The sequence below is a fragment of the Gobius niger genome (assembly GCF_951799975.1).
Source record: "Gobius niger genome assembly, chromosome: 24".
NCBI classification, from domain to species: domain Eukaryota; kingdom Metazoa; phylum Chordata; class Actinopteri; order Gobiiformes; family Gobiidae; genus Gobius; species Gobius niger.
The window spans coordinates 5,437,290-5,581,468 of record NC_136875.1 but is presented as its reverse complement, the minus strand read 5'-3'; the positions used below and the strand labels follow the sequence as shown (position 1 = coordinate 5,581,468).

Sequence of the window (144,179 nt, the reverse complement as noted above, 5' to 3'; positions counted from 1 at the left end):
CACACTTCACCGTCTTTTCTTTTTAAATATCTAATTCCTAACTCATTCCTTTGAGCCCTAAAGATCATTTCTTCCCTTATTCACCGGCAGTGTCTCGTCTTAACTCTTCATCTCCTAAAATTCGTTTTTGGCTCTCGTGGGGTTGGATACAAATCTCGGGGGGCCCCTAAAATGTGTTAATAATGAGAAAGCCACAGTTAATGACCTGAAATCAGCGGGCCATACTTTCATAATGCGCCTGGCTTCATTCAGTTTAAATGAAGGCCTTTGGGCGACGCAAACGACTGAACAGTGAACTCCCACGTGTCTGCATTTGTAGCCGCGACTTCTCCGGTCACATGGATTCACCGCCGTTGGACAGTCTCCTGTACTTCTCACTGTGGATGGAGCTTAACTCTTCAAAGCAGAAAGTGGCTTACACTAAATCGCTCTAATGTGGCTGGTGACATATTCGGCTCCACTTTGCATTTTTGAACAGGGCCTGATGCCTCTTTGAAGGGGCGGTCCTTTGATGGGGGAGTTGTAAAGCAGCGCTCACGTTGCAAAAAAAACCTAAAGGGATTTGGCTCCACTGTGCTAAAGACACCGGCATTAAAACAAACTGGAGGTAGTGCTTAACTTCAGGAACATGGTAATAGGGTGGAAGCATATAGTATGAGCACTGGGTGAGGGAAACATAACTTACATCGCAGAGCTGTTCCTGACCCTAACCCAAACCCCAACCCTAACCATGGCCATAACCCAAACCCAAACCCTAACCCTAGCCATAACCCTAACCATAACCCCAACCATAACCCTAGCCATAACCCAAACCCTAACCCATAACCCTAACCCAAACCCTAACCCTAACCCTAACCATAGCCATAACCCTAACCCAAACCCTAGCCATAACCCTAACCATAACCCTAAACCTAGCCATTACCCAAACCCTAGCCATAACCCTAACCATAACCCTAAACCTAGCCATAACCCAAACCCTAACCATAGCCATAACCCTAACACTAGCCATAACCCTAACCCTAAACCTAGCCAAAACCCTAACCCTAACCATAACCCTAGCCATAACCATAACCCCAACCATAACCCTAGCCACAACCCAAACCCTAACCCTAACCATAACCCAAACCCCAACCATAGCCATAACCCTAACCCAAACCCTAACCCTAAACCTAGCCATAACCCAAACCCTAACCCTAACCATTACCCAAACCCCAACCATAGCCATAACCCTAACCCAAACCCTAACCCTAAACCTAGCCATAACCCAAACCCTAACCATAGCCATAACCCTAACCCTAGCCATAACCCTAACCCTAAACCTAGCCAAAACCCTAACCCTAACCATGACCCTAGTCCTAAACCTAACCCGAACAAAACCCCAACCCTAACCCTAGCCATAACCCCAACCCCGACCATGACCTAGCGATAACCCTAACCCTAACCAAACCATAACCCTAACCCTTGCCCCAAACCTAATTCGAACCCTAACCTTAACCCCGAACCCTAACCCTAACCCGAACAGGTTCACAAGCCCCGCTTTGCACTTAACCCTTGGATGCACAACCTACCAACCCCTACACTCTTCCACGAGTGGGATCAAAAATGACCCCAATTAAATCAATGCGTTTTTGCAATAAACTGGGTTTTTGTCTTGAAAATCTTGAAAACAAACAGTTGTTATTGTTTTTTAGTACAAAGTTTGCGGGTGTGTGTGCATGTGTGTTTGTGGGGGCTTCTGTTAGCATTACAGTATTGCTAGCTACTGTACAGGTACTCGTCATATAAATAGAATATCATGAAAAAGTGCATTAACTTCTGTAATTCAATTTAAAATGTGCAACTAATATATGATGCAGACTCATTACATTACATTTAAGGTAAACAACTTACTTAGTTCTGCTTTAAGTCCCAAGACAATTATTCTAAATGACAAACGTTGAAATTGCAATTTCGATAAAATTTCAATCAATTGCCCAGCCCTATCAACTGCCATCCTGAATGGGAACAGAGAACAACCCGAAAATAAACCAAGAACTGTCCTGATTCCATTTCCCCCTTCCCGATCCGAGTTGCTGCCAATACAGAGGAAAGTCCGATGCCTCCCATAAATACTTTCTCTTTGATTATGACAGTGTTTTAGTGAGCAGGGATGGATACCACGGTGTGCACTTCAAACACATCCATTGTTAACTGCGAACATTAAAAATGCATCCCCACAGTGAGGCATTGTGCTTAAATATGTATAACATGAGCATTAACCTTGAGAAGTCACGGGCCCAAATAAAGTCTGTTTATACGGCAGAGAAGGCAGAGCTTGGTTTTGTGCCAGTTCAGAAGAGCTTTTACAACGGCAGAACCATCTCTTTGTGTCGCAATGAAACTGCACTTTCGTTTAGCCGCGGAAACGCTGAAAAATAAGGAAAATAAACATTTGTGATGGGCCTTAAGTGGAGATTTGGCAACATTCGGCTGAAATGTATTAACAAAATGCACCAATTGATGGGACTGGTTGGTTTGGAGTTCCTCTCAAGGCAAGACAGGGTCAATGTTGAGATACTTAGCTAGTTTTCTCCTTTAACATCTTAGTTATAGTAGGAATAAAAAGACGAAGCTTACCCTTTAAGGTGCTTGTTTCATGACGTTTTGTCGCTAGCGAGCCGGAGATATACACTGCCTTCCAAATTATTATGCAAATTGGATTTTTGTGTCAAAAAGGTAAAAAAAATAAACAATAATAATGAAACTCATGGATGGTGTCGTGTCTTGGGGCTCTATGAATCACTGACATTAATCTCAGAGACCTGGGATAATTAGTTTTCAGGTTAAGCCCAGTTAAAGGAAAAATCACTGGCTGCTATGGGCATAAAAGGAGAGAAACTCATGATGTGGACCCCCTCCTCCCCTGACCTCAACCCTATTGAGAACCTTTGGAGGCTCAACAAAAAAAACTTCTATGAGGGTGGGAGGCAGTTTTCATCCAAACAGCAGCTCTGGGAGGCTATTCTGACATCCTGCAAAGAAATCCAAGCAGAAACTGTCCAAAAACTCACAAGTTTAATGGATTTAAGAAATTTGAAGCTGCTCTCACAGAAGGGCTCCTTTGGTAAAATATAACTTGACCTGTTAATATTTTTTTGATTGAAATAGCTTTTGATTTTCAGTAAATATGACCACCACATTTAAATGATCCTCTACCAGTCAAAGACTTGAAAATTGACAAAGACTCTCATTTGAGTTGACAATTTAGAAAACCAGAGAAAAATGTCATTTGCATAATAATTTGGAACGCAGTGTATAAGAAGTAACAACAACATCGAGCTGCAACTGCCCTCTTCCCCACTCTTATGTATTCATTCACAAATATTGACTTATAATTTATATGAAAGCATAAAATGGCAGAAAACTTGCCATACATTCTATTGTATTTATATCAGTCTCACAGGTTGGAGGCAAATCACACTTAGAGAATCTTCGATCTTTTTTTCCCTCCAGAATCCACTTATTATATTCCAATTAAGCTCAGTGTTCATTTATGATTCAGTCCTCGTCATTTTCAAAGTGACGAGCCCCGCACTGACAGGTAATTATCCCCATCGCCTCTCTCTGTGATACTCTAAATCCCCACACGCCGAGGACCCTGAAGGCAGCGCTTCATCCTGACCTGGAAAAACATGCAAATTCATCAGGCCAATGGCGTCCTCTCCTTTAAACATATTGTGCTAAATGTTCCAGCGCCGGTATCCTTGTTCGTTGTATCTTGTTCTAAGCCGTGTGCGACCCCCGGCTCAGGGCCTCGTGAGTGGTGACCCCCTGGTGCAGCACGGGCTGCTGGTCCCTCTGCCCGTGGCCCATGCATCAGCTGGTGAGGCGCCTTGGCCACGTCAGCGCGCCGTAAATCTGGCTTTAACCCTCAGGCCTTCCTTAAAAAAGACGCACGCTCGGCCTCTTTTGGCCGTTTTCAGAGATCTTTAAGCCCTGGCCTCATCGCAGATACAGAGTATGGTTATTTTTGAATGCATTCAAAAACATGTAAAAGACTGTAACTGTGGCATAAATGATGAGTTTGTATAGATACAGACGGCATCTCTGGAATCGCCCATATATGGTCATTTTTGAAAACAGTTAAGGGGGGAAAAAATAATAATAATTAGAGAAAAAATGTATATTTTCTCTAATTATTCAAAAAACTACTGTAACAAATGCTGAATTATGGACATAGTTTCTACTAAATAATGATACAAAGACATGGGGAGGAGCAAAGTGGTTCAACAGCCCATAAATACATGAATAACGGAGAATGCTAACTTGATGCTACATGTTAGCATCGGGCTAATGCGGTTATGCGGTTAGCGGTTAGCTCGCGCTAGCTACAACTGCCGTTTTTTCACTTCTACTGAACAATCTGCTGTGAGAAAATATTCATATGGGCCTGATTTACACTTGACTTTATTTGTATGTGATAAATAAGTTGATGTTCCACCAGAAAATGGCCAAAAAGAGGGAAAATTGTGTTTCTCTAAAGATTCTATTTTCCCCCTCGGCGAAGCCACGCCCCCTTCTATGACGAGATGCCGTCTGTATCTATACAGGTCGTACCAGCCCAGAGAGGGCCTGGACGAGCAGCTGGGAAGATCATTTCTAAGAATCATCTCCTCAAAAGTAACTGAAATACAGTTTGATAAAAGTAACTCATCACTGGACAAAATAATTACTAAGCTACAAAAAATACTGCAAGAAAATTTTTGAGCTTCAGAACCAGGGTTTACTTTTAGCCTCTGACCCAGAGCTCAGTTACCGACACATCGGTGGCCGAGCCGGCAACAGAAGGCAACAGCTACAAGAACGCACTGCAGTAAAACAACTGATCTGACTTCTTTAAGCTGCAGACGATGAGCAAACAACGCAGCTACTAAACATACAGTCATACCAGAACATATCCAGGCTAATGCCAGCGTCTGTCGCCGTGTGTAAACTATGATAGATGAACCACAAGGTAAATAAACATCTCAGTGCGCTGGCTTCTGCAGCTTCTGCACCTCACGTCTGTCCCAGCTTTAGAGACGGGAACGCCGTTCTCACGGAGGAAATTAGTCATCGATTTGATTACTCGTTACTGAGATCTAAGGAGATACTAACGCCGTTATTCCCAACACTGTTGACGAGCCATAGAAAGGATTTTAACACAAGTTTTGGTGCAGTTGTGTTGAAGGGACTACAAGGAGTTTAAAAATGTAAAGAATGATGCATTTTCCTCCCCACATGTTCCAGCCATGTCCTAATGTGTAGAATGAGCTCAGACCTGTTCACCACGACTGCCTGTCATGCAAGAGCTTAATATAGAACCTGTAGTTACGCGTAAGACCTGAGGTGGCAGTAGTGAGTATAAAAATTGCTAACTTGCATCTAGTCTCTTTCAGATCTAATGACTGATGTTTCCTAAAGCCATTTGGTCTTCGAATAGATGGGAAAAAAGAGCACAGGATGAGCATTTTTCCCCACACAGTGCAAAATGCTATTTATTTATTCTTTTTTTTTTAAAGGAAAACTAAATATCAAATCAACTATTTATGCATAAACTGCATACATAGGTGTCTTATGGGGCTCTCTACATGTTCTAGTATTTTTTTTTTTTTTACATTTTAGTGCAAATTAGATATAATCTTCCTTTTGAGCCTAAAAGCGCCTGTGTGGCGCCCTCTCTACATTATCGAGTGCACTGCATTTGAATTTCGTGCCTGTCCATTAGTTCTGGCGTCTGTTGTAAAAGCAGCCAAGTCTCAAACACGGCTCCGTAGGGAGGTGGAATGTGTTCCCATTCGGAGACAGCTAATGCTACGAGCTAAAGCTACGCTCAATCCTGTTAAAACGAGACATATGCACAAATAAAGTCAATAAAACCACCATCTACATAAAGCGACGGTTTAAAAATGATCACACACTGAGCTGGGCTTGTTGATTTAGTAGTTTATTGCTCATGTTTCACCTACAATTGGCCGGAGCCGATCATTTAGCAACCGAGTAGGCTAACTAGCACAAGCTCGGATCGATCGTGTGAAAACGAGAAATATACACTAATAAAGCCAATAAAACAACATAAAGCAACATTTTAACAATGATCACACACTGAACTGGGCTTTTGTAGTTTATTGATCACGGTTAATCTACAATTAGCCAATCGACAAGCACCTCACACGCCGTAGGCTAATCAGCACTAGCTCAGATCGATCCTGTGAAAACAAGTATTATGCACTAATAACGTCAACAAAGGAGGCAACTACATAAAGCAGCCGATAAGATGATGACACACCGAGCTGGACTTGGTTTATTGCAGACTTTTCATCAACAATGAGCTGTAGACGATTGTAACAAGCTAACTGGGGTAGCCTAGACCACTGTTTACCGGCACAAATAATCGCCCTCTATTCAAGCGTATGGGCTGGATATGGGCTTAAACACTGGGGAGATCCTGGCGTAGACCATGGTGGTATAGTTAAAGATCCACAGGGCATGGCAGTAGCACAAAGAGGGACTAGTTAGACCCTAAACAGCAGCTCTTTTTCAGGCAAGAGCTCGCGGCTACGCTTCAGAACACACTTTGAGCCGACGCGCCTCCAGAGCGTCTAAGCAACGCCCCTTTTAGATACAATTCTCTAAGTTTTCTTGTGGGCGGAGTAAGGCTGGGCACTGGTGTTTGGAGAGCTTTAAGTTTTGACTTTAGAGGTTCAAACTTAAAGGCACCAACAATGAAGCGTCAAGCCTCCACAGTTCTCCTGGGCCTGTCAATCAAAGCCTCAAGCTACAACTTAAAAAAATTCCAGAGAACAAAACCCAGTGTGGTTCAAAAGATGTCACTCTTCTCTGTATTTTTAGAAACAGTAAGAGTCTTTGGAGCTCGTTTCCGGCGCCCGTTAAGTCCTCGCCAAACTGCATGTTCCGTCTCCAAAGCAGTCCTCGCAATCTAGCAGAAGCGACTCCTCCTTCGGTGTCACTTTTTTTTTTTTCCCTTTTCCTTTTTAGCCCATGCCGCGTTCCCTCTCCGTTCCGACTCTCCGCGCTGTAGTTATCACAATCGAATCCCCGCGGCTCACACTCCAGACTCCCCCGTGATGCTTGTGAGTTTCCACGGGACATTTTCAGAGGAAGCGGCGAGCTGCGAATGTAGTCGTTAAAGTGAAGCGCTGGAGTAATATTCACACTGTTATCAGAACGAAGGAATCAGTGATGTAACCGGCCGAGAGAAGAGTGTACGGGACAAAAAACTGCACGTCAAAATGACAAAAGGAAGCCTGGGAGCAGCACAAAGGCACCAATCAGGGTTTGGTTTCAAAACTGGCTAAACTGTAGTGTTCAAAAGGACGGCTATTATTTCATTAAAAGCTGGTTTCTGCCGCTTGGAGACGTTCTCTCTTGTTCAGGACAATGCTTCACTGAATGGAAGTTGATAGAGGAGTTGCTTAAAAGGACGAGGAGGAAGAGATTAGGAGAGAGACTGCGGCTCCTGGTGCCCGTCCGGTACGACCTACATGTAACACATTAAGCTCTAGGCTGTGCTGATTCTGTCAGTCACACCCCGGATCAGGAGTGAGGAAGTGCGGGCTCAGATGGGGGTAGTGCCACGCGGACCGGTAATTGTTAGATCTGGGTTGGGCTTGGGCAGAAGAAGCTGGGATGGGTTAGATGTTAAAGCCCTGAAGTGAAGGCGACTTAGGGAGAAGGAGGATGCTGGACACGGAGATGGTGTCTGTATGAACACATGGGTCGGTGTGAGAGATTCCACGTGAGGTTCGTGTTATAATCGACTATTGGTTTTGCTGATTGTAATGATGTAATGTTGGAATGACAGATCCCTCCAGGATTTCCTGATTGCTACTATCAATGCAAAATCAAGCAAACTCCGCAAAATCAGTGCGGGATTTAAATGAGATAAACCAACAACAATCAGATCTGATGCATTTACATTCTCTTGAGAAATTGGAGAGTCCAAAGGTTCTACATGTGCCGGTGCAGATTTGGGATTTTTAGAGCGACTGAATTGTCTCCACCCTCTCTTCAGTCAGGCCCAGAACCAGGAGGAGAATGACTGACCTCCATATTTGGACTTGGTAGGCGAGTGGATACAGCACAGGTGCATCAAAGGTCTGGTTCACTTTTATTGTTTTCTGAAGTCATAACGGAAATTAAAATACAAAGAACACAAACTGTGCTTTAACTTCTAATAAAAATGTGCGGTTGGGGAGAATGGAGAGACAGTTCAGTGAGTAGAGCTGGGACTGGATAAGTGCAGCGCTTTAACCACTCTGACAGCAGCACACTTACTCTACAAGCTAAACTGACATTTATTTCATGGATAACTTTTGTGGTTGTTTATTATTCCATCCATCCATTTTCTTCCACTTTATCCGGGGCCGGGTCGCGGGGGCAGCAGTCTCAGCAGAGATGCCCAACTTCCCGATCCACACACACCTCCTCCAGCTGTTCTGGGGGGACCCCGAGGCGACACCAGGCCAGCTCGGAGACATAGTCCCACCACCGTGTCCTGGGTCTTCCACGAGGCCTTGTCCCACTAGGACATGCCTGGAACACCTCCCGCGGGAGGCGACCAGGAGGCATCCGGAACAGATGCCCAAGCCACCTCAGCTGCTCCTTTCGACGTGAAGGAGCAGCGACTCTACTCCGAGCTCCTCCCGGGTAACTGAGCTCCTCACCCGATCTCGGAGGGTGCGCCCAGCCACCCTGCGAAAGAAACTCATTCCGGCCGCTTGTATTCGCGATCTCGTGCTTTCGGTCATGACCCAAATCTCATGACCATAGGTGAGGGTGGGAACGTAGATCGATCGGTAAATCGAGAGCTTTGACCCCGACTCAGCTCCCTCTTCACCACATTTATTTATTTTTCTTTCTTTTTTTTATTTTTTATAATAAATGCTTTTAGTGTTTTTATTATATCTTTTAATCTTTGTCTTTTTGACATGATTTTAGCCTCTTTGCTGTATTTTCCTGGTTAGTTTATGCACATGTCAAAGTAGTCAGATTACATAAATAATCTATATCAGATGATGCTGTTTGCATGTCTGGGGAACTCCCGAAATCAGACGAGGATCAGACTTTTGGAGTCCATGTAAACGCAGCCACGGTTAATGAGTGGAACAAACAGACAAACACTCGTCATCTGCTCTGTTCCTCAGTGCCTTGTTCCTCAGTGCCTTGTTCCTCAGCTGTGTGGCTTACAGCGACAGGTGCCTGTTTGCTCCAAGTGCTCTGTTTCATAGATCATACAACCTTTTAAAATCAAATCAAATTCACTTTATTTATCCGTTAGGAACTTCATTTCCAGGAGAAGTGCCAGTACGGGCCCGATGAAAACAGTACATCCACAGACATACAACAACATACAGCAATAATAAATACATTAAAAAAACAATATAATGGGCCTTTGATAGACCAACAATGCCTTTTCTTCTTCCCCTGGGGCTCTTTGGTTAAAATTGCAACTTGTCATCGCAACTTTCTGCAAAGACCGCAACAATCACAAGTACCTTGAATCTTGATTTATTCACAATCACGAAAACATTAGTTGTTTAGGTGTACATTTTCTCTCTTGGTTTCTCAGGGCAACAATCCAGAAAGCAGAACGAACCCACTCCTAATGTTGCCAAGTCCTATCGCTAAAATCAGCCTTAAAATGAAGCTAAAGGTATTCTCTTTCTCTCACCTGTGTCCAGGGGCGGACTGGGACTGAAAAACAGCCCTGGACTCTGACCAGCCTGGCCCAAATTAACGTAATTGTGACTTCCACAAATACATATTTTAACCTCTTACCCCCCGCCTTAACATTAACAAGTGCATTTTCCCCAGTTCGGCTTTTTTTATTATTATTTTTTTGATCGGTATCATCAGCAAAAAGAACGGGAAAGGTGGTCGTAGAAACAGAAGCAAAATCATTAACATAAATAATAAATAATAATGGTCCCAAAATTGAGCCTTGTGGTGCACCATACTCCACGGAATTCCTTTTAGATTCATGTTTTTTTCATACTGGGCTTTACCCAAATCTAAAAGCTTCTCGACTGGAGATCAACAATGTAACGCCTCATTTGAAAGCTAAGACCCACAAAAGTGACGGAAACCTTTCGTCGCGTCGCCACATTTTTGTCATATTTTTGTTGTTTTTTGAGCTATTTTTTCTATCATTTTTGTTGTGTTTTCTGACTTTTCATCCCCTTTTTCTCGCTATTTTGACGCTTTTCTTTTTAGCTTTTAGATTTGGGTAAAGCTCGGTTGAGGCGGGACTGGTGGCCCTAGAGCCAGTGGCCCTTCTATGCTCTTCCCCTGCCTGTGTCTCATCGACAGTTTAAGGTGGTGGAACGTAGAGTAATTGTCGATGTAGAGTCTTTTGAAGAGTCCTTTCTACATCCACGACAGCCACAAACTGCACACGCATCTTGAACATGTTGCCTTCTCTCGCTCGAGCGGTTTCATTCACACGCCGCTTCAGGAGGAGCTTCTGCCGCAGCCCAATTCACAGAGAATCTGTTTTTGTGTGGTCTGTTCGCTGAGCGTGAAGCCCATGGTGCGCATTCGAAACCGCTCATTTACAAAACTGCACGATAACTCCTAAATGGTCTCGTCTGTATTTACAGCCAACAACCCAGCAATGGTTTGAGCTTTAGAGTGAAATTAAAACCTGTGCTAAACGAGTGTAAACCACAGCACAGCAAATGGAATGAGAGTGAAAAGCAAATGGATACAGTGAAAGATCATGACGGTCCATGAGCCGGGCAGGGCCGCACACTGCAGGTCGTAATCATCGCAATTACCGTGACTATATGGGACAATGTTGCACGTAATTACGGCTCTCCTGGAAGATCAGCTGAGAGAATGTTCTGGTGTTTGGAGTCGGGCCCATCATCGGAACGGCCAACGCGACGGAGCCACGTCACTGCCTACATAACCTGCTACACATGTCTAACGTTCACATAGATATCGGTCCCTAGGACATATCACAGCTGCGCCCCTCTGTTTCACATGGAATATGGATGAGTTGCAGATTTACATGTGGCTTAATCCTTGGTTTAGAGTCCTAGTATCGTCTACTCAAAATACACAAGTGAATACAATGTACAATACGATCAAGGTGAGCAGAATAGGTTTGCGTTATTGTTGGTGTGGCCCTCTGGCTCAATTCAAACAGAACAGATAGATAGATAGATAGATAGATAGATAGATAGATAGATAGATAGATAGATAGATAGATAGATAGATAGATAGATAGATAGATAGATAGATAGATAGATAGATAGATAGATTTGTTTTTGTTCACTGGCACTTTGTCCATTGTATGCAACTGTAAGTTTCTGGAAACTGGACTTTTAATAATCCACCCACAGATGTGCGGAGTACAGAGGTGAGCAGCAGGCTCGAAACAGAGCCACTTTCACCTGTGCAGAGCAGAAGGAGAATTTCCGAGACAGAATGTTGGCTTGTGCATAGGGCTGGGTACCATTAAACGGTACCTACTTGGTACCGACCGAAAAGCTCCGGTAGGGGGCGGTATCGAAAAACTTTCGGTGCTAATTTTCTGTACTTTTTCTCTCCAAACGTCAATAAATGATCCGCAGTGAGTCTAAAAATGCCTGAACTCATGAGCAGCTTCAGCACAAATGCAGAAGCAAAGCTGTAACTTACTCACACTTCAGTCATTATCAGAGATGGCAGAGCCGCGGTCTGAGCCAGGACTAAACCAGGACTCAACCAGGACTAAACCAGGACTAAACCAGGACTGAACCAGGACTTACAGTAAACTGGTTAAAAACCAGGACTAAACCTGGACTGAATAAGAAACTAGACTCTTAGACAAATAGAAAAGCAGTGACAACAAGAAACACATGGGCTTTACCTTTAGCTTTAGCTTACGCGCTGTTGTTTACAACTCCAGCTGCACCAAATGGCTGCACAAAGATTGTCTCTGGAAAAGGTGAGCGCTCACTCTGCGTTAGCCATGTTTGGAACAGTTATGGTGCATTTTCAGTGACAGAGTGAGCGCTCACAGTGTAACAGATCTGTGACGTGTGAGGAGCTTTCACTGTCGAACAGCTCAGTGAGTTTAGAAAAGTTTATCTTCAGTAAACGGTCCTGATGTGGATCTGGTCTGTTCCTGCAGCTCAGGAGGTAATAATGTCCTTTCTCTCTTTTTATCACGGCTTTAGTGGGAATTCTGCTGAAGTTCCAGGTGACGCTGCTGCTCCTGTTTTCTGACGTGCCGTGTTTGGACTTCCTCCTGAACGATACTTTTCCTATGCACATTATTTTAACTCAATTAAAATAACACAGGTATTGGAAAAAGTACCGTTAAGGCACCGGTACCGAAAAGCAGGTATCGTTAAAGTAGTGGCATCGGAAAAAAAACGAACGATACCCAGCCCTGCTTGTGCATACAACGTCCAGCACTGACGGTACATGTCCTCGTCACCCGTTAAACGCTCAGTTATGATGTGACCGAGGTACTTGAAAACATCACACACCTGCGAGATGTTCCCCGAGAGCTCCTCCTTTGTCCGACAGATCATAATTACACAAAGCCAATGGGTCTGAACCAGGACTAAACTAAATCAAGACCAAGTCCAAACCATTGACTGAATCAGGACTAAAGCTCAGCAAAGCCAGTTCCTTATAATCTAACACACATCACTTTTGTCTACAGTTCTTTTAAAAACTGTCCATGCCGCTTTACTTTATAATATTCCTCAGACAAATGCAAACATGGCGGCCTTTGCTCATACTTTTTGCCGGTGAATCCTGAACACTCCAAGCGCTCAGGTGTCCAGCGGTCTCTTAATAATGCACAGTATGCCTTTCATAAAACCGGGGGCGCCTTTATTGAACGCTGGGGACGGAAGCTCACAATATTAAAGTCAAACTGCGGACGCCATCTTTGTTTTTCCATCTCTCCTGGCCTGCGTGAACTTATTACCTCCTCCGCCTGTGGTTTGCAGTCCTGTGTAGCGTCGGGGCTGCCGTCTCTGTGCTCACACTTCAGAATCCTCAAACACCGAGGAGCCCTGAGCCGCTGTCGGCCAAAGCTCTGAGGAGAACGCAGGCTGGCTTTGAAGGAAACACTTCAGAGACGGATGTTTGGGCTGGAACAATCGTTTGCACCAGAAACCCGATGTCTGGAGTTGTCAGATTATAAATTAAATGTATGTAAACACTACACACTTTGATATGTTTTAGTAGATGTGAGTGTAATCGCCTGTGGAAGTTACCCAGGCATTAAACCCAACCGGGCCGCTCCCGGTTTAAGATGCTTTTCTGAGCAGATGTGTCGAAAAAACTTTGGACATGCTTTCATTTTCTCACAACGATCAGCAACAGTTTAATTTAGTCTTACAGTCATGAACAGGTCATTGAGGACAAATGCATTTTGGTTTGGACATTGTTTTATGAAGGGGGCGCTGCAGACACATCTTTATATGGGAACTTCCCAAACAGTTTCATATTTTAAAGTCTAAATTGTTCAAACAAGTTCATATTTGACCTATTTTTTTTTGTTATTGTTTCAGTTTGCACATTAGAGAGATATTTTTTAATGACTTTGCACAAACTCGTGAAGTCCTCAAGTCCGTTCTCCGAGTCTGCACCCGCAAGTCCGTACCCCGGAGTTCACAAGTACGGAGTCTGCAGTCTGATGCTGCGTCCGAAACGAGCAGATTGCTAAGAGCTCTAACGCCAAACCGGATGTGCGTCAGCGTCCGCCATGACAAGATGCTTCCGAATCGGGCTGTCAGTTAGGAAGTAGTTAGGAAAAGGAGCCTCGATGCTAACTATCATAGCCACTTTAGCATAGGGACCTCTGATGCTAATTAACTAACTGATTAGGAGCTATGTGCCATCCCATAAGCCACTGCGCCAAACCCCCCCACCCCCACCCTCGAGTGATTCATGCGCAACCACTGTTGATTGACAGGAGCACATTTAATAATAAAAATAACAATAATTAAAAATTAAGATTCTGCACAAGCCAAACTTGATAAAAGTGATAAATCCATGTTGTCGTCCCCACAGCTCAGTCACATGTCAGTGTTAAATAGGAAACTCAGGAAATGGATTAAATGCTTTTGTTTTCATTTAGTAGAAACTTAAGCCACATGGATCATTTGCTGCTGTAGCTTTAAGAAACAGCTGCTGAAATAAAATAAGACTAAAGGGAAATGTTTGGATCATTTGGATTTATTTTTCTCCTTAAATGTCTTTGTTTGGACACTATGTTGTTGTTGGACACTAGGGGGCGACATGCACTTTTGTTTGGCCTGCACTCCACCAATAACTTTAAAGAAGAAGAAAAACAGCTGTTGGTGATGTCACTTCCCTTTCCCCTGTTTAAGGATGGACGGATTGTTGAAAATGCTGCTGAAGCTCTAGTTCACAAACTGCACAGATCTAACAGTCGACCCCATGAAAGGTTAAGTTGTTAGTTGCTAGTGTTAGTGCTTAGAGGCTACAAATTGATGGTTTCAGACGCAGCCCCAGAATTGAGAGAGCAGAGCAGCTCACATGCTGCAGGCTCCGCCCCTCTCTCCCACTCTCGAGAGCGTCTGAAGAGGAAAGCTTCACTGCAGCAGGAAGGAAAAAGACGGGCAGAAGAGACACGTAGTCTTCCTCATTGATATAGAGTTGATCCATTTTGCCTCATCAGAGTGGGAATTCAAACATCCTCAAGCCTCAGCATATAATCATTCTTTCTTTGCGTTAAAAAAAAGGCGTGGAAGCGAGAGTAGTTCAGCCCGAGGTCGGCCACATTCACACCACATGTTAGTCTCGCCAACCAGACTCCGCTTCTTTACAGAAGAGGGTCTGGCAACACTCCATTTCGCGCTTTCAAGGGAAATGACGCAGCGATATGGAGCCTACCGACCAATCAGAGCAGCTCCCTGAACGGGCGTCACGTTGTTGCGCCTTTGTTTTGTAGTTTTTCAACACAAGCAACCACTTCACGTAATGCTCCAGTTTGCTTGTATTCTTAGGTTTTTCTGACATAAACGACAGAAGTCATTTACTGAACTCTGTGTGGCAGGAGCGCCATTGTTAATGTCCCAATGATACAACTTTCTTGTTTCTGTTTCTGTCGTCACATCCTCTATGTTCTCATTGGCTGCGCTTCGGTTGTCCCACGTTAGTTCTGCCTCAAGCAGAAGCTTTTCTACGACAGGGTCGCCAGACTAGTCTCCTGTTTATTAATTAATAAACATCGGAGATTAGTCTGGATGCCAGGCTAACCACATGTGTCACCACGAGACCACCTGTTTCAGCCGCACTCGGAGTGGCTGTTTAGCCCGGCCTAAAGTGCCGCAGCTGGACTCTCACTCACCCACAAGTGCCACTTTAGGTTGACCTAAGTGACTAAAAGGGCTGCCAAAAACAACACTGCTCGGAACTCGTGTTAGGGAGGGGGTTATTGGTGACGGACAGAAACCTGGAGTTCAAATCATCAGATGTGATTATTGACTATCTGATTTCCCCAGTGATCTGATTTTGTGCCATGTTTGATGGGAACAATTATGTTGAGTTAGAGATTATAAACAACACATATTTATTAGTTCTTGATCATTGCCGTCATGAGACTTCACATTGCGATAACAAGTGGTGGCGGGAACCTGTCGACACACATTTGAAATGGCAACATACACCCGTCTCCCGTCGGCCGAATGTCACGACTGGGCCGCTCTGGTTCACTTTTTCTGTGATGTTGAGATGATAATTGTCATTTTGAGATTTATGAATGTAGCGTATTTCGCAGTGTTAATTTCGTCAACTAAAATATTTAGTCTCAATTTTAGTCAAAGTGATATTTTTGACGACTAAAATAGGACTAAAACTAAATTAAAAGTTTTTCATGAGACTAAAACTGTGACTAAAATGTCCAGATATTTTAGTCGACTAAAATAAGACTAAATAAAAATTAAAAGGAGCGACTAAAATCATCCAAACTTCTATTGAGCGTCTGAAAGAGCCTCAGATCATGTAAATTCTCTGCCAAAGGATCAGCTCTGAGCTTTGTTCATGTGGAGCAGCTCCATTAAGTCGAGGACCTTGATTAAATATGATTGTAGTGAATATTATAAATATAAGTCGACTAAATTAGTCTTCATTTTAGTCGACTAAATTGACATGCAATTTTAGTCGACTAAAACTAGACTAAAAGTTAAAAGTTTTTTTTGACTAAATCTTGACTAAAATTAAAATACATTTTAGTCAAAAGACTAAGACTAAAACTAAAATAAAACATGTTGTCAAAATCAACACTGGTATTCCGAATTCATGGTCCGTTTTTTCTCTCTTTGTGGCTCCGTTACCCTGGATCAGAACTGGAGAAGGATCCCGCGCTCGCTTCCTCTGAACACGAGTCATTTTCACTTTTATTTCATTTATTCCTTAAAGGTCACAGCCCACTCCTCTGGTCCGTCTGTTGCTCCTGACACTTGTAGAAACTGTCGGTCTGCATCAGCCGCTCATGTGACGTCTTTAACACCTTTAATACCTTTCACACAATGGATGGACTGGCTCTTGGGCCAAAGTATTGTGTCCAATCCAATTGAAAGAAACTGACACGCCCTCCTCATTACGACCACTTTGGGCCTGAGACAGGGATCATACTTTGTGCATTAAGGCAGCTGTGGTCCAGAAGTGTCTCACCATCAGAGAACTCAAGATAGTCTCAGCCTCTAAAGCAATGCAACTAATGGGGACTTACAGAAGCTTTGGTATTGTTACAACTTAGTTTCCTTGTCAACAACAGACCTGGAGTAGCTTCACTTCCACCCCAACCAGAGGTCCTGCCCTCAAAAGGAACCACAGCACCATTGTATTCTTAGCATGCGATTAGCTAAAAGTTGTGGTTTGTATCTTGTTTTGAATCGGTGTAATTCCCCCGGCTGCCAGCAGGAGGGCAGCCGTGTTAGAGTCATGTGGGAGTGCAGCAGGAAAAGGGTTAAGGTTAGGTTCAGGAGAAGGTGAGGGTTAAGGTTTGGTTCAGAAGAAGGTGAGGGTTAAGGTTAGGTTTAGGAGAAGGTGAGGGTTAAGGTTTGGTTTAGGAGAAGGTGAGGGTTAAGGTTTGGTTTAGGAGAAGGTGAGGGTTAAGGTTTGGTTTAGGAGAAGGTGAGAGTTAAGGTTTGGTTCAGAAGAAGGTGAGGGTTAAGGTTTGGTTCAGAAGAAGGTGAGGGTTAAGGTTAGGTTCAGGAGAAGGTGAGAGTTAAGGTTTGGTTCAGAAGAAGGTGAGGGTTAAGGTTAGGTTTAGGAGAAGGTGAGGGTTAAGGTTAGGTTCAGGAGAAGGTGAGGGTTAAGGTTTGGTTCAGAAGAAGGTGAGGGTTAAGGTTTGGTTTAGGAGAAGGTGAGGGTTAAGGTTTGGTTTAGGAGAAGGTGAGGGTTAAGGTTTGGTTTAGGAGAAGGTGAGAGTTAAGGTTTGGTTCAGAAGAAGGTGAGGGTTAAGGTTAGGTTTAGGAGAAGGTGAGGGTTAAGGTTAGGTTTAGGAGAAGGTGAGGGTTAAGGTTAGGTTTAGGAGAAGGTGAGGGTTAAGGTTTGGTTTAGGAGAAGGTGAGGGTTAAGGTTAGGTTTAGGAGAAGGTGAGAGTTAAGGTTTGGTTTAGGAGAAGGTGAGGGTTAAGGTTTGGTTCAGAAGAAGGTGAGGGGGTAAGGTTTGGTTCAGAAGAAGGTGAGGGTTAAGGTTAGGTTTAGGAGAAGGTGAGGGTTAAGGTTAGGTTTAGGAGAAGGTGAGAGTTAAGGTTTGGTTTAGGAGAAGGTGATGGATATGCTGAAACTCAAATCTGTAGTAAAAACATAATATATGGAAATAATTATTACAATTACAAAAAGAAAAATATTTGAAAATCATGTATCAATCAAAAAAAATGTTTTATTTACTCTCATTCTAAAAAAAAAAAATTGCTGTAAAGTCATGTTTGTCCCAGTTCCACTGAGTCGTGGTGGGTCATGGCACCATGACAGATGTGGACAGGACTTTGGTAGATCTACTTTTACTTTGGAGAAAATAGTTACTATAGTAACTGTTGAAGAAATGAACCTCATGAGCTTCTTCTGTAACATCTGTCCACATCAGTCCTGCTGCACCATGACTCAGAGGAACTGGGACAAACATGACCTACAGCAGATACAAATGGTTAGGGTTTGCTTGGGTTTTCTTTTTTAGAATGAGAGTAAATAATAAAAACTAATGTTTTGATTACATACATGATTTTCAAATATTTCTCTTTTTGTAATCGTAATAATCATTTTCAATATATTATGTTTTGACTACACATTTGAGTTTCAGAAATGATATGACTCTTAGATGCAGCAGAAGCCCGAAGTCCTGTCCAAAGTTCTGTCTGAAGTTCTGTCTAAAGCAGAAGCTCCATGACTTCCTTCTTCACTTCTCAGTCTGTGACTGAAGAGCAATGAGGCCTCAGCCTTTTTACTGGAAACAAAGAGCTCACTGTATTTAGCGTCATGTTACTGTCACTCATGGTGTCTGACCTAAAGTCTCACTCTGAAGAAAGTCAACTCACATATACACTGAGAAGGTTGGAAGGGCGCCCCCTTGTGTCACCTTGCATCCAAATGCCCGGAACATGACAGCGGGTCAAAAAGACCCGCGAAGGCGACACGAGGGATAAACCCCACTTCTATGGCCGTTATACAAACGTATAGGTGGATCCCTGGGCTGTAGATAGCGAGCCTGACTTAAATGATAAATGTGAAATACCAATGCTGAGCCAAGCAGGTTTATCAAGCCACAGTTCTGCATCTGTGACTGAAGTGAACAGCATTGACAGGAGTCCCGCCCACATCCTCAGCGCGTTCACAGTCAAATCGGGGTTATTTTTAGGCACGACAAAAACAAATCGCTCAAACTCCAGGGCTGTAAACAAACGGCTGATTTATGCCGGCATTTAATTCTCGGTTGGAGCTGAAAACAACTGACGAGGCAGAAGTCCACTCCCACACGTAGCAGTGTGCTCTGCGTTTGGATACGACAGCTGTTTAGTCGTGCTGATAAATGCAGGATTAAGATGTTTATAGCTTGTTTTCAATTGAAATATCCAAATGGTGGAGCAAATTTAAGACAAACTCTCTCACAATCAGTTGGTATTTAATAAGACCTTAATAAGACGGTCTTCCGTAGTCTTGGCTCGTCCGCAGAGGGACTCCCATCAGCCCTGGGTCTCTATGGGCTGTCCGTCCATGGGAGTGGATCTCTCCTTCTGTGGTTCTCCTTGAGGTTTCTTTTTTCTCCCACTGGGTTTTTGAGTTTTCTTCAGCTGTCGGGCGGTTTAAGGACGGGGGACGCCTTTCACAACCTGCTGCCGACGCTTTGTCTGCCTGAACTTTACCTTGTCCTGTTTCTTTGTTTTGTTTCATTGTCTTTATGTCTGTGCAGCCCTGAAGCAACTCCTGTGGGGATATTGGGCTATACAAACTATTGATTGATTGATTGGTTTAGCTAGTTGGTTGATTGGTTGGTTGGTTGATTGGTTGATTGGTTGATTGGTTGGTTGGTTGGGTGGGTGGTTGATTGGTTGGTTGGTTGGTTGGTTGTTTGGTTGGTTGTTTGGTTGGTTGGTTGGTTGGTTGGTTGGTTGTTTGGTTGGTTGGTTGGTTGGTTGGTTGGTTGGTTGGTTGGTTGGTTGGTTGGTTGTTTGGTTGGTTGTTTGGTTGGTTGGTTGTTTGGTTGGTTGGTTGGTTGGTTGGTTGGTTGGTTGGTTGGTTGGGTGGTTGATTGGTTGGTTGGTTGATTGGTTGTTTGGTTGGTTGGTTGTTTGGTTGGTTGGTTGATTGGGTGGTTGATTGGTTGGTTGGTTGATTGGTTGGTTGATTGGTTGATTGAGTTAATTCTATGAAATGTTCCCTATGCCTAAGTCAGGTCTTCCGTATCCTGTCTCTTGTCTAAAAAAATAAAAAATAGTTCAAGGAAACATCACTGACAGTGAGATACTGATCCGAAGTGACTCGCTACGTGTTAAAAACATTACGTTTAGGGATGTCCCGATCCGATCACGTGATCGGAAATCCCCCCGCGCTACATTCAGGAGGTGAATTGAAGCACTTGTTGTCACTCCTGGTTGTCTTAAACCTTTAGTCAAACACACTCACTCTGTACACGGTCCCGGTTTGCAGGCTGGGAAATGTGGTCACCCTATATCTACTTATTAAAGAGACTGTAATCAGGTTAGCATGGCACATTTAGCTTTTGTCCAAATACACTGTGTTATTTAACTGTTTGGCCACATTACTGCTGTGTTTTTTTCTGTGCTGCCAGACAGTTTTTTACATTACAGTGCATTAAAAATGTATTGCCCAAGTTTTGTTTTCATTGCCAATCAACAAACACATTTAATAAAGAATGGGATTTTAGACCAGCCTCTCTGTGTAAAACTATACACTGTAAAGACTAATAGTCTTGCTTACTTGAGAAAAACAGACTTAGTGGAGTTACTCTCTATATCCAAAACCATGAATGAAAACAAGTTGAACAATATAGTTTTTTTCTTAATTTTTAAAACAATGTATTAGGTATCGGATCGGGACTCGGTATCGGGCAATTCTCAAAATCAAATGACTCGGACTCGGGGTCAAAAAAACCTGATCGGGACATCCCTAATTACGTTGGATGTAAATTCTTCACTGCAGGAAACGTCTGTGCTTTTTGAGGTAGGACTTTTTATCCCGGCGCTAACGGCTAGCATCAAAAAACACCACCACAAAAATGAAACGTCTAAAATGTATACTTTATTTATACGGGTCGTCAATTTATACACAGGACACGCAAACCACTGCTTAGAATCCACTCGGGAGTCACGTGACGCTCGCGTGCATAGCCTATACACCCCCGAAGGATGACGAAGTTAGGGTTACCCCAAACATGTGATGGGCGTGTCCATGTGAGAGGGTAAGTGTTTGCTAATTTCCTTTATGCAGTGCTTTCGGTGACTGGATACAGGTAGGCCTCCCTTCCCTGGCAGCAGCAGTCAGTCAGAGCAGTCCTCTGGTTCCACCTGACTGTTTAGTGCGTGGAGAAGCTGCTGGAGTCCCGGTTTTTGCGTGTTTGTGTGCGCTCGCTCGCAGCTGTCGGGTCTGTGTGTGTAAACTGAGTGGGAGTGAGTCTGACGGAGACGTGTTCAAATCACATCCTCCCTTTGTCAATCTTCAGATCTGCAGGTTCTGATACGGAAAGTGAATATCCACTCAGTGCACCGACGCCCTGGCCCGGTAATCTGATTAACCGGCCTCGGCCTTCCCCATAATAGACATTTTACACCATGTACGTCATGACAATCACACATCACAATTACAGAAACCACTTTTTCCAACAGTGGTCAATGTGGAGATCTTTAGCTGTTTTCCTTTCACTTAACATCTCAGTTAAGGCGGTCCTTCATAGCTGTAATCCAAACATGGTCATTTCCTTTGTTGGAGCCTTCAAAACCTTCCAGTCTTATTTTGAAAGGTTTTTTTTCAGAGAGATTTTACTTACTTGATTTATTGAGCTTTGAACCCCAAAAAACAAGGTCGAATTGGAATTTGTATAGATCTTTTTACTTACAAATAGCTCATTCAGAAACTAAACAAGATCCAAAAATCCCCTCAGAGAAAAATCTTTGTAGCTTAAAGGAATAAGCCACCGTTTTTACATACTGAGATATGTTCTTACCTTAGCTTTGTTTGACGTGTTCTTTAGGACCTGTCTGGTCTTCAGTCACGTAAACACAGCGCAGACGGCTTTAGCATTTAGCCTCTCCCTCTCTCTCTAGTTTCGAAATCCGCGCAGTAATCTTCACTTTACTGCGCGGATGCCAAACTACTCCTGGTATTATTACGCCTTACAATATAGTTCCCCCTTTTATCCGCTTAGAAAATCCACATTGTTTAATTTTGTGTAATTATACTTTGTAGTGGAACACGTCACGTAACCATATTTAAATAGGGAAAACGTGGAAGAGCTTGGTAGCTTCTATCTTGACCTGTTTTGGAGCTATAGAGGAGAGGGGGAGAGGCTAAATGCTAACGCCGTCTGCGCTGTGTTTACGTGACTGAAGGCACGGGTGAAGATCAGACAGGTCCTAAAGAACTCGTCAAAGCTAAGAACATACGTCAGTATGTAAAAACGGTGGCCTATTCCTTTAAGTCTTCAATCCGAGAACCAGGATGTTATATAAAGTAATCGATCTGCGGTGTTTCAACAATGTTGTCGTTGAAAATTGACTTGAAACACATATATTTAGGCATTTGCCCCTTCCCATAACATTACTGCCAGAGGAGAGAGGTGTTAAATCAGAAAGTAGAGTGTTGCATAAAACACTAGATATCTCCAAATCTAGAAAAATTTAAGAATTAAATTGTTTTCACCTACGGAGAGCTTAGAGCAGGGGTCACCAACGTGGTGCCCGTGGGCACCCAGGGGCCCTTTGGGGCATGTCCAGTAGCCCTTGGGACTTTTTGTAAAGTATAAAACACTTAATTTTCTTGAATCTAATTCTTAAAATTACAGTTATTTCGGTTCTTGTGACTCGGTATGAGTTTAAAATAAAGCTATTTTAACAAAATATGGGGTCAATATCCTATAAGTGAACAGTGTACGTTTAACTGGTAGCCCTCGAACAACTTAATGCTCTTAAAGTAGCCCTCAGCTGAAATAAGATTGGTGACCCCTGGCTTAGAGTCACACCTTCCAAATGAGTCATAGCATAACATAGAATACACTGTGGTGCTACAAATATCATGAAAAACGGTCTGGATTGTTGGTAGTCAACAGCTAAATCCCCAAAACAGCGCGGCCTCAATGTCCGGACTAAAAAAAAAATAAACTAATAAACTAAACCAAACTAAAGAGAAAAAACTTCGATGGAGCTCGCCCAAACAACAGCGTGTCGCTTTGGCAGCATCGTCCCTTCCAATGTCAGTAAAAAACTCATAATCAACAAACTTCTGTGTTTGAGGAAAGCTGTAACTTTTATATATTCCTGTCATAGTTACACTATGTCAGTGATGTTCAGCAAATTGTTCTTCTTTTCCCTCTTCACCTGCAGCGTCTCTCTTCACACCACGTTATAACGCTCCCTCATCAATAACCTGCAGTCGCATGTCGTGTCATTCACGCAGTTCTGAGTAATCCTGTTCACACTGGTAGTTTCTTCTTCTGCTGCTGAAGCACTCTGATATGTATTTCCCAAATGTCGTAATCGATGGATTTGTTTTCCACATTTACAGAGCTTATAATCCACCACCAGGCCGGTTCAAAAGCTAAAAGTGGAAGCTTCTTTTCACTGTCCTGTCATGTGCTATTCCCACGACTGTCTCCAGGGGGCACTCAAGGCCCTGCTCAGCTCCGCCTCTCTCTTCTTTGCACTGTTTTCGCATCTTCTATGTGTCTTCTATCTCAACAACGCCCCCGATGTTTGCATTTCTGTCTCGTTCTTCTGTTTTCCCTCGCGAGGCGAAATGTTGGAGCTGAAAACTCACAGCATTTTGTCTGTTGTCTCTTTCAGAGCCTTGACCCCCGTGAGCTCGCGGATTTGGAGGAATGAGCCGCAAATGTAAGTCCTGACTTCGCTTTACGATTTTGAAAAAACCTTCATGAAATATGAGTCGAGCCGCCCGAGCTGCCGCCGCTCGCCGCAGTGGTAATCCTGAGCCGGACTGGCCGCTCGGTTTATTTCCTGCTGGAGTGAGTTGCTCGTCGTCTGGAGTGGGGAAGCTTCCAGCGCCATCTTTAATGCATGAGGAGCAGGAAGTTTCAGCAGATTTTGCATTTGCATTTAGACCGCCTGCACACGCCGCACTGGCTCGCACAAACACGTGTCACCAAAAGGGTGGCCTGGGTGTGTGTGAGCGTCAGGCAGCAGCGAGTCAGATAAAGTGCTGTTTAACAAACGCATCCATTTAGAATAACCACACAGAAGAGTGATGGAAAAATGGAGGTTTCAAAGCAAATTGGACGCAACTGCTTTTAAGGCGAGACACTGCAGGTGAATAGGGGGGGGGGAATGTAGAGACATCAATTTGAAACTTTTGCTGAACATTACTGGTATAAACATGAGAAAAAATGTATTGCATTTTTTCTGTCATTTTTTGTTTTTATATAAAAATAACGAAATGTAAATGATGGATTGAGCCAGATTGAAATTTATGGTTTCATTTGATTGACGTATTAGCAGTGTTCATTTCGTCGACTAGTGTCCAACAACAACATAGTGTCCAAACAAAGACATTTAAGGAGAAAAATAAATCCAAATGAGCCATACATTTCCCTTTAGTGTTATTTTATTTCAACAGCTGTTTCTTAAAGCTACAGCAGCAAATGATCCATGTGGCTTAAGTTTCTACTAAGTGAAAACAAAAGCATTTAATCCGTTTAGTGAGTTTCCTCTTTAACACTGACATGTGACTGAGCTGTGGGGACGACAACATGGATTTATCACTTTTATCAAGTTTATATAGTTAGCATCAGAGGTCCCTATGCTAAAGTGGCCATGATAGTTAGCATCAGAGGTCCCTATGCTAAAGTGGCCATGACAGTTAGCCTCAGAGGTCCCTATGCTAAAGTGGCCATGATAGTTAGCATCAGAGGTCCCTATGCTAAAGTGGCCATGATAGTTAGCATCAGAGGTCCCTATGCTAAAGTGGCCATGATAGTTAGCATCAGAGGTCCCTATGCTAAAGTGGCTATGATAGTTAGCATCAGAGGTCCCTATGCTAAAGTGGCTATGATAGTTAGCATCAGAGGTCCCTATGCTAAAGTGGCCATGATAGTTAGCATCAGAGGTCCCCATGCTAAAGTGGCTATGATAGTTAGCATCAGAGGTCCCTATGCTAAAGTGGCCATGATAGTTAGCATCAGAGGTCCCTATGCTAAAGTGGCTATGATAGTTAGCATCAGAGGTCCCTATGCTAAAGTGGCTATGATAGTTAGCATCAGAGGTCCCTATGCTAAAGTGGCCATGATAGTTAGCATCAGAGGTCCCCATGCTAAAGTGGCTATGATAGTTAGCATCAGAGGTCCCTATGCTAAAGTGGCCATGATAGTTAGCATCAGAGGTCCCTATGCTAAAGTGGCTATGATAGTTAGCATCAGAGGTCCCTATGCTAAAGTGGCCATGATAGTTAGCATCAGAGGTCCCTATGCTAAAGTGGCTATGATAGTTAGCATCAGAGGTCCCTATGCTAAAGTGGCTATGATAGTTAGCATCAGAGGTCCCTATGCTAAAGTGGCTATGATAGTTAGCATCAGAGGTCCCTATGCTAAAGTGGCCATGATAGTTAGCATCAGAGGTCCCAATGCTAAAGTGGCTGCGATAGTTAGCATCAGAGGTCCCTATGCTAAAGTGGCTGTGATAGTTAGCATCAGAGGTCCCTATGCTAAAGTGGCTATGATAGTTAGCATCAGAGGTCCCTATGCTAAAGTGGCCATGATAGTTAGCATCAGAGGTCCCTATGCTAAAGTGGCCATGATAGTTAGCATCAGAGGTCCCTATGCTAAAGTGGCTATGATAGTTAGCACCAGAGGTCCCTATGCTAAAGTGGCCATGATAGTTAGCATCAGAGGTCCCTATGCTAAAGTGGCTATGATAGTTAGCATCAGAGGTCCCTATGCTAAAGTGGCCATGATAGTTAGCATCAGAGGTCCCTATGCTAAAGTGGCTATGATAGTTAGCATCAGAGGTCCCTATGCTAAAGTGGCTATGATAGTTAGCATCAGAGGTCCCTATGCTAAAGTGGCTATGATAGTTAGCATCAGAGGTCCCTATGCTAAAGTGGCCATGATAGTTAGCATCAGAGGTCCCAATGCTAAAGTGGCTGCGATAGTTAGCATCAGAGGTCCCTATGCTAAAGTGGCTGTGATAGTTAGCATCAGAGGTCCCTATGCTAAAGTGGCTATGATAGTTAGCATCAGAGGTCCCTATGCTAAAGTGGCCATGATAGTTAGCATCAGAGGTCCCTATGCTAAAGTGGCCATGATAGTTAGCATCAGAGGTCCCTATGCTAAAGTGGCTATGATAGTTAGCACCAGAGGTCCCTATGCTAAAGTGGCTATGATAGTTAGCATCAAGGCTCCTTTTCCTAACTACTTCCTAACTGACAGACCAATTCGGAAGCTTCTTGTCATGGCGGACGCTGACGCACATCCGGTTTGGCGTAAGAGCTCTTACCAATCTGCTCGTTTCGGACGCAGAAAAGGTCATGAGTGCAGATGCAGAAGGATAGGGGCGTGGTTAGGGAGAGGATGCGTGTGCAGGGATTTGCATAGTCCTTGAATGTGTTTATAAATACAGTCAAGCAGCCTCAGACCGTATCTGGTCTAGCTCCGTGACTTGGCCTTGACTGTGCAGGAGAGATAAAACGTCCAGCTGCTTCAACCTGCTCCCTGGAGGAAAATACATATTCCGGTCGTTCATAAATGTTTAATTAATTCGCTTTCACTTGGTCTCAGCATTTGTCCAGTTCTCCGCAGAGGTAGTTCCCTCCACATCTCTTTTAGGAGCTCCTACAGACTCCAAACTTTACAGTCTTGGACTTGACAATACTTTGATAGTTTTTCAGAGGTTTTTTTTAAATATCTAATTCCTGCCTGATTTATTGAGCTTTGTACCCAGAAAATGAGGCGAAATCTGAATGTTTGCAGATTGTTTCACTTATAAATGGCTTATTCATAAACTAAACAAGATCCAAAATCCCCTTTTTGCAACTAATATATCTCCTATGATGTACTAGCAGCATATTTGTATTTTTGCCATAATTTTGGTGATTTCATTGAACACCCCCAAATTACGGCATTGGTATCTTAAAGAAACAGGCAACCATTTTAACATACTGAGATATGTTCTGGCCTGAGCTTAGACGAGTTGATGCGTACCTGTCTGGTCTTTTTTATAGGTTTATATTTGAGTTCTGACACTGATATAGAATACTCAGAAAGGATTGTACTTTGTTTATTTAATGTAAATGTAAAAGTCATGTATAACTGTAGCATCATGAATTGCAAATGTAATGTACATGAACAAGGGGTCGGCACTTCTAAGCTTTTGCTTCAGTCGACTCCCTTTGAGCTTCCATTAACTGTACGATTGTGAAACTCTGGAGGAAGAGAAAATGTTAAATGCTCAAATAAACCACAAAAACAAACAAACAAACGAACAAACAAACAAACAAACTCAAAGACCAACTCGTCTAAGCTCAGATAAGAACATAACTCAGTATGGAAAAAACGGTGTCCAGTTCCTTTAAGATAAACTCCTCGTTTTAGATAGAAATGGTTGCACCGGCCGTGTTTGGCACCCGGGCCGTACTTTGGACGTGCCCGTGTCAGTATCACCCTAAGCTCTCCATGTGTGTAACCTTCTTAACACATTGAGATTCCTGTACTGTACCGCTCCCCTCTCATCTCATCCTCTCTCTGTGAACATGATGCTAATCCCCCTATCACTGACCCGCGGAGATACCCGCACCTCCGCTCAGCCCCGCGCCCCCCTCCGCAGTACCCACATGTCAGCACACTCCGATAGCACCATTTCTGCAGGATAAGAGCGGGTATGGGATTCTGTGCGGAGGAGATAACTCTGTCACTGCTCATTGTGATGTACTGTGTGCCTCTTACACCAGCCCGGGACGGTGTGCACAACTTAAAGCAGACGTAGTTGCTTTTTCTGACAGTTTGGCATCATCTGTTACACACATGTGTATGGGAGTCATTAACACTTTAAAGTCGCTAGACGCAAGTTAACCATTTTATGCTCACTACTGCCACCTCAGGTCATGTACAGTGGGGAAAAAAAGTATTTGGTCAGTTTCACATAGACATTCTATTGGATTTTGGCCAAATACTTTTTTTCCCCACTGTGAATGAATGAATGAATGAATGTTTATTCGGTTACAAAAACATAAAACAAAAGGTACAGTATGTACTGCAAATTCATCACAGACAAGGTGGGTAACCGAAAAGGTTACCCGCACCTTCTATATTAAAGGTACACTGCGCAACATTTTGGACTGTACTGTTGTCATCAACACAAAACATGCCCTCAGTGACCAGCTCGACACAGAAAATCCTATTTTTGCAGTGAATAATCAAAAAATGGATCTGGATGAGGGCCAAACCCGTTTAACTCTCAATTCTACTGACTTTAGTCGACATCTCCATGGAAACGAGCTGGAGACGTCCCCACTCCCAGTTAAGTTATAGTCATGTTTTAGTAGAGGCGAGCCGCTTAGTACAAAAGCACTATAGTGACGTTTGCTTAAACGTCACTATAGTCGTCACCAAAACGCAATAATGTCCAACAAAAAACAAATGCACAATTAGTCGGTGTGAATGTAAAACATGAAGAAAACATATGAGGGTGAATAAAGCACTGCCCTGTTTCTGACACATGCACATGTATGTATCCATGCATGTTCATTAACCTGCACTGTTGCGGCACATAGATTTAGTGTATTCATGCTATGAGAAGCAGTTACTGGAGCTTCTAGCCTCTCAATGCACTTCACATCACCCAAATGGAACCATCTCGCTGCAGGCTCTGGAGCAGCAGTGTCTTCAAACTGTGTGTGTTTCCTCTGTCCAACATGAGTCCGGTTCACTGCTAGATTTTCACTGTTTTGGTATTTTCGTGGACAGTATGAACACTATATATTTTTGAAAACCTTATGGTATAAGCAATGAGAAAAACAATGTTTCCATTTGCCTTTGTCATTTGGTAAATTTGTGCAATTATAGCCTTTTTCCATTAGAGTAAATGGGGTCATCGCTATGGTAACTCCATGAGACATATGACAGGGATTTCATTTACTGTCATGATTAGAACGACCAAATGGAATTTTCTGCCAAATTTGTGGTGGTATTGTTGAAGTGCACAACAACACCACTGTGTTGTCAACCACCACAACCAGCTCTGCAGTTCAGAAGAGTCCATTTTGCACCACATGCCACCTTTAAAGAAGGCCATTTACAGGTGCAAGTTGACTATTGATTTGGTTTAAACTGACCCGCTCACAAAATCAACACTTTTGCTGCGCCTTTGAAAGCACAGATAGAGATAAGGGATACACGATATGAGTGAACAATGCTGACGTTCGGTTACTGTCCTAAATATTGCTGCAATATTTGTTTCAGGCCGATGAATTGTGCAGCCTCACAGTATAACATTCATGCTGATACAGGGCAAATATTTTCCCGCTTTAGAACTCGGTGACTGGTGAAAACACGGACTTTTCGCCAGTGGTCATTGTTGAGATTTTGAGCTAGTTGGCTACTTTCTCCCTTAACATCTTGGTTTCAACGTCAGTAAAAAAAGACTTATTCTTCTACGATCCTAATTTTATGAGGTTTTGAAGATTTTTCAAAAGTATTTCTCTTTTAAAAAATATCTAATTCTCGTCTGATTTATTGAGCGTTGAACCCAAGATTTACAACAGCCCAGAGATCGCGAATACAAGCGGCCGAAATGAGTTTCCTTCGCAGGGTGGCTGGGTGCACCCTTCGAGATCGGGTGAGGAGCTCAGTTACCCGGGAGGAGCTTGGAGTAGAGTCGCTGCTCCTTCACGTCGAAAGGAGCAGCTGAGGTGGCTCGGGCATCTGTTCCGGATGCCTCCTGATCGTCTCCCTTGGGAGGTGTTCCAGGCATGTCCTAGTGGGACAAGGCCTCGTGGAAGGCCCAGGACACGCTGGTGGGACTATGTCTCCGAGCTGGCCTGGTGTCGCCTCGGGGTCCCCCCAGAACAGCTGGAGGAGGTGTGTGTGGATCGGGAAGTTTGGGCATCTCTGCTGAGACTGCTGCCCCCGCGACCCGGCCCCGGATAAAGCGGAAGAAAATGGATGGATGGACAGCCCAGGTTTCTGCAGTGTCCCTGTTAAAGCCTCTTGGCCACATGTGTCAAACACAAGGCCCAGATCCGGCCCGCGACCAGCAGAGCGCACCTACGTAATAAGAGATCAGGATATAAACAACATATTATAGCCACGTGGTAAATGGTCAGTCTGTCCTAGGGTGCTACAATGTATATATATATATATTTTTTATAGGTTAACATTTTGTTTCTGTTAGCCTATATGCAAAGCCCTCGTCTTTCTGGTGGGGCAGCCGTGCTTCAACCATAACTCACCAACAGGAGTGTGACCGAGGCAGACAGGAATAATGGCCCGCCGTGAACTCCTCTGAGACGCTTGACACGTTTTTACGGCGCGGCATAAATCCACGCGGCGAATATAGCGATCTGTTCTCAAGCGGCGTGACGCGACGATGAATGTGCTCTTCTGTCAAAAGCGAGCGCACTTCATAAAACAAAGGGCAGGTCTGCGGCTGAGCAACACAGTCTGTGCTTGAGAGGGACTCTTGTAGTGGTTAGCGCTCGGGGCTCACACGGCAAAGAAAGTCCCGCGCTCGATAATGGTCCATGCAGAGCGGACTGTAGGGCGTTCGAGAGTCTTGGACAGAGGGGATGGTTGTGGCTGTGAATGTATGTATCAGGGTGAGCGTAAGATTGGGTCTGAGATTGGTATCCGGATTGCTCTAATACTGTATATGCTCTCTCTTGTGAAATGTCAGAAGGAGGCAAAACTAAGGGGATGTATTAATCACCCCTTCCTCCCCCGGACAGGACAAGGGTTCCCAACGTTAGCTGCACTTGACAAGGGAAAACCCATCGAAGCATCAAGTATCTCTTTATTATTATCTGTGGAGGAGGTGCGGGACAGGAGGGTGTTAGCCAAGCTCACCTCCATCATGGACAACACCTCCCACCCACTGCACGGGACTGTGGAAGAGCTGAGCAGCTCTCTCAGTGGCAGACTGAGACACCCTCAGTGCAGGAGGGTGTCTCATTGGGGATGACAGCCTTCATCCCCACTGCTGTCAGACTGTACAATAAGACTGTAAAGTAACATGCAATAATCTCTGTATCAGCTGCACTTTATTAAAGCAGTACTAAGTAACGTGTTTACCTAATAAATCCTTTCTGTAGTCCCTCTGGGGGTAATACAAGTGTTTATGGGATGATTGGAGGGTCTTTCATCCCCCCCTGGTGTCTCTGGACAGAAAACCATGTTTGCAACTTGACCGGAGCAAGCAATACACACTAGTAGAATCACGAAGAAGAAGCTAACAGGCTAACGGGCAAAGCTAACTGTGGGCTAGCGTCACTTTAAACAGTATTTACAGCCAAGTTTGGGTGAAAAAAAAAAATTCCATTGTATAATTGGATGTACAATATCCCTCTGTCCCTTCGCCTTTCCTGTCAGTGTAGTATTTACTCTTCAAGACATTTAATAAGTTAAAAAATCGTAACTTGCTACTACACCTGCAGTTGCGCTTATGTCCTCTAGAGGGAAGAGTTACTTAGTACTGCTTTAACTCTGAGTGATCTTCTTGAACGCCGACTGTAACAAGTGAATTTCTCCTTTGTGAGATCAATAAAGGATTATCTTATCTTATCTTATCTTATCTTATCTTATCTTATTACTTTGGATTTTGCGTTTGAGTTAAGCTCTGGTTGTCTCACTCTGTCAACAAAACCTCTCACAGAACAGCAGGTTTCCACGTTTTGATGTGTTTCTGATGGTTTGGTTTGAGGGCACCGCTGCCTCAGTTTGGCGTACAAATACCGCGTAAAAGAACGCTGTTTTCTGACGTGTTGTTGTGGTGAGTGAGCCCAGACTGCTACAGAAGGCCCTGACTGAAACTCCCACGTACGCCACTTACCACTGGTCAGTGGCTAAACTTATTTTTAGCCCAAGACGCAGACGTAGCGGCGGAAGTTCTGACTTTGCGCGAGGAGAGGAGCGAGTACACTCTGGTGTTCAGTCGATTTGCATAATGCGAGAGTGAAATGGTCTCTTTTCTTTCACAAAATCCACAAACAGTAACTTATTTTAGCGACCCCTTTGTCTATATATGTTCCAGCTTATTTATTTTCTTATGTTAAACTTGAATATATTTAAGGCGAGACACTGCAGGTGAATGGGGAAAAAATGTATATTTACAGATATCAATGTGAAGCTTTTGCTGTAGATCACTGGCATAAATGTGAGAAAAAAATACATGGCAAGTTTTCTGTCATTTTATCTTTTCATACAAGAACAAGGTGTTTTATGCCTAAAAATGCCCCAAATTTCCCATCATTTCGGCGACGAAATCTGAATAATGGATAGAGCTACATTCAAATTGATGATTTCATTTTATTTATGAATGAGTTACCAAGACTTTTTCAGAGGGGATTTTGGATTTCTTGTTTAGTTTTAAAATAAGCTGTTTTTTAGTGGAAATATTTGTAAAAATGTAATTTTCGCCTTATTTTTTGACATTCAAAACTCAATAAATGGGGCTAGGGATTAAATAATAAAAAATCCCTCTGAAAAAATCTTCCAAATATTGTTCAATCCAAGGCTGGAAAATGTGAAGTCTTTAGGTCCGACTGACGTGGACATAGTGTCGCCACAATGACAGAAAAATGTGTTTTGAGAAAAAGGCCCTTGAAATTGTGTTCTCCCATATAAGTCTATGGGGGAACATTGAATCAGCGCAATATTTAAACATGTTATTGTGAAGATTAGTCATATTTTCTGTTTCCGGGTGAAAGCTCATATGTTCAGAGACCAATTTGGCCCAAAACCTGAAAACTGAAAAAATTTAGTTTTGCCTGTAGTGTAGTGAGAAGATTATGCTCCAGCTGTAAATGTATGTTTCTGAAGCCTATGATTTCGGTTTCCTCATTTACGCAACGTATCGGCAGCAGTCTCAGCAGAGATGCCCAGACTTCCCGATCCACACACACCTCCTCCGGCTGTTCTGGGGGGACCCTGAGGCGACACCGGGTCAGCTCGGAGACATAGTCCCACCCGCGTGTCCTGGGTCTTCCACGAGGCCTCCTCCCAGTAGAAGAAGAAGAAGATCTTTATTTATATAGCGCCTTTCACAGACATAGTCACATCGATCTCACGCTCCATCCATCCCTCACTCGTGAACAAGACCCCGAGATACTTGAACTCCTCCACTTGGACTCCCCACCGACCTGAAGAGGGGAAACAAACCGGCCCAGAGCAGAGAGATGTTATAATATTAATACAACAGATATTATAGGCTCTTTGAATTGCACGATTTTACACATAGAGCATGCATTTCTCTAGAGTTTGGGGGTTTTGTGAAGGAAAAGGGAGCACTTCTTGATGCGAGGTGCCCGTACGATCCCAAAGGTCCCATGAGGAAGACACAGGGATAGACATCGCTCTAAACGTCTCACTTGACCCGAAGACTTGTCCTCCTCTCAATGCTACTACTACTACTACTACTACTACATCCGTCACAGATGCAGTCAGATCGTTTACCACAATATACAAACGCACGACTGTCCCCTTCTCTGACCCTGATGGCTGCTCACTGCAACGAGGACTGTCATTTGGGGAAGGGGAGAGAGAGGGATGGGGTGCTCTCAGAGGGACAGACCCACCGGGAGAAGGGGGGGTATATTTAGAACACCAGCCTAAAGCGGAACAGGGTCAAAACAACGTCATCCAGTGCAGACTTTACATGAGTTACAACAAAACTCCTGGAGTGCAATGAGAGCACAGAACTGATTTACGTTATAACTATTTCAACACTGTGTCGTCTTTGTATCAAAACAACACAGATACTTGTCCCCCAGTGTGAATGTCTGAATGTCTAAGTTCAGTAAAGCTAGGTTAGTTATCTTGCAGAACACCAGATCTCAACCTGGTCAAATCGTAAGACATAAGAAAATTGTCAATATGCAAGAAAAATAGCCAATAGTGAAGGTTCAGGGTCAGCGGGTTTAGCTTCCTGACAGCCTGGTGGTTGTACTTGTTCTTCAGTCAGCTGGACCAGGCAGTCTCCTCCCTGAAAGCGTTACACCGAAGAGACTGACTCTCTTGACCGTTGATGTAGTGTCTGTGGACCAGGATAGGTTCTCTGTGATGTGAACACCCGTGAACCTGGTGCTTGGCCCTCTATGGTCACCTGATGGCGAGGTTTGAGCTGTGCAGTCACCAGTCATGGGTGAGTAAACAAGAGGGGACTCAGCACACAACCTTGTGGGGGGGCGGGGCAGCTCAATGGTTTCAGATGTGCTGCTGCTGACACGTACCTCCTGTGGTCTATCGTGGACCAGTTTGTGTGTGGGATTGTGGGGATGGAAGCTGAACTGAAATCATGACGACGTCCTGCTGCGCTCCAGACCAGGGACTAGGCAAGGGCAACACCAGGTTCAATTTGGGCTAAACCAAATAAATGTGGCGAGACACTGCGGTGAATCCAGAAAGAATGTCATGAATTTGAGATATCATTTTGAAACGGTAGGTAATTGGATATTGAAAAATCCATCTGGCCAAACCATCAAAATATTGTGAAATCCACGACTGGAACATGTGGTCTCTGGCAAATTAGAATTGGTGTTTGGAATTTAGTTTTGGCATTTGTTTTCAGGTAAAAGCTTTAAAACACAGTTATCCCTGCACTGTCTCCCCTTAACCAGAATTGAATCCCTGCCTCCCACTTTAGTCCCGGTGTAAAGGTTTTAAACTACCCCCCATTTCAGGCTACCCTCCGGTAATTTGAAATCAGTTTCAAGTTACCCCCGGGGGTAAGATGAACGCGATTTCAAGCTACCCCCCCTGATTTCAGATTACCCCCCTCTCAACTGCTTTCTTCATCCATAAGATACCTTACAGGAACCGCGGTTGGAGCCGTAACCTTAAGGATAGTGGAGTTTACGAACTAAAGCTAACCTTACCTTAGCCCTAACCTTAAGGATAGTGGAGTTTACGAACTAAAGCTAACCTTACCTTAGCCCTAAACTTAAGGATAGTGGAGTTTACGAACTAAAGCTAACCTTATCTTAGCCCTAAACTTAAGGATAGTGGAGTTTACGAACTAAAGCTAACCTTACCTTAGCCCTAAACTTAAGGATAGTGGAGTTTACGAACTAAAGCTAACATTACCTTAGCCCTAACCTTAAGGATAGTGGAGTTTACGAACTAAAGCTAACATTACCTTAGCCCTAACCTTAAGGATAGTGGAGTTTACGAACTAAAGCTAACCTTACCTTAGCCCTAACCTTAAGGATAGTGGAGTTTACGAACTAAAGCTAACCTTACCTTAGCCCTAACCTTAAGGATAGTGGAGTTTACGAACTAAAGCTAACATTACCTTAGCCCTAACCTTAAGGATAGTGGAGTTTACGAACTAAAGCTAACCTTACCTTAGCCCTAACCTTAAGGATAGTGGCGTTTACGAACTAAAGCTAACCTTACCTTAGCCCTAACCTTAAGGATAGTGGAGTTTACGAACTAAAGCTAACATTACCTTAGCCCTAACCTTAAGGATAGTGGAGTTTACGAACTAAAGCTAACCTTACCTTAGCCCTAACCTTAAGGATAGTGGAGTTTACGAACTAAAGCTAACCTTATCTTAGCCCTAACCTTAAGGATAGTGGAGTTTACGAACTAAAGCTAACCTTACCTTAGCCCTAACCTTAAGGATTGTGGAGTTTACGAACTAAAGCTAACCTTATCTTAGCCCTAACCTTAAGGATAGTGGAGTTTACGAACTAAAGCTAACCTTACCTTAGCCCTAAACTTAAGGATAGTGGAGTTTACGAACTAAAGCTAACCTTACCTTAGTCCAAACCTTAAGGATAGTGGAGTTTACGAACTAAAGCTAACCTTACCTTAGCCCTAAACTTAAGGATAGTGGAGTTTACGAACTAAAGCTAACCTTACCTTAGCCCTAACCTTAAGGATGGTGGAGTTTACGAACTAAAGCTAACCTTACCTTAGCCCTAACCTTAAGGATAGTGGAGTTTACGAACTAAAGCTAACCTTACCTTAGCCCTAACCTTAAGGATAGTGGAGTTTACGAACTAAAGCTAACCTTACCTTAGCCCTAACCTTAAGGATAGTGGAGTTTACGAACTAAAGCTAACCTTACCAGATGAAAAGTTACGAGAGTTGTTGCTATTATTAGCAATTAACATCCGGGCATTTTCTATTTAACACAGCCGTGCCAAACAAACAATACATATTGCGGCGGGGGTAATCTGAAATCAGGGGGGGTAGCTTGAAATCAGTTTCAGGTTACCCCTGGGGGTAATTTGAAATCGATTTCAAAGTACCGGGGGTAAGGTGAATAGGGGGTAGTTTGAAATCGTTACACCGGTTTATTCCCGGTTTATTCCCGGTTTAGTCCCGGTTTATTCCCGGTTTAGTCCCGGTTTATTCCTGGTTTAGTCCCGGTTTATTCCCGGTTTAGTCCCGGTTTATTCCCGGTTTAGTCCCGGTTTATTCCCGGTTTAGTCCCGGTTTATTCCCGGTTTAGTCCCGGTTTATTCCCGGCTTAGTCCTGGTTTATTCCTTGTGAATCCGGTGTGGAGCCAAAGCCCCGCTCTTTGTGGCCGTCCGTTTTCCTTGGCCCACTGGGAGCAGCCCTGTCCTCTTCCTGAAATGTCAGACCTCAGCGGGGTCTAGACCCACTTACATAGACCCTCGGACCGGCCTGCGTCCTGCTGTTTTCCCATCTGTTGCCGTGGCAACCCCTCCTCCCTCCCTCCCGTCGCCGCAGAGATAGAGAGCATCACTGTCCACTTTGCTCGTATCACCCGAGGGTCAAAGAGCGGAGAGATGACCCAGTTAGTCCGGGACGCCCGAGGACGAGAGGCCACAGCTTTAGACATGGTTTATTCAGCTGAAAGAACTTCATCATATTTCATTTTATCAGAATTATTTTTATGCTTGGAGGGAGCACGATTGTTTTACTTTTGAAAATTTGTTCTCGATCATCTCCTTCTGCGAATGAGGAGTGGCTTACTGGTCCAATACGTTTGTTAAAGGAACAGGCCACCGTTTTCACATACTGAGATATGTTCTTACCTTAGCTTTGACGAGTTCTTTAGGACCTGTCTGATCTTCACCCGTGCCTTCAGTCACGTAAACACAGCGCAGACGGCGTTAGCATTTAGCCTCTCCCTCTCTCCTCTATAGCTCCAAAACTGGTCAAGAAAAAATTAAACAATGTGGATTTTCTAAGCGGATAAAAGGGGGAACTATATTGTAAGGCGTAATAATACCAGGAGTAGTTCGAAATCTGCGCAGTAATCTTCACTTTACTGTACGAATGCTTAACTACTCCTGGTATTATTACGCCTTACAATATAGTTCCCCCTTTTATCCGCTTAGAAAATCCACATTGTTTAATTTTGTGTAATTATACTTTGTAGTGGAACACTTCACGTAACCATATTTAAATAGGGAAAACGTGGAAGAGCTTGGTAGCTTCTATCTTGACCTGTTTTGGAGCTATAGAGGAGAGAGGGAGAGGCTAAATGCTAACGCCGTCTGCGCTGTGTTTACGTGACTGAAGGCACGGGTGAAGATCAGACAGGTCCTAAAGAACTCGTCAAAGCTAAGGTAAGAACATATCTCAGTATGTAAAAACGGTGGCCTGTTTCTTTAAAGGGCCTGGAGACTAGTTGGAGACTCGAGTTGCCACTGGATGTCTCCGAGACGTCTCCTGGAGATAAGGCGAGCCTCCAGGCAGTCTCGATGAAAACGAACAGGTTCCATCCAGACCTTTCCTCAAATGAGCGAGAGAATGGCACGGCTCAGATGCCAAGTGTGAGTGTGCCCTAATAACACTGTTTTGGCTGCTTGACCTTTCATAGTTTGAAACTTTGACTGTAGGAATACATTATATAAAACAAATCATTTAAGTGTTGAATAACAACGTGGTCATGAAGCTTAAAGGAACAGGCCACTGTTGGGAAGAGCTTGGTCGCTTCTAACTTCACCCCGTTTGGAGCTATAGGAATATACTGGGAGAGGCCAAATGCTAACAACATCTTTGGTCCTTTTGCGTGGCTTAGGGCACACAGTTCTTCCATACTGTCATTATTCTTTTATTACATTCATTATGTCTTCTTGAGTAATAAACTTTAGTTTTTTGGTTTCTTTTTGAAAGACACTAGGTAGAAACAAAACAAAGCTATCTTCAATTTTCTTCATTCGTCGTCGTTTAGTTTTGCCAAATTCCTTTTCATATGCCTTTTCTAAATGAATGTCAATCGCTTCCTTGATTCTTTTTCCAATGGGATACTGCTCTCCAAACGCCTCCCAGAGGTCCGGTATGCTTGTCTCCAATTTTTCAATTTTGTTTACTATGGTTGGGTACCTGGGAAGAACAACATCCCAATAAGAGATGCATCATGCATGTCGGGAGACGCCTCTGACGAAGACGGAAGTAGTTCCTTGTCCGTCGAAACGCGTAAAAAAGAAACCAAAAAGCTCAAGTTTAATACTGTCCTTATGAGCTTAGCCGAGTTGATACGTACCTGTCTGGTTTTCGTGCGTGTCCGTGGAAGAGCTCGGTCGCTTCCAACTTCACCCCCGTTTGGAGCCATAGGAATATACTGAGAGAGGCCGAATGCTACCAACATCTTTGGTCGTTTCGCATGATTGAGTGCACGCACAAAGACCAGACAGGTACGTATCAACTCGTCTAAGCTCAGGCAAGAACATATCACGGTATGGAACAACGGTGGCCTGTTCCTTTAAATTGTCGACTGGATTCCAGCCGACGCTTTCTACTTTCAACGATGATGAATCTTTCCTGGAGAGCCTTCACAAGCAGATTCACTTCAGCGCGAACAGACTCTGAGCAGAGCGGCTCAGAACCAACATGATGTCGGATTATGGGCTTTAACAATGTGGAGGACAGTTTAGGGTTTGAACAATGGAGCGAGTGTATCCAGGAAGTGACAAGACACATTTAACAGCTTCGTCCGAGGATTACTAAGGAACGTTATAACATGGTTTAAAATGCTGCTTGTGTGTGTGTGCTGGTCAGCCTGAGCCGGTCCTCTGTCAGCTCGTGTTAGAATTGCGCTGAATTGAGCTGAGACAAGGCCACAGCTGCACACACTCCCCTCTCTGTCTGCCTCGCTCTTCCTCCCTCTTCTCTATTGTAAAACGGCGGCGATCTCCCTCCGTCTTGTCCTGATAAACAGTCTCATTAACAGCTCTCTCTCTCGCTCTCTCCTCAGTCCCGTCGAGTGCGCCGAACACTTGTTTCAGTCCTGTTTTTAGCCTGTGATTATGTGAGATCCGGTGTGGCACTTTCATTTAGAGCTGAGAATTGATTCAAAAAGCAATGTTCCCTCGTCGTAACTCTGAAGAGAAGTTAGCGAACACGTCAGACGCCACTAGAGCTGGAGGCCTTTCCATTTATTTCACAGCACTTGGCTTCTGATGGCATAGCGGTACCTCAGCAGCACTTTTGTCGGGGCCTACAGTACACTCTGGAGGTCCATGGCTTTCAAACAAGGAATGGCGTGTTCCCTCATAGTATTATTAAAATGTCTCCACGAGGAAAATGTTTTTTTTTTTAAAGGAGAAAACCCATTTTCAAGTTTCCAAGTGACCGCCCAGAAGGAGATCAGTTTACCTGTGGGGAGACCGTCCTTTGTACAGGGGCAGTCATTAATGAATTGTGACAAAATCAAGGTCTTGATTGTCATTAAAAAGCATTAAAGGTCCTATATCATGCAAAATCGACTTTTTAGAGCTTTTAGCCATGTTGTTATACTATTTCCTTATCAAAAACACCCCCAGAGTGGTTTGTGGCTTAATTCACGCAGCTCTCAGTAATCCTCCTGAATCCTGCTCTCTGAGCAGCTGCTCCTCCCTCTGCAGGAAAACGAGTGTTCAGTTGTGTCGTCACAGCGGAACGGAAGTGCTCGACGTCTGTAATGTAATGTCTTAATTCTATGCTTACGGCCTGATTTTAATTTGTAAAACAGCGTTTTCATTATTTCTGTCGTAAGAGAGATGCAAAGAGAAAAAAAAAAGGATGTGCCCGAGGTGCTTCCAGGTCAGCTGTGGCCAAAACAAACACCCCTGAGCGTCTGAACAGACGTCATGTTTGCGCTGCAGCTGAAGATGGAGCTCGTTATAACTTATTCTGGTTGTTTTTCTGTGACTGTCACTGATGGATGTTTGGTGAACCTTCGCCTGAATCAAAGTGGATTAACTTTTATAACCAACGCGAGTCCCATAATGTAAACAGCAATGGAGCAGAGGGTGAGTCAGTCCAAACGCGGGTTAGCTTGTGTGTTAGCATATTAGCATGTGTGTTAGCCATTTATGAAGCTGTGTTGCAGATGTCGACTCCTTATAACTGCATCGTGAAGTATCTTCACTTATTGCTGTTTATTTATATTACGGTAAAGTATGTGCGGAGAGAGGGGGCGGAGTTAACTGAATCGAAGCGTTTTGTCTTCCGGGTTTGAAAAATACCTCCAGAAAACACTTATATTTATCACAAAAATGAGTGCTCCATAATGGTAGAGGTACAATATATCATATACATGCCTATACTTAACTTTGGAATGGCTAAAATAGCATGATATAGATCCTTTAAATTGGATTCAAACTAGCAATCAATCGAAATTTCTTGGAAAATGAGGTCATTGCTAAACAGTTTTCAATCTTTTTGACCATTTCCTGATTGACTATCAACACATTTATCACACATCAGTAAAGTCAAGTCAAACTCGGGTCCATAAGGATGTTTTTTCACGGCAGATTGTCCAGTAGAAGCAAAAAAAAAACGGCACTGAAGCTAGTATTAGCATATGTAGCATGAAGCTGATGTTAGCTTCCTGGTTAGCATTGTTCATTTTTAAAGTATTTATTGGCGGTTCACTACAAAAAGTAAATATCAAGCATTGGCTTAAATGACTTGAATTGAGGAAATGTTTCTTGTTTTGAGCGGTTTTCACTCATTTAGACACTTTTCCTGATCGGACCAAGTTTACTTTGCTTGTTTGAGGACATTTCAGACCAGTTCTAGGGTAAATCTCGCTTGAAATAAGAAAGTAAAGGCACCAATGAGATAAGACCAATTTTCTTACCCCATTGGCCAAGAAAATGACCTGAAATAAGGACGAAATGTATCGAAACGAGTCAGAAACATCTCAGAACAAGTGAAATAATCTAGGACAAATGCCCAAGAACTTCTTAACTAGTCAAAACAACTAAAATTTGGATTATTATGCTCAAATTGAGATGTTTATACTGATCTAGTTAAATGCTTTTTGCGTGGTGTCATAGTTTTTGTTGGTTTGGTTTGGGAGAGACATTTTCACCTTGACGTTGTGTTTTGTCGATGACTACAGTGACGTTTGCTTTACAACTGATGCTAAAAAAAACCTTTAGTTGGTCTTACATACCTCACCGTAGTCCATGTCTACCGCTGTCTCTCCATGTCGTCCACTCTGGTCCTTGAGGCTGGGTTTCTCTGGGCGGGTCATTTATCTCAGTCTATTTAGAGAAACCGGGACGAGGTGAGAACGTCTCATGCTCCTCTGTTTCACCGTGAAGAAGAACACGCACTTCCGGCAGACCCAGGGTGAAGCAAAGTCTCTCGGCTTTTTGGATTCGAGCCGCCTGGAGCTTGTTCTTACACTGCGTTCCAAATTATTATGCAAATTGGATTTTTGTGTCAAAAAGGTAAAAAAAAACCAATAATAATGAAACTCATGGATGGTATCGTGTCTTGGGGCCGTTTAAGGCCCTTTTAGGCTCCGTAAAGGTGTGAAAATGACCTTTGAAAAATATGTGGAGTTTCTGACTGACCACTTTCTTCTATGGTACAAAAAGAAGAGCTGTGTTTTCCCAAACAAAATCCTCTTCATGCATGACAACGCACCATGTCATACTGTAAAGAAAACCTCTGCATCACTGGCTGCTATGGGCATAAAAGGAGAGAAACTCATGATGTGGACCCCCTCCTCCCCGACCTCAACCCTATTGAGAACCTTTGGAGCCTCAACAAAAAAAACTTCTATGAGTGTGGGAGGCAGTTTTCATCCAAACAGCAGCTCTGGGAGGCTATTCTAACATCCTGCAAAGAAATCCAAGCAGAAACTGTCCAAAAACTCACAAGTTTAATGGATTTAAGAGTTTTTAAGCTGCTCTCACACAAAGGCTCCTATGGTAAAATATAACTTGACCTGTTAAGATTTTTTTTGATTGAAATAGCTTTTGATTTCAGTAAGTATGACCTCCTAATGCTACAAATACAACAAATGACCATTTTCAGTTAATTACAAGCTTTAAAATGTATTGAAACGATGAGTTGCATAATAATTTGGAACAGTGGATTTTGAGGTTTTTACTATATTTATTTTTGAAAAAAATACTGTTTTCACTGGGAGATTTTTTCCACCACATTTAAATGATCCTCCACCAGTTAAAGACTTGAAAATCATGCTGACTCTCATTTGAGTTGACAATTTAGAAAATCTTAGAAAAATGTCATTTGCATAATAATTTGGAACGCAGTGTAAGAACAAGCTCCAGGCGGCTCGAATATTATACCTGTTCTGCAATGTGGCTTTAATCTGCAGCCAGAGCAGCACAGAGGAACATGTCTTGGGTGTGACAGAACAGACGTGTCCGGGACATGAGGGAAGATGCCAAACAAAGAACAGCCCGTGTGGCGCAGTCGTAGGAAGCGTTTTGCTGGTCTTTGACTTTAGCCGCGCTGCAGTCTGGAGCGTGTGCTGATAGTGGTGACGTGTGAAGCTGTAAATGAGTGTGAATGTTCACAGGAAACCACCGCCCTGACCCACATGTGCTCCTGCACCACATCACACTGGACACCTCACGGAAAACTCTGCTTTACAATATATTTAAGGCATGGGTGCCCGAACTGTTTGTCTCCGAGGACCAAAATGAAAACGTGAAAGTGGGTCAAATAATAATAGATTCTTTATTTTATTTTTTGTTATATAATGTTTGGTATATTTGCATTTGATTCTATCTATGCAAATAACATGCTATATCAAAACAAATAACTATGGCAAAAGCCTAGTTTTAGTAGAACAAAATCAACAATTGTAGCAACATAGATACAGACGGCATCTCTGGAATCAGCCATATATGGTCATGTTTGAAAACAGCTCCTTGTTTCCAGTAAAAAGCCTGAGGCCTCATTGCTCTTCAGTCACAGACTGAGAAGAAGGAAGTCATGGAGTTTCTGCTTTCGAACATTACACTTCTGCTGGATGTAACAATAAAAGATTGATTTTCGATTATCCCTTAGTAATAAGTGTGAAAATCCTGAATTTATGTGATTAAAGTTCATTATTAATGATTATTAATGACTCTGATTCAACAAAAACAAACCCTTGTCAGTTGTTTCTGCTGTAGGTCATGTTTGACCCAGTTCCTCTGAGTCGTGGTGCAGCAGGACTGATGTGGACAGATGTTACAGAAGAAGCTCATGCGGTTCATTTCTTCAACACAGTTACTATAGTAACTATTTTCTCCAAAGTAAAAGTAGATCTACCACAGTCCTGTCCACATCTGTCATGGTGCCATGACCCACCATGACTCACACATGACTCTACTTCAGACATTATGGATATTTCTTCAACCTTTATAAGCATCAAATGTGTGATTTAAGTCTGAAATTCTGTCTAAAGTAGAATTTCCATGACTTCCTTCTTCACTTCTCAGTCTGTGACTGAAGAGCAATGAAGCCTCAGCCTTTTTACTGGAAACAAAGAGTTCACTGTATTTAGCGTCATGTTACTGTCACTCATGGTGTCTGACCTAAAGTCTAACTCTGAAGAAAGTTGATTCACATTTACACTGAGAAGGTTGGAAGGGCGCCCCCTTGTGTCCCTTTGCGTCCAAATACCGGGACCATAACTGGAGCCATATGTGGTGCAGAAAGGGTTAAAAAAGAAGATGTCAAAATGACATGACACATTAAACCATTGACCTTTCAAGGTGGATCTCCTTTTCTGAGACTAAAAATTCTAAACTATTTCATAGATCCAGCGTGGTTATTTTTCTGATGTTTCTTTTTTTTTTTGTTGCAATTGCCACAACAAATTTGCAACCAATTCTGAAGCACCACGGACAAGCTGCAGGAGCCTAACAATGCTGCGCTGTCAGTGTGCAAATGTATTACAGCGAGTGCTTCAGATCACTTCACTGCAGTCACTCTGTTGTCGAGTCAGAATCAGAATCCTAACAGAGAAAGCAGCCGACACAAGCCCACTGTAAACTTTGGAGAGATGCGTGCTGTGTTTCTCATCAGCTGAAAGCGAAAAGTGCGGATAGCATGTTGCTGCTCTTCCTCGCTATTACCATACTGTCAGCCCTCCCCCTCCTCGCTCTCTTGTCCTCGGAGCCTCTTGTCTCCTCTTTACACGTCTGATTGCTTTCACAGTTTCTCTGCTGTAGATTGCTTTCATTTTCACTTTGTCTGAACTCACACCTTCCCTCTCTCCTCTTTGTCTGTCCCTCGCTCCCAAACAGGACCATTAATTAATCCGACCTTTATTTTCTTAACCAGGTGGGCCCTTTTGAGATGTTTGTCACTAAAAATACCTTTTTAAAAACTGTATGTTGTGTAACAGGTAACACATAGGGAGAAACAAGAGTTCAGAAATGTGTGCAGCTTTTTTGTTACGTAAAAAACAAACTTCTGTTATTGCATCCCTGACAGTAAACCTGAGCAGATCCCCTCCTCTCACTCAGCTCTGCCTGGAACCATGAGTCAGCAGCTGCAGCTCCAGTGTTTTCCGGTGAGCAGCGCCCTCTCCTGGCCCCCGTGCGCGTCAGACGTGTGCTACAGTACAGGGAAAGGTCATGCCAAAGCAGTCTGTCCTCCTGTGAGCGGCAGACGGAGGCTCTGCGTGAGGGGGAAGACCAGACGCTCGGGCTGGCTCTCGGAGGCACATGAGCAGGAGGAGATGTGGCTGTTGTATGGAGAGCATGAAAAACGATGGCTGTGTATTTTGCCACAATTACATGCAAATACCCGAACTGCTGTGCGCGCCTCAGCAGTCCGGGGACCACGGCCGAAATCTTCGCTTTGATTTGGGGCCAATCAGAGAACGAGGAGGGACGGCGTTTGTTTAAAGTTTATTTATGGATCCAACATGACTGCAGCAGATGCGACGCCACCTTTTGATCAAGCTTTCCAGGGGTCCTCAAACTACGGCCCGCGGCCCAAATCCGGGCCGCGAGATGATTTAATCCGGCCCCCGACTTGTAGATCACAAATCCCTGAGTATGTAAAAAAAAAAGTAAGTCTCTAGCCCATTCCTGTGAGGAGTTAGGATATTTTAACTAAATAACCAGTTTACTCATTCCAGCCATTAGGGGGCAATTTGAATAAATAAAAAATAATTCCACAGGTGTCCAGCAGAGGGCACTTACATAAGAGATCAGAATATAAACACATTATAGCCACGTGGTAAATGAAGCTTAACACCACAGAGTGTGGAGAGAATGAATAATGACGACAGTACTTTGAGAAACTTGTGACACAGGCTTGTAAAGCACAAGTGTAAGAAGTTATTACTTTGGTCACATTACAAAATGATGTTTTATTTGAAAATAAAAATAAATGGAATCTAAAACAAAGTGCGAAGACTTGATTACTATTTTTGCAAACCACTACAGTGAAACAAATATGAGCCTGAATCAAGTGTTGATCTTGTGGATAAAGTCGTGGGGACGACTGTGCAGGCGAGTCATCTCTACTTCACAATGAGGCATTTTGGTCTGAGTTATACAATTATATGTAATAGCCAACCCGGTCCGGCCCCCCATCACAGTCAGGAACAATGATGTGGCCCCAGAGAGAAAAGTCTGAGGACCCGTTTAGACCGTAGTTTACAGCGGATACGTCACACATCCTGGGATACGACGATACGATTGGCTATGGCTACGACACATGTGATAGACATTTGTAGCTCCCTAGACTAAACATCCCCTGTGATATTTAGTCTGGTGCTAGCCAGGCTGGATAGCGAAAAAATAAATAAATGTGCATTTTCACAGTTTCCATAGTTACCACCGAGGGATTTTCACCCGATCAATTTGAAACTATATGCTAGGGCTGTTCAATTACAGCTGCAGACACAGTGACTGGCTCCTGTTATTTCAGCTCTGTTGGCGTCTAAACACCTTTCCAGCTCTACTTCATTATTCTGAAGGCCTGACGCTATAAGCACACACCAGAAGCACATGGCTACTTAATGTATGTTGACTTTAGCTCCCGCCACAGCAGCCGTTGAACTAGATTCTAGCAGAATTCTGAAGATAATGAGAATTCTCTAAAATAATCATGTTGTTTGTAGGTGCAGGGCCTCCTCATTGACTGTATGAGCTGCTGTAGATGCCTTGACATTGGCAGACGCATCACAATAAGCTGAATAGGGCTGTTAAATGTGGTGCACATAAAAAGGGTTCACACTATTGAGAGTTCCAATGACAAACACAGCAAAAACCTTACGTTTATCTGAACCTCCTGCTGAAATAACAGCAGATGAAAGTCCAATATCTGTTTTACATCTAATTAGAATGATATGTATACGTCACAATTTCTCCAGGAAATATCTTAAAGGGGCTAGATGCAAGTTAGTCATTTTATACTCACTACTGCCACCTCAGGTCATACGTGTAACTGCAGCTTCTATGTTAAGCTCGTGCGTGACGGCACTTCAGACCCGAAGTAACACATTTTGAGTGACAGTGCAGGATTTTAGAGGCAGTTGTGGTGAACAGGTCTGAGCTCATTCTACACATTAGGACATTGTTGGAACATATGTAGGAGGAAAATACATAATTTTGACATTTTTAAACTCTGTATAGTCCCTTTAAATAAGCCTTTATTGTGTATGTAAAAAAAAAAAGATAAATACGGTTAAAAAAGCATCACTTTTCTAAGAAAATCAAGAAAATCCAGAGTAAATGTTTGTATTGTTTTTGTGTGATCAGATGTTTAAAAAGTCAGTGCTATTGCAAGTTAAAATCTGCTAAATCCCATTGAAGTGAATAGGGCTAAAGTTCTGTTGGACCAGGAAGTGGAGTGATGACATCATCACAATCCCATAGATACAGACGGCATCTCGTCATAGAAGGGGGCGTGGCTTCGCTGAGGGGGAAAATAGAATATATGGGCGATTCCAGAGATTCCAGAGATGCCGTCTGTATCGCCCATATATGGTCACGTTTGAAAACAGTTAAGTAGGAAAACAATTTTGAAACAATTTATATTTTCTCTAATTATTCAAAAACTACTGTAACAAATGCTGAAATATGAACATAGTTTCTACTAAAAAATGATACAAAGACAAGGGGAGGAGCAAAGTGGTTCAACAGCCCATAAATACATAAATAACGGAGAATGCTAACTTGATGCTACATGTTAGCATCGGGCTAATGCTAACGGTTAGCTAGCGCTTGCTACAACTGCCGTTTTTTCACTTCTACTGAACAATCTGTTGCGACAAAATATCCATATGGGCCCGACTTACACTTGACTTTATTTGTGTGATAAATAAGATGATATTCCCCCAGAAAATGGCTAAAAAGAGTGGAGTGTGTTTCTCTAAAGATTCTATTTTCCCCCTCGACCAAGCCACGCCCCCTTCTATGACGAGATGCCGTCTGTATCTATAGGCTGTTATTCATTTGTGGAAATTGCCATCGGTCCAGGCCAATTGAATCGGCCTGCTGCAGGCTCTGTAGAATATTGTGATGTCACATGAACCAAACCTATTTTACAAGTAGGTTTGGTTACAGTTGTAGCAGAAATAGTAGTTGAAGTAGTAATAGAAGTAGTAGTAGTAGCAGCAGTAGCCTAGTAGTGTAGTTGCAACAGTTGTCAGTAAAAATGGAAGCATAGAGCCGGGCATTATGAACAACTTCAAAAAACAATATGAGCCCGACAGTGTCCATGATACTTTTTATTTTTTATTACATTATAGGTAATATACAGGTATAAAGTGATATAAAGTGCATATTCAGACAAGTGAGAAGGACACAGGACTTAATAGAAGAGAACAATGGGACACATATGGGGAGGGAGGATTACGTGATTAGTGTCCATCATACAATATTGTGAAATATGAAGAAAAACGATCTCATAGCTGCCCTACATAGAGGTGTTTAACTTTCATATTGCAGTTGTGAGTGTAAAGCCGAGGTAAAACAAGCACGTGAATTAGATTCATTTGTGTTTAACAATACAGGGCCCGTGTAGCCGTAAAATGATACGTAAATGATATTCAGAGCAGCAGCCCTATAGCAGCAGCAGTAATCAAGCAGTGGTTGTAATAGTTATTGTAGTGGCTCTCCAAGTATCAGCAGTAGTTAAGATATAGTCGTAATACCAGTGAGAGTTCTAGTAGTGTCAGTAGTGGCATCAGTCTTTGACGATGTAGTAGTCGTCATTTTAGTTCTTTATTATATTCATTTTTGACATGTTTTAAGAGGCAGGGGGAACCGAGTACACCCAAGCACACACAGAAAGGTCCCACCTGGTCCAACAACATCATGTTATTTCTCTCTTTTCATTCCGAACCACTTCATTGGACCCAGCGTGTACCTGATTGTGCGGCCCTCGCTTTGATACACTTGTCATCGTTTCTCACGTGCAGTAGATGTGCCTGGACTTTTGGCAGAGGGGGGAAACATTTGGAAGAGAGCGCTCTGGCTGGAGCTCCTTCCCTCGCCTCATACTGGGTTTTACTACGACAGTCTGCCCGCCACATGAGAGGGGAGAGCGGGTGAAGGCCTGAGCAGATGGGACTGGGCGGCGTACGGTGAGCTCGTGCCAGAGTGCCAGGGCTACTAACGGTCGGACGGTTTGTAATGGGTCAATTAAAGCAGCACTGGACCATTTTTACAGCACAGTTCAGTCGTCATAAGCGCAACCGTTTTCAGCTACCGGATTGGAACATTAGGTGTTTTCGCACCGCGGGAACCTTTGGCTGTTCTTGGCGCCGTTTATGATTCCTCTTTTCTCTTTTCTACAAGTGATGGGTCGGATGAGAATGAGTTTGAGTGAACGATGAGAGCTGAGTCCCACCATGAGTTTTATTTATTGCTGCCTCAGAGAGAGAGGAGGGGGGGGGTGCATGTGCAAGGAGGGATAAAAATGCATCTACACACAGACGCCAATCCACAAATTCCCTAGTTTTTAAACACTTTTTATTTGACAATGATCTGCCTCATATACGATCACACACGTCACAATGTCGGCCTGTGTGCCAGCCCGTTATAAACAGGCCTGTCACAAAAACAAATTTCAAGTTCGTTATATTGAGGCGATAAATGATATTATTGACTCTAACGATACTAGACACCGTCAACTCTCAGGCATAAAAAATCACAGTAACTGGCCTTCTTATAGTGCACAATACTGAATGGAACTACTATAGTCTGTGGGCCACGAAGAGACAGGTGCTTCCTTTTGATGGTGATTATGTGAGGGATAATGTACAGAACGCTGGTCATTATCGACAGGGCGAACTGGTCTTGTTTCGGCCTTTCGGTATTTATTTTCCTGATAATGACCAGCGTTCTATACATCATCCCACTTATTATACAGCCATTTGCCCACTGAACATACACAACATAAACTTCATACACTTTTATGAAGGTCGAAAGGTTTATTTAATGACTTCCGCGGCAAGTAGTTCCCAAAAGTTTGCGCGTAGCTTGGCAACGTTTGGCTAGATTAGAAGCAGCATAGATACAGACGGCATCTCGTCATAGAAGGGGGCGAGGCTTCGCCGTGGGGGAAAATAGAATCTTTAGAGAAACACAATTTTCCACTCTTTTTTGCCATTTTCTGGTGGAATATCAACTTATCACACAAAAATAAAGTCAAATGTAAATCGGGCCCATGTGGATATTTTCTCACAGCAGATTGTTCTGTAGAAGTGAAGAAACGGCAGTTGTAGCAAGCGCTAGCTAACCGTTAGCATTAGCCCGATGCTAACATGTAGAATCAAGTTAGCATTCTCCGTTATTCATGTATTTATGGGCTGTTGAGCCACTTTGCTCCTCCCCATGTCTTTGTATCATTATTTAGTAGAAAACTATATTCATATTTCAGCGTTTGTTACAGTAGTTTTTGAATAATTCTCTGGAATCGCCCATATATGGTCATGTTTGAAAACAATTTTGAAAAAACGTATATTTTCTCTAATTATTCAAAAACTACTGTAACAATGCTGAAATATGAACATAGTTTCTACTAAATAAAGATACAAAGACATGGGGAGGAGCAAAGTGGTTCAACAGCTCCATAAATACATGAATAACGGAGAATGCTAACTTGATGCTACATGTTAGCATCAGGCTAATGCTAGCGGTTAGCTAGCGCTTGCTACAACTGCCGTTTTTTCACTTCTACTGAACAATCTGCTGTGAGAAAATATCCATATGGGCCCGATTTACACTTGACTTTATTTGTATGTGATAAATAAGTTGATATTCCACCAGAAAATGGCAAAAAAGAGTGAAAATTTGTGTTTCTCTAAAGATTCTATTTTCCCCCTCGGCGAAGCCACGCCCCCTTCTATGACGAGATGCCGTCTGTATCTTTGGCTAGTAGCTAGCACTTAGGGAACGGTGGTGAATCTCTGGGTAAGTTGAAAGTCAGACTCTCGTTAATTTCACGAGCGATTCCCCAACTTCTCTCGCAGTGACGGGGACAGAGATAGTGTCCTCGACTACTACGTGTGGAGTGATATGAAAGAAAGGTCCTCTATCAGAAAATAATGACCGGTAGAACGTTGGAAAATCCCATTCAAATCAATGGAGCGTTCTACTTACGTTGTGAAGAGCCGTATAATAAGGTGTTATTATGAAGAGCCAAGACAAAAGCTAGAGCAAAGAAGTCACTCTGATGAACATGTGCTATTGTTATGCTAATGACGGCTAAAGTTGTGCTATTAGAGGCTCAATTACACCTCACTGTCACAATGAGATTTGAGAATGAAATATGAAATCACATATGTCATGACTCTTTGAGACAAGAGAAAGCTGGGCACTGGGCCACTTTTAGACGGATTGTTCCTGCTCTGGGGATGCTAGTACTTTCCAGTTTTATTAACCTGTTACTTGCCGCCCCCCTGATCATGGAGCAAGGGTTAGGTTTAAGAGTGAGGGATTTGGGTTATAAATAGGGTTAAAAACGGCAAATGTGATGTGAATTGTGTTTCACTCACACAGATCTTGCACATATTTTTAGAAACTAGAAGGTTTTGGCTTTCAAATGTGGTATCACACTGGCACATAGGCTGCAAGCTCTGCTGTCAATGCGCTTTAAGATTTGGATATGCATAATTGCTAACTCTAAACCTAACCCTAGCCCTGAGGTGACAGGTCAAAGGAACGTGTTGATGATGGAGTTACCTATAAATGACCTATAAATAAAACCTTTGTATATCTATTCAGAAAGCACAATCCCAACACTGATTTAAAGCCAGTGCGACTCCCCCTCTTTCATCATGCAGCCGTGAATCTCCTCTTTGCTTTGTGCATCGTCAACAGAAGCGATAAAACTCTGCAAATCCTTGTGTAAAATGTCAACGTCTGCCTAGAGCATGCTGTATTTGTTTCTCAACTGGGACAGCCCCAATGTACGATTTGTCGTGAAAACCTCTGTTGTCAAATGTCTCTGAGGCTCTCGAAACCTGAAATGGTTCATATGTCAGAGATGTACTTTGGCCCTGACCATTAACAAACTTGTCCACAAACAGAATTGCTTTTCGTGTTTCAAAAGCACGCTGACGATCCAAGTTTTTGGTCTATACTGTAAATATTAAACTTTTATGTTGCTGTAGCTTTGTTTATTTTGCTTGTTTATTTTTTTTCCAATTTGCCATATTTTCTTCATTTTTATGACCTTCCAGTGTTTCCGCAGACGTCCTGTGGGTTTCCATGCTCTCCCTGTGGGTCCACATGCCCTCCCTGTGGGTCCACATGCTTTCCCTGTGGGTCCACATGCTCTCCCTGAGGGTCCAAATGCTCTCCTTGAGAGTCCACATGTTCTCCATGAGAGTCCACATGTTCTCCCTGTGTCCACATGTTCTCCTTGAGGGTCCACATGCGCTCCCTGTGTGTCCCTGAGGGTCCACATGTTCTCCCTGTGGGTCTCCATGCTCTCCCTGTGGGTCCACATGTTCTCCCTGAGGGTCCACATGTTCTCCATGAGGGTCCACATGTTCTCCATGAGGGTCCACATGCGCTCCCTGTGTGTCCCTGAGGGTCCACATGTTCTCCATGAGGGTCCACATGCTCTCCCTGTGTGTCCCTGAGGGTCCACATGCTCTCCCTGAGGGTCCACATGTTCTCCATGAGGGTCCACATGTTCTCCATGAGGGTCCACATGCGCTCCCTGTGTGTCCCTGAGGGTCCACATGTTCTCCCTGTGGGTCCACATGTTCTCCTTGAGGGTCCACATGCGCTCCCTGTGTGTCCCTGAGGGTCCACATGCTCTCCCTGTGTGTCCCTGAGGGTTCACATGCTCTCCCTGAGGGTCCCCGTGGTCTCCCTGAGGGTCCACATGTTCTCCCTGTGGGTCTCCATGCTCTCCCTGTGGGTCCACATTCCCTCCCTGAGGGTCCACATGCTCTCCCTGAGGGTCCACATGTTCTCCCTGAGGGTTTCCATGCTCTCCCTGAGGGTCCACATGCTCTCCCTGAGGGTCCACATGTTCTCCCTGAGGGTCCACATGTTCTCCCTGAGGGTCCACATGCTCTCCCTGAGGGTCCACATGCTCTCCCTGTGGGTCCACATGCTCTCCCTGTGGGTCCACATGCTCTCCCTGTGGGTCCACATGCTCTCCCTGAGGGTCCACATGTTCTCCCTGTGGGTCCACATGTTCTCCCTGTGGGTCCACATGTAAGTTGACTTTCAACTTACATGTCCACATGTAAGTTGAAAGTCAGACTCACGTTAACTTCACGAGCGATTCCCCCGACTTCTCTCGCAGTGACGGGGACAGAGATAGTGTCCTCGACTACTACGTGTGGAGTGATATGAAAGAAAGGTCCTCTATCAGAAAATAATGACCGGTAGAACGTTGGAAAATCCCATTCAAATCAATGGAGCGTTCTACTTACGTTGTGAAGAGCCGTATAATAAGGTGTTATTATGAAGAGCCAAGACAAAAGCTAGAGCAAAGAAGTCACTATGATGAACATGTGCTATTGTTATGCTAATGACGGCTAAAGTTGTGCTATTAGAGGCTCAATTACACCTCACTGTCGCAATGAGATTTTCTGAAATATGAAATCACTTATGTCATGACTCTTTGGGACAAGAGAAAGCTGGGCACTGGGCCACTTTTAGAGGGATTGATTCCTGCTCTGGGGATGCTAGTACTTTCCCGTTTGTTAACTTTTTACTTGCCGCCCCCCCCTGATCATGGAGCAAGGGTTAGGTTTAGAGTTTGGGTTATGAATAGGGTTAAAAACAGCAAATGTGATGTGAATTGTGTTATTTTTAGAAACTAGAAGGTTTTGGCTTTCAAATGTGGTATCACACTGGCACATAGGCTGCAAGCTCTGCTGTCAATGCGCTTTAAGATTTGGATATGCATAATTGCTAACTCTAAACCTAACCCTAGCCCTGAGGTGACAGGTCAAAGGAACGTGTTGATGATGGAGTTACCTATAAATGACCTATGAATAAAACCTTTGTATATCTATTCAAAAAGCACAATCCCAACACTGATTTAAAGCCAGTGCGACTCCCCCTCTTTCATCATGCAGCCGTGAATCTCCTCTTTGCTTTGTGCATCGTCAACAGAGGCGATAAAACTCTGCAAATCCTTGTGTAAAATGTCAACGTCTGCCTAGAGCATGCTGTATTTGTTTCTCAACTGGGACAGCCCCAATGTACGATTTGTCGTGAAAACCTCTGTTGTCAAATGTCTCTGAGGCTCTCGAAACCTGAAATGGTTCATATGTCAGAGATGTACTTTGGCCCTGACCATTAACAAACTTGTCCACAAACAGAATTGCTTTTCGTGTTTCAAAAGCACGCTGACGATCCAAGTTTTTGGTCTATACTGTAAATATTAAACTTTTATGTTGCTGTAGCTTTGTTTATTTTGCCTGTTTTTTTACATTTTTATGACCTTCCAGTGTTTCCGCAGACGTCCTGTGGGTCCCCATGGTCTCCCTGAGAGTCCCCATGTACTCCCTGAGGGTCCACATGGTCTCCCTGTGGGTCCCCATGCTCTCCCTGAGGGTCCACATGCTCTCCCTGAGGGTCCCTGTGGTCTCCCTGAGGGTCCCCGTGGTCTCCCTGAGGGTCCACATGCTCTCCCTGAGGGTCCACATGCTCTCCCTGAGGGTCCACATGCTCTCCCTGAGGGTCCACATGCACTCCCTGAGGGTCCACATGCACTCCCTGAGGGTCCACATGCACTCCCTGAGGGTCCCCATGCTCTCCCTGAGGGTCCCTGTGGTCTCCCTGAGGGTCCCCATGCTCTCCCTGAGGGTCCCCATGCTCTCCCTGACGGTCCCCATGGTCTCTCTGAGGGTCCCCATGTTCTCCCTGAGAGTCCCCATGTTCTCTCTGAGGGTCCCCATGCTCTCTCTGTGTGTCCCCATGCTCTCCCTGAGGGTCCCCATGCTCTCCCTGAGGGTCCCTGTGGTCTCCCTGAGGGTCCACATGCACTCCCTGAGGGTCCCCGTGGTCTCCATGTGTGTCCCCATGTTCTCCCTGAGGGTCCCCATGCACTCCCTGAGGGTCCCCATGTTCTCCCTGAGGGTCCCCAAGCTCTCCCTGAGGGTCCCCAAGCTCTCCCTGAGGGTCCCTGTGGTCTCCCTGAGGGTCCCTGTGGTCTCCCTGAGGGTCCCTGTGGTCTCCCTGTGGGTCCCCATGCTCTCCCTGAGGGTCCACATGGTCTCTCTGAGGGTCCCCATGCTCTCCTTGAGGGTCCCCATAGCCTCCCTGAGGGTCCCCATGCTCTCCTGTGGGTAAAACGATGATGTATTGATCTCTGAGTGACAGAAAGACAGTGGAGAGACCAAAGCACAAGACTAAGGTTGTATTTCCCGGCTCTCATTATGTTTAAACCAGCCGCGTTCATCAGAGAGGCAAGTTAGCAGGCTGTTGGGTCAAAACGTTAAACAGCTGCTGTGTTCTCCGAAATGTCATTTGAATGGACACCATTGTTTCCCTCTCTCCTCCTCCTCTGTTCTCATATCGGCTGCAGATGTTCCCAGTGGGAGGCACAGACGGTCACTCTTTCACCACTGCTCCACAAAACACATGCCGTCTTCACATTACGAGCCTTTCACGACTGCACTACAGTCCAGAGAATGTTTTTTCGGTGGTTTCAAACCTATTTGTTATAGTCTATGAGCAAGTTCCGCGTGCTCTACAATTTTGCAGGCAGTTTTAAGCCATTTGGGGGGATAAGGTAAAAGAAAAGATCAGCATTGCAAGGTGTTTAAAGGGATTCTAACTCCAACCTAAAGGGGTCAGCGTGAGAACTGTAAATCTAGCAATGTCCCAAGCGAATAAATAAAGGTAAATGTCAGAGCTTTACGATTCACCCGCATTTACCCCTGAACTACAAGCTTTAAATGTCTCCGTCCACCTTTGCAGCGACGAAAATTAATCCTCCCTTTTCGTTTTCTCTTGCAGGATGTCCCTTCTCAGTCGCCACCCTTCTCTCCTCTGATAACGGGGACTCCAGGCCGCGATGAAGGGGCTCGGGGTGAACCGCAACCGCCACCTCTCCGACTCCTGCGACCCCTCCTCCCACCGCAAGGAGGCGCTGTACCTGCCCAAGACCCCCAACATCAGTAGCACCCTACCGCGCAGCCCCTACCTTCTCGCGCCGCAGACGGTGGACCACTACGGCACCATGGACTCCCACCACTACACCGCCGCCGGGCCCGGTCCCGGGTCTCTGCCCCCGGATTGCATGCTACCGTTCAACAATCAGATCCCGAACAGCAGCACCTTCCCGGGGATACACTACAACTCCTACGACCCGCAAGACTTCTCCCCTCCGGAAAGCCTCCGGGGCATGGGCGCTTTGGGGACCTCCATGTCCCTCGGGATGCCCCCCGGAATGGGCATGTCGGGTTTACGGACTCCCATGATCACGAGCGGATCGGCGACCATTTCGCACCACGTGAGCAAAAGCCAGATGCCCCAGAGTCTGCTGGAGTTCGACAAAAGCCTCCCCGGGGCCAGGGACGGGTTCAGCACTTTGCAGTTCCACCGCTCGGCCGCGCTCGCCCACTCCAAGCAGCGCACGGACAGCCCGGGGAAGATCCGCTACATGCTGAACTCGGTGCAGAAGCTCTTCGCCAAGTCGCAGTCGATGGAGGGGCAGCAGATGAAGGGGGCCGTGAACGGGAGGTCGGGGTCCGGGAGCGGCGGGGGGTCGTCGAGCACGGAGGAGGGGGGGAAGCACCACCGGAGGGCCAAGAGCAAAGACAGGGTGACCAAAGAGCCCAAGCGCAGGCCCAGGTCCAACATGTCCGGATACTGGAGCTCCGACGATCTGGACAGCAGCGACGTGAGCAGCTACCACCACACCATGGGGAGGCTGGGGACCCACGATGCACTGCAGAGGTGAGGGCTCTGACACCCAACAGGGGGGGGGTTATGTCACCGACGCTCCTCTCCTCCTACACGGCCACTGGTTTGATTTAGCATTTAGCCGGTCAGATACTTTTTGCATTTGATCAGTTAATTTTGTTGCCACCTCACTTTCATTTTTTCCATGAGAGAACAGTCCTGTATCGTCTGCGTAGATCAGTGGTTCTCAGCCTTTTAGAGCCGCGACCCCCATTATAACAGTTAATTAGGATCGTGACCCCCCACCCGGATCAGACCATGGGAAAAACAGGGACATTAACCCCTTTAACTCCCGCCTGAACCGAGCACATTTTCTCCAGTTTGGCTTTACCCCCAGTCCAAAAGCTTCTGGAAAAAAAGGTGTGAAAATAGCGACAAAACTGAGACGAAAACAATGATGGAAATGTGACAAAAAAGTGACGAAAAATGGATGAAAAAATGACAAAAAAGTGACAAAAAATGACAAAAAAATGTCAAAATGTGACAAAAAAATTACAAAATTGTGATTAAAAAATGACAAAAAAATTGACAAAAAAAACGACAAAATTGTGACAAAAAAATGACCAAAATTTTATAAAAAAATGACAAAAAAATGATGAAAAAGTTACAAAAATGAACTGACACTTTCAAAATGATGTAATATGGCATTTTCTTTGACTTAAAGAAATGAATGAGCTAAAGTCACTGTAGGTACTGCAGGTACAGGTGGTGCTGTTGTTTCCATTTTGCTCTATATCGCTACAATAATTGATTTTGTTCTACTAAAACTAGGCTTTTGTAGCATGTTTAACCCCTTAACTCCCACCTGAACCGAGCACATTTTCTCCAGTTTGGCTTTACCCCAATCCAAAAGCTTCTGGAAAAAAGCTGTGAAAATAGCAACAAAACTGAGATGAAAACAATGATGGAAATGTGACAAAAAAGTGAGAAAATATTGGAAAAAAAATGCCAGAAATGTGACAAAAAATGACAAAATAATGACATAAAAGTTACAAAAATGAGTTGAACACCCAACAAAAAAATGATGAAAAAAAAAATGTGATGACGTGAGGAAAAAGATCCTCTCGGTTCAGGCGGGAGTTAAGAGGTTAACCTATAAAACTCTTAAAAATCAATGAAAAAATAATGGCTAAAACAAAAATGAATTAAATTTAGAACAAATAATGGCACCCTGGTAAAATAGCATGTATGCTATGACACCATAATAATAATATTAAAATAAATATTTTATCTATATGCTCTGGCGACCCCCCAAAGTATCATCTTATCTTATCTTATCTCCTGTCTTTGTCTCTTGTTCCAGTCCTAACCAGAGGTACATCCACAGCGGATACAACACCATCAGCTCCTCCAAGAGCAGTGGGGACATGAAGTTCTCCGTCGCAGGGAGAGGAGAGATGCCTCTGGCCGGGCCGCTCGGGGGTCTGGGAGGTTTGGGGGGTTTGGGGAGCCTGGGCGTCAGTGAACCGGAATACGTTAAAGGAGGATCCTGGTCGGCGTTAACCATGGGACAACCACCTCGGCAGTTACTCCACCAGGGGGCGCACACGCTGGACCGCTCCATGCTCAAGTCGAAGTCCTGCCAACAAGAGCTGAGCTCCAACTACCTGCAGGTCGGGAGGAGGGTGAGTAACTGCACAATACTCGGTGTCATGGCTAAACATATCACAGTAAAGTGCAAAATAATGTATTGTCCCATTTAGCACTTCTGTTACTGCTGTTAATGTAAGGTTCTTTACTGCATTTTAATTCAATTTTACTTTTTCAGGTAATTAGGTAAGTTTCAATACTTCATTATAAAAGTAAGGTGTTAGAGACTCCTTCCTTAGACTTTTCATTACTTTTTCATTTCTTTCATTTAAAGATGATATAAAAACACATTATTTAACAAGATAAGGTATATTTTACACATGGGAACAACTTAAAGGAATAGTTCACTGTTTTTCCATGCTGAGATATGTTCTTACCTGAGCTTAAACGAGTTGATACGTACCTGTCTGGTCTTTGTGCCCGTGGAAGAGCGTGGTCACTTCTAACTTCACCCCGTTTGGAGCTATAGGAATATACTGGGAGAGGCCGATGCTAAAAACATCTTTGGTCTTTTTGCATGACTGACGGCACACAGTTCTTCCATACCGAGATATGTTCTTACCTGAGCTGAGACGAGCTGATCCGTACCTGTCTGGTCTTTGTCTGTGCCCGTGGAAGAGCGTGGCAGCTTCCAACTTCACCCCGTTTGGAGCTATAGGAATACATTGGTAGAGGCCAAATGCTAACAACATCTTGCGTCGTTTTGCGCGACTGAGGGCACGCGCAAAGACCAGACAGGTACGCATCAACTCGTCTAAGCTCAGGTAAGAACATATTTCAGTATGGAAAACTGGTGAACTATTCCTTTAAGTCCGATTTGAGCCCCTGGTAAAGATGTTAATGTTACTCAGCAGTTTCAGTCCAGTGGGGAGAGAGTTCCACAGTGAAGGCACACAGCCTCTATATGTCATTTTATGTGGACATGTGGAGCTTAAAGACAGACTTAAAAACATTATTTTTCTAATTTGAAATGAAGAATTAAATAGTAACAATGAAATACAGTGGTCCCTCGTTATAATACGGTTCACCTTTCTTGGGCTTGCTGTTCTGCCTCCTGATTGAGTCGTAGAGTGAGCCCTCGTCTCTCTGCAGAGAGGATCTCCGTCAGTGTCCCGTAAACACATCAGTAGTAGTAGTAGTAGTAGTAGAAATGTATTGTCCCCTTGGGGAAATTAATTTGCAGTGAGTGGAAATACACAAATACAACAGTGACCACAGCAGACAGATCCAAACATTTACAACATACGAAAAAAACAAACCACGGCCCGTAAACCTCAGTTTAAATGATGTTAAAATCGTGATCTACATTCCTTAAAAACCTTCTCTGACAGACCAGCTGTGCAGAAAAAAATTAAATAAAAAAAATCACTGTTGGTTACTACGTATTGTTGGTTTGTTTAATTGTAAAAAATGGTCCTGTTTTTAGTCAGGTCGGGGCTCCTGTACCTTCGACCTGAGGGTAGCAGCTCAAACTCTCTAAACAGAGGATGTTTTGAGTCCGAAAATATTATGTCTGCTTTATTCAGAGCTCGAGCAAAATAAATGTCCTGCAGACCCTTCAGAGGAACACCTAGGATTTTGCTTGCAACTGTACATATTGTCCTAAGGGAGTTCTTTTGTGCCTCAGTCATGGCCCCCGAAACCAACAGATGATGTAAAACATTTTCAACATGTTTCTACCCACCTGAAAGGACACCAGTTTCTTCATAAAATATAGTCTCTGTTGACGCTTTTTTGTGATGTGATCTGAATTTTTATCCCAGTTTAATTTGTCATCTAAGATCATCAGCTCACACAGCCACACAGGCCGGTCACGAGCGGGTCCGGGTCCGACTTTCCCCGCTCTTTTCCATGGAAATAAACACTAGACACACGCCTTCTGAAGCCTGAAACTGCTACGAGGAACTTTGTTTGTTGTAGTGATTGTCTCTTACTTTGAACTATCGCACAGCGGAGACAAGTGCAGCTCATGACATATACAAATCTTAAAAGACACAAAAACATGGCACATATTTGACATGAACATGTGTCGGATTTTCACAAAACAAGCAGCGTTTTGCAGCCTGTGATCCGATGTCTCCGATTCTCCTGAGTGTGTCTCAGTGTGAGTTTCCGTTACGTCCTCGAGAGAGAGTGCGAGGGGTGTACACGCCAGTCCTGTAAAAGCAAAGTCCGCGGGGAAAAGAAAGCACTTTACGAACGCGCACCACATCACAAGAGAACAGAAGCAAGCCGAAAAATGACACAGAGGGCTGAAGGAGCGCAGAGCAGGCCAGCCCCACACAGGCAGGACCGGGGTTTAGAGTGTGAGAGGCGAGACATCAGAGATCAACTCAAACTCAAAATCCACTATAACATAAAATAAAAAGATACTTCTTACAGTTTGGTGCTTTATGCTGAAGCTGTGTGGCCAAAGTGTCCAGGAGGCAAAGCAGCGTCTCTTTCCCGCTGTCGCTGCTTTGCTATCAAGGCTCTTCAGGGCGTTCAGTGGAAGCGGCGCCGCACATCCCTGATTAATAAATCCACTTCACAAAAGTACTTACAAACAACATCCACGGTTCAGCTCGTCTGCGACAATCTTTGCGGCGTCCATCCAACGCGACCGGTGTTTACCCAGTATGTGAATACACACAAAGCCACGCCCCTACTCCACGCTTAACAAGAATCTCCCAAAACAAGCAGGTTTGAAGCTAAACGTTTACGCTTTTAAATATGCCAGCACTGCTAGCTTAAACATGGAGAGGCTTCTTTGTGACTTCCACTGAATGATTCTGCAACAATTAAAGGTTTTTCTCGAAACTTGGGCTGCCGACTTGTGTCCCTGGTTCTAATGACGGGGCACATATAAGAATTATTTTGCCTATTGCGGGTGAATTTTCGGGACTTGAGACTTACTTGACCAAAGCTCCGAAAAGACTTGACTTGACTTGACTTGGGACTTGCTGTTTGTGACTCAAGACTTAACTTGGACTTGAGGTCAATGACTCTCAATGACTTGCTGTGACTTTATAGTTATTATTTATTTGAGTGAAACTGTCGAAAGATCAGGATTCATTTCGTAAAAGCGGCGCAACTATGTTTACATTATGGTAACACTTCTAATCAATACAGCGGGAAAAGACAGGAGGAAATATTTCTTTGGATGCATTAAAAGTTTTCGAAAGACAGTGAAGAGGAGGAGATTTACGGACAGGAAAACGTTTGAAACAATGGACTGGACCTACAGCGCAGAGATCTGTCAATCAACAGAAATCTTGGGGTTTTTCGATGTTTTAAGGCGTTCACACAAAGTTTACAGCATTTAGTGGCTCGTTTACGCATCCGCACAGAGCCCAGTGACAGCGGGACTGAAGGCTACGCAGAATCTATTTTGAGCAGGGGCGAATCCGAGTATACAGGGGCTGGGGCAGTACAGGGGAACCACTGACAGAAAAAGTGCCAGAAACTAACAAAAATAAAAATATTATTTTCTATTTATATTTCACACTACATGGAAAAGCAGCTCATGTTTAAAAGACTCTGTTTAATTTTTTTTCTTTTAAAGTCGCCCCCCCCCCCCGGGCCCCCTTCCTTAAAATGCTGTCCCAGTAATTTTGCACATAGACTGTTTATTTAAAATATATATAGTTTGAATTTTTGCTGGTGATTAAATATTAATTAGACTTTAAATCCAAATCCATGAGATTTTAAAAAGTTTGATTTTAGCCTAAATTTCTAAAATCGCTGTATCTTGAGAAAGCACCTGTTATTTTCAAGATTAAACACATGAAAAGTCGACACGCTGGCGTTTGTGACTTGAGGTGACTTGCCGGCTTAAGCAAGACTTGACTTGACTTAAAGGGGCTGGATGCAAGTTCGCCATTTTATAGTCACTACTGCCACCTCAGGCCACATGAGTAACTGCACCTTCTATATTAAGCTCGTGCATGACGGCAATTCGGGCCGAAGTGACACATTTTTGAGTGACCGTACAGGATTTTAGAGGCAGTTGTGGTGAACAGGTCTGAGCTCATTCTACACATTAGGACATGGCTGGAACATGTAGAGGGAGGAAAATACATAATTTTAACATTTTTAAACTCCCTATAGTCCCTTTAACAAAAGCTGTGACTTGACTTGACTTGACTTGAGCCCACGACCGATTGACTTGGACTTACCTGGGACTTGGACCTTCAAGACTTGGACTTGACTCGAGACTTTTATTTAGTGACTTACTCCCACCTCTGATCTTTAGAACGTAACCCCCGCAATAAATGAGGCACCACTGTACAGGCGCTAGAGCTGTAGAAGAAGCTGCTAAATTAAACAACACGAACCTGAGGATTACTCCGATTGTGTGATTGTAGTGAAATACTTCTCCATGTCTGTCTTTGACAAGGGAAGAAAGCTACTTAACTCCTTTAAGTGTTCCGATGCTGAAAGCTCCATTTCACAAAAGGAGCTTTAGAAGCCGAACCGTTCAAACAGCAGCTTGAAATCACTAAATGCCTAAATAATAGCACCATAAATCAGTTTCTTAGAGCTTTAGTGGCGTTTTTATACTGACAAACTACAGCAACAGTCCACAATAAGAGGCAACAACATTTGGCATCCTTAAAAAGCAAAGGAACCGCTGAGAGTTCGCCAGAGATAAACACATTGGTATTGGCCGAAACGTGTTGAGTCCCTACATAGAGGAAAGCCATAAGCCATAGGTTTGAGCCCTGTCCCGTCCCCGCAGCACGACTGGAGCAGCAGCCTGGGCCGCGGGGGCACCATGGAGATCCCCTGTCGGCGCATGCGGAGCGGCAGCTACGTCAAAGCTATGGGCGACCTGGCCGACAGCGACGACTCGGACGCCAGCCCCAAACCCTCGCCGAAGTCTGCGGCGCGGAGACAGAGCTACCTGCGGGCCACGCAACAGAGCCTGAGCGACCAGCTGCCACAGAGGAAGTGAGTACTCGCTGTTACCGCCACGCTAGCGCTGCTCTGACATCATCACCACAAACTGAGCATGTGGGGAGTACTACCTCAGAGGAAGAAAGTACTACTGATACTGTGTTTGTGTTTATTTGAGCGCTATTCTTCAAAGGGTCACAAATTCAGCGTCGTCTACATGGCTTACGGTGAATAATCTTAATGTTGCCAATTCGGGCGTTCTGCTCTCCCAAAATTCCACTCGATGGGATATATGGCTTACAAGCGACTGACAGTGCCTGAATTGCGTGAAAGGTTGAAGAGAAAGGGTATTTCGAGTGTGGGGAAACGAAAGGAGGAATTGTTGTTGCTAGTTGAACGAGCAGATGCTGTTTATGAAGATTTAAAAGAAGATGAGAGCGAGCAGAGCGAACGAAAACGTCTGTGTGTGCGAGTGAAAGACGGTGACAATGTGAATGAAGTTCAGCTGAGAGGGAAGAATGTGATGATGAATGATCTTCAACTATAGCTGTACACACGATCTGCACAAGGATCTCCCTAGTATTTAAGCACATATCCAGCCCATACGTCCGAATAAAGGACTGTTATTTGTGCCAGTGGACAAGGGTTATTCCAGGTTAGCCCCGTTAGCTTGTTACAATCGTCTACAGCTCATTGTTGATGAAAAGTCCACAATAAACCACAAATGCATCAAGCCCGGCTCAGTGTGAGATCATCTCAAAGGCTGCTTTATAAAGTTACCGGCTGTATTTACGTTATTATTGCATAATACTTGTTTTCACCGGATCTATGCGCTGCTAAGGAGCTAGTTAGCTCCGGGTGAGCGGTTAGCAGCTCGACTACGGACTTATTTTTTGACATGGCTGATGTTCTCACGTTGAAAACACAGACTGATAAAGTTGTATTGGGCAGAGAGATAATCAGAGGCTGTCGGTGCTTTTTACTATAGTCTCCCAGGGACAGCTCAAAGACCCCTGGGGCAACGGTTAGTTATCCGGCCCAGCCTTCGAGGCTCCGAGCCGGGCGGGAGACCGTACAGCGGGGCAGTGCGTGGCTAAAAGTGTCCGCTACAGGCAGGAGGGGAGGCGGGAGGTACGAGCCCCAAATGTAGGGAGTCGGAACAGTCGAAGTCTGCATCGTAAAATATCAGCTACAGAATTGTATTCCTCTCTTAGCAGAAGATGAAGCCAGCAGAGCGAGCGAAAACGCTCCAGCAGAACCGGAACTTGCGAAGACTATTTGTCACCCATAATGCACCGAAAAATTCAGTCGCTCCCCCGCCCATCGGATTAAATTTTGGGAGAGCAGAACGCCCGAATTAACCTTAACCTTTCGCCAAAGCCCCGCCCCCTTCAGGTCTCATGACACTTCCCATACGTTAATCCCGTGCGGAGTTTAGACGTACAGACGGACGCGATTGGCCTTTCATACTCTGTTTGGCCATGTGGAAACTGAGGCCGTGCGAAGGGTCTGAGAAAATTATACAGTTTTTCCTCACGGACCACGCAGACTCGTCAAGTATAATCCAACGTTTAGACAATGTTAGCTAGCTGTGTCAAGAAGTGGAGTTTAGCGCAGGGTGTAGAGGGGAAGAAGTGCATGTTTGGAACTCTTTTTTTTGATGCAACACCAGCGCAATATTCTTCAGATTGAGGCAAAAATGTATTTAGAATATGCAACGAAGGGGAAACTACAACTATCAAGGCTAAAGCACCTTTGGAAAAACTCACTGGAGCTGCCTTAAATGCAATGGCACAGTTGTGTGAACTAGTCGTGGTCTCAGTAAGTTGATCTTATGTTAGTCCAGTATTGATTAAAATATGTCCAGCCTGTGATGGGCTCCTGCTGTCAGAGCCGTGGGAAGATATTTTAGTTGTTTAGTAGGGGGTGCTGAGGGACAAAATTTACCGCCAAAATACTTTTTCTGTGCATAAATCCTATTTATGAACCTCTTAACTCCCGCCTGAACCGAGAGCATTTTCTCCAGTTCAGCTTTACCCAAATCCTGTAGGCCAGTGTAACACCTCATTTGAAAGACCTACAAAACTAAATGGATCTTTTTCCTCACATCAGATTTTTTTTCATCACTTTTTTTGTTGGCAGTCGTCACTTTTTCGTCAAATTATTCGCATTTTTTTTGTCACATTCTTATCACTTTTTCGTCCATTTTTTCGCAATTTTTCGTCAAATTTTTTCTCACTTTTTTGGTCCATTTTTTGTCCATTTTTGTCATTTTTTATAAATTTTTCATCACTTTTTCGTCTATGTTTTCTCACTTTTTTTTCACATTTTCATCCTTGTTTTCGTCTCAGTTTTGCTGCTATTTTCGCACCTTTTTTCCGGAAGCTTTTGGACTGGGGTAAAGCTGGACAAAATGTGCTCGGTTCAGGTGGGAGTTAAGGGGTTAATATTGCCTTGCAGTTCACAAACTATCCACCAGGGGGTGCTGCGGCGCCCTCAGCACCCTGGGTTCCCACGGCCTTGCCTGCTGTGGAGGAGAGAGAGGCTGCAGTGGCTCTGTCTCCCCCGCGGCAGTGGCCCAGCAAGGTAACATAAAAGTAATTATTCCCCAGCATAGACATAAATAATATACTTTATTTAATCCGCGATGTCCCGTGTGATGTCAGAGCAGTGACAATAACAAATATCAAGGCTCTGCTCGGAGCAAATAAACGCCTCCTGTAGCACAAAGTAAACGTGTCGGATGTTCCAGCGGCAGAAACACTTTGTCCAGCAACGACGGCTCATGAAACAACAACAACACCTATGGTAAATGAGTATTAGCTTGATCTAGTTGGCTGGCGGTGTTTCATTTAGCCCGTTTATTGGCTTTGAGCGGCAGGAAACGGGTCCCGCACTAAAGTTTCTATGGACCGTGACCGTTTGGGGGTTTATGGTTTTACGCAAGGTCACTTCTCGGATGTGAGCTGGAAAACGTCTCCAGGTCTCCACAGCAAAATGAACCAAAAAGTGCACTTTTTCCTGAACGGTACCATGCAGTCCCCCCTCTTGAGCCAGCTCGAACTCTCAGATTTGTTTTGTAAAATGGGTTTGACTCTCCCCCCGCTGCCCCGGTCACGCGCAGTCGTACGGTGGACTTCGGGTTCTTGCACGGGAATGACCTGGACGTGCTGTGGTCTCCGGTGCACCACCACAGTGTGCCCCTGCATCTGCTGGGCAGGTCTATGAGCAGGTCAGTGAGGTGTCCAAGTAGTGGTTAAGTTAGTTCAGTAAGAGCCAACCTCATCCCATGTGCCCGCTCTTTGTAGATTCATTTTAAAGTATTCACGTAAGCATCATTAGGAGTTATCAGTGCTGATGGGCGAAGTAAAAGTTTTAAGGTCTTCAGATAAAGGTAAGTGGTTTAAGCACAGTCATCACAATATCCTGTACATACACCGCATGCTTCATTCACGTATGTTTGATAAGACAAGATATATGAGCCTTTATTGATCTCACAATGGAGAAATTTACATTGTTACATCAGGTCTCAAGAAACGGCCAGGGTGTGCAAAATAGACAGGAAATGGTCAAACAATGAAACAGTAAATAGAGGTGTCTTATATACATGCGTTTCCAATGACATCATGCATAGTTCCGGCGGCCATTTTGAATACCGAAGTAGAATTATGCAGTACTACAACATGCAACAATAACTCTAGGATGAAAATGAAAGACAACTGATTGACATGGCCCCAGACGCACGTTTATGTGAAGAAACCGGCAAATGTGTCGAGCTACAGCAGGATTTACTAAACATCTGTTTCACTCTGAAGACTAAATTAACCCATCAAAGAGGAAACAGAAAACCTTTCTCTGTGATTTTTACAGTTTGTCATGTCAACGGAGTCTCAGTCTGAGTCAGTGTTTCAGCTGCTCAAGACGTTAGCATGCTACTGGTTAGCAACTGTCAACCAATGACTTCAACACGATAAACACGTGTGGCTCACATCTATGAATCTGACCTCTGTCATGTTGTTTCCAAGGCTAGATGTTTGGAGTGTGGTTCAGGGCTTTCTCTTGGAGAGATCAGAGCTGAGCTGTTGAGGCTAAATGCTAACTGGTAGCCTGCTAACATCTTGAGCAGCTTAAACACCGACTCGCTGTTTTCTACACATTGAAGAAAACACATTGAGTAGAGCAGGGGTGTCCAAACTTTTTTCCTGTGGGGCCGCATACTGAAGCGTACACAGGGTGAAGGGCCATAGATCGGTGGTTAGTGCCGCAAAACCTTTGACTAGCAGAGGTTTAAATTGGGCCCCACACCTTTATTTATGCTCAAAACCTTCATGCCAGCTCTGTCTCACAGTAAAAGGTTAGTTGTTTGGTTAGAATTGTGTAGAATTATTACATTTAAATAAAAAGGACTATCTCTGATGATGTGTCCTGATTCAGCAAGAAGGCAGAGGGCCACCAAAAATTGGTCTGAGGGCCGCATTTGGCCCCTGGGCCGCACTTTGGACACCCCTGGAGTAGAGATATTGTTGCATGTTGTAGTGCTACATGATTCTACTTTGTTATCCAAAATGGCCACCATAACAACAACAAGAATAACAAAAATGACTGAAAGGCATGTATACATATTTAAGGGGAAAAAATGTATAAGAAATAAAACTAGAACATCCAAATGTCAGCATTGGCATTGCAAAGTTTACTGTCCACGTGCAGGTGGTTAATAAAGTCACGCAGACACTTATTGCGCGTAGCTTTGCAAAGGGGTTCTTGCACATGTTACTTCACAGTCTTGTTGTACAGTCTGACAGCAGTGATGAAGGCCCCGCGCTCCGTCCTGCACTGAGGGTGTCTCAGTCTTCCACTGAAAGAGCTGCTCAGCTCCTCTACAGTCCTGTGCAGTGGGTGGGAGGTGTTGTCCACGATGGCGCTGAGCCTGGCTGTTCCTCACCTCCTCCACAGAGTCCAGGGGGCAGCCCAAGGACGGAGCTGTCCCTCCTGACCGGCTTGTTCAGTCTGTTCTTGTCCCGCTCTGTGCTGCCCGGGGCCCAGCACACGGCAGCGTAGTGGAGAGCAGAGGCTACCACAGAGTCATTAAATGTCCTCAGCTGGCCTGCTCACCTCACTCTCCTCAGAAGGAGACTGCGCAGGTGGTTGTGCTCACACGAGTCCTCAAAGACAACAGACTCTAGCCCATAATGGCGGAGTCATTGTGAGGAACTATTTATAACTGGCATTAACTGTAGTTAACGAGTAATTAAAGAACAACTAACCCCCGCACTAGAGCTTTACTCCGCCCTTGTTCAATATTTGAAAAATGCGCCTAAGGAAGCGCTTCCCGGAGTGGCTGGAGACCTGCGGGCGCCGGGTGAGCATGAGGCTGACGTCAGGTATCACAGCAGAGCCAATGAGTCACAATTCAAACAAGGTATTTTTTTAGCCACAAGACGGTTTTAGGCTCAAAATTAAGATTTAAACCAATATGCACTGCAAAAAGTATTTAACTATTTCAGTATAAACATCTCAATTTGAGCACAATAATCCACATTTTAGTTGTTTTGACTAGTTAAGAAGTTGTTGGGCATTTGTCCTAGATTATTTCACTTGTTCTGAGATGTTTCTGACTCATTTCGATACATTGCGTTCTTATTTCAGGTCATTTTCTTTGCCAATGGGGTAAGAAAATTGGTCTGATCTCATTGGCAATTTCACTTTCTTATTTCAAGCGAGATTTACCCTAGAACTGGTCTGAAATGTCCTCAAACAAGCAAAGTAAACTGGGTCCGATCAGGAAAAGTGTCTAAATGAGTGAAAACCGCTCAAAACAAGATACATTTCCTCAATTCAAGTCATTTAAGCCAAAGCTTGACCAAGACATGTTCACAGCATTATTAAACGGTTACAGCAGATTCTACAAAGTCATGGAAAAACAACTAAGCCAAGTAGAGTCGGGCTAAACAAAGTGGAGTAGAATCGGGAAGGGCTGGTGGAAACGAGCCACAAGCAAACGCCTCCCTATCAGATGGGCCTATCTCCAGCCTGCTGATAAAAGATCATCTGTTGCCGATGAAGCTTGAAATGCATGGGGAAAGCAGCCATTGTAGAACATTGACAAGAGAAAACATTGGAACACGTTCTTGTTTCATGTGCCTTCCCTAATGCCTCTTTCCTTTCCTCCGCAGCTGTCTTCCATCCCTCCAGGAGATCGCCTCTCAACGTGCCCTGGATGAGATGGACCCGCTGGTGGGAGCGCGGCTGGATTCCCTGGGGGGAACGGTGTCCTCGGGGTGGGACGACGATGACCTGAGAGCGGCCTGCGACTCTTTGGCCAGGCGCAGTCGCATGGGACAGGTACGAGCAGGACGGGATTTGCAAAACCTTGGAAAAATGTGTTTTTCATAAGGAGGAGGGAGCTGAACACAATCATTTACAGTCGGGTTGAGACGCTGCGGGTGAAGCGGGAAACAACGCATTTCGAGATCAATTTGAAAGATGGAGATTGCTGACAGTGTTTCATTAAATATTAAATTAAATTATTACAGAGACGGATAAAAACAGCATTATATATGAGTGCAATCTATAGTGCAGACTGGTATGCAATAGATAAAAACATTTCAAAAGCAAAAAAACCTGATTTTCCAACCGACCGTGGGCAGACAGGTATTACACATAAGTGGAACCAAGGAGGTGTTGTGCTTCCAGAGCCGCATATGAGTATTTAGAGGGGAATTGATTGTTCTGGCAGAGGAATGGGAAGGGAAGGCGGTGGATCCAAAGCTGTTTCTCTTGTAAAGTCATCACCTCGCCTCCCTTTAAAGGAACAGGCCACCGTTTTTACATACTGAGATATGTTCTTACCTTAGCTTTGACGAGTTCTTTAGGACCTGTCTGATCTTCACCCGTGCCTTCAGTCACGTAAACACAGCGCAGACGGCGTTAGCATTTAGCCTCTCCCTCTCTCCTCTATAGCTCCAAAACAGGTCAAGATAGAAGCTACCAAGCTCTTCCACGTTTTCCCTATTTAAATATGGTTACGTGAAGTGTTCCACTACAAAGTATAATTACACAAAATTAAACAATGTGGATTTTCTAAGCGGATAAAAGGGGGGACTATATTGTAAAGCGTAATAATACCAGGAGTTGTTTGAAATCCACGCAGGAATCTTCACTTTACTGTGCGGATGCCAATTTGCCGAATTTCTCACATTTCTGCCTAAATTGGTCACTAAATGTGGTCTGATCTTCATCAAAATCACAGAATGATTAAACAGTGTCTGCTTAAACTAATACCACTCAAACATTTACATTTTGTCATATTTTTATTGGCCATAAGATGTAAACATTCACAGGACAGGGAGGAGTAAGTAAGTACACCTCCTGAAACTCACTGAACTGCAGCAGTTTTGTGGAAGAGGAACGGTCCAAGATTCATCCTGATCGTTGTGAACGTCTAATCTGCAACTACAGGAAACGCAGTTATTGCTGTAGAAGAAGGATCAACCAGCCATTATTTTTCATGATATTTGTAGCACCACAGCGTATTCTATGTCAGTTTTTTTCAACACCAACACAGCACCAGGAGAAAATGTAAAAAAATGTAACTCTATAGCCTATTCAGTGGTTTCAAGTGTCTTGAATAGGAACATTGTATAGTGTTATACCACATTATTTGTAGTTATTATACGGCTCTTCACAACGTAAGTAGAAGCTCCGTTGATTTGAATGGGATTTCCCAACGTTCTACCGGTCATTATTTTCTGATAAAGGACCTCTGAAAAAAATAATGACGCTGCCAATGGCAACGGAGTTCTTTCATATCACTCCGCGCGTACGTAGTAGCAACACTATCTCTGTCCCCGTCACTGAGAGAGAAGTTGGGGGAAATTGCGCGTGAAGTTAGCGTGAGTCTGACTTTCAACTTACCCAGAGATTCACCACCGTTCCTCCAACTGCGCCTTCAACTAAGTAGCTAGGCTAGCTGCTAGCCTTGCTGCTTCTAGCCTAGCAAAACGTTGCCGAGCAACGCGCAAACTTTTGGGAACTATTTGTCGCGGAAGTCATTAAATAAACCTTTCGACCTTCATAAAAGTGTACGAAGTTTATGTTGTGTGTGTTCAGTTGGCAAATGGCCGTATAATAAGCGAGGGCGGACCCCTCCGCTTCGCGTCGGGGTCCGGTTCGCCCTGTCGGTGCTTATTTTCCCGATAATGACCAGCGTTCTATACATTATCCCTTACATAATAATTGATTTGTTTAAAATATATTTTTTAGACCAACTAGGTAAAATTGGATAATTTCCCAAGGCACCCCAGTTAATATCTCACGGCACACTAGTGTGCTACGTTATAGCTATGGACACATGCTCTGGCTCATTTGAAAGGTGAGACTCTCTGTAGGTAAAAACTACTGAGGCAATTCTACGTGCCTCAGTTCCTGAGAAATCCAAAGCTAAACAGAGGCTCATTTTGATCAAAATCAATTCTAGATTCTGAGATCATTTGTATTTTATCAAACACTCTCCTTTCGGATTAACTCCTCTCTCCTCTCTGGACGGACACTAACGTTATGGGAAGAGGCAAATGCCTAAATATCTCAATTTTTCAGTCGTCCTTGGACCAATTTTGACCATTTAAAAACTCAGAGAAATGTTACAATCTCAACAGTTTCGATCTTTCCATGGGAAGCCGCTCTGCTTTGTCAAACGTGCTGAAACACAAAAACAAGTTTTTCCGTTTTTGTCACTACAGGGGTTCACTTACTTATTCCATGCATGTTGAGAATGTTTCAGGTTTTTTCTGCAAAGGAAAAAGGGGTGTGTAAACATGTGGTTCCCACTGTATATACATTTGTAAAACATTTAGACTTCCAGACTATCACTTTAAGGACAGGCTCTGTCGCTGCACCCCTTTAAAGACAGATCCTTCAAAATGCAATACTGGAAAATGTTGACTTTGTAAGAGCTGCTAAAGGGAATGCAAGAGTGCAATGAAAAACTCAAACTGGAAAAATTTGAGCAATGCGCAAGGGGTTCCATGGACTTTTGCGATTGGACACGAGTGACAGTCCACCCACCAATGCGCCATAGAGTCGTCGTAGAGCAAAGATGGTAAAGGAGAGTTTGTTCTTTTCTATCTCACATTCAAACTAAGACGTTAAAAGAGAAAACTAGCCCAACATCTGAGCTCTGTCTGACAAATGGATGGAAAAGGGCTGTACACATCGGCTGCTGCATCACAGAAACGTCCTGCTGCTGTCGCTACATGTCCCGGTCGCTCGGCGTTTGAGCTTCTGCCTGGAGTCAAAAGGACGGCCGTGACATTTGTAATTCTGCGGCGCTTTCTGGCTCCCAGCGACACGTCGAAAAGGGTTTATGAATATGCAGAGTGGCCCCGGACCTGTGACTCAGTGAAGGAGATAATAGCTTGTTTTGGATTGGGAGCACACCTATGGCATTTGAGCTGGAGATGTTATTTGCATTAATTGGCATATTGAGTAACGAGACGCGAGGCCAGGTGTTTGAACGGCGGCTTCACCCAGTCGGATGCAGTGTTTGTGAAGAGTGGCGTTTTACTTCATCTGTGTTTTTAAAGCAAACCTGAACGACAATATTCTTGAAAGTAGGTTATTCTGTGTTGTTCTAATGTGAGGTTTAATGATGATGGTTTTAAAGGAACAGGCCACCATTATCCATACTGAGATGTTTGGAGCTATAGGAATCCATTGGGAGAGGCCACATGCTAACAACATCTTTGGTCTTTTTGCATGACTGAGGGCACACAGTTCTTCCAGGCTGTGATATGTTCTTACCTGAGCTAGGACGAGTTGATCCGTACCTGTCTGGTCTTTGTGCCCGTGGAAGAGCGTGGTCGCTTCCAACTTCACCCCCGTTTGGAGCCATAGGAATATATTGGGAGAGGCCAAATGTTAGCAACATCTTTGGTCTAAATGTGTGACTGAGCGCGCACACACAAAGACCAGACAGGTACGTATCAACTCATCTAAGCTCAGGTAAGAACATATTTCAGTGTGGAAAAACTGTGGCCTGTTCCTTTAAAGTAACAGGACTTCCTTCCTCTAAATCAGGGGTGTCCAAAGTGCGGCCCGGGGGCCAAATGCGGCCCTCAGACCAATTTTTGGTGGCCCTCTGCCTTTTTGCTGAATCGAGACACATCATCAGAGATAGTCCTTTTTATTTGAAATGTAATAATTCTACACAATTCTAACCAAACAACTAACCTTTTACTGTGAGACAGAGCTGGCATGAAGGTTTTGAGCAGAAATAAAAGGTGTGGAGCGCAATTTAAACCTCTGCTAGTCAAAGGTTTTGCGGCACTAACCACCGATCTATGGCCCTTCACCCTGTGTACACTTCAGTATCCGCCCCCACAGGAAAAAGGTTTGGACACCCCTGATTTAAAGTAACAGGACTTCCTTCCTCTAAATGCATCAAATATAATGATGTAATTGCGATTACAATATTTGTATATTTCACTCTCTACAAATGCCAGTGCTGTACATCATACATGTATATGGCCTAAATAGTTTGATTCCCACCGGGACGGGGCCTTTCTGTGTGGAGTTTGCATGTTCTCCCCGTGCTCTGGGTACTCCGGTTTCCCCTACCACTAAAAACATGTACAATAGATTCCCCGCTGGTGCCAGGACTCCTCTGAAAAGGAGATTCTTAATCTCAGTGGGACAATCCTGGTTAAATAAAGGTCAATAAATAAATAAATAAATGTCAAAGTGTCAAAAATGTGACAAAAACAACGACAACAAAGAAGAAGTTGCGATCAGTTGAGTTGGTCTTAGCTTTCAAATGAGGAGTTTACACTGGCCTATGGGCTGCAAGCTCCACTCGAGAAGCTTTTAGATTTGGGTGAAGCCGAACTGGAGCAAATGGACTCAGTTGAGTCGGGGGTTAAGAGGTTAATTTGGTCAGTGTTAATCATAAGAAATCCATTACCCAGGACCAAGTACAAGCACTGGGGTGACCGGTCCTTTTCAGTAGCTGGACCCAGACTCTGGAATAAGCCGCCCCCTGATATGCACCATCACTGACTTTGGCCTTTTTAAATCCAGGCTCAAGACGCATTTATTCAGACTGACTTTTAAAGCAGTACTAAGTAACGTGTTTACCTTAATAAATCCTTCCCGTAGTCCCAGTGGGGGTAATACAAGTGTTTATGGGATGATTGGAGGGTCTTTCATCTCCCCCTGGTGTCTCTGGCCAGAAACCCATGTTTGCAACTTGTCTGCCACCGGTCCGGAGAAAGCAATACACACTCATGGAATCACGAAGAAGAAGCTAACATGCTAACGGGCAAAGCTAACTGCGGGCTAACGTCACTTTAAACCGTATTTACAGCCAAGTTTGAGTGAAAAAAAAAAATTCCATTGTATAATTGGATGCACAGTAACCCTCTCTCCCTTCGCCTTTCCTGTCAGCGTAGTATTTACTCTCCAAGACGATTAATAAGTTAAAAAATCGTAACTTGCTACGACACCTGCAGTTGCGCTTATGGCCTCTAGGGGGAAGAGTTACTTAGTACTGCTTTAACACTAAGCAGCACGGCGACACTTTTAGTACATTTGATCTGTTTTATTGTTTGGTTGTGTGAATGTTTTCAATGGATGTTATGTGGTTTTATTGTAAAGCACTTTGGTCGCCTTGAGTGTTGTAAAGGGCTCTATAAATAACATTTGATTGATTGATTGATAGTTGAATTGATGGATTGGTCCTAACTGGTCTCTATGGGGTTTCATCCTGTTTAAAAGCTGCCAGTCGTGTAGCTCAGACATCTACAAACTGGTAATAGTGTTCCAGTCTGAGTCAGATGCTCCTGGTTGTGGACACCGCTCTCTCCCAGTCTCGTTGCCTGTAAAGCGCTGCCCTCTTGTGGCCTTCGTGAGTCAGAACAGGTGCTAACGCGTGATTCACTGCGGCTGTTGGACTCGCTGAATTATTAAAGCGAAGATGAATCACGGGATTTGACAGGAGCCATAATCCTCACACCGGTATCGTATAACAGGAGCACAGAAACAACCGGCCTCTCGTCGTCTTCTCATCTCCTGAAAGGCTTTCGGAGAACTCCACACTCACTGACACGACACAAAACACCGCCTCCAGGACTATAGGGTGTCCTTTGTTGTTGCAGCGGTTGTTGCCATGGATACTGTGATGTGCCTCAAGGATTTTTGTTTTAATTTTCTTTCTTTAATTCATTTGGATCAATTGTCAGCCAGGGTTGCAAAGTGTTTTGTTTTGTTTTCTGTCCTGAAAACCTTGAAAACGGCTCAGATCATTACAGTGTCCTGGAGTAACCGGCAATGTATAAGTGTAAGGATGTCAGATGAAAAATTAAATACTGCAGATGATGTTTATCAGAGCGCAGGGTGGTCGAGGTCAGCAAGAGGGTGACAAGGCTTTTGGCAGAAAACCACGATTACAACTTGACTGCCACCGGACCGGAGCCACCAATACACACTGATAGAATCACGAAGAAGAAGCTAACAGGCTAACGGGCAAGGCTAACTGTGGGCTAGCACCACTTAAACCAGAGCCGTGGGAAGATGTTTTAGTTAAGGGGCGCTGAGGGACAAAATTTACCCCCAAAATACTTTTCCTGTGTATCAATCCTATTTATTAACCTCTTAACTCCCGCCTGAACCGAGAGCATTTTCTCCAGTTCAGCTTTACCCAAATCCTGTAGGCCAGTGTCACGCCTCATTTGAAAGACCTACAAAACTAAATGGATCTTTTTCCTCACATTAGATTTTTTTTTCAGCACTTTTTTTGTTGGGCAGTCGTCTCATTTTTGTCAAATTTTCGTGACTTTTTTGTCATTTTTTCGTCAAATTATTCACTTTTTTTCGTCAAATTCGTATCACTTTTTTGTCCATTTTTTTCACAATTTTTCGTCAAATTTTTCTCACTTTTTTGTCCAAATATTTGTCCATTTTTGTCATTTTTTGTAAATTTTTTGTCACTTTTTTGTCAAATTATTCGCATTTTTTGGTCAAATTCTTATTACTTTTTCGTCCATTTTTTCTCAATTTTTCGTCAATTTTTTGTCAAGTTTTTGTCAATCTTTTGTCACTTTTCCATCAATTTTTTCTCACGTTTTTCACGTTTTTCACATTTTCATCCTTGTTTTCGTCTCAATTTTGTTGCTATTTTCTCACCTTTTTCCCAGAAGCTTTTGGATTGGGGTAAAGCTGGAGAAAATGTGCTCGGTCCAGGTGGGAGTTAAGGGGTTAATATTGCCTGCAGTTCGCAAACCATCCACCAGGGGGTTCTGCAGCGCCCTCAGCACCCTGGGTTCCCACGGCCTTGACTAAAACAGTATTTACAGCCACGTTTGAGTGAAAAAAAAAGATCTCCATTTTGTACAACATCCCTCTCTCCCTTTGTCTTTTCTGTCAGCGTAGTATCGACACCTGCAGTGGTGCTTGTGGCCACTAGGGTATGAGTTACTTCGTACCGCTTTAAAACAATAGGAGTCTGGACCCATTTATCACAAAAAGTGGTACTATTTTCAGCTTTTTAGTTCCCTATCTCAACATTTCACCAAATATCATTCTCAAAATGTACTGTCCAGAAGAAAAATTGCAAAGGATATGATGTCAGAATTTAATTGTGGGCTAAGACGATGCAACTAATTTGCATATTTTAACAAATAATTGAGGTGAGACACAGAATAGGGAAAACATTTAAAGTGGGTGATTGGAAATGTTATGCTGTATATTACAAAAATTTTAACAAAAGATGTATTGCAGCAAGGCCGTGGGAACCCAGGGTGCTGAGGGCGCTGCAGCACCGCCTGGTGGATAGTTTGTGAACTGCAGGCAAAATTAACTCCTTAACTCCCACCTGAACCGAGCACATTTTCTCCAGTTTGGCTTTACCCCAATCCAAAAGCTTCTGGAAAAAGGTGTGAAAATAGCAACAAAACTGAGACGAAAACAATGATGTAAATGTGAAAAAAGTGAGAAAACATTGATGAAAAAGTGACAAAAAATGACAAAAAAGAATTTTACAAAAAAGTGAGAAAAATTTGACGAAAAATTGCGGAAAAAAAGGACGAAAAAGTGATAAGAATTTGACAAAAAAAATGCGAATAATGTGACGAAAAAGTGACCAAAAAATTACAAAAAATTACAAAAAAATGGACAAAAAAGTGAGAAAAATTTGACCAAAAAATGAGGAAAAAATTGACGAAAAAGTGATAAGAATATGACACAAAAATGCGAATAATTTGACGAAAAAGTCACGAAAAAGTCACGAAAATTTGACAAAAATTAGACAACTGCCCAACATCCATTTATCCATTTAGTTTTGTAGGTCTTTCAAATGAGGTGTTACACTGGCCTACTGGATTTGGGTAAAGCTGAACTGGAGAAAATGCTCTCGGTTCAGACGGGAGTTAAGAGGTTAATAAATAGGATTGATGCACAGAAAAAGTATTTTGGGGGTAAATTTTGTCCCTCAGCGCCCCCTAACTAAAACATCTTCCCACGGCTCTGTATTGCAGGTTTTCTTTAATGTAATGTATATAAAACGTACAATATCTTTATAGACGAAATCTAAACAATGCATGAATCCAGGTTTACATGCATAGTCCAGCTTTTTGGTACATTAGTTACAAAGATTTTTCCTGAGGGGATTTGAAATGTCTTGTTAAGTTTTTCAATAAGCTAGTAATAATGAATACATCTTTTGAGGGGTTATTGTCAATAAATCAGGCTAGGAATACAAATTGGAAAAATCCTTCTGAGTATTGTTAATTAGGTCAGGCCAACACTAACACTGTGCCAACATTGATTTCACTTGCAGATTTAGAAATGTCCACCGAATTTTGCAACCGCTAGATGGCGCTATAGCAGAGGAAAGCTCTTTCAGGTCCAATTTTCACTTTTCAGATTGAACCCAGGACCCAACTAGGTGTTCAGTTACTGCACTGAGCCACCATTTCTCCATAGACTTAAATGGAGAACTTCACATTGCGTCGTGACTTGTGCACTTTCATTATCTCCTGCAGGCACCAGTTTTCCAGTCTTGTACCTGACAAGACACTCTACCTGCAAGCTGAGTTCTCGTTGACAAGAAAAACACAGGGCGCTGCAAACAGACTTTACATCAAAGTTTTCTGAACTAAATACTGAATGCAGATCACTTAAAGGTGCAGCATGTAACTTCTAATGCTGAAAATAAGTTGATATTAGTGTGTATTTGACCTTTCAGTGGGTTAGGGTTAGATGGGTCCCTACGGGTCGTCCTCTGGCGTCGAGGGATGGGTCAAATGCAGAGGACAGATTTCGTTGTACAGATGCGGTGTAATGACAAATAGAGCATGTTTACCTTTGCCTTGAAGTTGAGCCCCGGAAATGATTTTGAAAATGTCACCAGTTCGAGTACAAGACTTGAGTTCTACATTTCTCTCTGTGAACTGAACCTACATTTCAAAACATAAAATCAGAAGTTGACCAATATGTACTGCCGATAAATATTTTCTTTGTCTATAATCCTGTGTATAATGCTTCTAAACCTGTAAAATGTGTCAGATTGTCAAAAAAATATCTAAATGTCGGCTGATACATCAGTCGGCTGATATATCGGTCGGCTGATATATATCTGTTGGCTGATATATCGGTTGGCTGATGTATCGGTCGGCTGATGTATCGGTCGGCTGATATATCGGTCGGCTGATATATCGGTCGGCTGATGTATCGGTCGGCTGATGTATCGGTCGGCTGATGTATCGGTCGGCTGATATATCGGTCGGCTGATATATCGGTCGGCTGATGTATCAGTCGGCTGATGTATCGGTCGGCTCATATACTGTATATATGTTGGCTGATGTATCGGTCGGCTGATGTATCGGTCGGCTCATATACTGTATATATGTTGGCTGATGTATCGGTCGGCTGATGTATCGGTCGGCTGATATATCGGTCGGCTGATATATCGGTCGGCTGATGTATCGGTCGGCTGATATATCGGTCGGCTCATATACTGTATATATGTTGGCTGATATATCGGTCGGCTCATATACTGTATATATGTTGGCTGATATATCGGTCGGCTCATATACTGTATATATGTTGGCTGATGTATCGGTCGGCTGATGTATCGGTCGGCTGATGTATCGGTCGGCTGATGTATCGGTCGGCTGATGTATCGGTCGGCTGATGTATCGGTCGGCTGATATATCGGTCGGCTGATATATCGGTCGGCTGATGTATCGGTCGGCTGATATATCGGTCGGCTGATATATATCTGTTGGCTGATATATCGGTCGGCTGATGTATCGGTCGGCTGATGTATCGGTCGGCTGATATATCGGTCGGCTGATATATCGGTCGGCTGATGTATCGGTCGGCTGATGTATCGGTCGGCTGATGTATCGGTCGGCTGATATATCGGTCGGCTGATATATCGGTCGGCTGATGTATCGGTCGGCTGATGTATCGGTCGGCTCATATACTGTATATATGTTGGCTGATGTATCGGTCGGCTGATGTATCGGTCGGCTCATATACTGTATATATGTTGGCTGATGTATCGGTCGGCTGATGTATCGGTCGGCTGATATATCGGTCGGCTGATATATCGGTCGGCTGATGTATCGGTCGGCTGATATATCGGTCGGCTCATATACTGTATATATGTTGGCTGATATATCGGTCGGCTCATATACTGTATATATGTTGGCTGATGTATCGGTCGGCTGATGTATCGGTCGGCTGATGTATCGGTCGGCTGATGTATCGGTCGGCTGATGTATCGGTCGGCTGATATATCGGTCGGCTGATATATCGGTCGGCTGATGTATCGGTCGGCTGATATATCGGTCGGCTGATATATATCTGTTGGCTGATATATCGGTCGGCTGATGTATCGGTCGGCTGATGTATCGGTCGGCTGATATATCGGTCGGCTGATATATCGGTCGGCTGATGTATCGGTCGGCTGATGTATCGGTCGGCTGATATATCGGTCGGCTGATATATCGGTCGGCTGATGTATCGGTCGGCTGATGTATCGGTCGGCTCATATACTGTATATATGTTTGCTGATGTATCGGTCGGCTGATGTATCGGTCGGCTGATATATCGGTCGGCTGATATATCGGTCGGCTGATGTATCGGTCGGCTGATATATCGGTCGGCTCATATACTGTATATATGTTGGCTGATATATCGGTCGGCTCATATACTGTATATATGTTGGCTGATATATCGGTCGGCTCATATACTGTATATATGTTGGCTGATATATCGGTCGGCTCATATACTGTATATATGTTGGCTGATGTATCGGTCGGCTGATGTATCGGTCGGCTGATGTATCGGTCGGCTGATATATCGGTCGGCTGATATATCGGTCGGCTGATGTATCGGTCGGCTGATATATCGGTCGGCTGATGTATCGGTCGGCTGATGTATCGGTCGGCTGATGTATCGGTCGGCTCATATACTGTATATATGTTGGCTGATGTATCGGTCGGCTGATGTATCGGTCGGCTGATGTATCGGTCGGCTGATATATCGGTTGGCTGATATATCGGCTGGCTGATGTATCGGCTGGCTGATGTATCGGTCGGCTGATATATTGGTCGGCTCATATATACTGTATATGTTGGCTGATGTATCGGTCGGCTGATGTATCGGTCGGCTGATGTATCGGTCGGCTGATGTATCGGTCGGCTGATGTATCGGTCGGCTGATGTATCGGTCGGCTGATATATCGGTCGGCTGATGTATCGGTCGGCTGATGTATCGGTCGGCCGATACATCGGTCAACCGATACATAAATCCCAGATCACATTACAGCTGCAGTGCATAACTCTGACATTGTCCCTCTGTCCACAGCTGCGGGACATGCGGGACACGCGTGACAGCGGGCCGTACGAGGACCAGAGCTCGGAGTCCACTTTCAGAGACTCTCGCTCCCAGTCGCAGGACTCGCCCCCGGACCTGCCTCCCGACCTGCCCAGGCCCTCCTGCTTCCGCTCCCGCTCCCACAGCTACCTGAGGGCCATCCAGGCGGGCTGCTCCCAGGACGACGACTGCCTCTCGCTGGAGTCCACCTCGCCCCCGCCCACGGAGAGCAGCGTGCGGACGTACAGCACCAGTACAGGTGACACTAAACCGCCCACGGGCCAGGGCACAAACTGTTGCCTCAGCGATCAGCCCGGTCCCCCCCCCTCTCTCATCAGGGCCACCTCCCAATAGGCGACTTTAAAACTTACACTACTGGAGCTGTCACTTGTCTCTTAAATATACGTCAAGACTGCTGCTTTTCAGTGCATGATTTAGAGGCCACGTTTTATCAAGGCCAGTGGTGATGACTAAATGTTAGCATGCTTTGTACAGCATAAAAGAAATGAACAAATACATTTTAAGCACGTCAAACACATTTTATTTGCGGGTATGAATAAAGTTACCTTGAACCTTGTGTGGGTGGTCAGCATGGCGCCTTTTTTTCCCCATCCCAGTGGCCTCTATAACGCTCCAGGATCAATTGTTTTTTAGTTTTCTCTGGTGATTGAACCGTATCCGTGGTTACGCATACATAGATACAGACGGCATCTTGTCATAGAAGGGGGCATGGCTTCGCCGAGGAGGAAAATAGAATCTTTTCTGGTGGAATATCAATAATATCAATCAATAACGTATTTATCACATAAATAAAGTCCAGTGTAAATCGGGCCCATATGGATATTTTCTCACAGCAGATTGTTCAGTAGAAGTGAAAAAACGGCAGTTGTGGCAAGCGCTAGCAAACCGTTAGCATTAGCCCGATGCTAACATGTAGCATGAAGTTAGCATTCTCCGTTATTCATGTATTTATGGGCCGTTGAACCACTTTGCTCCTCCCCATGTCTTTGTTTCTTTATTTAGTAGAAACTATATTCATATTTCAGCATTTCTTACAGTAGTTTTTGAATAATTAGACAAAGTTTAGATTTTTTCAAAATTGTTTTCCCCCTTAACTGTTTTAAAAAATGACCATGTATGGGCGAATATATCATGTTTGAAAGCAGTTGAGGGGGAAAACAATTTGGAGAATTTTTTTCTCTCTTATTATTCAAAAACGACTTTAACAAATGCTCAATTATGAATATAGTTTTCTACTAAATAAAGATACAAAGACATGGGGAGGAGCATCCACATGGACCCGATTTAGACTTGACTTTATTTGTATGTGATAAATAAGTTCATATTTCACCAGAAAATGGCTACAAAGAGTAATTTTGTTTTCCCCCTGTGCGAGGCCACGCCCCCTTCTATGACGCGATGCCGTCTGTATCTATTCATCCAGACAACTAGCTAGCTAGCTTGCTAACTCTCCTAACAACAGGGGTCAGGACTGCCAAGGCCACACCTACTGCCCCGTTCACATGGGATTAAAATGACCCGGGGACGTCGGTCAAACTGAAGTGACCCCAGGACATCGGTCATCTTTATGGGATCAGCAATGTCAGTTTTACAGACTTTTCTTTTTCCAGAGATGACAGAGGCTCCTCCTCCATCTAAACTTTGCACCAATCGCATCCAAACTTTCCCTCAGAGTCTCCATGTTGGTTTGTCTAACGTTGCCATGACAACGGGGATCAGTAATTAAAAAGATTTGAATCGATGTTGCCGACTTACCCTAAAGCTCAGCGGAACCAAGGACCAAAAAATCCCCTCATTTTCATTCCCACCCCGCCCTTTTTAAAGCTTGATTTCTTCTTCTATGATTTGATTTTGGTTTCTTTTATTCCCACTTTTACCTTTGTTTGAACCTTTTTTCCCGCCCTAAAAAAAAAAAACACGCACATGCACACCCTGCCCTCTCCCAGGCGAGCTCTCGGCCCAGTGGAGCCAGTGGAAGCTGCAGTTCGGCTCCTACCTGAGGGCCACTGGTTTGGACAAGGCCCCCAAAGAGAAACAGCTGGCCATTTTACTGCACCGGCTGGACTTGCAGCAGCCCTGTGTCCTGGCCCCGAACAACAAGAGGACAGGTAACAGGAGAGAAACCAAGTCAAAGCAGGATTACCAAAGGAAATCAAAGGTTTGCACATTAAATACAACCGTTTTCATCTTGGATTTGGATATTAGGCGTTTCATTACCTGACCCTGTGTGACAAGCTTTTGGATGAACCTTGGGGAACGGGGCCCACTTTACAGGGCCTGTTTCTGCTCCTGCTCTGGGGGAAGTGCCCCTCACCTGAACCGAGCACATTTTCTCCTGTTTGGCTTTACCCAAATCTAGAAACTTCTTGAAAAATGCATCAAAAAAGAGACGAAAAAGAAAAAATTGGACAGGTGCTCAACTGGAAAAGCAGGGGTGTTTTTTTAGGCGACATGAAAGGCTGAGCTTCTTTTGGAGGTTCAGTCTAACTGTCCTGGCTTTTTAACTCTTTGACTACCAGCCATTTTCAAATCAGAGCTCCCCACTGCCAGAGGTTTTTCAGGATTTTGACTGTTTTTTAAGACCCACAGAAAATTTAGGTCTGGGTCTATGTCAACACGAAACCCACGAAAAGAAAGATTAGACTCTTCTTTCATCTTAAAGAAAAGTTTGTTTATACCGCTTTCCATTCTTTAGTAATCGTCCGTAGACAATAGGTGAAATCACCCAAAATGCTGATTTCTGACCAAAAAGCTGAATAAACGAAAGAGTCACCTAGTGACTCAGTAAAAGAACTTGTAGTTCTTTTATTACTTGTAGTTCTTTCATTAAAAATAACTCAATAAAATAACTTGTAGTTCTTTTATTGAGTCACTAGGTGGCAGCATTAGGCAGCACAACTAAGATTTTTAACACCAGACATGCTCAAGGCTTTGCTGCAGCTGTTCCCATTGAAAACCCTAATTGACGTCTATAGACGTCATTGGCAGTCATTGCTCAGATTTTAATTGACGTCTATAGACCTCATTGGCAGTCAATGAGTTAATGTACTACACAGAATAGGGGACATACACCAACTATGAAATAATGCTCACACACAAATATACCGGTGAAGATGAAAATGTCAACAAGAAAGCAACAAGGAATGATTAAATAATACTAATAACTATGATAAATATACCAGTTAATACTAGTAATCACAATCATTGATATAAAAAGAAAGGGGGGAAAAAGTATAAATAAAACCATAATGATTATTGTTATAATAATAGTACTTCCGCCATCATTGTAATTGTCAATTTCCTAAATAATGTACTCATTATAATATAGCCAACTTTCATTATAATTTAACTAGCCTAATGGTTCACCAGTAATGATATATATATATATATATATATATAGGTATTATACAGCATAAGGAAATACATGTCTTGAATCACTACACAGATAACACACACATAATGATGCTCACTGATAACTTGAATGCTACAATGCTTTCCATTATGTAATATACAATATACTGTCACTGTCAATGATGTCAGTCAATATGATGTTGTTGTATCGCTGAAAGAACAACTGAATGTAATTCATAGGCAAGTGCACGCGTGTTACTGTGTGTATACTTGCGTAACAAAGAAACAACTAAAAGTCACTACTGAATATGTATAGCACGAGGGTGATTATTAATGATGCACATTAGCTCGGCTTCAGCTTTCTCATTTTGAGCCTTATTGTGATGAAATGTTTTATGACTGTAAGAATATGTAAACAGCTCAAATAAACAGCTCAATCAATCAAAGCTTCTTCTTCTCCTGCATGTACGGAAACGGGGCTCACTGATTGGCTGCGAGCTACCTTTGAACACAGATGGGAGGAGTTAACAGACGACCATAATGGCTCAAAGTCTGTTAGACTTTGTGCATCACAAAGAAAGCGATTAATCTCTTAACCCCCACCTTACCTGAGCACATTTTCTACATTTCGGCAACAAGCATGAAAGCACAACAAAAACATGGTAAAAAGTACAAAAACGGGACAAAAAAACATACAAAAAGCATCAAAAATACGACATCAAGGTGGCGACATGCCAACAACGCAAGGAAATATCTGATCTCAGTTTTGTAGGTCTATGCTTTTTAGATTCGGGTAAAGCTGAACTGATGATAATGTGCTTGGGTAAAGTGGGTTAGAAGTTAAAGCAGAACTACGTAACTCAAGCGCCACTGCAGGTGTCGTAGCATGTTGCGTTTTTTACTCATTAATTGTCCGTGAGAGTAAATACTACGCTGACAGAAAAGACAAAGGGACAGAGGGATATTGTACATCCAATTACACAACATTTTTTTCACTCAAACTTGGCTGTAAATACTGTTTAAGTGGTGCTAGCCCACAGTTAGCTTTGCCCGTTAGCCTGTTAGCTTCTTCTTTATGATTCCATTAGTGTGTATTGGGGCCTCCGACCCGGTGGCAGTCTCTGGTTTTCTGGCCAGAGACACCAGGGGGAGATAAAAGACCCCCCAATCATCCCATTAACACTTGTATTACCCACAGAAGGACTATGAAAAGGATTCATTAAGGTAAACAAGTTACTTAGTACTGCTTTAGGCACTTTACAAAATTAGTTTTAGCCAAAATGTAACGGCCGTCCTTCGGAGTCAATATGTGACGATAAAGGTAACCCCCTTTCTGTCACATTTTGGGTTGACCATGCACAACATCAACAAATCATAAAACAATGCAAACATTTGTTCATGGGGCAAAAACAATGTTTCCCTATAAAGAAATGTCAGGTATAGATGCTTTAACCCCCGCCTTAACCGAGTGCATGTTCTCCAGTTCGGTTTTACCCAACTGGAGAACATGCATAAATGTTTATGTGTCTTCTTTGAATGACTCCAGGCCCAACCACTGGTTTAGGTGTAACACACAGGTCAAAGAAGACTCAAAAATGATCAGATAAAGCAACATCAATAACATTCACATTTGATATATTAACACCTTTTGTAATAACTAGATCTAGAGTGTGGCCTTTGTTGTGAGTCGCCTCACTCGCGTGTTGAGTTAAACCAAACATTTCAAGGACAGCACTGAGTTCTTTTGCATGCCTGTCGTTGGTCACATCCACATGCAAATTGCTGAACAATCAAAATCAATGCATATAAATGAAAGTAATTGAGTAAAATCTTCAATTGAAAACTTCTCAATGGAGCCTATAGACCAGGGTAATGCCTCATTTGAAAGCTAAGACTTACGAAACTGATCAAACTTGTTTTGTCGGGTTGTTGCCGCGTTTTTGTCTCTTTCTGAAGCGTTTTCGTCTTGTGTCTTGCTGCTTTTTTGTTGCTTTTTTTATGTGTTTTTGTATCTCTGTAGCTGTGGATTTTTCATCAGTTTTCAGCTGTGTTTTTGTCGCTTTTTTGCTTTTTTTCCAAGAAGCTTTTAGATTTGGGTGAACATTCAGCACTGACAAACGCAGCTTTAGACAAACGGGACCTCAAATCTTGTCCAGACATTACGGTAATCCCTCCCTCCGCGGCGCACTCCCTCCTCACACACAGCACATGATCCCTCAGACCGGGCTCAGAGCGTCGGTCTGGATACAGCTCCGCCACAAACGCAAGGGTCACTCTGCCTTTTCTTTTTGGTGAGTAGCTAGAAAGCAACTCTTCTCTCACAATTCCCACAGCCATCTGCCTCCATGTCTGTTTGCTCATTTGTGCACTCATTCAAGTAGAAAACGTTTGGATGTAGTTTTTTTTTGCTTTAAACAACTTAAGGTGCAAAACATTTCAAATCTGGTTTAATGATGTTAGTTTGGATATTGTATTTTAATATTTGTCGTAATTTCCCTAAAATATGCTGTTTTCAATCTAAAATACATCTTTTTTTGTGTGTAAACAAGCAGACACCTCCCTCTCTCCAGGTACAGCTGCATTTTTTGTCTTTTTCTGTGAACTGCATTTGTGGTCTCTGTGTTCCACAATGTTTTAATGGGATACTTTTGAGTGTCTCTTTGCCGTGGTTTTGTGGGGTTTGTGGATTTTTTTTTGCTGCAGAGAGTCCACAAGGGTCCTGAAGAAACCAGCTTTTTAAAAGTAAACAAACAGCTAGCTTATGAGCTAAAGACATTTGAAACCCACGCATTTCTTCTCCTGAGACACTGAAGAGGCACTAAGAGCCCCCCCCACACCTGCTGCACAGTGGAGGCGTCACAAGAGGAGCTACAGGAAACAAAGAAGGGACAAACGAGGAGGTATCCGGGAAAGAGACATGCCTTCTATTGTTCTGAAGAAGAAGAAGATCTTTATTTATATAGCGCCTTTCACAGACATGGTCACAAAGCGCTTTACATGAGACTGTCAGAAGCGCTTTCACGACAACGGACCCTCTGACACCACCATACATTTACTCACACACATCATTCATCCTGGCCTATTGTGCATGTTTTTAGTGGTAGGGGAAACCGGAGTACCCGGAGGAAACCTACGCAGACACAGGGAGAACATGCAAACTCCACACAGAAAGGCCCCGTCCAGGTGGGAATCGAACCCGGACCTTCTAGCTGTGAAGCGAGAGCGCTAACCGCTGCGCTACCGTGCCGCGCTAATTCTGGCTAATGGACACTTACTGGAAAATAAAACAGATTTACTGCCAAGCTCTTCCCAGAAGATGGCGGTGTGGAGCGGAGGGAGCTGTGCAGGAGGAAGAAGAAGGAGGAGGTGGAGCCGACCAGTGCAGGACACCATGCTCTGACCCAGGAGACACCGTTTCAGAGGATCTTTGCTACCGTGGCTTCTGGGTGACTGGATTGATTTAGGGGCGCCTTACACTGTCTCACTATAAATGTGCTGTTTTGAACCATTTCTATTTTCACATAGTCATGACGGGAATCCCCTTGAACTCGTGGTCTTGTGAGCGCTGCACAAAACCCGAATGGCCCGAAGACCAGTCGAGCTGAATTAGGAATCCCATGACTTTTATTTTGACGAGTTAACATAGTCCTTTTCCTGGTAGCTGCTCTCAAATACATTTACTGACCTATTTAGTACAAAGAAAACTCGAGTATACCACTATCATCTTGGCTTCAAGCGGGGCTGGTATTTGTCCAAACATTTGGCGGGGACAGATGTAGCAGAATGTTGTTTCCCTGCTTCGGAATGCCACGCTGAATCCTCCATTGTACTAAACAGCAGATTCCAATCGCATTTCGCCACAAAGCCTTCATTTGTTGTGCGAAAGTTGTATTATTTACTCGGCGCCTCGTCTCTAAAGGGATCTATTATCGTTCACGGCGTAGCCACAAGGAGTACATGGAAAAATTCCCTGGTCATGGCTGTTTCATACTGACGTCACAGGGTTTTGAATTGTGTATCGGCCCCTGATCTCCATGTGAAAGTTTGATCATCAGCTTCTACAATGTGACAGAGACAGATTTCTTTGAGAAAAACACACCCACTCTATTCATTCCTTTTTCTGCTGTTGTATTTTCTCAGATTTGATGCAGAACACAAAGCTGTCCTTCACATTTTTAAAGGAGACTTTTGTTCCTCATCAAAGACATACCTGAAGTTACAGTTCACTTCTTCATTCTGTACTTCCTGGATACAGTTGCTCCTTTGTTACAACCTGAAAGTGTAAACCACGCTGTAAAACGAAAATGTGTTGTTCTTTGAGCTGCCAGCAGGAGGAGCCCCAGGGAAAGTCTTCACCAGCTCTCGCGCCTGTATTTCACTGTTACCATTTAGCTTTTCAGAGACATGTATTCTATCATGTGATGCTTCTTTGGGGATGAAAGCCTTGGTCTTGACGCAACTGGAGTGAGGGGAGTCATTTTAATCCCAAGTTTTCAAGATGGTTGGAAAATCCCATAGGTGACTCTGGGGATGGGAACGATTCAGAAAAGTCTCTGGAGGGTGTAGATGTAGTAGTCGGGCTCAAGGCCTGTGGTGGAGTAGATGAAAGTGCTCCTTGGGCTAAATCGTTTATTATAGGTGCAGGTGGTGCTGAAACTGAGCTTTTCCCCGGAGATGCAGGTGGTGATGCTGCTATTGTTGAAACGCTTTCTGGAGATGCGGGTGGTGCTGGTGTGGCTGAATTATTAACTGTGGCTAAGTTCATAGGTGCAGATGGTGCTGCTGTGGCTGAATCCTTAACTGTGGCTGAGTCCATAGGTGCAGATGGTGCTGCTGTGGCTGAATCCTTAAGTCCATAGGTGCAGATGGTGCTGCTGTGCTTAAATCCTTAACTGTGGCTGAGTCCATAGGTGCAGGTGGTGCTGCTGTGGCTGAATCCTTAACTGTGGCTGAGTCCATAGGTGCAGGTGGTGCTGGTGCAGCTAAATCCTTAACTGCTGCTGAGTCTTTAGGTGCAGATGGTGCTGCCGTGGCTGAGTCCTTAACTGTGGCTGAGTCCATAGGTGCAGGTGGTGCTGCTATGGCTGAATCCTTAACTGTGGCTGAGTCCACAGGTGCAGATGGTGCTGCTATGGCTGAATCCTTAACTGTGGCTGAGTACATAGGTGCAGGTGGTGCTGCTATGGCTGAGTCCTTAACTGTGGCTGAGTCCATAGGTGCAGGTGGTGCTGCTATGGCTGAAACCTTTACTGCAGCTGAGTCCTTTACTGCAGGTGCAGATGACGCAGCTGCGACTGCATCATTTATTGATGGTGCAGTCGAAGCCTTTGCTGCTGAGCCAGGAGCTCTTCTCATGCTCCTCTCGGCTCTCTCTTGTAGCTCAGGCCTCCTCTGATTTTGCAGAGGGTGGAGGAGATTTTCTGTCAGTCGTCTCACTCCACCTCTGCTCAAGTGAGGCCCATTTCCTCTAAACAGGTCATCACGTTGCCAGAACAGATTCAAGTTCGCTATGAAATACAGTCCTCTCGACTCACAGACTTTGGACAGCCATGTGTTCAACTGAAACAGCCGGGAGAATTTGTTTATTCTCCCGTCGATGTTTGGGATGGGTCCACTGATTGACACTGACATTTGTATTGCCTCTTTATCCAGACAATCAAGTCTCTCAAAAAGTATATTGAACTTTTCTTCCAGGGCTTCAGACTCTCCGTCTCTTATGTCCACAGCACCAACATGTATGATAAGTTTATCAATCCCAGGGTTATTTGTGATTTCCTTGTTTAGAACATCTATCTCTGGCCTTGACACTTGCCACACTTTTCCTCTCGAGCTTTGTTTTGACTTCTTGTCCTCTGTTTCTCTCTGATTTTCTCTGTGTGAGGTTAAAATCTGTTTGTTAACTTTATTCCAGGTTCATTTTTACCAGCATGTTGTCTTTGCTTTGGCCTGGCACCAAGTTGTCTGTTTAGTTTCGGGAACGTTACGGTATCGTCTAGCTTTTGGTTGCAAGTATCAGTTTTTCCATCCGTTTTTCCAGTCTTCTTCTTCGTGTCATTAAGTCCTTTATCCATCTCAAAGGCGAGAATTTTGACCCGCAGTAAAAGAATATCCTGTTGATAAATCCGACAGCTTTCACAAGAAGATGTTTGTGTCGCTCCCGCAGCTATGTTGTTAAGACTGTCGTCGCTGGTCCAGATGAGTTGGGGGAAAAAAGGCATAAAATGATTAAACATGATTTAAAAAGTCTTGGCTCACTTAGAAGAAGAGAATGAAATCATATCCGTGTGACATGGGCCAAAAAAGAATGATTAAAAAAGGAAGCTTGTCCCAGAGGGCGCTCCAGCCCAGATTCTCACTCCAGGCTTATTCAATCTGTGATTCTTGAGAAGAGGAACTAAGCACGTCCTCTGTATTAAACTGGCATTTGCGTAAAATTGGGGTAAAACTGTCATCAAACATACAAAGTTGAATCTAAAGGATATCTGTACACAGAAGCTATTCACAAGAGCATATTTCTCTGTTCCAGAAGAAGAAATTTTCAGATATCATTTTTGTCTTTCAGTTTATGTTTTTTATATTTATTTTTTTATATATATTTTTTGTATTAACATTTACAGTTAGTAACAACAAAGAGGAAGTAGTGCCAGGGATATATTACATTTTACCAGAGGAAGATCTGTCATTAAAAGAAAAACAACAACACTCATGACAAAAATATTAAGAGGAGCCAGGAGTAATATTGTACTTTTCTAGGATATACATTGTTTTACCTGCTTTTTTTTATTTTGTATTGAATTAATAGTAGAAATATATAGGTTCAAGTCTGCAAGGAAAGTATAAAAGTTTGTTTTTTTGTCAGCCCATTTCATTTCATGTAGGTGATACTTTCCAATTCAAATATAAAGCTGAATAACAAATTTCACACCTTTATCCAGTTTTTGATCAAAGTAGATACATACATCTTTGGCATTTAAAATAATTAATTGTCCAATTTTACGGGAGAGGGAGTTTTGAACATCAATCCAAAATATTTGACAGTACATGCACTTAAAAACAAGTGAATGTTTGTCTCCTTGTGTAGGCCACAGAAAACGCATGAAAAGTCAATATTCAGTTTAAACCGTTCCAGAACGTGTTTTGCAGGGTATATTCTGTGAAGAATCTTGAAAGACACTTCCTTTATCTTGTTGGTTAGGCAGTACGAATTTGTGACATTTCATGCTTTCTTCCAATTGACACTGCCATATAGAGTGTTTCCAACAATAATATTCCGTATGTCCTTGTTGCTGCATCTTTTGTTGAGAATGTCTATATCTCCCAGAAAAATGCCATCTCTCCATTGTCCTGTGATGGTTTTACAAGTAGTGTCTTTGGAGCAGTCTTTGAGAAGCAGGCGTGACAGGCAGTTCATATTTTTTGAGAAATTCATTATAAGATAGTAATATACCATTCTCATTGGTGAGTTGCTTTACGAGAAGGATATTACTATCGAGCCACCTTTGAATGAAAAGAGATTTACTGTACGTTTAAACTGAATATCTTTATTATTCCAGATATAATATCTGTGGGGTGAAAAATTATGATTGAATGCTAGAGTCCATGCCAAGAATGCTTGTGCTATGAAAGTTTGCCAGTTTAAGGGGAGACACTACAGGCAAAACAAAAAAAATTCAGTTTTCAGGTTTTGGGCCAAATTGGTCTCTGAACATATAAGCTTTCACCCGGAAACCAAAAATATACCTAATCTTCACAATAACATGTTTAAATATTGCGCTGATTCAATGTTCCCCCATAGACTTATATGGGAGAATGCAATTTCAAGGGCCTTTTTCTCAAAACACACATTTCTGTCATTGTGGCGACACTATGTCCACGTCAGTCGGACCTAAAGACTTCACATTTTCCAATTTTCCTTGGACTGAACAATATTTGGAAGATTTTTTCAGACAGATTTTTTATTATCTAATCCCCATTTATTGAGTTTTGAATGTCAAAAAATAAGGCGAAAATTAAATTTTTAAATTTTTTTCCACTAAAAAACAGCTTATTTTAAAACTACACAAGAAATCCAAAATCCTCTCTGAAAAAGTCTTGGTAACTCATTTATCAATAAAATGAAACCATGAATTTGAATGTAGCTCTATCCATTATTCAGATTTTGTCGCCAAAAAGACGGGAAATTTGGGGCATTTTTAGGCATAAAACACCTTGTTCTTATATGAAAAGATAAAATGACAGAAAACTTACAATGTATTTTTTTCTCACATTTATGCCAGTGATCTACAGAAACAGTTTCAAATTGATATCTGTAAATATATTTTCTTTTCCCTATTCACCTGCAGTGTCTCGCCTTAATCGGAAGTTTATCAACTGAACAATTGCATTTGAGAAGAAATTCAATTCCTCCGTCTTTCAGTTTATGTTGTCGTTAATGCCAATACGATCTACAGCGTCATCTTAAAGTGATAGTCTGTACGTTTAAATGTTTTACAGATGTAATAGATTGTGTACAGTTGACCACCCGGGTCTGAAATTCGTTGTAATTTATGTGATATTATTGTTTTTTTTTTTATAAAGTTCTTCCCTGAGCAACTATTCAGAATCCACAGGCTATCACTTTGACCAATGAGATGAGCTGTCCTCTGAACCGGCCTATTAGGCCATCGGCTAGCTCTCAGAAAGGGCTTAGAAAATGACTTTTGTTCCAGGAAATAGGAAATACTTTTTATTTGGATTTTTATCAAGTACAATAGTTAAACTTCTTCCACAAAAATTTCCACACGCAGACTCCCTGCAGTTAATGAGAAATTGGCTCCTAAAGCGGGGAAGTTTGTGAAAAAATTGACATTTTAGCCTCTATAGGCATTTTTGACTCCGGTTATTTCAAAAGGTGTAAAGGCCACAGACTTAAAATTTTACAATCATAAAGACAATACTAAAAATATTCAATATGTGGTAAAAGAAGGTGGATAGGAGTGCTAGTTTTTAAGAAATAACTTTTGAAAATATGCCTTTTTTGAAATATGCGTCCTATTGAAACAAGCACACTATGGGACCTACCATTTCCCCATGACATTTTCAAATTAGATTTTAAGAACATAAATAACAAATTGCTCCAGATAAGTTTCAAACATTCTTTTATTTTTTGTGATTTTGGGGTTTTTAACCATCAGAAGCAGATCAAGTGTATCTTGGCATATGGACGAAAGCTTGACTTCAGTCTTGCCTGTTAGATCTTGTAATTCATTCAATATAAGACCTTCTACTGCAGTGGTTCCCAACCTTTGTTCTTGATTCCCCTCCTGTGCATGCTGTAGTCAGCCCGGGGCCCCCCCTCAGTCGAAACAAATACAATAAAAAAATCAAAACCTGAAAATATTTACCGATATGCATTTTAAACACATTTTCTGAAATTAGATAGTTTTATGCACCTGTTGTGATTTTTAACCATTTTAACTTGTGCAAATGTATGACCTGACACTCTGACCAGACAAAGCTCTGGGCCCCACCTGCCGTCCCAGGAGCCCCCGCTCCCCAGGTTGGGAACCACTGTTCTAACGCACTCTCTATCCAGGCAAGGAGGCTAAAAAGTTCTTGTCGTTAGGGTCCTTTAAAGGCTCTTTCTGATGTAAAGTGTAACTCCTGAATTACTGTCCTCGTTCAGTGTTTCAAAAGTTCACTATTATTTCTCAGATTAGACGGTGATCGGAGGAAAATCAGCTCGAATCCTTGACATCAGCCTGTCCGATCTGAAATCAAAAAGTACCGTTAAGTTTAATTTACAACTAGTTTATTGTATGTTGATGGTACCTTATATACCAATTTTTTTTTTTATTACATTGTATGTACAGTTTTGGGGCCCATATGAGTAGATTATTAGTTAAAAAATAAAGTCTAGTGTCTGGGATGATAATGGATGATTGTGGATCTGTGAGTGGTTTGTTGTGCCTTTTCTGAAACCGCATCCTCCTTCCTTTTCCTACTCACTAACACTGGAAATGCATGTTCCCTCGAAGGAAAGGTCTGTCCTAAGCAGAACACGCAGCAGGAGAAGTGGTTTATAAGCATCGATGCGACTCACAGGTGTGTGTTACAGAGAGCAGCCTCATGCACTAAACTATTTATGTTCCATGTTTATTTACAAGAGTCACATTTTACAGTCATATAGATATTTGATAATGAAAAAGAAAGCAGAAATGAGACCAAATATTGGCAAGTTTTAAGAAGCTAAAATATAGTGTACATATGAACAATCTGAATCTGAAACTCTAAGAGGAAATTAATGTTCAATTCAAAGAAGTAGTGTAAGTGTGAAGCAAAAGGAAGGAGGCGGGTTCAGAAAGGGCCAAGGTCAGATGCCACAGAGTCAGACACATTTTGTTCTAGGCCCAAGGTAGAATTTGATGGGGAAAAAAAGAAATCTCACTTCTCTGATATTAATTTAGACCAACCCAATAAATCCCTGTAAATCTAAATGCATGACTTGATTATAAGACGGTGATAAACAGAAAAATACATGACATACCTCTAATCTGAGGCCTCTGACGACTCTGCAGTTCATTGATGATCTTTAGCAGAGTCTCATCAGGATCATTTCTCTGTTGTCCAAAGTCCTCCAGACAATCACAGGAGATCTCGTATGTGGCCACAGATGGCAGGTTCTCCCACTGTAAAAATACAGACAAAGCACATTTTAGGTTTTTAACAAAAAGTACAGTCAAGAATCAAAGCCATATCTGAGGAGCCAAAAGGACAGAAACTGAGAATTCAGAGCTTAGATTAATATAATATTTACTATAATTTTCAGTCAGATAGTCTTCAAAACGTGTTAAGAATATTGCTATAAAAAGGCCTCTAGGTAAGTGTTGGATCGCAGTTTGCAGAATATGTTCAGCATTTTTCAATGTGAATGCAGTTGTTCCGAGCCCTGGAGGATTCATTCTGATTGTCCCATGAATACATACCTCACTCTTTCATGTTGAGTCTTTAAATGAAGTGAGGCGAGGCTTTACAGGACCAGGCTCCACCACAACATGTTTTCATCACGTAATTGTCCTGGAAAATGAAGAAAGCAGATTCAACAGAAATAACTACAGCAGTAGGGCAGGCCTTATGTATCATGTACAAGTAACTGTACTAATATTCTCCATTTTATCATGGACTTAATTGGACTTTGGAGTGAAATAAGAGACTGAAAGGATCAGTGATTCCAACTCACACCGAAGAGACTTATTCCAGCAATAATAAACTATTAACCACAGTTTACTGCAGTGAACAACCACAGACTGTAAAAACAACAGAGCTGTTCACAGTGGCACTCTTTAATTTACTTTTTTGATTGGTTTGCGCTTTATTATAGCAACAACATTTGACAAACTTTGATAGGTTCAAATGTCAACATGCTTAAACATCTTTTTGGTGTAACTAACTGGTAAAGTTATTTGCTATTATAATTTCTAAAGCAAATCAGACAAATGGGGAACTACATCCAGAATGAGAACAAACTACGAATTTTCTTCGGGTCATACATGCAACGTGAGGCACAACACGTGTGTCGCTCCCTCAGGCATTATTTGTATTAGCATTATACTACACAATAAATAAGAATGTACTCACGAGTAGGACAACCCCCTGGCTGCCGTTTTAAGAGTCTTTGCCTGGCGTAGGTCTGACGATCTTTGAAGAAGAGTTCGCAGAAGTTTGCAGTTCATTTTCCTCGCTGTCCAGGGAGTATAACAGGTCTATGGTCCAAATCCACTCGTTTGCGATCTTCGTGAGTGTTGCCCACTCTGCTCGAGTTGTTCTCGCTGCAGAGGATCTAAAGTTTGCCTTCAGAAAGCTGGATTTTCTTCACGATAGTAGCTAACAGCTGCGCTGTCAGTGAAGGCGCTCCTCTGGGCTGCGTGTTTACTTCCGGGTTGCGGTGTCAACGCGATGCGCCGATTGGTCAGAAGTAGGTCAGGTGACCCTAAAATCATACGCGCCAGAAGAAAATAGTTCCCATTTCACGCTCGAATTTCTCAAAAACTGCAGGGTTTCTGCATGTGGAAACTTTATTTGACCCCTTTTGTTTTATATAGTTTCAGAATATGCAAAGAAATTGTATTTCTGATTTCCTGGAACAAAACTTCACGCTAGAAAAGCTAGCCAATGGCCTATATCAGGTCCCGTCAGGAGGGTGTGGGGGGGAGGGAGCTTGATCGTTTCCTGGTCCAATCAGGAGGGGAAGGATTTTTTTAGGAATCTTTAATTTGTTACTATCATTTCCAATGGGTGGCGCTGTGATGGGCGTGACCATAGGTAGGCAGACAAATGAGAGCTAACCCCCTGTCCTCTCGCCCCTCCGCAGTATCCACGTGCATCTCCGCCTGCAAGCGTACGGCCCCTCCCCCGGTGCCCCCGCGGACCACCTCCAAACCCTACATCTCCGTGACGGTCCAGAGCAGCACCGAGTCGGCTCAGGACACCTACCTGGACCGGGACCGCGAGGAGGGCAGGAGGTCGGAGGTGACCAGCCAGTCCAGCCAAGCACAGAGCAACTCGTCCGACAGCCTCGACAGCACCTGCGCCAACAGCCTGGCCCGGGGCATCGCCAAGCGGCCGCCACAGATCACCGCGACCACCCGGGAGCACAGGTACGAGCAACTTTGCCAAAGCCCGCCCCCCGAAAAAGGTCCTCGTCCAATCACAACCAGTCATTCTCAGGGTCTCCTGCCATAGAAACAGACGAGGGGGAAAATAGAATCTTTTGGGAAACACAATCTTCCACTCTTTTTAGCCATTTTCTGGTGGAATATGAACTTATTTATCACATACAAATAAAGTCAAGTGTAAATCGGGCCCATATGGATATTTTCTCACAGCAGATTGTTCAGTAGAAGTGAAAAAATGGCAGTTGTAGCTAGTGCTAGCTAACCGTTAGCTTTAGCCCGATGCTAACATGTAGCATCATGTTAGCATTCTCCGTTATTTATGTATTTATGGGATGTTGAACCACTTTGCTCCTCCCCATGTCTTTGTATCATTACAGATACAGACGGCATCTCTGGAATCGCCCATATATGGTCATTTTTGAAAACAGTTAAGGGGGAAAACAATTTTGAAAAAATGTACATTTTCTCTAATTATTCTAAAACTACTGTAACAAATGTTGAATTATTGACATAGTTTTCTACTAAATAAAGATTCAAAGACATGGGGAGGAGCAAAGTGGTTCAACAGCCCATAAATACATGAATAACGGAGAATGCTAACTTGATGCTACATGTTAGCATCGGGCTAATGCTAACGGTTAGCTAGCGCTAGCTACAACTGCCGTTTTTTCACTTCTACTGAACAATCTGTTGTGACAAAACATCCATATGGGCCCGATTTACACTTTACTTTATTTATGTGATAAATAAGTTGATATTTCACCAGAAAATGTCTAAAAAGAGGGAAAATTGTGTTTCTCTAAAGATTCTATTTTCCCCCTCGGTGAAGCCACGCCCCCTTCTATGACGAGATGCCGTCTGTATCAATTTAGTAGAAAACTATATTCATAATTCTGCATTTGTTAAAGTAGTTTTTGAATAATTAATAATAATAATAATAATTTTGATTTTTAGGCCCGAGCGCCATACATGGCGGTAGGGTCTATTGCTTCTGCAACGCAGGGGGGCACCAGGGTGCGCTTCGATGGCGTACGGAGTGCACAACGGACACGACAGCGACCACCGACCACGACAGACGCATAGGACTCGGCCAGAGCTTTCCGAAAATGTCTAATGTGTAAAAACAGCTACAATGGAAAAACGCCTATATTGTTTTTGCTTTTGCAGAAAAGCCTTCCCGGGGGCTTCAGCGGCCAACCGCGCGCTCCACGTACACGCCAGAAAAAAATGACCCACAACTTTTTTGTGCGCCTTAGCCAGAGCTTTCCAACGGTGTACAGCATGTGGTGGTAACGGCAACGGCTTAGGTTTTTTGGGCAAAAAACGATTATTTTTCTTTCTTTCTTTCTTTCTTTCTTTCCGCCTCTTAAAACTGGATTTTCACCCCCTGAACGTGCGCGAAAACTCAATTAAAAATCACAGAAAATTCCGGTCTGGTGAAAAATTGACGAAAATGTGAGTGTCCAATGTGGGACGTGCAAAATGGCACAACAGCGCCACCTGCAAATTTGAAAAAAATAATTCAGTGACGGAGAGCCTCCACCAACTTGGACACACACTCGCGCCTTTGGGCACAGACATTGTCCAGGTCGTGACCAGCAAAAAACATTATTATGACCCCGCCCCCTGACAAACAGGAAGTCCCCTATTTTGAGTGGAAAAACGAGGAAAAGTCAAATTGCCTCCACGCTGATGTCGCATTTGAACGAACTCCTCCGTGGGCGTTTGTCCGAATGAGCTTCTGATCGCCTCTAACTCATCTACACATGTTGGGGATCAAAAGTTATCCAAATAATTTTGCTACGTTTTGCGGTCTTCGTCCAGTGGAGCCCCAAAGTTGACCTTTATTTTGGCGATTTCTGAGACCTCAATAATGGCCCCCGTTCGCACAAACTAGCTCGGATTATTACCAAAACTCATACACATGTTGCCCCTTCACCCCCGCATACATGACATGAGGTTTGGTGGCAGTGGACCCAACAGCGCCCCCTATAAAATGCATGTTAATGTCATCACTCATTCACTGGGTACGTACCAGAGAGTAATGACCCTGACAGTTGCATGCGCCTTGGTCAGAGCTTTCCGAAAATGTATAATATATGGTATTTCGAGCAACGGGAACCCTTGTTAGGCCCGAGCGCCATACATGGCGGTAGGGTCTATTGCTTCTGCAACGCAGGGGGGCACCAGGGTGCGCTTCGATGGCGTACGGAGTGCACAACGGACACGACAGCGACCACCGACCACGACAGACGCATAGGACTCGGCCAGAGCTTTCCGAAAATGTCTAATGTGTAAAAACAGCTACAATGGAAAAACGCCTATATTGTTTTTGCTTTTGCAGAAAAGCCTTCCCGGGGGCTTCAGCGGCCAACCGCGCGCTCCACGTACACGCCAGAAAAAAATGACCCCAACTTTTTTGTGCGCCTTAGCCAGAGCTTTCCAACGGTGTACAGCATGTGGTGGTAACGGCAACGGCTTAGGTTTTTTGGGCAAAAAACGATTATTTTTCTTTCTTTCTTTCTTTCTTTCTTTCCGCCTCTTAAAACTGGATTTTCACCCCCTGAACGTGCGCGAAAACTCAATTAAAAATCACCGAAAATTCCGGTCTGGTGAAAAATTGACGAAAATGTGAGTGTCCAATGTGGGACGTGCAAAATGGCACAACAGCGCCACCTGCAAATTTGAAAAAAATAATTCAGTGACGGAGAGCCTCCACCAACTTGGACACACACTCGCGCCTTTGGGCACAGACATTGTCCAGGTCGTGACCAGCAAAAAACAAGTGGTTCTAAGTGGTCCCACCCATCCTCCGTGGAAATGGCCAGAGGTCTTAGCCAGGCAGCGTGCTGGCATCTGTAAGAGTTTTCTCTGAAATTCGTCAATTTTCCAAATTTCCTCCTTTATTCACCACGGCTACAGTTTTAGACTCGTACATGTTTATACTACCCCTCTGTCACAGAAAGACGCTTTCATTTAGACGTTTTTGACTCAAAAATCAACTTTTTCTAAAGTTTATATTCACAGGAAGTTCAGTTTACCCGTTTCCTGTCCGTCCCTCTGTGTGTTCCTCATACTTTTTCGCTCACAACCAAATATTCTTTATATCGAGAGTGCTGCTGGGCTGGTGCACCCTCTCATCAAATCTTTGGGCGGTCAGAGGAATTTACCCTAATTAAACATAGTTAAATATAGTAATGCTTAAGCTGTTATTTCCGTTCTCTGCAAATATACAAGTGCAGTCTTCCATAACATTAATGCTAAATTGGCTTTACCATTCACTCAACTTGTGAAGCTCAATTGGTAGAGTGCTGGGTTCCCATATGGGAGATTGCTGGATCAATCCCAGCCATCATCTTTTTTTTTTTTTTTTTTTGGACTCAGTACTTTCTGGTCCCACCCTCATGAAAAATGGGAAAATGATCCTTCTCCTCCAGTGGGGTGCTGTGCCCTAATTTTGGTCTGAGAATTGAGAGAACCCTCACCCTCATCAGGCCCATGCTTGTATGGACTTACATCTCAGTAGTAGCAAGGTTGTCTTCAGTGAATGAGCTAGTCCTAACACAGCCTTCACACTTTTCTTATGCTTTCTTATTTTACATGGACCACTGTACACATTGTCTCAGCCTAAGACCATGAGTGCGGGTGTTTCATAAGATATTTTTTGTTCGACTAAGATGTTGTCTGTGCCTGTATAGTGTCATGGGCAGAGCATTGGGCTTAAAACCAAGAGGCCCCTGGATCAATTCTGACCTTAGCAACATTTTTTTTTTTTTTTTTTTGACCCTTTCTGGGAAGAACATGAATTAACGCCTCTTGTCCCACCCTCATGAAAAATGGGGAAATTATCCTCTCCTCCAGTGGGGTGCTGTCCCCTAATTTTGGCCCAGAAATTTAGAGAAGCCTTGCCCTCATCAGGCCCATGTTTGTATGGACTTATATCTCAGTGGTAGCAAGGTAGTCTTAGATGAAGGAGGTAGCTAGTCCTAACACAGCTTTCACACGTTTCGATTGCTTTCTCCTTTAACATGGCCCACTGTGCATATTGTCTAAGCGTAAGATCAAGTGCAGGACATTTCATAACATATTTATTAGTTCAATTGGTACATCCCTGTGCCAGTATGGTGTCATAGGTAGAGAATTGGGTTCACAACCATGAGGCTGCTTGATCAATTCTGACCTTCACTATTTTTATTTTTTTTTCACCCCAGCACCCACTGGAAATTACATAATTCAGCACCTATGTTCCCACCCTCATGAAAAATGTGTAAAGAACGCTTACAGAATTTGCATAACTAAAGACATGGCAGGATAGTAGGGCAACTATTGAGGCAACACCAGGGACTATGTCGAAAACAATCTAGAAAATGGAGGGGGAAAATTGACCAAAAATTACCTCTCCTCAGGTGCTGGGACCTAATTTTGGAGCGTTATTCTAGAGAATAGTAGCCCACATCATGTCAATGACAGTATGTCGTTATAGCTCAGTGATAGTGTGCTGTTCTCTGGTATAGGAGGTTGCCAGTTCAAACACTGCCATGACAATTTTCCAATTCTTTGTTTTTTCACATGAATCACATATTTTCCAGCCTGATAAAAGTACACAATGAGAACCAAGTAATGTGACACAATTGTGTATTCCCTTCCCCTCTTCACTCGTGCAGCCCATTGCAGAGAGGTGTTCCATTGAAACACCCCTCTGGTTCGTTCCACATTACAGTAAAACGTGTCTTCCTACAACAAGTATGAAAAGTTTGATGCAACGTCTTTTTCTGATTCTCCTGTATCCGTTTGTTATTTTTGATAGACTTACATGACTTTTAGGCTTGTGTTACAAGCTTCATATCTGGAACAGCAGCCAAGGCCAGGGACAGGGGGCCTTCAGGCTGAGGCAACAGTGGGCCAGCACCAAAGCTACTTGGGACAAGAGTGAGGCCGGTGTGTGACAAAGCTCAGGCGAGAGTAGGATGGGTTAGCGACGTCAGACAGTGGTTTGGGTGTGAGACAGAGGCTAAAGCAGGTTTGGGTGACAGCGAACGTGGGCATTCGCAAGGGGGGAGGTCGCCAGGGGCAAGAGCGATCAGAAGGGCTCACAAAGAGCATAGCAATCGGGGGGCTCGCATGGGGCGACAGCGAGCAGGGGCGGTTGCAAGGGGGGGAATGCCAGGGGCGAGGGCCGCACGACGCCGCTTGCGGCTTTAATTTCTAAATTGTTTCCCCCTTAACTGTTTTCAAACATGACCATATATGGGCGATTCCAGAGATGCCGTCTGTATCTATTGGAAATAGTGGAGCACAGTTTGATTTTCCCTTTGTCAAAGCCGGGAAAAACAAACAGAAGCAGCGCCTGCTAACTTGTAAGCCAAGATAATACAAGTTCATCAGCTGTTGTTCCTGCACATCGCTGAAAATATCTGCATGTTTACTTTTTTATTGGTGCGCGAAGCATACATGAGCTAACCGGAAGGAACCAGTGGTGGCTGATGGTCTTTCAAACAGGGGAAGCTCATGATATGTCTATTCTACGTTTTTACACACAGCCCTTTGTGTACATACAAGATTTATTTAGACTTTTGACTCATTCTGAAAATCAAAATGTTAAAGGAATAGGCCACCGTTTTTACATACTGAGATATGTTCTTACCTTAGCTTTGACGAGTTCTTTAGGACCTGTCTGATCTTCCCCCGTGCCTTCAGTCACGTAAACACAGCGCAGACGGCGTTAGCATTTAGCCTCTCCCTCTCTCCTCTATAGCTCCAAAACAGGTCAAGATAGAAGCTAACAAGCTCTTCCACGTTTCCCTATTTAAATATGGTTACGTGAAGTGTTACACTACAAAGTATAATTACACAAAATTAAACAATGTGGATTTTCTAAGCGGATAAAAGGGGGAACTATATTGTAAGGCGTAATAATACCAGGAGTAGTTTGGCATCGGCACAGTAATCTTCACTTTACTGTGCGGATGCCAAACTACTCCTGGTATTATTACGCCTTACAATATAGTTCCCCCTTTTATCCGCTTAGAAAATCCACATTGTTTAATTTTGTGTAATTATACTTTGTAGTGGAACCCCACAGGGGTCGGTACTCGGCCCCATACTATTATCATGAGATTTAGTACCCAAACAACCTCTGTGTTACCTCATTTGTTTGACTATACTTCAGTAAGTGTGGTCACATGTTCCAGCGCCCTCTGGTGGTAATGTTCAATAACGCGTGCTGGACATTACAAACATGTGGAAGCATAAAGGCAGTGACAGTAACTACAGTACACTTGGAAGGCACGGGTCTATTTACATATGTAATGGGAGAATAAAACTGGCCACCATTTTTTCCATTCTGAGATATGTTCTTACCTAAGCTTTACGCGAGTTGATGCGTACCTGTCTGGTCTTTGTGTGTGGCCAACAACATCTTTGGTCTTTTTGCGTGACTGAACGCACACACAAAGACCAGACAGGTACGCATCAACTCGTCTAAGCTCAGGTAAGAACATATCTCAGTGTGTGAAAACGGTGGCCTGTTCCTTTAAGATGCAATGACAGAGCTAGCTAACAGTTGCTAAGGGGGCGGGGCTTCTGTGAAAGGATAATAATGACAAATACTGAAAATATGTCAACTCCAACAACTAGAACTGTGTTCTCTTGCCGAAAGGAGTCTGGTTTAGTAAAAAAAAAAAAAATGCTAGGCTAGGCTAATGGACATTTTAGGTAGTTTTATTGACTTGAAGGTACTTCCAAGGCTAGTTTTTTCCTAGTTTTTACCAAAATAAGGTGGCTAAGTTTGTGCTACTGGTTCACCTCACAGGAGGAGGAACGTTCACACTTTCTCCCTGTGGTTGGGTTAGCTTTCATACACACTTTCATGTATTTTGTTTTAACTTGTACTTCAGGGAGCCGCTGACCCAAAGAGAGGCCAAAGAAGCCATCCCACCCCGGGACAGCAGGGAAGCCATCGCCCCCAGCAGAGCCAACGCAGCCACGGAGACCGGCGAGAGCGGCACCACCGTGCACAGCGATTTCATCAAACCGGGAGCGGCTAAAGCTAGGCTAACAGCTGAGGAGCCGCAGGAAGGGCCGGCTCCACGGAGGAAGCTGTCCTCTATCGGGATCCAGGTGAGCGGGCAGAGGGGCTACCGGGTGTTTGCTGTCATGTGCTTATGGTACGTTTTTGGGCAGTTTCCATCGTCTCCATCTTGTAGAGCTGCTCCAAGCTACCTCATCCACCTCGCCTCTGGTTTGGCTACCAGAGCTTTCCTAGCCTTTCCAAGTAGCCCACCAAAGTGTCTATAGCGAGGAGAGACATTCAGCAAATTGTCACTACTTGCACACCACTGGCTGCACAAAGGCTTTGTTTACATGCTGTCAATATTCAGGTTTCTGAAACATTTGGAATGTTACTTGTAGGGCTGCAACTAACGATTATTTTGTCATTGATTAATCTATCGAATATTTTTACGATTAATCGATTAATCGCTTGGCTGTGAATGGTGTAGGAAAATTGGATTAAAAAAATAAATAAAAATCACATAAAGCTAAAGTGGCGTCGCTTGAGGACGTGTTGATGGAGGAAACTTAAAGTAAATGTTTTTTGGAGGCTCTTGGCGCTAATTCTGCTTCTGATTGGATGAGACACAGACGGATATTTATGAAATTTACAATGTACAAAACACCACAGACCCTTACTACAGTGGTGTAGTCTTCAATTTTCTAGTGGGTATACTGTATTTTTTTTAGCAGACGTGGGGAATAGCCAATTATATGCGCTGAAAAAAAATAGCCCGTCACATACTATTACTAATATTAAATGTATCAGAGAATTAAATAGATTATAAACCAAACTGTGAATGTTATTGAAATAACAAGCAATCGACCTATAGGAATGTTCTAGAAATTCAAAGGCTGTAGCTAGACTATAAGGCTGTGGGACTGAAGCCAAAATGAAAACTTCAATGAATAAAGCCCAGTCTGCTTTCACCAACACCCCCACCAGTCAAACACCGGGCTCTGGCCCTGCAAACTCCCACACGCACAAAACCATGCGCGCTGTTTCTGGAGAAGCACTCTTTTAGGACATTTTTTTTATGAACAGGAGCGCGCGTGGCTCGGTCAGCGCTGTGGGCGGGGCACATCCACCTTTCAGTCTCTGTCAAGCGACAGCTTCAGTGTCTGAGAGTAAAACGCACACTTCGAACAGTCTGCGCGGTCTCTCCCGTGGACTTCAGCGCTCTGTAATGCAGATTGTTTCCCGCCTGCACCTGTCACTGCCTTTGCCAGAGGCCGCTCTCACGCTGCTGCAGGGGAGGGAGAGAAGCGTTCGGCATTGTGGACTCCCAGAGCGGGGATGACCAGGGAAAGCGTCGATTAGCTGAGACGTACGCGACTCCTCCAGCCTCTATCATTATGAGCTATTCTTTTGCGCTCATGTACACCGGAGCTGTGCACAATTGCGCACAAGCACAGCTGAGAGGGAACAGTCGGTCTGTCGGAGGGACAGAGAAAAAGAGAGAGAGAGAGGGATGAGTCTGTGATCTCTCGTTTTCAGGGGAGGAAATAGTTTGTGGTGGAGTTTGTGCTGGTCTCCAAACGGACAAAAACACAAAAATAACACTGCACAAATGAGTGATACGTATCTTTTCCCACTTTGTAGTGGTTACACAGGAATTCTGCAGGCCTTCTAGTGGTTATACGGCGTATACCTGCGTATCACGTAGACTACACCACTGCCTTACTATGACAAACAAAGTAGGTTTTCATCAAAAATATTGTTTAAAAATTGAGTTCCCTCTTAGATTGTAGCCTCCTTCTCTGTTACGGAACATTTTTTGAAGGTTAAATGGTAGCAAAAGTGCATTCGCTTTATACATAATTTGGGCAGTTTGAGAATTTACCGAGGTCCTTGACTTTAAGTATATTAGATTGTAGGAATAACATATTTGTATGTTCCCTGTAACCAACCTTATGGATAATTCTAACAGCTCTTTTTTGAAGAACAGACAATGAATTGAGAGCAGTTTTATAATGGGTTACCCCACGTTTCAGTGCAATACACAGTAAATATGGAAAAACCAATGAGTAATACAGTATGTGGAGTGCTGGTTGATCCCAATAACCTGTTTTGCTTTGTTTAGAACAGCAATGCTCTTAACACTGCTCTTTTGTGGCTCTTTTTTTGCTTTCTCACACTTTTAATTCTCTCTCCCTCTCTCACTCTCTCCTCTCCCTCCCTCTTTCTCTCTCTCTCCTCTCTCCTCTCTCTCCCTCTTTCTCTCTCTCTCCTCCTCTCCTCTCCCTCCCTCTTTCTCTCCTCCTCTCTCCCTCTCTCCTCTCTCCTCTCTACTCTCCCTCCCCTCTTTCTCTCTCCTCTCTCTCCCTCTCTCTCTCTCCTCTCTCTCCCTCTTTCTCTCTCTCTCATCCTCTCTCTCCCTCTCTCCTCTCCCTCCCTCTTTCTCTCTCCTCTCTCTCCCTCTCTCCTCTCTCCTCCTCTCTCTTCTCCCTCTCTCCTCTCTCCTCTCTCCTCTCTCCTCTCCCTCCCTCTTTCTCTCTCCCTCTCCCCCTCTCCTCCCCCTCTCTCCTCCCTCTCCCTCCCTCCCTCTATCTCTCCTCTCTCTCTCCTCTCTCCTCCCTACCCTCTTTCTCTCCCTCTCCCTCCCTCTCCCCCTCTCTCTCCCTCTCTCTCTCTCTCTCTCTCTCTCCCTCCCTCCCTCTATCTCTCCTCTCTCTCCCTCTCTCCTCCCTCCCCTCTTTCTCATCCCTCTCCTCCCTCTCCCCCTCTCTCTCCCTCTCTCTCCCTCTCTCTCCCTCTCCCTCCCCTCCCTCTCTCTCTCCTCTCTCTCCCTCTCTCCTCCCTCCCTCTTTCTCTCCTCTCTCTCTCTTCTCTCTCTCTCTCCCTCCCTCCCCTATCTCTCCTCTCTCTCCCTCTCTCTCCTCTCTCTCTCTCTCCCTCCCTCCCTCTCTCTCTCCTCTCTCTCCCTCTCTCCTCCCTCCCTCTTTCTCTCCCTCTCTCTCTCTTCTCTCTCTCTCTCCCCCTCCCTCTCTCTCTCTCCTCTCTCCCACCCTCTCTCTCCCTCCTCTCTCTCTCTCTCCCTCCCTCTCTCTCCCTCTCACTCTCTCTCTCCTCTCTCCCTCCCTCTCTCTCCCTCTCTCTCTCTCTCACCTCTCTCCCTCCCTCTCTCTCTCTCTCTCCCTCCCCTCTCTCCTCCCTCTCTGTCCCTCTCCCTCTCTCTCTCTCCTCTCTCCCTCTCTGTCCCTCTCCCTCCCTCCCTCTCCCTCCTCTCCTCTCTCTCTCTCCCCCTCTCTCTCTCCCTCATCTCTCCCTCTCTCTCTCCCTCTCTCTCTCCTCCCTCTCTCTCCCTCTCTCTCTCTCTCTCCCTCTCTCTCTCCCTCTCTCCTCTCTCTCTCCCTCTCTCTCTCCCTCTCTCTCTCTCTCTCCCTCTCTCTCTCCCTCTCTCTCTCTCTCTCCCCTCTCTCTCTCCCTCTCTCTCTCCCTCTCTCTCTCCCTCTCCCTCTCTCTCTCCCTCTCTCTCTCCCTCTCTCCTCTCTCTCTCCCTCTCTCTCTCTCTCTCCCTCTCTCTCTCCCTCCCTCTCTCTCCCTCTCTCTCTCTCTGTCCCTCTCCCTCTCTGTCCCTCTCCCTCCCTCTCTCTCCCTCTCTCTCTCTCTCTCCCTCTCTCTCTCTCCCTCCCTCTCTCTCCCTCTCTCTCTCATCTCTCTCTCTCTCTCTCTCCTCTCCCTCTTTCTCTCCCTCTCTCCCTCCCTCTCCCTCTCTCTCCTCTCTCTCTCTCCCTCTCTCTCTCCCTCCCTCTCTCTCCCTCTCTCTCTCCTGTCCCTCTCCCTCTCTGTCCCTCTCCCTCCCTCTCTCTCCCTCTCTCTCTCTCTCTCTCTCTCTCTCCCTCTCTCTCTCTTCTCTCTCCCTCCCTCTCTCTCCCCTCTCTCTCTCTCTCTCTCTCTCTCTCCCTCTCTCTCTCTTCTCTCTCCCTCCCTCTCTCTCTCCCTCTCTCCTCTCTCTCTCCCTCTCTCTCTCTCTCTCCCTCTCTCTCTCCCTCCCTCTCTCTCCCTCTCTCTCTCTCTGTCCCTCTCCCTCTCTGTCCCTCTCCCTCCCTCTCTCTCCCTCTCTCTCTCTCTCTCTCTCTCTCATCCCTCTCTCTCTCTCCCTCTCTCTCCCTCTCTCTCTCTCTCTCTCTCTCTCCCTCTCTCTCTCTCCCTCCTCTCTCTCCCTCTCTCTCTCCCTCCCTCTCTCTCCCTCTCTCTCTCTCTCTCTCTCTCTCTCCCTCTCTCTCTCTCCCTCCTCTCTCTCCCTCTCTCTCCCTCTCTCTCTCTCCTCTCTCTCTCTCTCCCTCTCTCTCCCTCGCTCTCTCCCTCTCTCCTCTCTCTCTCCCTCTCTCTCCTCTCTCCCTCTCTCTCCCTCTCTCTCTCTCCCTCCTCTCTCTCCCTCTCTCTCCCTCTCTCTCTCCCCCTCCCTCCCTCTCTCTCTCCCTCTCTCTCCCAGGTGGACTGCATCCCGGAGGAGTCTGCGCCCCGTGAGCAGACCCCTCCCCCCCTGACGCGGTTCCAGTCCATCGGGGTGCAGGTGGAGGGCGGGTGGCAGTAAGTCCCTTCTCTCTGTCACACGTGAGGACTGCATGTTTATAGAGCTGTGTTCACCGTGTCCCCTCCATGTGAACGTGACGGCCGAAGCATCGCCCCGTGTCCATTCGCTTCCTCGTGCTCTTGGCGCTCACCGCTGCTGTGCGTTTGTGCTCGTGTGGTGCTGTACATGTGAACGTGCGCACTGATGTTCCTGTGTTTACATGGTGTGGGGGCGTGTGTGAGGGGCGGAGCTCGTCTCTGCTTCTGCGGGACAAACATATGTCGAGAGGAGCTGAGTGATGTTACTGTGCATTTACCATTTAAATATGTTCATTATCAAATACATTCAGCTCCTCTTGACAATGGGGAGATGGAGTAGTTAACCTCTTGCCCATAACAAAGCCTTAACAAAGCACATTTTCACTTCTTGAAAAAAGCAAGACGTAAATGAGGATGAAACGCAGCAAAAAAAGCATTTGAAGAGCGACAAAATTGTGATGAAAAAGCAGCTATAACAATATGATGAAAAAAGTGATGACAAATGAGACTGACCTAGAGGCTGTGAGACTGAACTGGAGAAAATGTGCTTTGTTTTGGTGGGAGGTAACAGGTTAGAGGTGGCTTTAGGAGCATTCATTAGCACTAATATTACTAAGTCAGTAAGTAAAGTTGATTTATATAGTGTGTGAGGACAGAGGAGAGACTGGCTGTGCGTGTCAAAAGCAGTCATAAAAGGTATGGAGGCTCTCCGGAGTAGCAAAAATTAAAAATCCTTTATTAATGCATGGACAAGAAGATTAAAAAGGCGATTTTTGTGAATGAAATGACTTACAGGTGTGTTAAAATACCTGAGAGGGCTCATGTGAGGTGTCACGTGACCCAATGTGACAAACCAATACATACACACAATGTACAACATGAAATTATTAAGACATGGAACAAGCCAAAGAGCTTATTGTTACATATGTTAACAGGACATATTAAAAAACATTCACATGCAGGAAAACACATGTGAAAAGTACAATAATAACGGAGCTTAGTATGACCGCACATATAGATACTTGGCGCGGAGAAAAGTGTCATAGAAAGTGGGGGGGGGAATCTATCTCCTCATTGAGGCCCGGGGGGTCGGTGGCTCGCAGAGCCTCGATCCAAAAAGTTTCTCTCTGTAGGAGCCTTTTGAGTCTCCGGTCATTGGGGACCTCCTATCGGCTCTTGGAAGAGCCCCCGTGAGTCTACTACACCTGTTACACCTATGGGACCCAAAGCAGCGCTCATTTTCTATTTCCATTGATTTATATAGTGTTTCACAAAAGACATACAAAGTACAGTCACAAAACATGGTGGTCATGTAGTACAGGAGGGAGCCTCACCATGCAGTGCTCTGAAAGTTAGAATAATATTCGTCAATAACTGATTTTTTTACACTATTTCCCATGTACTAGTAAATATGTTTTCATCCTGAACTCTGAAGAGATTACAGACGGCATCTCTGGGATAGGTTTGGTCACATGACATCACGACATTCTGCAGTGGAGAATTGTATTGTGGTCACTATGGCAATTGTCGAACTACAGATTATTTTGTCTTAGGCTTGACTAATGTCTCTGTCATTACAAGACAATCCGCATGAAACGGAAATTGTTTCAATGTGTCCTCTGGCATTGCATAAACTCACGTCCAGTTATCTTCTATGATGTGTTTACATGCGCTTGAGTATCCAGGTTTCAGCTTCGTGATTAAGCCAGGATACTGTACCATGTAAACACAGTATCCTGGTTTTCCACCATTGCTGACGTACTGAGCATGTGCCAACTTTTGAAACACACATGGCAGGAGCAAAAAACGTTCAGCCGTTTTGTCTGGACCTGTGCTTTTAAAACTTTGTATCTTCAACAAAACATTGAAGTATCCTCATAAAACAGGGGTGTCCAAAGTGCGGCCCGGGGGCCAATTTATGGTGGCCCTCGGCCTCTTGCTGTATCGGTGCACATCACCAGATATGGACCTTTTTATTTGAAATGTAATAATTCTATACAATTCTAACCGAACAACTAACATTTTATTGTGAGACTGAGCTGGCATGAAGGTTTTAAGCTTAAATAGAGGTACGGGGCACAATTTAAACCTCTGCTAGTCGAAGCTTTTGCAGCACTAACTACTGATCTACGGCCCTTCACCCCGTGTACACTTCAATATGCGGCCCCCCATGAAAAAAGTGTGGACACCCCTGTCATAAAACAACTACTTCTTTGCTCCAGGGTGTCTGGGACAGAACTTTACTGTTTCAAGTGCTTCTGTGGATAGTTCTTGTCCCTGTGCTAGAGAAAAGTCATTTGTCATCATGCATTTTAGCTCCTTGTGCAGCTCCTTACCATCAATCAATCAATCAAACTTTATTTATAAAGCGCTTTTCATCCTGAAAGGTATCACAAAGTGCTTTACAGATTACAACATTTAAAACAATGCGCCTGGGACAACCTCCCATAGATATATATTTTATATATTAGGATGAGATAAATAGATTAGTCAGTTAAAAGCTAAGCTAAAAAGGTGGGTCTTGAGCTGCTCTTAAAAACATTTTCGTTCTCTGCAGCCCTGAGCTCCTCCTCAGGTCTGAGCTCCTCCTCAGCCCTGAGCTCCTCCTCAGCCCTGAGCTCCTCCTCAGCCCTGAGCTCCTCAGGTCTGAGCTCCTCCTCAGGTCTGAGCTCCTCCTCAGGTGGTTCCAGAGGCGAGGGCCGTAATATTGGAAAGACGCCTCACCATGAGTCTTTTTGTTGGCTTTAGGAATAACTAGGAGACCCCTGAGGAGGAGCGAAGGGGCCGTGAAGGTTCGTAAGGTAAAAGCACTTCTGAAAGATAAGAAGGACCAAAACCATTAAGACATTTAAAAACCATTAAAAGAACTTTAAAATCGATCCTGAAACACACGGGGAGCCAATGCAGCGATTCTCAAACCGGTGTAATGTGGTCCCGCCTCCTGGTCTTCGCCAGGACACGAGCTGCTGAGTTTTGTAAAAGTTGTAAACCTGAGATCCTCTTTTCGGGAAGAGCAGAAAGCAGGGCATTACAGTAGTCGATACGGCTGGTGATAAAAGCATGCATGAGCGTCTCCGTGTTGGCCCGAGAGAGAATGGGGCGGACTCTGGCTATATTCTTCTTCTACCATATTTGTCACTGCAGACATCATATCCAGAACACTGTCATAACCAGGTCGCTCTCGTGCAAACACACTCTATGAAAGGTCTCCAAAAGTGGCGACAATATTTCAAAACATTTGCATGATGTTGGTCAGTAGAAAGAAGGTTTGTGAATCCGATCTCTTCCAAATAATGATCTGCTTCAACAATTGTGAAAGATGTTTCTCTCTCCTACAGTCGTAATGGCCCCTGACTGTGATCCCTGTGATTCCAGACCGAGCCGCTCCTCCAGCATGACCTCCAAACAGGACAGCGTCTCTGACACTCAGGAAGCCCCGCCCCCCCCATCCAAACCCTCAGAGAAGAAAGTGATGGTCAGCTGCGGCAGCCAATCAGTGACTCAGGACTCTCTGGACCAGGAAGACCCCCCCCCGCCCATCACCCGGCAGATCCTGAACCGGTCGACCACCAGGAGCAGCAGCGAGTCCTTCCCCGAGAGCCTGGACGCGGGCTTAGATCATGGGCTGGACCCGGCGCTGGACCCCTCCTGCCTGCCCCCGCCGGACCCCTGGCTGGAGAGCGGGGTGTCGGGGGGCGGCGGAGGAGCGGGCACGGGGTCGGCGGGGGGGACGCTGTGCAGACGCGACGGGCACTGGTTCCTAAAGCTCCTGGAGGCAGAGAGGGGGAGGATGGAGGGCTGGTGTGAGCAGATGGAGCAGGAGACCAGAGACCACCACCTGTCCGACGAGGGTGAGAGGACTCACTTCATACATTACATACACATGTTCAGGGGCTGAGAAGAGGGTGGGCCAATGGCTGAGGCTGATATCTTAATCTCCCAAAGAGCATACAGACATATAAACATTGATTATTATAGTAAAAGTAGAAGTAGTAGTAGAAGTAGTAGTAGAAGAAGAAGTAGTAGTAGAAGTAGAAGAAGTAGAAGAAGTAGTAGTAGAAGAAGAAGTAGTAGTAGAAGTAGAAGTAGAAGAAGTAGTAGTAGAAGAAGAAGTAGTAGTAGAAGTAGAAGAAGTAGAAGTAGAAGAAGTAGAAGAAGTAGTAGTAGAAGAAGTAGAAGAAGTAGAAGTAGAAGAAGTAGAAGAAGTAGTAGTAGAAGAAGAAGTAGTAGTAGAAGTAGAAGAAGTAGAAGTAGAAGAAGTAGAAGAAGTAGTAGTAGAAGAAGAAGTAGTAGTAGAAGTAGAAGAAGTAGAAGAAGTAGTAGTAGAAGGAGTAGAAGAAGTAGAAGTAGAAGAAGTAGAAGAAGTAGTAGTAGAAGGAGTAGAAGAAGTAGAAGTAGTAGTCGTAGAAGAAGTAGTAGTAGAAGAAGTAGAAGAAGTAGAAGTAGTAGTCGTAGAAGAAGTAGTAGTAGAAGAAGTAGAAGTAGTAGTAGTAGAAGTAGTAGAAGAAGTAGAAGAAGTAGAAGTAGAAGAAGAAGTAGTAGTAGAAGTAGAAGAAGTAGTAGAATAAGTAGTAGTAGAAGTAGAAGAAGTAGAAGAAGTAGTAGTAGAAGAAGAAGTAGTAGTAGAAGTAGAAGAAGTAGAAGAAGTAGTCGTAGAAGAAGTAGAAGTAGAAGAAGTAGAAGTAGTAGTAGTAGAAGTAGTAGAAGAAGTAGAAGAAGTAGAAGTAGAAGAAGAAGTAGTAGTAGAAGTAGAAGAAGTAGAAGAAGTAGTCGTAGAAGAAGTAGTAGTAGAAGAAGTAGAAGTAGTAGTAGTAGAAGTAGTAGAAGAAGTAGAAGAAGTAGAAGAAGAAGAAGACGTAGAAGTAGAAGTAGAAGAAGAAGAAGAAGTAGAAGTAGAAGAAGTAGAAGTAGAAGTAGAAGTAGAAGTAGAAGTAGAAGAAGAAGAAGAAGAAGTAGAAGTAGAAGTAGAAGTAGAAGAAGAAGTAGAAGTAGAAGTAGAAGAAGTAGAAGTAGAAGTAGAAGTAGAAGTAGAAGTAGAAGAAGAAGAAGAAGAAGTAGAAGTAGAAGTAGAAGTAGAAGAAGAAGTAGAAGTAGAAGTAGAAGTAGAAGAAGAAGTAGAAGTAGAAGTAGAAGAAGTAGAAGTAGAAGTAGAAGTAGAAGTAGAAGTAGAAGAAGAAGAAGAAGAAGTAGAAGTAGAAGTAGAAGTAGAAGAAGAAGTAGAAGTAGAAGTAGAAGTAGAAGTAGTAGTAGAAGTAGAAGAAGAAGAAGAAGTAGAAGTAGAAGTAGAAGTAGAAGTAGTAGTAGAAGTAGAAGAAGAAGTAGAAGTAGAAGTAGAAGTAGAAGAAGAAGAAGAAGTAGAAGTAGAAGTAGAAGAAGAAGAAGAAGAAGAAGAAGAAGAAGAAGAAGTAGAAGTAGAAGTAGAAGAAGAAGTAGAAGTAGAAGTAGAAGTAGAAGTAGAAAAAGAAAAAGAAGAAGAAGAAGAAGAAGAAGAAGAAGAAGAAGAAGAAGCAGCTCGTCTAATGGCTGGTTTACACTGTATTTGTCTTATAAGATAATTAGACGTCACATTGCTTGACGTGGGGATTGTAAATCGTGAGCTTCTCTCGTCTCCACCGTGGGATGGATCAAAGAGACAATCATGGCTACGACCAAAGCATGCCGTGTTTATCTGAGAAGTGTGCCACGGGTTTATGTTCACAGAAAAGTGCAGGGAAGGTCGTGTAAAATGTGAAGTCGGAGCCGCTCAGGCCTGGCCTCGGTTGCTTCTGACTCTGGCGGTGTTGACGAGACACTGACAGAGATCCTAGTGACGGCGAGAGGAGGCTCGGTCTGAGACTGCCCTTCCAGAACATCAGACACCGCCTGATGTTGGGCCTAGCCCGTCTTTGGTTGTACCATAGTTCTATTTTAAATCATTGGCCCTGTTTCACTGCACGAACGACAACCTGAGAGTTTGAGCTATGACCTTTCTCCCCAGGGGAACAGGGAGAATACTTCAAAAATGTATTCCATTCCAGAATACTGAATACTTGCCTGAAAATGTATTTTATAATGTATTCTGTTAGTCTGGCCAATCAGAGTACTGTGTTCTGAGTACATTAAATACTTTTTAAATACACAGTATACAGTTTATTGCACTGCCTTTTATTAATGCTTAATTTGCTTGTTTACCTGAATAGGCGGCGTTCACATTTTAGAATGTGATAATAATGTCAGGTGGAGGGCAGGGCCAAGACAACACTATGGGGAAAATGTACATCTGCATTGTGTAATTGGATGCACAATATCCCTCTTTCCCTTCATCAGCGTAGTATTTACTCTCACAGACAATTAATGAGTAAAAAAACGCAACATGCTACGACACCTGCAGTTGCACTTATGGCCTCTAGGGGCATGAGTTACTTAGTACTGCTTTAACAAATGCTAAATTATGAACATCGTTTTCTGCTAAATAAAGATTCAAAGGCATAGAGATGGCTCAGCAGCCCATAATAACATAAATAATGGAGAATTCTAACATGATACTTCATGTTACATGCTAACGGTAGCTAGCACTAGCTACAACTGACATTTGTTTTGCTTCTGCTGTGAAAAACATCCCTATGGAACTGCAGCCTTTTGATTATCATTTCAGAACCATCAGAGATATAGACTTACTGTTTTTGGTTTTGGACATTTCACACACACAGGATTATAGATATTTCCAGGAAGTTCTACACCACTGCCTTTTTGCTACGCGTATTCATTCACAAATATTGACACATCCAAATATGGTCATTTCCTTTATGGGAGACGGCAGCGGCTGAAGATGAGAAAAATATACACAGGGCGGATAGACATTACAAAACCTTAAGGCTGTTTTCTCCACATGACGTTTTCATTCCATTTACAGATTTGTTTTTCACTTATTCAAAAACCTTCCTTCATCTCCTTCCTATACTGCTTGAGACATGGAGAATACTGCCTCTGGGGAAGGTTCACAGCTCACTGGAACATGCACAAACACAGCCCCGGGTCTGTTTTCTCAGACTGTGGTCAGGAGCTCAGAGGATGAGCCTAACGCTGTGTTACTGTACACAAGCTCCTGTAATCCAGAATTAGACAGACTCTAAATCTGCTCCAGACTGATGATTAAAGCAGATTAAAAATTATATCCTCAGCATCAGCCGAGCGGGCCTGCCCCAGTCGTCAGTAGGTTATGATGAAGACACAGCTCCTCGTGTCCTCTTCAGGGGTTCGGAAAATAATTATGTTTTTTTACTAATGCTTTACAAACACACTTCCTCCGGGCTCCAAGGCTTTCCACGTGTCCACACACTTGATGAGTTCCATTTTCTTTTTGTTCTGAACAATCTGAAAACACACATATTCAGGGATTCGAAGGAAATGAAAGCCAAGTCTGAGATATCTGAGTGTAATCCACATAACTCCCGTAATGTCTGTTCTCCAAACCCCTGCTCTAGATGAACTAATCACAAACTAATAACTGTTTCATAAATCTATTTGGACTGAAGTGTGTGTGTTTTAGGTCGTGTGTGCTCCAGATACAGGAGTGTGGTCGATGAATCCATTATTAATTATTAATTGCAAGTAAAAGCATTAACTTTGACAGTTCTAAAATCTGTAAACAAAACGGCTAATGTTCACTGTGCGGTTTTGGCCGTCTGCGACAAGCGATCACTCGACGTGGGGAAAATCTTACGTCGTAGCTGAAAATCGCAGGTCGTAGGTCGTGCAGTGAGACGGGGACAAAAATGTAATGTAGAACCGTCGTACAACAAAAGGTGAGGTGCGACCGATATCAGGCGGTGTCTGATGTTGTGGAACGGTCGCCTCCCAGAGCCGTGGGAAGATGTTTTAGTTAGGGGGCGCTGAGGGACAAAATGTACCCCCAAAATACTTTTTCTGTGCATAAATCCTATTTATTAACCTCTTAACTCCTGCCTGAACCGAGAGCATTTTCTCCAGTTCAGCTTTACCCAAATCCTGTAGGCCAGTGTAACACCTCATTTGAAAGCTAAGATCTACAAAACTGGATCTTTTTCCTCACGTCATCAGATTATTTATTTTTTGTCATTTTTTTTGTCATTTTTTTGTTCTTTTTTTGTCATTTTTTGTTCTTTTTTGTCATTTTTTGTCATTTTTTGTTCTTTTTTTGTTCTTTTTTTGTTCTTTTTTTGTCATTTTTTGTCATTTTTTTGTCTATTTTTTGTTCTATTTTTTTGGTCATTTTTTGTTCTTTTTTTTGTCATTTTTTGTTCTTTTTTGTCATTTTTTGTCATTTTTTTGTCTATTTTTGTCATTTTTTGTTCTTTTTTTGTCATTTTGTTGTCTATTTTTGTCATTTTTTGTTCTATTTTTTTTTGTCATTTTTTTGTCATTTTTTGTTCTTTTTTTGTCATTTTTTGTTCTTTTTTTTGTTCTTTTTTTTGTTCTTTTTTTGTCATTTTTTTGTCATTTTTGTCATTTTTTGTTATTTTTTGTTATTTTTTTGTCATTTTTTGTCAATTTTGTCATTTTTTGTTCTTTTTCTGTTCTTTTTTGTCATTTTTGTCATTTTTTGTTATTTTTTTGTCACATTTTTTGTATTTTTCTTTTTTTTTTCTTTTTTTGTCAATGTTTTCTCACTTTTTTGTCACATTTTCATCCCTGTTTTCGTTTAAGTTTTGTTGCTATTTTCACACCTTTTTTCCAGAAGATTTTGGACTGGGGTAAAGCTGGAGAAAATGTGCTCGGTTCAGGTGGGAGTTAAGGGGTTAATATTGCCTGCAGTTCACAAACTATCCACCAGGGGGTGCTGCCGCGCCCTCAGCACCCTGGGTTCCCACGGCCTTGTCGCCTCCTCTCACTGCGACCAGGATCTCATCAGTATAATACAACATCGGTCACGCCGCACCACCACAGAGTCCTGAGCCACAGAGGCCGGGCATGAGCGGGTCCGACTCTGCTCTTGACAGGACTTTCACTGCACTTTTCCACAAACATAAACTCTTGCATGCGGCGCTCGCCTCAGCTGAACACACGCCGTCTGTCCCTGAAACTGCAACGGCTAAACTTTGGTCTCAGCTCTGATTGTCTCTTTGAACCATCTCACAGGGGAGACTGAGCAGGCTCACGATTTTACAAACCCCATGTCCTAACCTAAAAGCAATAGCCAGACTGACTTTATTTATGTATTTATAAATACATATAAAGACAGGCTGGAATTGTGGTAATAGGACGCATTTGTGAAAAAAAATCTGTCTTGTACGTGACATTTGCGCCATATTATGATTGGTTGATGTTGTGTGTGGTCAACCCAAATAGTCACTGTGTGATGAAAAGGGATTTACCATGACGGTTATAATACCCATTTCATCACATTTTGACAAAAACAGTTCAGAATTAGGTGTAGTCCCTTTAAGGACAAGTCCAGCTCATTTAAAACAGAACAAAGGGCACTGGTAAAAGATCGTTGTGTCGCGGCCGCCATCTTTACTGTTTTGGTCACGGCCCGGAGGAGCGCTGGTTGATGGGAAATCCTGCCGCAGAAGATGACGCACCATTAACTCCCGCTTCCCGTGCTATGATTGGCTCGTCTTGGTTTTGCCGGATTCAAACGGCACAATTCCAGACTGTGTGTCCATGTGTCTGTGAACATGAGGACCAGTCCGGCTCGTGCCAGGCTAATGCAATGGAACATCTCGTAAGATCTAGATAGAATTAAAAACATTCACTTCGCTAGTGAAGTGGTTTTATTAACCTCTTAACCCCCACCTTAACCGAGTCAAATGAGCCGTTAGCATGGCCTACAGGCTGGAAGCTCTCGGTTCAAGAAGCTTTTAGATTTGGGTAAACCTGAACTGGAGAAAATGTGCTTAGTTAAAGGAATAGGCCACCGTTTTTACATACTGAGATATGCTCTTACCTCACTTTAGCCGAGTTAATATATATAAAGACTTCCCCCCGCCCACTTCCGTCAATAACCTTTAGGAGTTACTGCGCGGACGTTTTACTCCTCGTATCATTACGCCTCACAATATAGTCCCCCTTTTTATCTGCTTATAAAATCGACGTTACATTTCTGTGTAAATATACTTCACATGAAAACACTTCACGTAACTTTATTTAAATAGGGAACACGTGGTAGAGCTTGGTAGCTTCTATCGTGAGCTTTTTTGGAGCTATGTGACATGTGGGAGAGGCTGCGTATGTGCTCCGTTTGCCTGACAGAGCGCACGGACAAAGACCAGATGGGGATATATTAACTCGACTAAGGTTAGGTAAGAACATAACTCAGTATGTAAAAACGGTGGCCTATTCCTTTAAGGCGGGGATTGTACATTTTAAGTTTTATCATTAGCTACACTTCTCCTCTGGGGGGCACTATTGCTGTCTTCGTCTCGGATCTGAACTGGGAACTCTCTCTGGTCAGAAATTTACCAGCCGCCTGGAACGCAGCATTCTGATTAGAAGGCTTTTACGCAGGAGTTTCTGAGATCGAGCTTGATGTTCATGTTTATTTTATTTTTTTGCGACAGACACAATATAATGTACATGCACTCTACAGCTCATGTTGAATCTCATGATCTCAGATAATGCTGCTCAGCTACACAGCAGCACAACCATGACTGTGGAGACTTTAGGCACCGGTGAAGCAGAGGAAAAGTCACATCTGCATATGGCCCAGTGCCTCAGGAGCATGTTGTATACCTCATTCCTTTAGATGTTTGTGTCCGTGTGCGTGTGGATTCATTCACGTGTGTGCTCCCTCTCCTCACAGTCCTGGGGAAGGTGCGCAGTGCGATGGGCAGCGCTCAGCTCCTCATGTCACAGAAGTTCCATCAGTTCCAGGGTCTGTGTGAACAAAACCTGGTGAGTGAACATGGATTCTGTTTGTTAAGTGCCCACACAATCTGAATAATGGGCTAGGGCCAGGTTTAAAACGTTTTGAGTTTATTTCGTTTGACATAAACGTAGAATAATCCTCCCGTAGTAACCTAATAATAAGTATGTTGTTGTATTATTTCCAGGTGAAGGTTTATATGTAAATAAAGCAGACATAGAAGATTTGCCTGCTATGTCTCCCTTTAAATCAGAAAGTCTTTTGTTACAGTGATATGTGAAATGGCCCTGCATTCTGAGTGATATTCTGTGTGAAAGGCCGTCCTCTGTGCTTGTGCAGTGTGAGCTCCCTCTGGTGGTCACTGGAAATGATCACAGAGCCATGAACCTCACATTTAGTCATCACTTTATACTTTGTGCCAGCTCTGTTATGTTTCTCAGTCATATTACATATTATTAATCCGGACTATTGAGCGCCCCTGAACCAACATGTTTACATATATACTATTATTATTTAACAGCATTGGACAAACCAGAAACAAGAGACAAACTGCTCATTTGCAACACGTGTTCATAAAAGCTACATTTCACAAAACACAACACAATACCGTATACAGTACAATATTTAAAAGGTAAACAATACACATAATGAGTGTACATTTCACACAGAGTTACCATAGGCCACACTGGTCTAGAAGCTGCAGCTGTTTCAAGCACATTTGAAGCCCTGGAAAAACTGGACTTTCTCTTTATGTGCGATCAAATGTACCAAGAGAACTGTGGCCTACAGGTACATTTACTTTTATTAAAGTGTGTTAAGAACTAACCTAGGTACAAGTTGGCCATTTTATACTCACTACTGCCACCTCAGGTCTTACGTGTAACTGCAGGTTCTATATTTAAAGGGATATTTCAGGATTTTTGACATAGGGCCTCATTTCCTAGTTATCCAGAGTGTTGTTGATTTCTGGAGATTTTTTTTTTTTTTTAATTCATGCAGTTCTTATATTTGAAGAGTTTTGTGGCGCTAGGCTAATGCAAGGCTAGCGCATTTCTATGGTATCAGCTAGCCTGCATTAAAAACAGTCTGACCCGCTCCACAGAGCACCTGAGGCAAATCACTTATAACACCAGACTAACCATATACATGTCTGGGTCGATTGTTTTTGGGATATAACTGAACTTGTATCACATGATTGATCGCATTTTGAGCGTCTATTTTCTAGCAGATCACTCCGCCGCTGCGTAGCTTATACAACCACGAAGCTGATGCTGCTCAAATATAAGTTATTTTAAATGCCAAATGGTTAAAATTACTCTATGGACACACATGGTTAGTCTGGTGTTATAAGTGATTTGCCTCAGGTGCTCTGTGGAGCGGGTCAGACTGTTTTTAATGCAGGCTAGCTGATATCGTAAAAATGTGCTAGCCTAGCACAAGCCTAGCGCTACGTAACTCTTCAAACAGAAGAACTGCATGAATGACAAAAAAAAAATATCTCCAGAAATCAGCAACACTCTGGATCACTAGGAAATGAGGCCCTATGTCAAAAATCCTGAAATATCCCTTTCAGCTTGTCATGACGGCACTTCAGACCCGAATTAACAACTTTATGAGTGACAGTGCAGGATTTTAGAGGCAGTTGTGGTGAACAGGTCTGGGCTCATCGGTGCAGTGAGAGAATTGGACACATTTCTTTGCTGGAAGCCACTGCAGGAGATGTGCTGGTTAAGAAGATAAAAAAAAAAAAGACGATTAGCTCATCGCCGTACGCCCCATCATCGTGTGGTTCACCCTTCAGTCTTCTTCCTTGACCCTGGCTGCCTTTACCCGTGGGGGAGAGTCGCCCGTGACCGCAGGTTCTATCTTCTTCCTCTGTCCGCAGAACCCCTCGTCGTCCCCGCGGCCCTCCCCCCAGGACCTGGCCGGATTCTGGGACCTGCTGCAGATCTCCATCGAGGACATCAGCCTGAAGTTCGACGAGCTCTACCACCTCAAATCCAACGAGTGGCAGCCCCCTGAGAGGAAGGTACTGCCCCCTGCTGGCTGGGGTAGGAAAGCCGCCGCACCGGCCTCTCTCCTCCCTCCACCACATCCTCCCCCTCTCTCTCTCTCTCTCTCTCTCTCTCGCTCGCCGCCTCCTGTGATGGGCCAGAATGAAGGGGTGGCGCCCCCTTTTGGACATGCATGGGCGCAGCAGTGAACACAGTGGACATGCATGGGGCTTTTTTCGTGTCGTCGTCACTTTGTTCCATGTTTCGTGGTCGTGCCGCGTCTGTGTGAGAACGTGCCCCCGCTGCAGCGCCCCCTGCTGTTGTTTTTGTGAATGCTGCGTCGGTCATTTCCTCCAGAACATCTCTGTGCTGTGGTTTTACATGATGCTGCAGGACTGGGTGTGTTTTTGATGAGCTAGACCTGGAGGGTTCACTCTGGCTGAGTTTGGTCTGTGCAGTGATGAGCCTGAGTCCTGACATAAATGATGAGAAACAAAGCATGAAGTAATGTGGAAATCCTATTATTTCCAAATAAAATCCCCCAAAACATGTGAAAAACAAATCATTCTGAACAAATAAACGTCATCTATTTAAAGGAATAGGCCACTGTTTTTACATACTGAGATATGTTCTTACCTGAGCTTTGACGAGTTCTTTAGGACCTGTCTGATCTTCACCCGTGCCTTCAGTCACGTAAACACAGCACAGACGGTGTTAGCATTTAGCCTCTCCCTCTCTCCTCTATAGCTCCAAAACAGGTCAAGATAGAAGCAGTAATCTTCACTTTACTGTGAGTATTTCGAACTACTCCTGGTATTATTACGCCTTACAATATAGTCCCCCCTTTTATCCGCTTAGAAAATCCACATTGTTTAATTTTGTGTAATTATACTTTGTAGTGGAACACTTCACGTAACCATATTTAAATAGGGAAAACGTGGAAGAGCTTGGTAGCTTCTATCTTGACCTGTTTTGGAGCTATAGAGGAGAGAGGGAGAGGCTAAATGCTAACGCCGTCTGCGCTGTGTTTACGTGACTGAAGGCACGGGTGAAGATCAGACAGGTCCTAAAGAACTCGTCAAAGCTAAGGTAAGAACATATCTCAGTATGTGAAAACGGTGGCCTGTCCAGCTTAAAGCTTTACTCACAGAGGAAAGAGTAATTTTCACTCAAGTACAGATACTTCAAGGCAAGTTATTTCATGTCTAGGACAACTCAATGTGCCTCACAGCAATGAAAATACAACAAGAAGCAATAAAAACAAATCAATCGATACAATTACTGATTACTAATAATCTCTACAGAGATTATTAGTAATCAGTATAGATTACTAATAATCTATACTGTTATTTCTCTACAGTATAGATTATTAGTAATAATCTATACTAATACAGTATAGATTATTATTATTATTAAAGGGCCATGGGTCGGTGGTTAGTTCCACGAAACCTTCGAGTAGCAGAGGTTTAAATTGTGCCTTTATTTATGCTTAAAACCTTCATGCCAGCTCTGTCTCACAGTAAAATGCTAGTTGTTAGGTTAGAATTGTGTAGAATTAATACATATTAAATAAAAAAGGATCATCTCTGATGATGTGAACCGATTCAGCAAGCAGCCCGAGGGCCACCAAAAATTGGTCTGAGGGCCACATTTGGCCCGCGGGCCACACTTTTGACACCCCTGTTTTAAAGGAACAGGCCACAGTTCTTCCACACTGAGATATGTTCTTACCTGAGCTTAGACGAGTTGATGTGTACCTGTCTGGTCTTTGTGCCCGTGGAAGAGCCTGGTCACTTCCAACTTCACCCCGTTTGGAGCCATAGGAATACATCGGGAGAGGCCAAATGCTAACAACATCTTTGGTCGTTTTGTGTGACTGAGGGCACACACACAGACCAGGCAGTTACACATCCACTCGTCTAAGCTCAGGCAAGTGTTTTGACTTCACTGTTAAACCATTTCAGGGACAAGCACCTTATGAAGAATCACACATGCACAGGGCTGGACTGGCCATCGGGAGATTCGGGAGTTTTCCCGATGGGCCGACGTACTTTTGGGCCGGTTGGGCCAGTCAGATCGAGATAATGGCCCGTAATACTTTTCGCCGGCCCACAATTAGCGGGTAGAGCCATCAGAATCTCTATCATTACTTGGATGCAATTACACAACTCCTCCACTAGGGGGATGTGAGAAAAGTTAGCAATAAAACCAGGATGTAGTTCCCCTATCATCAACTAAAAACGCTCAAACCCTTTGTCCATGAAAACAACATATAAACATCAAGAAGCAGCTCATCACAAACTCACCCTCGACTGCCATCATCTGTCCCATTCGAATCATGTCAAACTTTTTATTTCTCCACTAAATGTTGGACGTGTCTCTGACGTTTACCGTGTGTCCCGTCTGCAAAAAGCACCCTACGCTCCTGTCTCTCTCAGCCCTCACTCCTCCAACCATCTCACTTCTCTTCTGCCTGTCTCCCCCCCCCCCCCGAAAGGACCTCCAGGAGAGGCCGACCGCGGCGCTGAGGAAGCCCGGTAAAGCTCGCCCGGCCCTGGGTCGGGAGAAGAGCCTGGACCCGCCTCCCACCGGCGCGGACAAGCAGAGGCAGGAGGCCCGGAAGCGCCTCGTCGCCGCCAAAAAGGCCAGCTCTTTCCGGCAAAACTCGGCCACGGAGAGCGCCGACAGCATCGAGCTCTACGTCCCGGAGGCCCAGACCAGACTCTGAACCCTGGAGTCCCCCCACCCTCACCCCAAACAAACAAACAAACAGACAAACAAACAACAAGGACGACGAGGACTTTGAACTGTGATAGCTTTGTTAAAACTACTTTCTTAGCGTAAAATAGCATAATGTGAAGAAGCAATCAGACGCGTATATTTTGGACATTTCGGGGAACTCGGGAGACAGGAAAAAACAAAAAAAAACTTTGAAATAACAGACTTTTTAAGCAGGGACTCCTTGTTGGACGCTGCCAAAGTTGCTCTCACTTCAAAAAAAAGAATTATTTATAAGTTGAACAGGCTGAAATTCAGGATTTGGACATTTCAATGATTTTTGAATAGTTTACTGAATGCGCTTCAATTATTTGGCCAGTTTCAGTGTGTTTTTTTTTTATTCTACTCGCGGGCTGGAGCTTGAAATGAGCTGCAGTCATGCCTCTGTTGGATCTTACGTTTAAACCTGCAAACTGTTGCTTTCGAAATGCACGCAAGGCCAGTGTCGAGGCGAGAGGTGTGCGTGGGCTAACACGGTACAGATACAGTCAAACATGTAGGGCAGGGCTTCTCTACCTGGAGGTCGGGACCCACTAGGGGGTCGCGAGACAAATTTGGGGGGTCGCCAGAGCATATAGATCAAATACATGTTTTAATATTATTATTATGGTGTCGTAGCAAACATGCTGTTTTACCAGGGTGCCATTATTTGTTCTAAATTTAATTCATTTTTGTTTTTAGCCATTGTTTTTTTTCTTTGTTTTTTAAGAGTTGTATAGGTTAACCTCTTAACTCCCGTCTGAACCGAGAGGATCTTTTTCCTCACGTCATTTTTTTTTCCATTATTTTTTTGTTGGGTGTTCAACTCATTATTGTAACTTTTTTGTCACATTTTTGTCATTTTTTCGTCAATTTTTTTTTAATCAAATTTTTGTTATTTTTTTGTCCATTTTTTGTCAATTTTTGGTCAATTTTTAGTCAATTTTTAGTAATTTTTTTTATCACATTTTTGTCATTTTTTGTCATTTTTTCGTCTGTTTTTTATAAAATTTTTGTCATTTTTTCGTCATATTTTTGTCACATTTTTTGTCATATTTTTGTCACATTTTTGTCCTTTTTTTTCCATTTTTTCGTCAATTTTTAATCAATTTTTTGTCACATTTTTGTCATTTTTTCGTCACTTTTTTGTCACATTTCCATCCTTGTTTTCGTCTCAGTTTTGTTGCTATTTTCACAGCTTTTTTTCCTGAAGCTTTTGGATTGGGGTAAAGCCAAAGTGGAGAAAATGTGCTCGGTTCAGGTGGGAGTTAAGGGGTTAATGTCCCTGTTTTTCCCATGGTCTGACCCGGGTGGGGGTCACGATCCTAATTAACTGTTATAATGGGGGTCGCGGCTCCGAAAGGTTGAGAACCACTGATGTAGGGGACGAAAAACAGAAGAGTCGGCTATGGAGTGGAATCCATAGCTCCTGGAGATGCTTTTCCTTTTTTCTTTTCTAAATAAACTGCACAGGTAATAGCAAAGTAAATCACTTGGCTGCTATTTTGAATCACTATTTATCACATCAGCTTGTGCTGTATGGCCACACGATCTCTGTAGTGCAGCCATTACCTTGTTTCTATCATAAATACATTCAATAAATACGCATTATATGCATTAGCACAAGGCCGTGGGAACCCAGGGTGCTGAGGGCGCTGCAGCACCCCCTGGTGGATAGTTTGTGAACTGCAGGCAATATTAACCCCTTAAATCCCACCTGAACCGAGCACATTTTCTCCAGCTTTACCCCAAGTCCAAAAGCTTCCGGAAAAAAGGTGTGAAAATAGCAGCAAAACTGAGACGAAAACAAGGAGGAAAATGGGAAAAAAGTGAGAAAACATTGACGAAAAAGTGACAAAAAATGTACAAAAAATGACAAAAAATTGACAAAAAATTGCAGAAAAAATGGACATAAGAATTTGACCCAAAAAAAATGCGAATAATTTGACGAAAAAGTGAACAAAACATTTACAAAAAATGACAACAATGGACAAAAAATTGACAAAAAAGTGATAAGAATTTGACAAAAAAATGCAAATGCCCAACAAAAAAAGTGCTGAAAAAAAATCTGATGTGAGGAAAAAGATCTGTTTAGTTTTGTAGGTCTTTCAAATGAGGCGTTACACTGGCCTACAGGATTTGGGTAAATCTGAACTGGAGAAAATGCTCTCGGTTCAGGCGGGAGTCAAGAGATTAATAAATAGGATTGATGCACAGAAAATGTATTTTGGGGGTAAATTTTGTCCCTCAGCGCCCCCTAACTAAAATATCTTCCCACGGCTCTGCATACGCACCAATAGGACTGAAATAGCAGCATGTGTCTGTGACTGTGAGGGTCCACACTGCATCTGCATCTGCTGCTGCTGAGGAATCTAAAGGGGCTTCAAACTTACGGACTCTCTCCAACCATGTTAAAGCAATACAAAGTAACGTGTTTACCTTAATAAATCCTTTCCGTAGTCCCTGTGGGGGTAATACAAGTGTTTATGGGATGATTGGGGGGTCTTTCATCTCCCCCTGGTGTCCCTGGCCAGAAAACCACAATAGCAACTTGTCTGCCACCGGGTAGGAGTCACCAATACACACTAATGGAATCACAAAGTAGAAGCTAACAGGCTAGCGGGAAAAGCTAACTGTGGGCTAGCACCACTTAAACAGTATTTACAGCCAAGTTTGAGTGAAAAAAATGATCTCCATTGTGTAATTGGATGCACAATATCCCTCTCTTGCTACGCCGCCTGCAGTTGCGCTTATGGCCACTTGGGGCAAGAGTTGCTCAGTACTGCTTTAAGCCATGAGCCAGAATTACATCCACCAGGAAAAGAACGAAGTCCGCATGAAAGTCTGCCTCTGAGCAAACGTCTCATCAAAAGTGAAAGATCGTCAGAGCAGAGAAAACACACATTTCAATTTCCCCTCACTTTATATTCATTTGTCAGTCATGAGTTCAATAAATACATTAATGATGACAAAACATTGACAAAAAATTTACAAAAAATGACAAAAATGGACCAGAATTTGACACAAAAGTGAGAAAAATTTGAGGAAAAATTGCGGAAAAAATGGACAAAAAAGTGATACGAATTTAACAAAAAAACATGCGAATAATTTGACGAAAAAGTGACAAAAAATTTACAAAAAATGACAAAAATGGAAAAAAAATTGACCAAAAAGTGAGAAAAATTTGACGAAAAATTGAGAACAAATGGACGAAAAAGTGACAAGAATTTGACAAAAAAAATGCGAATAATTTGACGAAAAAGTCACGAAAATTCCGCATGAAGTCTGCCTCTGAGCAAACGTCTCATCAAAAGTGAAAGATAGTCAGAGCAGAGTAAACAAACATTTCAATTTCCCCTCATTTTATATTCATTTGTCAGTCATGAGTTCAATAAATACATTAATAGGTTGTAATAAATAGCCAAAAGATGCTAAAATCAACTTCAAGATAAAAACGTACGTATAATAAAAATGTAAAACGGAGTGAAAGATAAATCACTGCTTAATCCTTGAGTTCAGCAGCTTTTAATAAATAAATCCGCCTCAATGAAAACACTAGGGGGCACCGACGCAACCGACACCAAATGCAGGGTACCTGGGTTGAAGGGTAGACAGACGCCGTGTTTGCCCATGCTCGCTTCGCCTTGACGTGGACCCTGCGCGGAGTTTGGAAGTGAAGAATTGCAACGTTATACTGAGTTTGAAACAAAAAACGCAACGGGTAATAAAACATTGCATTGAAACGTCAAATAATCGAAGTCCGAAAATCTCCATGCCACATCATGCCAATCATTTTTCTGAGTTGAAGTCATGTAAAACTGATAGAAATGCTTTTTTTGCAGAGTTTATTGACAATAATAACAACAACAACAACAACAACAACAACGTATGTGAATATATCTTTTAGAGTGCGTTATAGACTGTTTTAATGTGAACTTTTCTTGTCAGCAGAGAGGCTTCCTTCTTGGTCCCAGGGCGGCGGCCATATTGTAGCTTTGCACACAGAGGCCATCACTGAACTGAACCAGGATTGCACTGAGGAGCTGGTGGAATCAGGGGGCCGAGCCTGGGCGTCGAAATCCATTCTCCGTAACGGTGTAACTCGCTGGCTTTGTTTCGTGCCGGCTCGTAGGACCAAAAGAGTTCCGGACCGAAAACACATCCCTGAGGTGCGGCTCGTCGTCAGTCCTGCCTTCTGCCTCGCGCTGCGCTCCTCAACGATCCGTACAGTATAATCCAAATAAAGCTTCCATCATCCTTCCTGGACTCCAATACGCCCCGGGTAGAGCGATTTGGGTAAAGCCAAAGTGGAGTAAATTGAATTCGAAGTGAGCCCACGTTATTAGTGATGAAGCGCCATAAAGAATGTACACAGGGGCGGACTGGCCATGTGTCCATTCTGGAGGAGCACAGAAGGGCCACCGGCTCTAGGGCCACCGGTCTGGGCCCTCACTTTACCTTACCCTTACCCCCGGGCGCAACCGAGCTTTACCCAAATCTAAAAGCTTCAAAGAAAAGCATCCAAAAACAAAAATGTGCTGGAAAAGCAACAAAAAAGTGACAAAAAAGTGACAAAAACGCAAGAAAATGTGACGAAAACGTGATGAAAAAAGTGGTGAAAAAAGCAACAAACTCATGACAAAAAAGCCCCGAAAAACAAGAGACGAAAACACAACGAAAAAGTGACTAAAACACGCCAAAAAGCCACAAAAAAGTAATAAATAAGCAGCAAAAACAAACAACAACAATCAAAAATGGAGCGACAACGCGACGGAAAGTTACCATCACTTTTCTAGATTTGAGCTTTCAAATGAGGCGTTACAGTGTTGCTCTCCAGTCAGGAAGCCTTTAGATTTGGGTAAAGCCGAACTGGAGAAAATGCTCTGGGTTAAGGCGGGTGGTAAGAGGTTAGCATATGTATTTGTGGAAGTGTCGCATTTACGCTAATTTGGGCCAGGCTGACCAGAGTCCAGGGCTGTTTTTCAGTCCCAGTCCCGCCCCTGAATGTACGAGCCTATGGCAGAAGGAAACAGGCGACTGCACTTCCTGTTTCGTAACAGTGTTTTGTCCAGGTAAATGAATGGCTCAAGATTTCATGTCGGGTAGTGAGTTCCCAATGGACAGTCACTAGCTTCATGTTAAAAACACCTCGTTCATCGCGGTAGACGTGCGCGACTTGAAGCTAACGGCTAGCTAGAAATTAAAATGGCGCACAAAGGATAACGCTTTTGTGTTTTAGTCTCATTTTTGGCTTGTTGTTTTGTGATATTAGCCGTTAGCTCTGAGATTAGAAACAAAACAAAGCCTAACCCTCCTTCATGAAAAAAGACATTTGTATTTACATGTAAGGTTATATTCTTATCCAGTTATTTTTTTTAAATTGTTTATTGATTTCAAACCCCTTCAAAACAAATCGTATGAATGATAGACAACACGTATAAAACAAAATCTGACAAAAGGTATTCACAGCTTAGTTATCACTTCTCCTAAACATTTGTTTTCGGGCTGCTCGGTTATTGAAAAAAAATAATCACGATTATTTTTGTCATAATTGAAATCACGATTATTCAAACGACTATTTGTTGCCTTTAAAAAAAAGTCTTTATTTTATTTATGTATTTATTAATCAAAACACTGCACTACACTTTATGTTTTCTGGACAGTTATAAAAGTACAAATGATTTCAAGTACGCCTTGATTAAAAAGAGGTCTCTGTTTCACACCTGCCCCCTGCTGGCCAGCCCTCACACCTGCGCAAGCAAACTGAGCAGCGCGGCCTGATGACATCATCACACGGCGCCGTTTGTTTTCTATGTCAGACAAAAGCAGGAGCCATGGCACGTGAAAAGCGAAGGGAAAACAATCCCAGCGCCGTGAAATAACGCAAAAGAAAATTGGAAAAAAGTATATATATATCGATTTTTTGGGATTATGCTAATTTTGTAATCGTTTACTGTTGTAATCGAAATCGTAATCGAATTTCGATTAATTGCACAGCCCTAATTTGTTTACTCCTTTACTAAGGGTAAGCCTGAAAGCGACAACAGCTTCATGTGACTCAGGAAAACGCCATTTGAATCGAAACCCCGATTATCTGATTTTTTTTAATGCCGTATTCCTTTAAAATACCACAAATGTTTACGCTATTTTAGGATTTTTTCTGTTACATTAACATCATGTAACAGACAGACTCTTTTTGTTTTGTTTTTCATCTCTTCTTAAGTATTATGAGTCAGTGTTTTGCCTACTCTTCTCAGGGGATGTGGAAGTGGAAGACAGGGCAAGGCAAACTTTGATTAATGATTAGAATAGCTTTCTAACCCCCAATATCAGGGATGTGTGCTGGTAAGGAACAATATTAAAGCAGTACTAAGTGACATGTTTACCTTAATAAATCCTTTCAGTAGTCCCTGTGGGGGTAAAACAAGTGTTTATGGGATGATTGAAGGGTCTTTCATCTCCCCCTGGTGTCTCTGGCCAGAAAACCACGCTTGCAACTTGAAGCTAACATGCTAACGGGCAAAGCTAACTGCGGGCTAGCGTCACTTTAAACAGTATTTACGGCCAAGTTTCAGTGAAAAGAAATATTTCCATTGTATAATCGGATGCACAATATCCCTCTCTCCCTTCGTCTTTTCCGTCAGCGAAGTATTTACTCTCCAAGACGATTAATACGTTAAAAAATCATAACTTGCTACGACACCTGCAGGGTCAAGAGTTACTTAGTACTGCTTTAAGGCGAGACACTGCAGGTGAATAGGGAACAAAATTAAATTTACAGATATCAATTTGAAACTTTTGCTGTAGATCACTGTCATAAATGTGAGAAAAAAATGCATTGCAAGTTTTCTGTCATTTTATCTTTTCATATAAGAACAAGGTGTTTTAAGCCTAAAATGCCCCAAATTTCCCATCTTTTCAGCAACAAAATCTGAATAATGGATAGAGCTACATTCAAATTTATAGTTTTATTTTATTGATGAATGAGTTACCAAGACTTGTTCAGAGAGGATTTAGGATTTCTTGTTTAGTTTTAAAATAAGCTGTTTTTAGTGGAAAAATGTGTAAAAAATTAATTTTCGCCTTATTTTTTGACATTCAAAACTCAATAAATGGGGCTTAGGGATTAAATAATAAAAATCCTTCTGAAAAAATCATCCAAATATTGTTCAGTCCAAGGCTGAAAAATTTGAAGTCTTTAGGTCCGACTGACGTGGACATAGAGTCGCCACAATGACAGAAAAAAAGTGTTTTGAGAAAAAGGCCCTTGAAATTGCATTCTCCCATATAAGTCTATGGGGGAACATTGAATCAGCGCAATATTTAAACATGTTTTTGTGAAGATTTGGCATATTTTCTGTTTCCGGGTGAAAGCTTATATGTTCAGAGACCAATTTGGCCAAAAACCTGAAAAATGAAAAAATTGAGTTTTGCCTGTTTTGTCCCCTTAAGACAAAACTGCAACTTGCCGTCTCTGGGAGCTGTGTGAATGTTCCTTACGACTGCATTTTTCAATAAAAAGCTAGTTTTCTGCTTTAAAAAAAAGGTTTTCTCACAATGTCGCAAATGAAAATCGAAAGATACATGACATGCATGAGGCACGAACCCGGACGTGCCACTCAGACAGTGTGTGTTATTGCTGCCATTTGCAGTGTAGAGATTTGCCTATATCACTTCATTTCTAAAAGAAGTTCCAAACGCCTCTCCTAAACCGCGCAGAGAAATATAACAGACTGGTTTGAACCTGTAGACACAGCGCCCCCTTCGCATCGCCAAGGGGCAGTGCAAAATATTTCACAAAATCTTTCATATAATTGTGTGAGCAAAAAATTGTGTCTAATGTGTCACTTTTAAGTTGCAAACATATTTCCGCTACGGGTTTAAAACGAAGAATGGATTTCAACCCGTGCTCTTTCCCACTGGGCCCGTAAGGGACTCTGCGGCGCCCCCTGGCTCCTCCGTGCAGGTCCACATACGTGCACGTCTTCCCTTTAGTTCATTCCGTAGATCTGTTTTCCGACGCTGAATCAGGCTGTGGGGATAAAAACCAGAGAGGACAAATATTTAAGAGTATATTTAAGATTATTTCAAAGATTTATTCACCGGACTGGGACTACGCTTTTGATGGAACACCCAGCCAAAACATTACGACCACCAGCGGCTCCTGTCTCAAAGCTGATGAGGGATATGGTTGAGCTTTTGAGTTCTGGGGATAGTGATTGTCCGGACTTGGGTCAGACCCGGAAGAAGCTAAAGTAGCACAGCGTTAGCAACTTTAGCTCGCTATGCACTCTGGCCGAGACGCGCTTCTAAAAGAGGTGGGTTTGTGAGGGCTAGCTTAAGGGGCCCGGTCGTAATGTTGTGGCCGATTGTCCCGTTCAGACTCGAGTTTTCTCCTAAATGTGAGTGACCTGTGGTTTATTGCTGCCTCATAAGTGCTTCATACAAATGTGACGGCAGCAGGGCGAGACGTGAGGATTTCAAGCTGCTCCGTGATGTTCCACTCTCCGATGGCTCTGTTTATTTTCCAAAGTCCATTTTTATTCAAGATGAACATATTAAAATGAAACTATGACCTTCGGGACGTCTCACTCTTTCATTGAGTGTGTGTTGTTGTTTTTTTTCCCTCACTATGGCTCAAAACTAAGATTCATGTATCCGAATGTCCACACTAGTCCCTAACCCCTCATTAACTACATAGGCCCGCACAATAGATACAGACGGCATCTCGTCATAGAAGGGGGCGTGGCTTCGCCGAGGGGGGAAAATAGAATCTTTAGGGAAACTCAATTTTCCACTCTTTTTAGCCATTTTCTTGTGGAATATGAACTTATTTATCACATACAAATACAGTCCATTGTAAATCGGGCCCATTTGGATATTTTCTCACAGCAGATTGTTCTGTAGAAGTGAAAAAACGGCATTTGTAGCTAGCGCTAGCTAACCGTTAGCATTAACCCGATGCTAACATGTAGCATTATGTTAGCATTCTCCCCTTTTTTATGTATTTATGGGCTGTTGAACCACTTTGCTCCTCTCCATGTCTTTGTATCTTTATTTAGTAGAAAGCTATGTTCATAATTTACCATTTGTTAAAGTAGTTTTTGAATAATTAGAGAAAGTTTCGATTTTTTCAAAATTGTTTTCCCCCTTAACTGTTTTCAAACATGACCATGTATGGGCGATTCCAGAGATGCCGTCTGTATCTATATAGTCGACTATATAGTCACTGATTCTGCAGATATGTTTTTTATTATTTTTTGATCTGAATTTATTTATTGCTACAAATGTTTATTTTATGAAACAGAATGACTGTTTTGGCACTTTTACAGGCGTTACTATCATCACAAAAAAAGGAAAAATAAAAAAAATCACCCCAGCGTGAGCTCAAAAGACGTGCCGAAAGTAGGTCAGAGCCCGGTGTCCGAAGCGCCAGCAGATTGAGCGACTACATCTGCTAAAAGTTCGTCAAAACTCCGGGAATAAAGTATTTCTGCGACAAAGACCAACCAAACTCATGAGACAGTGGAATATTTATGGATTAATACGAGTCAGATACGCTTTTACTTCACATTTACTTACATGAATGGCTTGGATTATTCGAGAAGAAGCTATCGGTCATTTAACAGCGTAAGCTAAAAGTTAGCAGCTAGCGTTAGCATCTTTGCACCGTAACCGTTTATATTTAGGTCGTTTATTCATGAGAAAAATAAACACACGACTGAAACAGCTGATTTACTTCAGTTGTGTTGTTTAGTTCAAAGACCTGTCGCTGTCAGGCTCTTCTCCGACTCTCGCAATGCATTGTGGTCTATATTGACCCGTTTAGTGACCATCGATGCTCACTACTTTTCCAGATGCATTGTGGGAAACTTCGAGTGCACTACTTTTTTCTCTCTGGACATTCGGACACCCCTACAAAATGGCGTGACCACTATATAGTCACTATATAGGGAATAGTGTAGACATTCGGATGGAGGACGTGACGCGCGTGTGATGTCATCATAAAGCGACAGCAGCAAAACTCAGAGAAAAGTTTGAATTGTTATTTATTCATTTTATAATTGGGAGCTATTTCACATTGTATGGAAAAAAATTATGAGCTAGTTTATTCATTGCTACTATCTGTCAATGATCATTACAGGGGAAATAGTGCCATCTGGTGGCCGTGTAGTATTTCAGATTTATTAAAGGGATATTTCAGGATTTTTGACATAGGGCCTCATTTCCTAGTTATCCAGAGTGTTGTTGACTTTTCGTATTTCTACAGCTGGAAGAGAAGACGCTGAACTTTGTGACAGTTTTTGTTCCATGTGAATTGGTCCAGGAATTACAGAGAAATTAGCAATAAAATACTAGAAATCTGGATTTTGACAGTTACCATGGTTACATGGTATGTATAATAGGTGAATCCTCCAGCTACACTGCAAAAAGTACCCTACTAAAAACAAGGGGAAAAAATCTTAAAATAAGACCTTTTGTCTTTTGTCTTATAAAAAAATTCTGCCAATGGGGTCAGCATTTTTTTCTTGCCAAGAATTCTTATTTCTAGAATATTTTTATTTTTTATTTTTTATCATAAAACAAGAAAGAAACACTAAATTTAAGCAAATAAATAGCTAAAATTAAGCAAAATGTCATCAGAAAATGGAATCATTTAAGGAAAACATTCTTATTTAGTGAAAAATTGTGGGTATTTTACTTAAATGTTGCTTGATTTAAGTAAAATGTTCTAAATTACACACATTTTTGAGAAAAATGTTCTTAATAAATCCTAATATTTAAGGAAAATGTTGCCCTCACCCGGAGACCCACCTCCATGATGTGGAGCCAGGCTGATGGTCAGCTGGATTCACTTATTGTACATGTTTTTAGTGGTAAACACAGGGAGAACATGCTCCACACAGAAAGGCCCCGTCCCTGGTGGGAATCAAACCCAGGACCTTCGAGCTGTGAAGCTGAGGCTCTAACCGCTGTGCCACCGAGCCGCCCACTTTAAAGAATGGAATGTATTATCTCTCTGTGAGAATCAGTTCTTACTTTAAGAGTTGTTGTGTTCTTAGTTTTTCTTAAAATAAGACAAAATATTCTTTGTCTAAAGCTGAAGAAGATTCAAAAAGTTTTTCTTTCTTTTTACAAGATAAATTAGCACGTTTTAGCAAATATATCTGAACAAGAAATGGCTAGATTTTATTTCCTAAAAAAAGATTTTTTTTTCTCAAGAAAACTTTGCTCGGCAAGACATTATTACTTTTTAGGGAAAAAATAAGAACTTATTTCTAAAAGTAAGACATTTTTACTTGCTTAGAATCCACTTTTTGGGTGATTATGAGCATCAGCCTGGCTCCACTTCAGAAGTACTGTTGTCGCCCCAGCGGCATCGAAGGATGGGTCAAATGCAGAGGACAAATCTCCCTATGGGGACAATAAAGTCTACAAACAAACAAACAAACATGGAGTTTTCAGTTGCTCCACTTGTTTTAAATGATTGGATCTATAGAATGTTGTGATGTCACTTGAATGCAACCTATTGCTGATTTCTTTGTAATTCTTGGGCTAATTCACACGAAACACAAACTGTCACACTGCAAAAAGTACCCTCCTAAAAACAGGGGAAAAAATCTTAAAATAAGACATTTTGTCTTGTTTTAAGCAAAAGAATCTGCCAATGGGGTAAGCATTTTTTTCTTGCTAAGAATTCTTATTTCTAGAATATTTTTCTTGTTATAAAACAAGAAAGAAAAACTAGATTTAAGCAAAGAAATTGCTAGAATTAAGCAAAATGTCCTCAGAAAATTGAATAATTTCAGAAAAAAAATCTTATTTAGGGAAAAATTGTGGGGTATTTTACTTAAATATTGCTTGATTTAAGCAACATGTTCTAAATTAAAACATTTTTAAGCAAAATGTTCTTAATTAATACTATTATTTAAGGACATTTTTCTTATTTTGGGAAAGAAAATCTGAATAATTTGATCGAAGTCTTGATCTAAGCAAAGTTTTCTAGATTCAAGAAAAGCGCAAGACATTTTTGCTCACAACATTACTTGTTTTACTGATGCAGTACCTATTTTAAGCATCAAAACACTTAATATTAGACACAGATTAAGGAAAATTATCTTCAAATAAGACCACTTCAAACACAGGTTTTATAATTTAAAAAAAAAGATTTATTCACTGCAATGTGAACACTATTCATCACTGGGCACAGAGGATTTCACAACAGACCTGAAAATGCCAAATTTGTATTGTAACTTTTTTTCACAATGCTACACATTTTTATACTTGGTAATGCCTTCACCTTTGCCTTTAACTTACTTTAACAAGTCAGATTCGTAACATAGATGTCAACGTTGTTCAATGTAACAACGTAGATGTCAACGTAACATAACTGTTGTTTAACGAACACTCGAAGCTTTGAAACAACACTACTCGAACACAAGTAGAAATGGTAATAGATACACTCACTCAATGAAGGACCTCCACTCAGCAATGGCTTTTTTGTACATGGAAGTAGCATCTCGGTCATGGATAGAGTCCAGCAGAATCTCAGTTTGCAGTACTGAGAGCAGTGTTGAAATACACTTTGGGTATGTGAGGTGGAAGGCATAGTAATAGGCCATCAGGTACACAAGTCCTTCATCCAGCTTCGTACTTGCAAAGGTGGTCACCGGTGTGTTGTCAACTGCTATCATGCAGTTGTCCTTGGAAATGAGCAGCACTGGGCAAGACAGGGGTCGCTGTTGGAGATATCCCTCGGGGTCTTCCGCCGTCTAAATGACAAAACATAAGAATAAAAAATTGAGATGATCAATATCAGAAAATAAATTGTCAGTGTGTGTTTTTTGCTATAACAGCAGCACCAACGTTAGGTAACGACTACAAAAGAGTTAACCAATAAACCTTCAAGTAAAAGCAAAAAATTCTCACCTTAAGTACATGAAAAAAGGCTTCGCTGCAAGGGCCCAACTTCTTGGGTGGAGATACAGCAGATGGAAAAAGTTCTGGAAGAGCCGTAAACACTGCTAAGGCATGGTCCGCTAGTTTGAAGAAAGCACAAAAAACAAAGGAAAAAACAAAAAACATTAGCATCTATTCTGACCTTAATCTATACTCATTTATTGCTATTATATATTTGCTAATGCAATCTCACCACTGTTGAGTGTCTTGGGAGGTTTCATGGCTTTCTTCATTACTCCATAGAACTTGACCTTGGAAAAGAAGTCTTCCCATCTCACCATAGTCTCTGCAATGAAGTTTGAGTTCTTGGGTTGGACAATTCTCTGCACCTCATCCAAAACCTTAAAACAAATACATTGGCTTAGTCTTGCAAATGTTAATCCATAAATTACAAAGTAAATAGCATGTTTTTTCACCAACTAAAAAACTTTTTTTGTAATTTGCCTGTGAAAATGCAACTAAATTTACAACATACTGTATGGTAGAAGCTATGTTACTTACATGGTCCAATTCTTTGAAACAGGGATAGGCTTCTAGGACTTTTGTTGGTCTGTCTGACTCCTTCAGAACGCCACATGTGATAAAGCGTCTTCTTGCTTCAAACTCCAGGTTGAGTAAATGGGTTACAGCTGCTTTGTTTGGCTTTTTAGACTTGTACATGTCCTGGAGGGTCTTGTAGTGTCTACTCTGGCTCTTTTGGCTGTCCATCAGGTCAGGAGAACTCACTGCAAGCAATAAAAAGGTGTTGTAAAGTCCTCTTTCTCAGCTCATATGAACTAGATCAGTATAAACATCTCAATTTGAGCATAATAATCCAATTTTTTTGTTGTTTTGACTAGTTAAGAAGTTCTTGGGCATTTGTCCTAGATTATTTCACTTGTTCTGAGACGTTTCTGACTCGTTTCGATACATTTCGTCCTTATTTCAGGTCATTTTCTTTGCCAATGGGGTAAGGAAATTGGTCTTATCTCATTGGCAATTTGACTTTCTTATTTCAAGCGAGATTTACCCTAGAACTGGTCTGAAATGTCCTCAAACAAGCAAAGTAAACTTGGTCCGATCAGGAAAAGTGTCTAAATGAGTGAAAACCGCTCAAAACAAGAAACATTTCCTCAATTCAAGTCATTTAAGCCAATGCTTGATAAGCATTCCGTTGTGCACAGGGTCTGAAACAGGCTGAAACACACAATTGTAGCCCAAAGCAAAGCAAATATATATAGCAAATATTAGTTTTGCACATAATATATGACCTAATGGGGTGTTTTGCTGGGAAATGTAAAAATACTGACAGTATTTTCCACATTTTAGAGTCCTTTTCACGTATTTAGTCTCTGATTTATAAAATAAATTTTCCTTCAAAATTCTCTTTGGGGCCAAAGGTTTTTTGCTGGAGGGCCGAATTTGGCCCCTGGGCCTGACGTTGCCTACCCCTGGTCTATTGCTGGGTTGCAGGTGACATCACAGCATTCTATAGGCCTATACTATTATACAGAGGAAACATTATTCTGTTTTTGAGGACATTTTTGGTCTTGTACAGAGATCATGGACCCACTGACTGATGTTAATGATACTTTTTACAATTTATACATTTTCTTTTTAGCTACGTCTTGTGAAAGTCTTATGCTGTCAATGGAAAAAACTGGCTCCGCCCCCGCTGGGTCCGATGACATCATCACATTCTAGAACCAGCAATAGAGCTGTATCGGCCCTGCTTCGACTGAAATAGAATTCTAGAACATAAACACAACCTATAGATACAGACGGCATCTCGTCATAGAAGGGGGCGTGGCCTCGCCGAGGGGGAAAATAGAATCTTTAGAGAAACACAATTTTTCACTCTTTTTAGCCATTTTCTGGTGGAATATGAACTTATTTATGACACAAATAAAGTCAAGTGTAAATCGGGCCCATATGGATATTTTCTCACAGCAGATTGTTCTGTAGAAGTGAAAAAACGGCAGTTGTAGCAAGCGCTAGCTAACCGTTAGCATTAGCCCGATGCTAACATGTAGCATCAAGTTAGCATTCTCCGTTATTCATGTATTTATGGGCTGTTGAACCTTTGCTCCTCCCCATATCTTTGCATTTTTATTTAGTAGAAACTATATTCATATTTCAGCATTTGTTACAGCAGTTTTTCAATAATTAGAGAAAATATACATTTTTTCAAAATTGTTTTCCCCCTTAACTGTTTTCAAACATGACCATATATGGGCGATTCCAGAGAGGCCGTCTGTATCTATAGGCAGCGTTCACAATTTAGAATGTGATGATGTCATAATGTCAGATGGAGGGCGGGGCCAATAAAACTCTATGGGAGAAATGCAGTTTTTGGAAGAAATCTCCAAAACGAAAATTAACAAATGTTTTTCCTCTTCAGTTTTTGACAGTGACTGGATTCACAAACCTGTGATATTATTTTTATGTCTGAAAGTCTTTTCTATTGGACAACATCATGGTCATGTTTTCGCATATTGTCACCACTTTTTGACATTTTTTAGAGATAATAATTGGACATTAGCTCATATGTGCCGACAGAGCAGACAATGAACTTTGTGACAGTTTTTGTTTCATGTGGATTCCTCCAGTAAATATGCATTTTGTCAGTTACCACCGTTACCATTGTACTATTGCTGGGTTGCAGGTTCTAGAATGTGATGATGTCACCGGACCCAGCGGGGGGCAGGAGCCAGTTTTTCCTATTAACAGCATTACACTTTCACAAGTCGTAGCTCAAAAGAAAATGTATGAATTAAAAAAATGATCATTAATATCAGTCACTGGGTCCATGATCTCTCTGTACAAGACCAAACATTTCCTCAAAAACAAAATAATTTTTCCTCCATACAATAGTATTGGCCTTTAGAACGCTGTGATGTCACCTGCAACCCAGCAATTGGCTCTTTAGAATGTTGTGATGTCACGTGAACACTACCTATTGCTGGGTTGCAGGTGACATCACAGCATTCTAAAGGCCTATACTGTTATATAGAGGAAAAATTATTTTGTTTTTGAGGAAATGTTTGGTCTTGTACAGAGAGATCATGGACCCAGTGACTGATATTAATGATCATTTTTCGAATTCAGACATTTTCTTTTCAGCTATGACTTGTGAAAGTGTAATGCTGTTAATAGGAAAAAGTGGCTCCTGCCCCCCGTTGGGTCCGATGACATCATCACATTCTAGAACCTGCAACCCAGCAATTAGCCAAAAAACAAAAAAAATCAGCATTTTGACAGTTGCCATAGTTACTATAGAGCTTATCGCTGGGTTGCAGGTTCTAGAATGTGATGATGTCATCGGACCCAGTTTATCCTATTAACATCATTACACTTTCACAAGTCGTAGCTAAGAAGAAAATGTATGAATTACAAAAATGATCATTAATATCATTCGCTGGGTCCATGATCTCTCTGTACAAGACCAAAAATGCCCTCAAAAACAAAATAATTTTCCTCCATACAATAGTATTGGCCTTTAGAACGCTGTGATGTCACCTGCAACCCAGCAATGGGCAACAGAAAATTCCATGACTGTGACTATGGTAGCTATGGTAACTGTCTGCAGATTGTTTTTGTCTTACTTTTTGGTTACTGGGAGAATCTACAAGAAACAAAACAAAGTGTCTTCTCTGTCAGCATGTGTATAAACTATAATATAAACTGAGGTCTAATTATTTCCTCACAAAGGCGTCCAAAAGTGGTGACATTGTTCCGAGCAGGATGGTCAGTAAAAAGGACTTTCCTCCATCAAAATAATACGGCAGGTTTATGAATACAATCACCCATACCAAATACTGATCATTGCAGTTTCAAACGTTCCTTTGCCGTGACGGCGTCAGACTCTGCCTTTGGGTTTGGGACGTGTTGAAAATCAGAGTGAATAAGTGCTCCAGTCCCATGACCACATTAACATGAAGCTCTTTTGTGCTCTCTGCCGGTTCCTGGAGCTGTCGTTAATGCTAATCTCCCTTTGAGCGCTCCGAGTGGCCATTAGCACCCTTAGCATCGTTAGCATGTCAAAGTCTGGCTGGGGACCGGCTCTTTGTTTTCGGCTCAAAGTCAGGGTTAGTGTTTTCTTTTGTTGATGATGACGGCACTTAAGTCCGTTTGACTGTCTGCGGAGGAGCCGTCGGGCCAGCTCCAGTGTCTTACAAACGAGACGCCATGATGGGCCAGTCACGTTTCATTCATTTTCATTGTATGTCAGGCAAATAGTGTGCCAAGAACAAACCGTAGGACAGGGGCCCGTTTTCATCATTGCCGAAACACCAAGGGCCGAACCTCACCATTGTGTTCTAAAGCAAAGAACCGTTTTGTGCAGATGCCAGTGTTATTGAACAGACTCCCGTGTGTTTCCGTGTAGTTTCAGATGGAAAATATTGACAGAAAGTTCCTTACAGGCTCACGACCCACTTTTGAGTCCTGACCCACCAGTTGAGAATCACTGTTTGCCGCTCTATATGACCAAGTGGGATGTTCTGCAAGGACATTTAAAAACACACTATAAAAAGATGCCATAGGACAAGGGTAGGCAACGTCCGGCCCGGGGGCCAAATCCGGCCCCCGGGGGGGGGGACTATTAAAAAATTAATAGTCTTAATTTTAGTCAAAGTGTTATTTTTGACGACTAAAATTGGACTAAAACTAAATAAAAAGTTTCTCATAAGACTAAAACTATGACTAAAATGTCCAGATATTTTAGCCGACTAAAATAAGACAAAAGGAGAGACTAAAATCATCCAAACTTCTAATGAGCGTCTGAAAGAGCCTCAGATCATGTAAATTCACTGCCAAATGAACAGGTTTGTGCTTTATTCATGTGGAGCAGCTCCATGAAGTTGAGGACCTTGATTTAATATGATTATAATGAATATTATCAATGCAAAGTCGACTAAAGTAGTCTTAAATTCAGTCGACTAAATTGACATGTACTTTTAGTCGACTAGGCTAAAATTGAAAAGCTTTTTTTGACTAAATCTCTCATTTTGCCTGACGAAGGCCACTGGCCAAAACGTTGCATTAATAAAAGAACACTGGTGTTGCAAGTACACAGTGTGCAAGAGATTTTTCTGTTTCTACATTTGGCTCTTTGCTTTCTCTTACGCACCTGTTTAGAACAAAGAGATGTGCGAAGTAAACCTTCTTTAAGTTTTGACTAAATCTCGACTAAAATTAAATTACATTTTAGTCAAAAGACTAAAACTAAAATAAAATATGTTGTCAAAATTAACACTGCCTCCAGCACAAAACCTCTGGTCCCCAAGATGATTATGAAAAATATGATCATTATGCAAAACAAGGATCAAATACCTGTTAAAGCATGAGTGTAACACCGTGAGTCCACTGCAATAATGAACTAGATTAGTTTAAAATTCTTAATTTGAGCACAATAATCCAAATTTGAGCTATTTTGGCGAGTTAAGATGTAGTTGGGCTTTTGACCCAGATCATTGAGATTATTGATTATTGACTATTCACTTGTTCTGGTATGTTTCCGACTCACTTCAATACATTTAATCTTTATTTCTTTTTTTTCTTCTTTTTTTTTCCCCACTGTTTTTATTATGCAATTTAAATATTAGCACAATGGCAGGGCAAACAGACAACTGGTCTTCCATCCAAGTAAACAAGAGTAAACAATGTCCCCTATACAATAGGGGGAGGGGAAAGAAAACCAAAATGTACATTCCCCTTCAATTTACATACAACGCTTTTTTCTTTATTACATATAAGACAAGGGACATTGACAAGACAAACAATTTAGACAAATAACACAAACATTTAGTCTTTATTTCAAGTCATTTTATCCACCACTGGGGTAAGAACATTGGTCTTGTCTTGGCAGTTCTACTAACTAGCAAAGTAAACTTGGTCAGATCAGGGAAAAAGTGAGTAAAACAACGCTCAAAACAAGATACATTTCCTCATTTTAAGTCATTTTAGCCAATGCTTACGCGATCTATCAAAGCAGCTGCTTCCTTATTCAGTCATCTCAAAAAGAGCTCATTCAGAAACTGTAGAGCAGCACACGAGCCAAACCACACGGACTCACATCAAACACAGATATGACCACAAGTGATTCTCAAACACCAACAATAGTCAAAGCACGAGGGTGAGGAACATCTGATCCAACACACATAGACTCTAATAAGTTGCTTAACATTGTTTTATAAACCTGTTTTTTTTCTTTTCTTGCTGTTATTCTATTGTAATTTACACGTTTCAGGTTGAACACTTGGTTCTTTCCTGCTTTGTCAATGTTTAAAGGGATACTTCAGGATTTTTGACATAGGCCCTCATTTCCTAGTTATCCAGAGTGTTGCTGATACCTGGAGATATTTTTTTTTCTAATTCATGCAGTTCTTATATTTGAAGAGTTCCCTGGTGCTAGGCTAGCGCATTTCTATGGTATCAGCTAGCCTGCATTAACAACAGTCTGACCCGCTCCACAGTGCAGGCAAATCCCTTATAATTTATTATTTTTATTGAAACGCGTAGGCTGGTCCACACTCAATAAAGGACTTTTATTTTTGCTACATGACTCGAGTGCCTCGGACTTTATTTTTGCTTTTTTTGACTGCGTTCCCTACTTAGCACAAGCTACTCTACAAGCCAGTCTCAGCAAATGTATTCTTATAAAGCTCAGCCCAGTCTTCGAAGAGCACCAGTCTACCTCCTCACTCTTTCCCAGACCATTGATGCACTCGCCTTCTTCTACTTTCATTTATTATTTTTATTTAGAATCATTTTTGGAATATAACTGACCTTGCATCACACGAATGATCGCATTTTGAGGGACTATTTTCTGGCAGATCACTCCGCCGCTGCGTAGCTTATACCAGAGACAAATTTGGGGGGTTGCCAGAGCATATAGATCAAATACACGTTTTAATATTATTATTATGGTGTCGTAGCAAACATGCTGTTTTACCAGGGTGCCATTATTTGTTCTAAATTTAATGCATTTTTGTTTTTAGCCATTGTTTTTTCTTTGTTTTTTAAGAGTTGTATGGGTTAACCTCTTAACTCCCACCTGAACCGAGAGGATCTTTTTCCTCACGTCATCAGATTTTATTCCATCATTTTTTTGTTGGGTGTTCAACTCATATTTGTAACTTTTTGTCATTTTTTGTCACATTTTTGTCATTTTCTCGTCAATTTGTTTTTATCAAATTTTTGTCATTTTTTGG

The 144,179-nt window shown here is 43.0% G+C and overlaps 2 protein-coding genes across 4 annotated transcripts; one reads left to right on the top strand and one right to left on the bottom strand.

The window, feature by feature from the left end:
• Positions 1 to 23,531: 23,531 nt before the first annotated feature.
• Positions 23,532 to 124,035, top strand: dlgap4b (discs, large homolog-associated protein 4b). 3 transcript variants are annotated; one of them, XM_079582142.1, is made up of 14 exons: positions 23,532 to 23,581; positions 55,528 to 56,469; positions 57,779 to 58,100; positions 62,786 to 62,997; positions 66,068 to 66,175; positions 69,117 to 69,285; positions 80,809 to 81,076; positions 96,539 to 96,824; positions 103,739 to 103,961; positions 108,332 to 108,429; positions 111,826 to 112,301; positions 119,213 to 119,304; positions 121,161 to 121,304; positions 123,767 to 124,035. In XM_079582142.1, exons 2-14 carry the CDS (start codon positions 55,586 to 55,588, stop codon positions 123,995 to 123,997), a joined length of 3,513 nt encoding a protein of 1,170 aa, XP_079438268.1. In that variant the 5' UTR covers positions 23,532 to 23,581; positions 55,528 to 55,585; the 3' UTR covers positions 123,998 to 124,035. The 3 variants fall into 3 exon arrangements, with proteins under 3 accessions (XP_079438268.1, XP_079438270.1, XP_079438269.1); XM_079582144.1 differs by having other exon boundaries at positions 121,161 to 121,326; positions 123,767 to 123,954; XM_079582143.1 differs by lacking the exon at positions 66,068 to 66,175.
• Positions 124,036 to 136,490: 12,455 nt separating this feature from the next.
• LOC306982444 (uncharacterized protein) lies at positions 136,491 to 137,694 on the bottom strand (the record flags this gene model as incomplete). The annotated part of the gene is made up of 4 exons (XM_079582379.1): positions 136,491 to 136,799; positions 136,957 to 137,066; positions 137,180 to 137,327; positions 137,488 to 137,694. The coding sequence occupies 4 exons, from the start codon at positions 137,692 to 137,694 to the stop codon at positions 136,491 to 136,493; spliced, it is 774 nt and encodes a 257-aa protein (XP_079438505.1).
• Positions 137,695 to 144,179: the final 6,485 nt, after the last annotated feature.

Excerpts from the sequence above, each read along its gene's own strand:
- dlgap4b (XM_079582142.1), top strand. The coding sequence starts at position 55,586 with ATGAAGGGGCTCGGGGTGAACCGCAACCGCCACCTCTCCGACTCCTGC. Across the intron at positions 66,176-69,116 it reads CTGGGCAGGTCTATGAGCAG|CTGTCTTCCATCCCTCCAGG; the intron begins GTCAGTGAGGTG and ends TTTCCTCCGCAG. Across the intron at positions 119,305-121,160 it reads GTCTGTGTGAACAAAACCTG|AACCCCTCGTCGTCCCCGCG; the intron begins GTGAGTGAACAT and ends CTCTGTCCGCAG.